This window comes from Pinus tabuliformis, chromosome 5_1, assembly GCF_031772625.1.
Source record: "Pinus tabuliformis cultivar Carrire ecotype Pingquan chromosome 5_1, CPIR1, whole genome shotgun sequence".
NCBI classification, from domain to species: Eukaryota; Viridiplantae; Streptophyta; class Pinopsida; order Pinales; family Pinaceae; genus Pinus; species Pinus tabuliformis.
This window is the reverse complement of record NC_142305.1, coordinates 706,584,257-706,728,435: the sequence shown is the minus strand read 5'-3', so window position 1 is coordinate 706,728,435 and position 144,179 is coordinate 706,584,257. Positions and strand designations below refer to the sequence as shown.

Here is a 144,179-nt window from a genome sequence, read left to right as displayed (position 1 = left end):
CCTTCAGTTGCTACATAAAGAATATTGTGGAGAAGTTAAGGTAGGTTTCTTTAAAAAGTATTAGAGGTCTGTTCAAGAGAAAATGAATGAATAAGTCAATAGTCATAATAGTCTTTAATGCAATGAAAAACCCTAATCGATGTGCACCATAGATATACTAAGGAGTAATCATAATTGTAAATGGTAGACCTCGTTTGAGCCATCGTGTCAAAGTTGCTAAGAGACAAGCATCCATGTTTTTACATGCCACATTTTTGGAATAGTCCATAACCTTAGTATTTATAATATACCACATGTAACTCAATGATAAAGTTGAGAAAAATTTATAATGAAGACCTTTCAAGAGATATTAACAAGAACCCAAGTAATGATAAAATAAATATGTTATGTTATGTAAGGCATAAGTTTGTTTATAACATATGAATAAGTCAAGTATTCAATATGGAAGTGAACATTCATGAGCATATAACTTAGGAAAACCTAATTCGATATTACTAAATTCTAAATTGATATATTGTGGAACCAATGATTTTAGTAAAGTGTAAGGACATGAGAGAAATGTAAAATATTAGTAATAAATTCGAAACATAAATATTTATAAAAAGAAATACATGTTTGTGTAATAAGATATCCTTGAAAGATTTAAGTTGGGGAACAATATTTTGTTTTGTATCAAAGAGGAATTCAACAACCTTCTTGACACGTAGCTACTAGTAAATTTCTGGGGGTCTATGAATTGTCCTCCTCTCTGTAAATTAGGTCACAACCAATGGGATTCGAATCTTGGATCTCTTGGTTTTCTCAGTAATTTTGAAGTTCCAATGGTCAATTTCTGGTTAGAGGGATCCACTTAGATTTTAAAATGTGAGTCATAGATTCGTTGTCACTGGTGGCAGGAGATTATTTTCCACGTGCCCATAAATCCTCTGCATGCTTTGTTAGGTGTAGTTTATGTCTTTAATTTTTATCGATCTGTCAACGGAGGATAAAATATTAACCTCTACATGCTTTGTTAGATGTAGATTATGTCTTTAATTTTTATTGATTTGTCAACAAAAGAAAAAAAACTATCTTGCACCTATTTATACTATTTTAGGGATTAAGTTGTCTTATGTTTAAAATCTTTTGGAAATGATAGTTTTAATTCCACATATAACCCCACCTTCGAATTGCACATAGTTAGTTTTGCATTAAGACTAGCGATAGATGATAATTCAAGTGTACATAATTGTCTCAAAGATTAAAATTTGGAATACGATGAGCCATTTTGGAACTCAACGCTCACATTATGTCTCAAAGGATTAATATTTTATCTTTATGTGTAAATCTTTTATGAAAAGATTAAGATTTTGGAGTGAGATGTTAGGATTGGAGATTCACGCATAATTATGTGATGGGAAGATTAAGATTTTAGATTACCGTGTAAATATTTTATTAAGCAAAAAGATTATTCCATATAACACTAACTTATATGTCAACACTTTTGAGAACTTAATCATTGGTGCTTTCTACTCTCTACCTAGTATATGTGATAATGCGACATGACATGTTTCTTTACTGGTGTACGCTACTTTGTTTATATGCTTAGTTACATGCTATGTTACATTAGTTATATGGTACTATGATACTTTATATATAGCTTTATTTTATACATTATCATCGCTTGGTACACATCATTATAGGGGATGTAGTATTTGGATTTATTTCATAGAGTGTAAGTTATGTTACATTTTAATATCATAATAAATTATATGTTAATTTGTGATGATATGTGTATGTGTTAATGTTAATGATTATATATAAAAGTTTTAAATTTAATTTAATTTTTAAATGTTAATTTAAATGTGTTTGCTAATAGCTAAGCTCATAAAATCATAAAACTTTAGAAACATATTTTCTCTCTTTTTATTAAGGACATTCTCAGTTTATGTTATGATAATGTTAACAAACACCTCTACCATATACATGAGATAATGTAATCTAAGCATACTATTTGAGTAGATTGATGGTATTCTTTTTATTGAATCTTATAGGAATGTTTGAAATTGATAGGCAAATTGTATAATCAAGAACTTATAAATGCATAAATTGTTCCTTTGGAAGTATATAAACATAACAGTAAATTATAAAAACACCCAAGTTGGTTATGATTTTATCTAATTTTTATTTATTTATTTTAAAGGAAAAATTGTGTTAAATTGTGGCACGATTCATTGGTAAACCATGGTTAGAATAGGTACAAGAAGAAGTGGGGCAACTAAAGGGCGATTTTGTTTTCAAGGCGTTGTTTTGCATAAAAAATTTGGTTTTTGTTGCCTTTTACTGCCATTTTTAAAAAATGTCAAAAATTTACCCAGGAAAGAAAAAAAGATAAAAAAAAGGTTATTCCAACATCAACATTTTTCATTTTTGGGTTGTTTTTCATATTTTTTTTGGGTTTTTTAGCTAGAGTTCTCGTTTTGAGTTTAGAGTTCCCGTTTCATAGTTTACATTGTTGATAATATAAACATCCCCCAAAACTAGTATTTGCCATAAGCGTGAATCCATGAAGCAAATCACTAAGGGTCATATATTTAATTCAAGATTAGTGGATCATTAATCAGCTGGCGTGATATGATTAAACTGTTTATTGTTATGAATGAAATGTCTTAAAACATAGAACGCTACCAATATAGGGTATAAAACTTAGGTCATTTCTTCAAACATTAAAACATTTAAAACCAAAAATCATACGAAGATAAAATTATTAACATAATAGTCAATATGATTGTTTATAGAAGTTAACCTATTAGTGTTAAAAACTTAATTAGGGCTGCTACAAAATCTCTGATCTGTAACAACCCTTAAAATAAGACATTTTCTTGCTATTAGGTGCAATGATAAATTCACTAATCATAACAATAAAAGGAAATAACCCTTACATCATCGATGACTGAAAGAATGAGCCCTATAATGTTACACACACAATGAACAAAAATGGAATTCAACATAGAGATCAAAGTGATGATTAAAGGAAAAGATGCATAAATCAATGCAATCGAATTAATCAAATAACAAATGATAAAATTAGTAAACATTTCTAGGAGGGGCCCTTTATTTTGTCGAAATAAAAGTGAGTAGGTTGGTCTGCCAATAGGAAAATATCCAAAATCTTTATATTAGCATAAAACTATCACCATTCTATTGTAATTGAGTGATACCTTAAGTAAGGAGTTATGCAAGAAGGTAGATAAATAATCTAGCATACATACCATACAAATGTTGTGCACAGTATAAACTTCAAATGAAAGTTAAGAAACATAACTTACGATTAATTACTGCGCCAATCATAAATTATGAATGTAAATGTTATAGTTAAAGAAGAAGGATATGCTAGAATAAGTGGTTACACACACACACACAATCCCTTAAGCATATCAATAGTAATGGGTTTATGGAGAGTTAGTTCCTGCTAACTCTGGACTCTTGGAATATAGTTAAAGGTTCATGAAAAGAAAAAATAGTCCACAAGGGAGCCCTATGTCCACGTGCAAGGGAAATAATAAGCATTAAAGAATCTAAACAAATCAATTAAACTAATTTATAAATAAGTAGGCAATGTCATAGTGTCTATTAACCAAGTCATAAGAGAAAGAAACTAGATGTGGGGTAATTGATCATTCAATTATGAAACATATTTTGGAAAAATTAATACTACTAGCTACATTAACCATTTATGAATATATAAATAACAGAAAACAAACCCATTTCAACTGTATATTTCATAGAGAAGTAAAAGTGAACATATGTATAGATCCTAGTCGAATAAATAGTGATTCTTATAAAGTTCCATAGCATAAATAAAAAAACTATCAAGATGGACCTATCTCCATAAGAGAATAAATACAGGTATAGGCTTTTAGCCTTTCTAACAATATTTACATCAATCAAGAGGCATAAGGGTTTTGAAAGTTGAATTCCTCTTAGGGATGAAACAAACAATTTCTCGAATTGTTTAGTCTAGAAAACATTGGCATTGTGTACTCTACCAAGGAGTTAAGGAACAAAAATTACAAGCAGATTCTTGATAAGTAGCCATAAAGAAAGTGTGGCCGTCCTATGAGAAAAAGGTTGAATTTAGTAATAAACAATGAAGGAAATCCCAACGACAAAGTAACTTGTATGCACTCCATTAACTAGGTATACCTATGATAGGGTCAAAACATAACCTAGTAAGAGAGAAACATCATTAGATTGGATTAATATTATCAAATTTCCAAAACAATGAAGGGAGAATATAAGGGATACATAAGAAATGAATTAACCCCAATTGTGTGTGAGTTATCTGTAAAATAACATAAGAATATATTATTAGTATATTTCATAGAGGGATGAGAGTATTAGTTTACAAGATAAGTAAAAACGTCGAAGCATTATCTAAACCAAAATTAAGGAAATGAATTTTAGTCATAATAAAACACTGTCGTTGTTGATTTCTATGTTAGAATATGACTGTGGTATGCTAAGGTTGTACTCTTAAAAACCTAGGATGAGAGATGCGAAAACTGTAAACTATAAAGTGAGATAATTTGTAAAAGTTTGGGAATGAATAAATCTTACCCGAAAAGGATAAATGCTTGTCAGGGATGCAAGAAAAGAATGCCACAACAACTTGAATGCACGTAGAGAAAATGGAGAATACGTCAAATTAAAAAACCCACCACAAATGTAAAAACCCTTACAGAAGTTATAAAAATACCATTTGAAGGTAAGTTTAATATCTGAAGGGGGTGCGAGTGAGGGGAAATGCTGATTGCAATAAGGAAGTCTGAGGGAAATTATCGGTATATCATGTTGATGTCAAATCGCACCTCGCTTTTGAAATTTGAGGAAAAGGGCGACCATCCAACAATTTCAGCCCCAAATGCAGCCACACAATCATTCCTGGGTTCCAGTTGTCGTTTTGATGTAGACACATTCCCACGGGCACAGGATACCGTAACCTTGGGAGCGAAGCGTGAGTGGGCATGATCAAGCATGGGAACCTCGATTCACAACAAACTAGTTTGATGGGTGAAGGACCATTCACAAAAGATGTGTGCCGCCTAGATCTAATGGCAGAGGCACCCACAGATCTAACGATGCTCAACACCCCCTACCACCAATTTACACGTGCAATAACACATGGAGGTCATGTAGAGGAGGTTACGTGCTGACACCATAGGTGTCACACCCCCAATTCTTTTTTCGTTAAATTGGCCGGGTGCGGCACTGCCTAAGTACTTAACATTCACCATTGTTATATTACTTTACGAACTAGGCCTTAACATTCATCATAAAACATGAATAACATATTAATGTGCAAAAACCATTAATATAACAACATCATTGAACAGCAGCATGAACGCATTCATATGAAAGAGAATTCTTTTATTATATATGAAGAGTTTTTGTACAATGATCGGGATCTTAGCTCCATTGGCGTTATACCCAAGTCGGGCGCCCACCCGTGCAAGAGTGCACGGTGGTCTCACCACGACTTACCCAAATTACAACAGAGCTTTTCTTTACCCGAACGGGCGGGCGCGCCCGTGCATGACCCCCGCGAAACACAACCTAAAACTCATTCAACGTTCCAGTGGGTGGGTGCTTTATAATGCCCTCCACCCGTGCCTTTGTCCACCCAACACTATGCCGAGTTCATCGTGCAGCCGTGCTCGGCGGGCGAGCACATCTCTTGTATCAATACCACGCTACACCTCTTGTCCCTCGCATCTCTTGTTGAGATCAAGTGCAAAGAGCGATGGTTCAAATGTCTAGCCTCACCGCTTGTTTATACGCCTCCTTGCATGGAGGTCGTGCCCTCGGTCGACCTTTCCACATATCTCCAACCGCCATGTCCAAACAATCGCTCAACGTCTTTGGAGGTCGGCTCGCCCATGGTGCGGGAGCACCCCACAATCCATCCTTCATTTGCCTTTGCTCCTCGGTCAGCTTGACTAGACAAGCTCCCCCAACTCACCATATAAGTGTGGAACGCCATTCTGTCCGCGCATATCAACATAGTGCCTCATCCTTGGTCGCTCCGCGTACTGTTTTATGCCTTAGTTGCTTTCGTGGAGTTGGTGGAGCACGCGCCCGGTTGGTATCAACCGCAGGGCGTTACATCCTCCACCACTCAAAATCATTATCGCGCTCGACAATCCCGACTGCCTCAGTATCTTTCGTTCATACTTCGCAATCTTCTTCTTCCATCTCCAAAGTGAGTCCTCTGATTCCCAGCTTTCCTCCTCCGGTGCATTCTTCCATCTGACAAGATACTCCCGTTTCATGTGGCAACCTATCCCTGTAGTTCTGTAGCTCAAAATATTATCCAAATCCAGTCCTGGTTTGTCCACAATCCCAGCTGGTCCTCTCGGCGGTTCAACTCTCTCAGGATGATCAGCATCAAGTCTGCATCTCTTCAACTAACTCATGTGAAAAACTGGATGCTTCATGTGCATATGGTGCAGAAGCTCCAACTCATAAGCAACTTCCCCCACTCTCTTCTTCACTTGGAATGGTCCCTCATACTTCCGTGTCAGTTTTCTTGCAGTCCCCTTGGCTGGCTAAAACTGCTCCCCGGTAATCGTGAGAAACACCATATCTCCCACATTGAAGTGTGCATCTTGTCTTCCTCGATCAACCCATTTCTTCATTCTCCTTGCAGCTTCATGCAAGTGCAACTGTGCCAACTCCAAGGTCTCATCTCAAGCCTTCATGAACTTCTTCGCATGAGGACTCCTCAAGAAACCTCCTGTCACTACAATATGCAGTGCAACCGGCATCTGCCCATTCACCAACTCAAATGGACTATACCCCATCGTAGAACTCTTTTGAATATTGTAGCTGAACTGAGCAATATCCAAGAGTTCAAGCCAATTCTTCTGATCAGCCATCACATAATGTCTCAAGTATTCCTCCAGCAATGCGTTGATCCTCTCGGTCTGCCCATCTGTTTGTGGATGGTAACTCGAACTCATCAACAACTCTGTCCCGACTAACTTGAACAATGTGGTCCAAAATCTGCCTGTAAAACACGAATCTCTATCTGACACGATGCTTAATGGCATCCCCCAATACTTCACTATGTTCTTAAAGAACAACTCCGTAGTCCGCTTGGCTCCACATGGTATCTTTGTTGGAACAAAGATAGCATACTTGGAAAAACGATCAACCACAACCATTATCCCATTATACCCCTGAACCTGTGGCAACTGAGTGATGAAGTCCATCGAGACACTCATCCATGGTCTCTCAGGAATCGATAAAGGCTGCAACAGTCCTCCTTGCCTCTGATTATCCGATTTGTCCTGCTGACAAATGATGCACGTATGTACATACTCCTCCACATCCTCTCGCATCTTCTCCCAAAAGAATCCTCTCTCCAACAATGCCAAAGAACGATGCATCCCTGGGTGACCAGCCCATGGCAAGTCGTGGCACTCCTTCAAAAGGTGCCTCCTAAGTCCAGATGACTTTGGAACATAGAGCCAGTTTCCAAAGAACAAGAACCCGTCCCGTAGAAAGAACTTCCGTGTCTTCCCTTCCTTTATCTGCTTCACTATATTCTATGCCAAAGTATCGGTTTCAACACTTTCCTTGAGCTTATTCTACATCTCTTCTGACATCTGAACTCGACTCCTACTCCTAGCTGACCGGTCTTCTCCTTCCAATGCCGCAAGTTGTCCCTTCCTGCTAAGGGCATCTTCTACCGCATTGTGTCTTCCCGGTCTATACTCGATAGTCATGTCGAACTCTGCCAAGACACTACAACAAAACCTGTGATTAGCGTCCTTTTTTTCTTCCTTTTTTGCGTCTAGAGCCCATTTTTGGTGCTATTTGTGTCCATTTATCAAATATGGTGCAAAAATTAATGCAAATTTTGCACCGAGTTTTTCACCAAGTTTAGCACCAAGTATTGTAATAGGTTTTGCATCAGGTTTTACACTAGCTTTTACGCCGGTTTTATGCCAAGTTTTATGCCATCCTTTGCACCATGTTTTGCATCAAGTTTGGAACCTAATTTTGTTTCGCCAACTTTTGTATCATTTATTGCATCCACTTTTTACACCTACACTTGCATCAACTTTTTCATCATCTCTTGCATCCTCTTTTGCATCATTTTTTGCATCCATTTTTACATCATTTTTGCATCCCCTTTGCATCAAGATTTTCATAAGGTTTTGTGTCTCATATTGCATCTACTTTTGCATCGAATTTTGTTGCATCAATTTTTGCTTCATATTTTTCATCCATTGTTGCACCCATGTTTACGTCCACTTTTGCATCCCTTTTTGCATCTTATTTTTCATCTTCATTTGCTTCTTTTTTTGCATCTATCATTACATCCACTTTTATTGTGACACTAATTGTACCATGTTTTGTACTTACTGTTGTACCCACATTTGCTTCCAATTTTGCATCCATCTTCGCATCAACTTTTGCATTAAAATATTGCATCTACTTTTGCATCCACTTTTGTGTTGGGTTTTGCATCTCATTTTGTATCATCTTTTACATCTACTTCCATTGCATCCATATTTTTCATCCAATTTTGTTTCTGTTGTTGCACCCATGTTTGCATCCTTTATTGCATCTTGTCTTGCATCCAAGTTTGCATCTTTTTTTGTTTTTTTTATTACATCCACTTTTGTTGTGCCATATCTTGTGCCTATCATTGAAACCCACATTTTCTTCCAATTTTGCATCCACATTTGCGTCCTATTTTATGTCCAAGTTTGCACCAAATAATTTTTATGTTTTTTGCATTCCATTTTGCATCTACTTTTACATCCACTTCTGATGTGTCCAATTTTGAATTTAATTTTGTGTCGACTATTGCACCCATGTTTGTTCCATGTTTACATCCATTTTTTAATCCAATTTTTCCTCCTTCTTACATCCAAGTTTGTGTCTTTTTTTTTTGTTCATTGTTGTATCCATATTAATTTCACAACAATTCATGCTAAGTTTTATGCCTACTATTACACCCATGTTTTCTTACACTTTTTCATCCATGTTTGCATCCTATTTTGTGTCCAATTTTGCATCAACTATTGCATCTACTTTTTCATCCACTTTTGTGTCAATTTTTCTGTCTTGTTTTGCATCTACTTATGTTGTGTCCACTCTTCATCCAATTTTACGTCTATTGTTGCCCCCATTTATTTTTTTTGACTTTTGCATCCATTTTCCAACACTCATATATTTTTTGCATTGATGATATTTCTTATAGCATTAACAATTATGAACAACTGATGACAATGTCAATAATTATGACGATGATGATAATGAAGATGATGACGATGACATGAATTTTGATTAATATTATGATAATCAAAATGATGGGGGTTATAATGACAATGATGATGGCGATGCTAATGACCTTAGACAATCTTTCCAATTTTTAAATGTTTTCATGGTCATAATCATAATCATTATCTTTAGAGTCATCTTCCAAGTCATCATCATTATCATTATTTTCATCTTGGTCATCATCAACAACAATAATGGCATGAATGATGATTATGATGTTCATGACGAAGTTGACAACAATGATGATAGAAATTACATTAATTATGATGATGGGGATGATGAAAATTATAATGACGATGATAATGGTAGTGATGATGATCATCATCTATCATCTCTAAAAAATAAAGTTGTCATTTATCTTGCATATATCATGTGTCCTAACAACCCTTTTTGAGCACTCGTAATATTTTTTGGGTTGATGATATTTCTTACGACACCTATAATTATGAACAATTGACGACAATGTCCATAATCATGATGATGATGATGACATGAATGGCGATTATGATGATAATGCAATGATGAGATTGATGGTGGTGATGATGATGATGATAATGAAGATGATGACACCCCCTCTAAACTAGGGAGATACTCATAATGAGACAAAAAAGTACTCTCAAGTTGAAATATTCATATAAGAAAGGGATCTGGTTTGATAAGAATCAACAATGATTTACATCATCGCAGCCAACATTGTCAAAATAGAAAGGCCTTGACTAACAACTTATATCTCTCCATTAGATCATAGCACAATGTTGAGAGGCATAAATTTGGACACCATTGCCTCTTTAAGCACTTACCGCACTAGGATGTTCATCAAGCATGTCCTCGCATGATCATTTCCTAATCCACTGTCATAATATTTGACACCAGGAAATGTCGATCCTCATGACTATTCTTATCTTGGATTAATGTACTTGACTTATGGCAGTTAGTCCTAGTCAAAGCACAAATTCTCAAAAAATATTGGTCCCATATGTTTATCTAATCCACCATTCTCCCTACTGGTGTCTTTAGTAGGCTTACGACTGTTAGTCTCGGTCGTAGTACATGACAAATGGATAATATGGTGTCAATGCTCACTCCCTCTCAACTAGGGAGGAGACATCCACAAGCATAAGCGTTTCTTGAGAATACCCATCATTTTCATAGGGAATAACATCATTAATTTGTTTTCATCGCATGACGCCTTTATGATTAAGCATTCATAGATTTGTGGCAAAATATTTCCCCTTTTGTCATTTGTGATGAAAGAAAATAAAAAAGTGAAAGCCAACATCATTAAAGATACACTATAATGATTTATCTAAGTCTAAACTCTAAGGTTAAAGTGAAAATTTATGTAAATATTATATCTATGAGTTGTTCAAAACTTATGAAAACCTTATTCGAAAAATCAAAAGAAAGAAAAATAAGGCCCAATGAATGGTAACTCATGTATTCACACCCTCTTTGGAAAACATATGAATATATACACTCCTAGTCACACTTGATCACATGTTTGTGATGGTTAAATCATGAAGTCCTCTTTTCCCCTTTCATTTTCACTTCATCATTTAAGAACCTAATTGAGGATCTAGGGAATTTTTCTTGCCTAAAGGTTTCATGTCTACTCTTGGTTTACTTATGTCACACTATGGTCAATCATGTGATGGAGTGAAATACTTAAGTTTGTGGAGTTATTAGAACAATGTATTAAGTTAGTCACCACACACACATGTATTACATGTCATTGATCCACATGTGTGGGTTGGAGACTCATTGCTTGAGAACTTTAATGGATACTACTTTAGGGCCTTGATGGTATATCTTACAAAATCTCTTGGTAAACATTGTGATTCATCATTTCTATTCCTCGAGACACTTGATAATATTGAAGTCACTCCCAATAATCCATGAATATGGGGAGTATAAATTACTTGTGCTGGAAATAGAATTGAGAAATAGAGGTTTTCCATTTGTGATATTGGAGTCACAGACATTGGATACATGGTAGTAGTCCTCAATGTCAATTAACTAAATTTATATTGTCATAATGCAAAAAGAGGTAAACATATTGGTAACCTTGATGTCCTAATCATTCCAAATAATATCCATTCCACCCAAGTATATCTAATCATCAATCACTACTACTTGGAAATTCCTCCCCCATTTTTTAATTATATGAGGTAGAACCTCACTTGATATTTTTATTTTTTATATCAACATTATTGATGGGTGCTTTGCGGACCATTTTTCTTTTAGGAGTATTTGTTTTCCTTTACTATTGAGGTCCCTCATGTTCCATGAGACTATTTTCATGGAGAATTTACACAAAAAGGAAGTATAATGTGACTAAAAAAACATGTTCCAAGATTTAAGTTATTGGACAATGCCACTTCATGACTCCTATATTTCCTTAACCTGGGACGAACTTGATAGCGTTAAGGGAAATTAACCAATGAAAATCTCAAAAGGAGGTGACTTTTGACTTTATCACATACAAGTTAATATACTAAAAAAAATATCCATAAAAATTTCATCAATCAATGAATCCTTAAAAAAAAATATCTAAAACAATTTCATCAAGCAATGAAGCATTACATTATAAATTACAATCTATAAACCTTTTGGGAACTTTTTGCTAAACCATGTTCAAAACCAACATATTTAATATTAATATTTAACATTAATACGGAAAATAACACATTTTCATAAATTAAATAACATGTTATCAATCCTAATAAATGTCACTAACATAAAACTAAAAAGTATGCAACTAATGGGAGTGACCACTCAAGGCCACCATAAGACAATCTATTAAGACAAGGATTAATGGGGAAAGAAATCTACAAAGGACAAAGGCAAACCTATTTTAACTTTATTATTTTATTAGGTGCAAGTTGAACATCTCAAGATATAATGAAGAGAAGAATTAATTTTATTGCATTAAGAAAACCCAAGCACATTCTATAACTTAGCAAGGAAGAGATGTATAATACCCATCTCAGAAACACAATGCATGGCATTAAGTTATTTTTTTTATATATAATATAAACTTATATCATAAAATCACAAATTTTGCATGAATGGATGTTTAAAATCCATTTTTATAAAAAGAAAATATAATTTTTGTTATAAAAAAAACCAAAAACTAAATATATTTTTTTAGAAAATAAAAAATTACTAAACTGAATATATATTAAGAAAAAACTAAAATTAATATATATATATATATATATATATATATATATATGCTAAATTTAAAATATGTTTTAGTTTTTTTTTAAACACTTCCCTCCATTCTAAGAAGCAAAAATAATAATAGAAATAAGGATGGACCAAAAATATTCCTTTCCTTGGTAAGTGTTTCCCACCATTCATTCCACTTACTCAAGTTATTTCATAAAACAGAGATAAGTGTTATTTCACACTCTTTCCGCAAAGCCTATTGAGCTTCTCTTATGATATATCTATTCCTTGATGGAGTCCCTGATATATTGATCAAGTTTTGATTCCTTGGAGATTAATTAGAGCAAAGAAAACATGAGTACTCTTAATTCCAAGTTCAATGCCTCTAATGGTGGACAGAAGGCAAGGGAGGGGTTGCTATCGTGGTCATAACTCCAAGTTCATTGTCTCTGATGATGGACGAGGCAAGGGAGGGGGTAGTGGTCATGGTCATGGTCATGGAGTTTTCTCTTTTACATTATATTTAGGGAGTTCAAAGCAATTTGAATGGAATCATTGTCGTCAATAGGTATAATGGATTAAGTGTGATAATGGATAAAATGAAGTAATTATTTGTGAGCATTTGTTCTTGAACAAACATTAGGATCCATCTTATTATAGAGAAAAGTAAATGCATTAAAAACAACTCAATATTTCATGTGACATTCATATTGTATGCAACTTATTTTTCATTAAAAACAATTTACTTTTTCATGTCATTCTTTTTTTTGTTAAAATTTCTTCTATTTCTAATTTAAATTACAATAGTAATTTCAAATAAAGCTTCCAGTAAATATTAATTTACCAATTCTGCATGGAAATCATAAGAAACATTTACAATATAGTATGAAGAACAAATGAGTACCTACTTCATATGGATTAAAAATTGCTTCTACTACTTAATGTGAATTACAAGTGTAATCTTAGTTGGATCTCCAATATATCTTAAGCCATATTTTCATTTTATTTTTAGTACTATTAAATGTTATTATGTCCTAACTCATTTTATTATTAGCATTGTAATAAAAATATGCATTTTTCTATAGAATTAGTACTAACATGTAATATTGATTTTTTTTCCAGAAAGTTATAGGTAATGACCATGAAGATGATGATATAGACTATGTTTAGATTACATCATATATCAGAGATGATGATGATGAGGATGGCGATGGCATTGGTGATAATTATGTGGATGATATTATCAGGATGGTCAGGATGATGATCATGGAAATGATCATCAGGATGAGCTTGACTATGATTTTCGTGGTGCTAGCTTGTCATGTGTTATTTTTTATATTTAGTTGGATGTCTTAATATGGTAATCATACATTTGAATTTTAGTCTATTTGAATAATGATGATGATACTATCGGTACTATCTTTTTACCTTATGAATATGTTGAAAATTGTTTACAATTTTTTTATAAATAATTATTGTGTATGATGAGATTCCTATTCTTTTATGGATGTTGTGAATTTACATTAGCATAATGATATCTATGAAACATTTTCATTTGGTAATCTTACATTGAATTTTAGTTGATTTGATTAAATATGATGATGATATTATCATTTTTATCTTGTTATTTTATGTATATATTGAAAATTATCAACATTGTTTTGATGGAGAATTATTATGTATGATGATATTACTATCTTTTGATGGGTGTTGTGAATTTACCTTGAAATAATGGTGTTGATGAAATATTTTGATATGATAATCACACATTTGAATCTTAGTTGATTTGATTAAAGATGATGAGGATATTATTAGTATTATCTTGTTACTTTATATATGTGTTGAAACCTGTCAACGCTTTTTTATGGGGAGTGATTATGTATGATGATATTACTATTTTTGGATGTAACATTGTGAATTTACCTTGGAATAATGATATTTGCGATAAATGTTGATTTAGTAGTAATATATGTATATTGAAAATTGTCAATGATTTTTTGATAGAGAATTGTTATATATGAGGATACTGCTATATTTTTTATGAACATTGCCTATTACTCTTAAATTTGTTTACAAATACTAAGTTATGAATTTGAACTGTGATATATTCTTAAATGTGTTATACATGAAAATACCTCCTCATCATCTTGGAGGAGAATACTATGATGTTGGTTGAAATACCCCTTTCTCCTAAACTATATAAGCCTATAATACAAGTTATGTACCATGATAACCACGGTATCCTAGTCTATAACAAGTTGTCCCTTTCATCTAACTTTTGTTACCAAAATTCTCACATTAGAGGAATTTTCAACTCAAAAAATAACCACCTAAGAAAAATTAAGAAACTAATAAAATAATGCCATGTAGACAATTTTTTAATATATCATTTTTATTATTCTTTTACCAAAATTACCCAAATAAATGTCACATTTATCAAAATAATTGTATATGTATTTTATATTTAAATTAATATATTAGAACAAGATTTAATAAAATTTAAATTAAAAAAGTAAATTTAAATTAAAAAGGGAAATTTAAATTAAAAAAGCAAATTCAAAATTTAAAGGAAATTTAAATTTAAATTTAAATTACCCAGAAAAACGTCACTTTTATAAAAAATAACCGTCTACGTGTATTTTATATTGAAATTAATTTATTAACACAAGATTTAAGAAAATTTAAATTTAAAATATAAATTTAAGTTAAGTTTAAATTTAAGTTACCCAAATAAATGCACTTTTATCAAAATAACCATATATTTATATTTTATATTTAAATTAATTTATTTAATAAAATAAATTTAAAAAGTAAATTTTAAATTTAAATTAAATATAGGATTTAGGACTTTATATTTAAATTTATTTATTTAACACGCCATGATTTACCCTTCATTAAAAATATTCTCGATATTCTAACTTTTATGGATTAAGATATTAATTTTATTTTTAATATTTAATATAGTTTTGGGTCACTTAGGCACCATTCACAGTTAAATTAGGTAAGTTATATTATTAAAAAAAAATCGACTGCCTAGTCACACATGTATGTCTTTTAAATTTTAAAGGATTTTGATTGGCTTACACATTATGACATGGAAATTCAATGTTAACATTTTAAAAGGAAAATTCCTCTAATGTGAGGAAAAAAGCTCGAGTTAACTAGAATTTTACACTTTTGTTCACTTTCAGAAACTCATATGGTGGAATGTGATCTCTTTATCCTCATCTTTAGATTTTTCCTAAAAACTAAAAGCATACAAAAGTGGGAAAGAGCCATAAAGCATGGGGAAGCTTTTTCCTAAGCACAAAAGCATCTAAAAAATGGAAAATGCCATCTTTATATGAGGAAACATTATTCACCCAAAAGCTTTTGCCAAAATTGAACTATTGAGGAATTTGGGAAATCTTCATAGCCTTCACTTTCCTATATATTGGAGGCTTGGCCATTGAGGAAATGATGGGAATTTGTGTATTGTCACGCTGCTGAGATCTATCTTGAGAGGGAGAGTTTTGGAGCTAGGATTTGGGGGAGGTGTTGTTGCAACTGCATCTGATGGTTGTAACTTTCCTCCAACTCCTTTATTAATATAGATTATTTGTTCTTCCTTCCATATGCTACTATTTGTTCTTTACTTATCCTATTTAACTAATGAATGTATGGGATTTTGGTTTATATTTATTTATTCAGTAATATTTATATGTTTATGATAGTTTCAATTATCAAAATATTATGTTTTGAAGTTTTCTTTGTTCTCTCTCTTGTGTGTAGGTCCAAGATTTGGAGCTATCTAGGAGCGCTTCCCAGCTACACTAAAAACTCCAACAAGACCTGCATGCGATGACTCACATGAATTCATTCTTCTTTTCTTAATCTATACTCTACATATTGATCTACTAAGAATCCTGAGCCTTAAAACAACCATTCTCTTAATCAGTCTATCTTAGGTTTCTGGGATAAACTAAGAGGGTTTTATGTTCATCTAACTGTGCATTAAATCCTACAGCAAAATGATATTTAGAAACTGTAATATATTTCACTATGTAATAAAATTAGTAAAATGGAAGTAAAAGTAAAACTCTAAACAAGAAGCCAAAAGTGAATGTAACCATCGATGCAAAATTGGGAGTAAAATTGGATGTTAAACTAGCCATCAAAACAAGATGCAAACAATGAGACAAAAAGGGTTTTAAAGTAGAATTAAAAAGGGGTGCAAAACTAGACACAAAGAAGGGAACAAAATAGGGCATACAAAAAGATACCAAATTGGGCACAAACAAGGATGCAAAAATGGACACCAAAATGAGGATGAAAAGAATGGTGTAAAATTAGGATGCAAAATTGGGTGCAAAAAGGATGTAAGAAAAGACACAAAACAAGAAGCAAAATGGGACTAAAAACGGTGAAACTAAGGATGCCAAAAATTATGCATAACTAGATGAAAATTCAAACTAAAATCTAGGTGCAAAATGAGATGCAAATGTGGACACAAAATGTGGCAGAAAAAAGGATGCAAATTTGGATGCCAAAAAGGATGCAAAATTAGACAACAAAAAGGATGCAAAATTGGACATTAAAAATGGTGAAAATTTGGACACAAAAGTAGAAAAAATGGTGCAAAAATGGGCATAAAAATGGCTCAAATTTGGATGCAACATTGGATGCAAAATGAGGTGCAGCAAATGATTCAAAACTTGGTGTAAAAACAAATGCAAAAGTAGATGAAAAAAATGGCTCAAAATTGAACGTAACTTTAGACACAAAATGGGATTCAAAGGTGGACCCAATGCATGGTCCAACATAGGGTGAAAATTTAGATGCTCAAAAAGATGCAAAATTGGATGCAAGAAATGTTGTTAAAAATTATGCTAAATTGGATGCAACAAATGATGCAAAATTAGGTGCAAAATAGGATGCAAAAAAGGGAGACAAATGAAACGAAAAAGTGGATGAAAAAAATGGTTCAAAAATGGATGAAAAATTTGGCACTAAATCAGATTCAACATATGGTGCAAAATTAGATGCAAAAAATAGTGTTAAAAAGGCAAAAAAATTGGTGCAAAAATAGATGTAAAAATAAGTACAAAATTAGAAGCAAAAAATGACAAAAGACTAGATGCAAAAATTGACACAAACTCGATGCAAAAAAAGGCACTAAATCAGATGCAAAAGATGGTGTAAAACTCGATGTAAATATCGACACAAAAATAGAAGAAAAGAATGGCACAAAATAGGAAGCAAAAAATGATGCAAAAAAAGATGCAAAAAATGGCACAAAACTAGAAGCAAAAACCTATTGTAAAACCAAATGCAAATCTTGGTGCAAAATATGATGCAAAATTTGGCGTAAAAAAATATGCAAAATTTGGCGCAAAAAAGGACGCTTTAAAAATTGTACAATAGAGCCAAATTTAGCGCCAGGCTGCTCATCCCAATGGAGAGAAAAATACACTAAAATCTGGTGCTGAATTTGGCGTAAATTGCCTGTTTTGTTGTAGTGAGAAGTCCTGCCAACGAGCTTGCTTCACAGAAAGCTTCGGTTGTGATGAAAAATAACTTGTTGCAACATTGTCAGTCTTGACAACAAACGACTTCCCAATTAGGTAATGCCTCTACACATGAAGACAGTGAATGATTGCAGTCATCTCCTTCTCATGAACCGGATACCTCCGTTCTCTATCCTGCAACTTCCGACTCTCGTACGCCACTGGATGCCCATCCTGCATAAGAACCCCTCCTATGGAAAAATCTGAAGCATCATTGTGTACCTCAAATGGTCTCTCGAAGTCAGGAAACTTCATTATCAGTGTTGTAACCATCCTCTTCTTCAAGTCATCAAATTCCTTCTGACATTTATCCATCCAACTCCACCTCTTTTCTTTCTTCAATAGGTCTATCAGTGATGATGTTACCTTGGAGTACCCCTCTACAAACTTCCGTTGGTAGTTGGTCATGCCCAAGAACACCATCATCTCATGGACATTCTTCAGTTCAACCCAATCCTCGATCACCTTCACTCTGCTTGGCTCCATCCGTATGTACCCCTGACCAACAATATGCCCAAGGAACGGAATCTCGGTCTGAGCAAACACACACTTAGACTTCTTCAAGAACAAATGATTTTCCCTCAGTGCCTCGAACACCATCGCCAAGTGCTTCTTATGATCCTCCATGTTGTCACTGAACACCACTATATCGTCCAAGTACACTACTACGAATGAATCCAAGTATGGTCGTAGGACATCATTCATCAAAGTGCAAAACGTAGCAGGAGCATTACATAACCCGAATGGCATAACAAGGAACTCAAAGCTACCATACCTTGTTACTATCGCGGTCTTCTTCTTGTCTCCTTCAGCTATCCGCATCTGATAATACCCATGCCTCAAGTCCATCTTGGAAATCACTTGGGCTTTCGCAAGCTTGTTAAAGCAATCAACAGCCAATGGCAAAGGATACATATTCCTTACCGTCTGCTTGTTCAATGCACAATAATCACAGCACATACGTAGCTCATTCGAATCCTTCTTTCGTTGGAACAATATCGGAGCTCCATAAGGGGACCTTGAAGGTCTGATGAAACCTGCATCAGCTAACTCCTTTAGCTATCGTTTCAATTCCTCCAACTCAGGCCCTGACAATCGATAAGGTGCCTTAGCTGGGGGTTGCTTTCCTGGCTCAAGATCAATGCTATGGTCCACTGCACGCCTTGATGGAAGCTTCTTTGGTAGCTCATCAGGCATCAAATCTGCATATTTGGTCAGTACCTCAGAAATCTCGGCTGGAACAGGAGTCCCAACTCCATCACCTTCGACATCCTTGAACATCACCGCATATGTCTCCATATTTGACTCCTTCATAGCTTTCTCCAAACTTAGTGCAGAAACATGCTGCACCTGGACTTCCCTCCTTTGCCTATGGGTGAGAAAATTCCAAGTTTGTGACTGTCCAACTAGCACCACCTCATTACAAAAGGGGACAACAATAGCCCTGTTGCCCTTCAAGAAATCTTTTCCGAGTATCATATCGAAGTCGTTCATCTCCATCACTGTGAAGTCCAACTGACCCTTCCAGTCTTTTATCTGCACAGGCACTTCGTGTGCCAAACCTGCCACTTTAGCTCTAGAGTTCACTGCCTTGACTTCCACATTCGATGGGAAGATCATTAGTCCAACCTATTTTGCTAACCGTGTCGTTATGAAGTTATGAGTGGCCCTCGTGTCCGCCAAAGCTTGAATGGTCTTGCCATGAACCATCAAGTCCACAAAACCCAGACTGTTAATCCACGATTTCTCCATAACGTTTCCCTGCATACATGTCTGTTCTCTGCGTTCATCAAGCAACGGCTTCACCACCTGTGAACCTCCTCTGATACCACCTGTCACACCCCCAATTCTTTTTTCGTTAAATTGGCCGGGTGCGGCACCGCCTAAGTAATTAACATTCACCATTGTTATATTACTTTACGAACTATGCCTTAACATTCATCATAAAACATGAATAATATATTAATGTGCAGAAACCATTAATATAACAACATCATAGAACAACAGCATGAACACATTCATATGCAAGAGAATTCTTTTATTATATATGAAGAGTTTTTGTACAATGACCGGGAGCTTAGCTCCACCGACGTTATACCCAAGTCTGGCACCCACCCATGGAAGAGTGCATGGTGGTCTCACCACGACTTACCCAAATTACAACACAAGTTTTCTTTGCCCGAACGGGCGGGCGCGCCCATGCACGACCCACGACCAACATAACCCAAAACTCGTTCAACATTCCGGCGGGCAAGCGCCTTAGAACGCCCTCCACCCGCGCCTTCGTCCACCCAACACTATGCTGAGTTCATCGTGCAGCCGTGCCCGGTGGGCGGGCACATCTCTTGTATCAATACCGCGCTGCACCTCTTGTCCCTCGCATCTCTTGTTGAGATCAAGTGCGAAGAGCGATGGTTCAAATGTCCAGCCTCACCGCTTGTTTATACACCTCCTTGTGTGGAGGTCGTGCCCTTGGCCGACCCTTCCACATATCTCCGACCGCCACGTCCAAACAATCGCTCAATGTCTTTGGATGTCGGTTCGCCCATGGTGCGGGACCGCCCCACAATCCATCCTTCATTTGCCTTCGCTCCTCGGTCGGCTTGACTAGACGAGCTCCCCCAACTCGCCATATAAGTGTGGAACGCCATTCTGCCCGCGCATATCAACATAGCGCCTCATCCTTGGTCTCTCCACGTACTATTTTATGCCTTAGTTTCTTTCATGGAGTGGGTGGAGTGCGCGCCTAGCTGGTATCAACCGCAGGGCGTTACAATAGGCCTCTCACATGCCTCCTGATCCTTCTAACTCCACTGCCCACCTACTGCGAAATGTTTCCATGTGTCATCCATGTCACCCATGGCCCACTATTACGCCATAATTTCCCTGTCATCACTTATTTTCCTCCTTGTCAATCTCCACATCGATCTTTTGTACCACTCACCTCAACACCCACATCATCCACCATGTCAACCCCACATCAACAACCATATCATCATTCCACTCTCTCATCACCTGCCATGCATTGTGGTCCCTCCATGATAATGCATCACCTTGACGTCAAGGGGGCTTTCTCGCAACTGATGCCTCATAGATTTGAAGGCTAAGGAGATAGCCCATCCAACAAATGCTTCAAACCTTACACCAATAAGTTGCACGATAATTAGTCAGGCCAAGGCTTGCAGAGAGGAACACATGTCAACCTCTTATTTCCTCTACACCACCTCGAGGCTTTCCATATTGAGGAGCTCAACTATGCATGAGCATGCCACATGTCCCCCAGGCCAATTAATTGTTCCAGATGTCCCCCACACCCTACTGACTGCAGCATGACATCACTGGGATGTCTCGCCTAAGATTACCTATACACGTGGCATGGCTACTATAAAAGCACATTAAAGTGGAAAAGGTGACTCCAAGAAACCCCACACCTCGAGGAAATGACTCATAATTCATAAAAGTCTTAAAATTTCCAATGTAGAGTTACGCTAAATTAGATCTCATATCTTCTAAATTACGTCAATTAGACATAAAGACTGAAGCTTACTCCCATGAGCCATGGTACCACCTTAGACACGTAATTAGAAGTATTGGTTGAAATCCGCTCCCACGATACCAACACATGTGGCATTTGATTTAATGTCCCTTGAATCTTCGAGATTAACCTGTTTGATGGCCTCATTTTCTCTCAGTGAGATTACATAGACACAAAAGATGAAGCTAAGGTGACATATTGCTTTGGTATTAATTTTGGGGCCAAGAGCCCCCCTCCATCATCTCGCAAAATAAATAAATTCCTCCATGGCTTAATTGAACAAATGAATATACCGACCATGCCTGAAGAATTCAAAGGAGTACAATTCTCATCTTTAGAGCCGAGGCAGAATTTGAAGAAAACAAAAGTAGAGCTCTGTCAAGAAAAACAATACATCAGGAGATTGGAGGTCTATTCATTCTTGCAAGCAAAAGGTGATGCAAACAAAATATCTTTCAACAAGGCTAAGGAGATAACCTTGGAAAGGATCATTATGCTAGTAAACAAGCACTGGGAGCAGTTAAAGTTGGTACTAGAGAATATCGAGATAATTAAGAAAACTCATAAAGAGGTAGAGGTGCTCAAAGAACATGTGGAGACGACCTCATGGAAAGTTGAAGTAATAGTCAATTTCCTAAATAATATGGCTAAAGGAGAAGTTAGAAAAGAAAGCTTCAAACATTTCTGTTTGAGGGCTAGAGAATATCACATAGAAAGGAAGCATAGGATTATAGTGCAAATAAAAGAGAAAGCTGGCAGCATGAATGGGGAGGTGGAGAAGTTTAAAAGTAAATGTGAAGAATTGTATAAGAAGAATTTACCACTATTATCCTTCCTAGATTGCTTGAGGGACATTTGTTTGTATGGTTGTAGCCATAGAAATACCCAGTCGCCTACATCAAAACTTCTTTTGCTACGATGTTGATCTTCCTATTGTTTCATCCTATTCTGTGCCAAAGTGAGGTTATCCTTTAAGAGTTGGAGAACTTTTTGTTGATGCTCGATGTGATCTTCCACTACTTCAACCTTATAATTTTCTCTTAAATATGATGTGATGGATGGTGGGTGATATCCATAAAGTGCCATAAATGGGGTCATTTTTGATGTCGTATGGAAGGAAGTGTTATACCACCATTCAGCTAGAGAACCATTTGACCCATTGTGTATGTTTATCAAATACAAAGCAACAAAGATATCCTTCCAAACATTTGTTCACTATCTCAGTTTGCCCATCAGATTGAGGATGATAAGATGATCTATGAGCTAACTGAGTACCCAGACAACAAAATAATTTTGTCCAAAAATTTCCAGTGAAAATAGGATCTCTATCACTTACAATGATCTTTGGGTTTTTATGTAGCTTTTAAATTGTTTCCATAAATGTAGTAGCAATTGTACTGGCTTTAAATGGATGAGATAATGCACAAAAGTGTGCATAATTGGTAATTCTATCAACTACCATCATGATGACACTCTTTCCTTAGGACTTGGGTAAATCTATGATAAAATCCATTGAAACCTCCTCCCAACGTTAACTTGGAATGGATAAAGGTTGTAATAGACCTGGGTTCTTAATTGTCTCAACTTTATTTTGTTAGAAAACCAAACATTCCGCCACAAACTTCTGAATATCAAATTTAAGACCATCCCAAAAAAATTCCTTCTCAACCCTATGGTAATTTTTTTTAAATCCTGAATGCCCTCCTAAGGGAGATGTGTGCAATTCCCTAATAATATTTTGTTTGAGTTGGGAATTTTCATCGAGGTATAAGCGATCTTTGTAGCATAACGAATCATTTTTCTAGCTAAATGTATCAGATGTATTGGGATCTTGCTGCAACTTTTCAACGAGTGCCCACACTTCTTCGTCATTCTTCCATTCATCTCTTGCTTCATTTATCCAATATGGTTGTATAATAAAAATGGCACAAAGCAATGCTTCCACATTCTGATCCTTTCTTGAGAGTGCATTTGCAACAACATTTTTCTTCCCTTTTTTGTAGATGATTTCAAAGTCATAACCCAACATCTTTGTGACCCATTTTCACTGCTCTTTTGAAGATAATCTTTTTTCTAAAAAGTATTTAAGACTATCATGATATGTTTTTACCTTGAAGTGTCTTTCCATTAGGTAAGGTCGTCATTTCTCAAGTGCATGTAGTATTGCCAACAATTCCTCCTCATAAATAGCTTTGTGTAAATATTTTCCTTTGATTGGATGACTTTTGAAAGAAATGCGTCTTTCTTCTTGCATTAAAACAACACCAATTCCATTTCCTGAGGCATCACATTCCACAATAAAGGTTTTTGTCAAGTTTGATGTAGCTAAGACCGGTGCTTGGCACGTTGCCTCTTTAAGAAGTTCAAAGGCCTTCATTGCTTCTCAAGTCCAAGAAAATGCATCTTTTCTTCAGTAATGTTCTTAGAGGTGTCACTATTCTCCCACGATTGTTAACAAACTTGCGATAATACCCTGTCAACCTGAGAAATCCTCGTAGATGCTTTATGGATGTGAGGATTTTCCATTCCTTAATGGCTTTAATTTTACTAGCGTCTACCTTAACACCTTCATGAGATACAATACGACCCAAACATTCCACCTTTTGTACTCCAAAGAAACATTTGGAGGTTTTTTCATTTAATTGTTTCTCCTCCAATAGTTTGATCACTCTATCAACATGTTGAACATGACCCTTCCAAGACTTGCTGTAAATTAGTATATCATCAAACAATACTAACACAAATTTTCTAAGGAAGGGTTTGAAAATGGAATTCATCAAACTTTGAAATGTATAAGGTGCATTGATAAGGCCAAAAGGTATGACCAAAAATTCATAATGACCCTCATGAGTTCTAAATGTTGTTTTCGGAATGTCTTCAGTCTTCATTCTGATTTGATGATATCCTGAATGAAGGTCTAACTTGGTGAAGTAAATTGCTCCATGCAATTCATCCAATAATTCATCAATGATAGGAATGCGAAATTTATATTTAATAATGAGCTTGTTGAGCTCCTTTCCTTCCGAATCAAATTTCAAGAAAATTTCTTGAAAATTAAAAGTTATCATACCCAAAGTTTATAGCCATTGGACTCATAGTACAACATCAAAACCACCCATTGGAATGGAAAGCATTGGACTATTCAACACATATTCTCCCATGAATAGCTTTATATTATGGCACTTTCCATAGCAATTTATGGTTCCTCCATTTGCAACCATAAATTGACACTCTAGTGCTAGATATAGGAAGCAATTAAATTCATTGGCTATCTTACAATGAATAAAATTATAGGTACTGCCCGAATCAATCAACACTATTATCTTTTTCTTCTTCATATGTCCTTCTATCTTGATAGTTTGAGGAGTGGTAATTCCATTAAATGCATTACAAGATATGGTTGGATTCATTTCTTCTTTCTCTAGGGTTTGTTCCTGGTGTGTATCCTCTTCTTTTGATGTTTCTTGTTCCTTTTCTTCCTCCTCTTCAAAATCTATATAAAATAATTTCTTCTCAACACACTTATGACCTTTAATGTATTTTCTATGACAACTGTAACAAAGCTCTTTTTTTGTTTTTTCTTCCAATTGTTGGAGTGTCAACCTTGTAGGTTGTGGAAGGCTAGGGGCAACAACACTTCCATCTTTATAGTTGTGAGTGGTAGGCTTCCTTGTTACCATAATTTTTCTTTCAATTTTTCTTTCCAACCTGAATGTCTTCTCCAATGAATTAGGTTCCCAAAGGCGAACCTCATGTTCGATTTTATCCTTTAAAATCACTATGAAGGCATCAATCTTATGCTCCTTTGGAATATCTTTTACCCTTATATTCAATTTTTGGAAGTCCTCAATGTGCTCCATCATTGAACCCTTTTGTTTGAGATTTATCAATTGGCTAAAAAATGTGTTGCTTTTTGTATCCTCATAATGTTTTATCATTTCTTCCATAAAATTTCCCAAGTGACAATTTGTTTACGAGAACAAAGCCATCGATACCATACAAACTGATTGGGTTCCAAATATAAAGTTCTAATGCGTACCTTTTGTGTGCTTTGCACATTATGGAGATCGAAATATTGCTCCATCTATAGTATCCATGTTACGGGATCCTTGTCATCAAAGTTCCTCATATCAATATTTGGAACATGGTGGGTCTTTAATCTAACATTAGAGTCTATGAAATCCTGACTAGCATTTCTTTTGTTCTCATCACGAGTTTCCTTTACTACCCTTTCGCCATTAGTAAGTATTTCTTATAGCAACTTTGTCAAATCTATCTTCAAATCTTCCATGTTTCCTTTAAGTTTTGCTTCTACACCATCCATCTTAGCTTCCTTGTCATACATCTTAGCTTCCATTCCATTCTTTAAACCATCCATCTTATCTTCAGTTACTTTTTGTGAGAGCGAAATTTGTTGCACTTGGTCTCATAATTTTGATATATCATGTCGCATTTCTTCCTCTTCTTCATGTATCATAGTAGAGATTTCAGGTTGCTTACTAGGTGTTTCCATTTTCTTTCTTTGGGTCATCAATGAATAATAATTATTCTTCACAATGCCCTTTGAATCACTTCAAACTACTTTCTCAAACAAGGCTTATGCAAATTTGAAAAAAAAACTACACATTTTATTTCCGCTTTGTATGAGCTCGACCTTGAAATGCCTATAACACTATAATTTTGGATCTCCAAGTTCTGAAATTTTGGCCTATGATAGCCCTTTGAGTCTTCTTTCCAACTTCACAAGTTTGATTGCAATTAGATTCTCTAAGAAAGCATTATGCCCAATCTCTCGCGATGACCTAATCATAGACTAATTCAGTAGAGCGCACTTGTACGGTGTGCTACATGTCATTATTTCGACCTTAGGTTCTGAAAACAATACCCAACTCACTATAGTTCATCTTATTTTTGTCACTTTTTATGAAAATTGAATTAGATTCTCAAAGAGAAATTTATGACGATTTTCCCAAGGTGACTTGTTTGAGATCCAATTTGGGAGACTGAAAAAACCCTAACTTCCTCAGTTCATATATCCAAAAATATAGCGAGACAGGATCTGAAATTAAGTCACATGGTTCATCGTGATTTCATCTCAAATGGGTTTTAATTTCCACTTCTGAAGCTTCGTAGGAAAATATTTGTAGGGAAAATTCCACGATGACCTGTTTGAAGCAGTGAAACCGTAGAATCCAAAGCCTTTGATACTAATTGTTATGCAACCAGCTCACAAAATATAAGAAAGAGATAGATCAACGACTTCAAACGTAGCCTCTTCAAGGGGAAAACCTCCTTTACATTACACAAATGAACAATTCTTGGATGATATAAATGACAAGACCGCCTTTCTATATATAGGAGACTAAGGGGTCACAATATAATCAAAGCCGACATAACAATAATAATGTAAGGACACAACAATAACAATAAGGGGTACAATGACAATAATAATAAGGGAATACACTAGTATTATAAGGACCTAACAACAAATTTATTGGTGACTCAATTATATAGTAGGAGGCTTTTGGAAAGTTATGCCTATAATGTTTTCCAAGAGCCCAAATTTCATAACGGCTAATTTGTTCATTCAAGATAGGAATTTCTTTAAACATTGACTAATTTTGTAGGAGGCTAGGACACCTAAAAGGTAGGTGACCATACCTAAAATTCCACAATTAGGTTTCATCTGTACATGAGAAATGATGTGCATATCACTATAACATATTTACACTTCTTAGGTTTAATGAAAACATTCCATTCTTGGTCATTTGAACCTTCCAACCATCTTTCTACTAGGTGATATATCTAAGATTGTGCATTTGGAGTCCCTTAATCTAGCGTCATAGCCATGTTGACTCAATCGATGTATACTTAACAACTTATGTGTATGATTGGGTACATAAAAGACATCAAACGTGTCTTTCTTCTCAATTTTCTTGGTTAAGGAAAATACAACACCTTTTTCTAAGGTTTCAACTTATAATCATCCCCTAAACTAATTTCATACTTCAAAATTCTACCAATGCATGAAAACAACTTTTTGTTATCTATCATATGATTGTTGCAACCACTGTCGAATAACCAAATGTTATTGTTCTATTTTCTAAAGTTATTTTACATGAGATGAACATTGTCTCTTATGCTCCTTCCTCAAGTTGGAGATATTAACTTTGCCTTTTTATAGTGTCCAAAAATAATATATTAACAGTATTATACTTTGGATTTGTCTATCCATCTTCTACTTCTCCCCCTCTGATTATAAAATTGTTTATGTTGATTTTACTACTTTGATGTTATTCTTTCTTATGCGTGATGACTACATCTACCTCTTTAACCTCTTCCTTTGCTTCATCTATCTCTTCCTCTTCCAATATATTCCCGAGTTTTCAATGCATGTTTTAAAGATTCGTCTTCTATATTCATTATTGATTCATGGGATAAAAGAGATCACATCATTTATTCTACTATCTTTGGGCTCCTCTATGACAATGACAATTATTTCAAATTTCTTTAGCAGGTTTATGAGGAATTTTGAAACAATTCTTTGATCTTAATTATAATCTTCATGAAACCGAGTTTTCTTCACAACTCCCATCACTTCAGTAATAAACTTATTAATTTTCTCCATTACCTTCATCTTAAAGTTCTCAAATTCTCTCCCACTTGTTCAAAACATTATTGTCTTTTTTCATTGCCTTGATAAGCTAACTCTAAAATATCTGAGACTTCCTTTGCACTAGATGCTCTTATTAGCTTTGGAAAAATCCAATCATCCACTAAACTATGGATCAAAATTTTGACCTTGTTCTTTTACTCTTTCATTTCTACAAACTAATTCGTTGGGTGTCATGGCTTGTGGAACCACTTAATCAGACTCTAAGAATTTATTCTCTATTAGTTCCCAATATTCCTAGACTTGAAGACAGGGATCCACTCTTAGAGGCCAAACTAATAATTCATGACAACAAAAATTGGTCCTTGTGTTTTCCCTATATTACTTAGGAGGCCATTTAAATGACTTATAATGCAAAAAAAATACTCTAATATTCTTGCAAAACACTTAAAAAATAATACCCTCTTTTTAAAGTTCTAACGGACTCCTTTTTAATTTTTTTATATTTTAAAAAGAATGGCCTTTTCCTTGACTTAGATTAAAATTGTGTTCTCAGCAAAATGAAAACCACTAGAATAGAATGTGACTGTTGTTGATTTGACCAAACTTATTTACCAAAACTTATTTAAGAAAAATTCAAGGCCTACATTCATTATGTAAATGGGTTTATAAAAATAATTACAAATCGCTTTGTACCCATGAGCACCTTTCTCCCTCGTCTCAAATTGTGGTTCACAATGGCTATGGTTTCTCAAATATATCTCCTTATTAACCCCTAATAACACTGGAATGAGTATATTTCTCCCTTCATCACAAATTGTGGCTCAATGGCTAGAAGATTCAAATTAGATTTAATTAATAACCATAAGTTACCTAACTACCTTTTATAAATATCAATGGAATAAATCAACTAATCACTCAATTAACTAATCTCTAGATACGATTTATCTTGTGACATTAAATTCTATTTTAACAGTTCTCAAGCACGATCAAATCCAAAATAAATAGATTTTGAAAACAGCCATGCTTCTCGACAAATCAAGGCGTTAATTTTAGTGCCCAGGATACTTTTCTGGCAATTAGATAAGCCTGCTGACTACAGCTTTAGGTTCACTTACTGCCAAGGGTCGTGCACAGCTGGTTCTAAATTCCTTCCTCTTCGCACGATTTGCCTTCCAACAACCCGCAAGCGACCGTGGCATGAGCCGCCATCGAAAACCAGACAACAGACGAAAGAGAGAGTGATATCAAGAAGAGATGTGATGATGTTGACCTTCTAAACATTTTTATGCGAACTGAACCATAGTTGTAAACCAATACACCCTTGGAGTATTTCCGAATGATTTCTTGCCAGGAACTGGAATGACGGTTTAACAGTAACTGATTGACAATGCGCTAACGATGGTTGATTGTATGTTAGGGATTTGCCATAACGGAATGGAATGGGCCGCTTTAAAACATAAACAATATATACTCATTAAAGATCCCAATGTGCTAATATATACATAACAATCTATTTTATTTTGATTTGTAGAAATTTATGTACTTGAGCTATTTTAATCTTATGGGTTTATTCCTATTTAAAAAATTTAACTGTTAATTTTGGAAGTTAAAAAAATTATAACAATTTGCACCTACCTGTGCAGTTTGTATTACATACATTAAAACAAAGGCATTGTTAGAGGTGCATATGGTGCCGTAATAAGGGCCCTTCAGATATACAGGGCTAGATGTAATGTTAAAACGTACATATGCTTTAACAGTACTGTAATAAACGCTCTGCAACTGAATACATAGTTTTCTCCTTGAGAAAAGGACGGGCAGAACTGCCACCTTCGATTATAATAGCATATTGCCTCAAAGGAAACACTTCAGCCCAAGCAGAGGAATCAAAGGAAAAGGTTCTTCAAATTGACCAAACAGTCAGTGAAAGGAATCAAAGGAACATGTTTTGAAATTGATCAGCTGAGCACACCCGAGAGGGACGTTACAGACAAGAATCTCTTAATCAAAACAACTCAGAGATCATCCCTACAATGTATTTTTATATAACTAGTTATGTTACAATGTACTTTCCTAATTTTTAATCACATTTTGTCACAAGCTTACCAGTATAATAATGTTAACTTCATCCCGTGGACTGTTCCTAGACTCCCAATAAAATCCACCTCTAATCTAATTTAATGAGTTTTTCTCTCGCTGCAAATCACAAACCTTACAAAAGCGTTATAAGTTCATACTAGAATTGGGAAATCAACGTCGTTTCTACCTAGCACTTTGATGTCTTCATGCTACTACCATACAACAAAGGTTTTGGTTCCACCTCGAAGTCTAATTTGTTCACGCTTCAACCATGCCCTGAGGTTTTTGGCAAATCCTTTGACATACGACCTCAGAAGACCTTGAAACTTATGAAAAGAAAAATTAGTCATTTTGTTTGTAGTTACTAATTTTTTTTGTTGTAAGCTAATTAAATTGTGGGAAAACTTTATGATTTTCTTTGCTTTCAATGGGCTAACAACTTAATTTACATTTTTTATTTATACGAAAAAATAATATAAAAAATAAAAAATGGTATAAGATTATAAATATTTTGGATTTTTATAATATCTTAATTAAAAATATTTAACACAATGGAAATAAAATAAAGTAAATGACTAAAGTTATGAACAAGGAATCATAAGTAAAAAGTAGTTAAGAATATAATTGAAATAAAATAAAGTAAGTGATTAAAGTTATGAACCATATATGGAAAAGGGAGAAAGCCACGAGTAAAAAGGATTAATAGCTTTAATTACTTGCTCATTTTGTTGTTATTGTTGTTTTTCTTATTAGTCCCTGCCATCTGGCATCCGGCAGGGACTATAGTAATCGATAGGACCCCGACTTAGCATTAGTTGACCCCTGCCCTTCTCTGTTATACGGCGGTTAGAGCGGGGATATGCTAAGTTTCGTTTGCACTCACTCTTTCGCCATCCTTCGCCATCTTATTTGGCCTCTTCCCGAGGCGGAAGAGGCCGGAGCATAGCTTAAACTCGTATTTACGCACAATCGAGTGGCCCTGACCGTGTGCGGTTTCGTTTTAATGCTAACATTAATTCCTTAATGTTTAATGTTAAGTACAAATGGGCATACATATGCTAAGGTTTGCTTGTTCTTTTGCAGGTGTCGGCCGTATGCTCAAGGTTTGCATGGCGGGAGGTGTCCGCCTACCGGCTCGGCGGTTTTGTGCGAAGCATTTGAAGAGCAGGCGGTGTGTTGCCTCAGTATCTTTCACTGGTAAACCAGTGTCACTCTTTGCATTCCGTTTTCCATTGTGGCATCCGCGAAAAACGGGTTCATATCTGAAAACGACGGGTTCCTGGTTCTGCAATGGGGTTTTTGGTTTGGAAAGTGGGGCGCATGCCCAACCACATACAGAGGTCAAAAACCCTAGGTCAATTGGAAGGGGCGGTTTTGTGCGAAGCATTTGAAGAGCAGGCGGGTTCATAGCTGAAAACGACGGGTTTCTGGTTCTGCAATGGGGTTTTTGGTTGGGAAAGTGGGGCGCATGCCCAACCACATACAGAGGTCAAAAACCCTAGGTCACAAGACCCCTTCCCATGCCAGACTGTTCAACTTCCGCGCAGCTCAAACATAGCTTTTGCATGTAACTTGTGAAATGATGTTATGCATAGATTTATATCGGTAATCCTTTAATCCGCTCCTATATTCGTATCCGCTCAGTTATCCATATCGGCTTCTATAGCAGTATAAACAATTATTCGCTAAAGCCGAGCTATCATCCCCTTATAGTTCCTGCGCCACTTCTGCGTTCAGGGTTCAAATATCATCTTTCTATGATGATGACTCAGACGCTCAGAAAACGCGACCGAGAGCCGGAAGCTCTGCCGGTCTCCACTGACGTGCAGGAGGCGAAACGCTTCCACGGCGAAGAAACAGAGCGGTTTTGTCAATTAGACAAAACCCTGTCACAAGAAGAAGACGAATGGGCTGCCAGTGAGGAGGTCATAAATGAGGTCATGAAAAGCCTGGAGGAAGAGATGGGCACGCCTCCTTTCACTTCTTGTCCATCAAATTCTGGGCATAATTTGGCGTCGTCCGATATTCCTAGCGGCCAAGAAGGTGGAACCCTAGCTTCGGACTTGGGGGATGATCTGTTTTATCTGTTGGGGGCTTCAGATGACGAGCTCGGCATTCCTTTGAGCCCTCTTACGAATGTGATGGACGAAGCACGCCAGTCTCCTGAGGAGAAGGCTGATTTTAAATCTATTAGCGAAGTCTGGGACTTCGATGACAATTTTGGAAACTATCGACAGTTTGCATCGTATGACGATGCCCATCAAGCGAGCGAGCTAGAGATGCCGGGGGAAAATCCAGCACGAGGGTGGATAGCAAATCGAAAACGAATTGCAAGGCACTGATTTCCTTTCTGGAAAAAAAGACCACCCAGGACTTGAGGTTTGCAAGACGAGATCGATACCTACAGAAAGGCATGGGGACGAGCGAACCAGAACCCCTAACCAGTTCCGAAGAAAGGCCAGTAATTACGAGAATTCGAAGTCGAGCAAAGAGACATGGGTTCGTGACCTTCTGTAGAGAAGGGCAGACAACGATGGATTTCAGGCTGGGAGTTGTGAGTCACGAAGCGGACTTCAATAACATTCCCCCGGAAATAGTTGAATGGGTCGAGCAAGCATGGAGGGATCGAACGCCTGATCAGTTACTTTTTTTTCCGGGGCCAGGCAGGTTTCTGGTTGTGTACATCGGGTATACAGAGATTGAAACGTATGCTACAGAGGATTGGGAATTTCGTATTTCACGTGTAAGAGACGGGAACAGGATCGGTGTGGCGCAGAACGAGAAATGGGAGTGCGCGTTGAGAAGCAGATGGTTGGAGTCGAAGGATGAGGTTGGCAAATGCGGTTGAGAAGGAAGACCTAGCGTTATAAGAAATTCGGAAGGTATTTTCATTGGACCATCAGCTTAGCTGATTTGACGTGGGTTAGGGTGATTCAGGGGATATGCTTAACATCTGTTGCGCCCTCACATAGACTGATTTGATGAGGGTTACATTTCTTGTGTACAGATTTCATTCCAGGTGACATTGTGCATGCAGCGTGGGGCTACGTGTAACGTAATTTTCTTCTTATATAAGAAGCTTATACATGATTTCGTCGTTACGGCTTGTTATTTCGCGCTTCCACTCCAGGGTTCTAGGATATGCTACTGAACATTGCTTTATTTACAGTTTTTTGGCCTGTAAGTTCTGAATTCTTTTACAATTGCATGCTTGTATTTCTTTACTTTGCTCTCACACATATCACATATACATGCTACTTTGGTTTCCTTCTTGCATTGCTATTGATAGCATAGTATTTCCAGTCTTGATATTAGGTTCAAGAACTAGGATATTTTTTGGAGTGTGCATATGAGTTTGTGAGGATATTGAACATTTGTTTGCAAGGTATTGATTGTATTCCTAGGGTCATAGAGTGCTTTGCCTTTGGTTTCCTTCTTGCATTGCTATTGATAACATAGTATTTCCAGTCTTGATATTAGGTTCAAGAACTAGGATATTTTTTGGAGTGTGCATATGAGTTTGTCACGATATTTTAGAGGCTTACTCTGACATCAGTTAGAGCAATAATGAAGTGTGCTATGAAGATTCCTTCAACAAAATGCCTACACAATCAATCGTTAACTTTATGATGCTTTCAATTTACACAATACTTACATGAAAAGCTCTGCTGCTTTTTGGATGAAAAGCAGATGTCTGGTCCTTCAGTGTTGAGGAATCATGTTCTCTGCCTGGAGCAAATTCAATGTTCCCTAAGTGTAATATAGCTGCCAACCAATCCAGCACGTCACCTCTCTTGTTTCTTTATCTATTTGAGTGGTTTGCTAATCTGCTGAGTGGTGTGTGTTATGTCATATTCTAGTGTGATAACTGCTGTGGTTTGACTTCTGATTTAAGGATCCTGTGTGTATAATTTTTATGCCTTGTCTCTAAGATTTACAGAACTCAGCTAAATTTGTTTCATATTTAAATCTGGAAATCCGATGGTTGTCCGTGTCGTAAATCTTTATGGGAAGCATTATATACTTCTTTGTGTGAACACTGATCAGAAGTTATAATAATATTCTTTCATATGCTCTGAGGTGTCTCACTCTTTCAACACTTTGTTTCTGAGCTTTGGTTTAGGGTTTCAATGTTGTTATCAATAGGTAATGTTTTGATGAAGTGTTGGTATAGAGATATCATAAAACGAGAGCTAGATCTACAGCTCTTGAGTCAATAGTGACACAAGAGCTGGAGATCTCTCAAAACTCAGTGTCCTCTGTCACATTATATGTATAACAGAGCCTTGGATATTCGAGACCCTTCAATTGTAACTTGGGGGTTAGTAAATCACATAATGAGATCTTCAGTTCTTGTTGAATTGATGAATAGATTGATTGGTATCTCTAATGCCATATCCCTGTAGCTTCGTTAAACATTTGTTTGCAAGGTATTGATTGTATTCCTAGGGTCATAGAGTGCTTTGCCTTTGGTTTCCTTCTTGCATTGCTATTGATAGCATAGTATTTCCAGTCTTGATATCAGGTTCAAGAACTAGGATATTTTTTGGAGTGTGCATATGAGTTTGTGAGGATATTAGATCAGAGAGAGGATATTTTCATTTATGCGTGCAGTGCCTCTTCAGAAAATTAATGCATTTGGTTGAATTAATAGCACGTTAAGCAGATCTGAGTCCATTCTTTTATTTTCTTGATTTTACAGAGGGTTGAGTGGTGATTATACATGCTAAGTAACCCATTAATTGAATTGATGAATAGATTGATTGGTATCTCTAATGCCATATCCTTTTTGGATGCTTTCAATTTACACAATAGTTACATGAAAAGCTCTGCTGCTTTTTGGATGAAAAGCAGATGTCTGGTCCTTCAGTGTTGAGGAATCATGTTCTCTACCTGGAGCAAATTCAATGTTCCCTAAGTGTAATATAGCTGCCAACCAGTCCAGCACGTCACCTCTCTTGTTTCTTTATCTATTTGAGTGGTTTGCTAATCTGCTGAGTGGTGTGTGTTATGTCATATTCTAGTGTGATAACTGCTGTGGTTTGACTTCTGATTTAAGGATCCTGTGTGTATAATTTTTATGCTTTGTCTCTAAGGTTTACAGAACTCAGCTAAATTTGTTTCATATTTAAATCTGCAAATCCGATGGTTGTCCGTGTGGTAAATCTTTATGGGAAGCATTATATACTTCTTTGTGTGAACACTGATCAGAAGTTATAATAATATTCTTTCATATGCTCTGAGGTGTCTCACTCTTTCAACACTTTGTTTCTGAGCTTTGGTTTAGAGTTTCAATGTTGTTATCAATAGGTAATGTTTTGATGAAGTGTTGGTACAGAGATATCATAAAACGAGAGCTAGATCTACAGCTCTTGAGTCAATAGTGACACAAGAGCTGGAGATCTCTCAAAACTCAGTGTCCTCTGTCACATTATATGTATAACAGAGCCTTGGATATTCGAGACCCTTCAATTGTAACTTGGGGGTTAGTAAATCACATAATGAGATCTTCAGTTCTTGTTGAATAAGTTAACAAGCCTGTTGAGTATTGTGGTTTAACCTACACTTATTGGACCTTAAGCTTCTTTATGTCTAGTGACCCGAGTTGCATCAAACTAATAGAGATTTGGAACCATTAGTTGGATGTAACTTAAATGCAAACACTGTGATAATATTATTTGATTCCTGTTGTATTGATGTGAAACAGAGTATGCATATTTAATTTTTGTGGTTGCCTAATTTACAAAACTTGCATATTCAACTTCTGTTGTTTGATTCACAGAGCTTGTACATTCACTCACTCTTTTGAGACAGTGATCTTAATTCATACTTGTGACTTTTGGTAAACATTGACTATTGCATGAAGGAAAGTTAATCTCTAAAACCATACATGTGTAGCCTTTCTGACTAGTTGTTTACAGAGTATTGATTGGTATCTCTAATGCCATATCCCTGTAGCTTCTTCAAACATTTGTTTGCAAGGTATACACAATCAATCGTTAACTTTATGATGCTTTCAATTTACACAATACTTACATGAAAAGCTCTGCTGCTTTTTGGATGAAAAGCAGATGTCTGGTCCTTCAGTGTTGAGGAATCATGTTCTTTGCCTGGAGCAAATTCAATGTTCCCTAAGTGTAATATAGCTGCCAACCAATCCAGCACGTCACCCCTCTTGTTTCTTTATCTATTTGAGTGGTTTGCTAATCTGCTGAGTGGTGTGTGTTATGTCATATTCTAGTGTGATAACTGCTGTGGTTTGACTTCTGATTTAAGGATCCTGTGTGTATAATTTTTATGCTTTGTCTCTAAGATTTACAGAACTCAACTAAATTTGTTTCATATTTAAATCTGGAAATCGGATGGTTGTCCGTGTGGTAAATCTTTATGGGAAGCTTTTTCTTAAGTCCCAAGGCTGCAACAAATGTTATTAATATTTTCTCATTTGTTGCATTGGCGTCCACTGTACTGTATTCTGCTCACGTCTTGCTTCCGATGTTCATTGAACATATGATTGGCACTTATTACATGGTACGGTTGCACTTCCAAGCATTCTTTTCACTTCCGGATTGAACATGGACATGGTCATCAATTTCTACATCGGCTCTTGGCTGCATGGTATGGTTGCATCTTCAAGATACTTTCCTGGGCAAGATAACTGCTTCGTTTTGTCGCTGTTTCAAGCGAGCGTGTTACTTCTTGCAAGTGGGCGTGTCACAATCTGGGTTGATTACATGCTTCTAAGCAATGGATATTGCTCTTCGTCACCCATCTCATCACTTCTGGGTTGCATATCTGCTTCTAATTTATATTGTACCGCAAGTACCATTGCGGAATGCCTTCAATCATCTATATATTGCATTGAGTACCATAGTGGTGCTTTCTTCCGCATTTAGTCACCAGGGATGCCTTCTCTGAGTCAGCACATATATTAGAATGTCTCTTATTGGACCTTAAGCTTCTTTATGTCTAGTGACCCGAGTTGCATCAAACTAATAGAGATTTGGAACCATTAGTTGGATGTAACTTTAATGCAAACACTGTGATAATATTATTTGATTCCTGTTGTATTGATGTGAAACAGAGTATGCATATTTAATTTTTGTGGTTGCCTAATTTACAAAACTTGCATATTCAACTTCTGTTGTTTGATTCACAGAGCTTGTACATTCACTCACTCTTTTGAGACAGTGATCTTAATTCATACTTGTGACTTTTGGTAAACATTGACTATTGCATGAAGGAAAGTTAATCTCTAAAACCATACATTTGTAGCCTTTCTGACTAGTTGTTTACAGAGTATTGATTGGTATCTCTAATGCTATATCCATGTAGCTTCTTCAAACATTTGTTTGCAAGGTATACACAATCAATCGTTAACTTTATGATGCTTTCAATTTACACAATACTTACATGAAAAGCTCTGCTGCTTTTTGGATGAAAAGCAGATGTCTGGTCCTTCAGTGTTGAGGAATCATGTTGTCTGCCTGAAGCAAATTCAATGTTCCCTAAGTGTAATATAGCTGCCAACCAATCCAGCACGTCACCCCTCTTGTTTCTTTATCTATTTGAGTGGTTTTCTAATCTGCTGAGTGGTGTGTGTTATGTCATATTCTAGTGTGATAACTGCTGTGGTTTGACTTCTGATTTAAGGATCCTGTGTGTATAATTTTTATGCTTTGTCTCTAAGATTTACAGAACTCAACTAAATTTGTTTCATATTTAAATCTGGAAATCGGATGGTTGTCCGTGTGGTAAATCTTTATGGGAAGCATTATATACTTCTTTGTGTGAACACTGATCAGAAGTTATAATAATATTCTTTCATATGCTCTGAGGTGACTCACTCTTTCAACACTTTGTTTTTGAGCTTTGGTTTAGGGTTTCAATGTTGTTATCAATAGGTAATGTTTTGATGAAGTGTTGGTATAGAGGGGTTTACGTTGTTCTTTATCTTGGCAGTCATATTTCGAACTTCAGTATCAGAGCTGCGCAGTGGATGCTACCGGACATAAGGAGTCTCCGTAGATTAGCAGACATTTGCGATTCCAAAGGTGCGCACAATCACTTCGTGTTCTATAATCATTTTCATTGTTCAACTTGTTATTATGGTTCTCTGGTTGTAACTGCATTGCATCAGTAAACATAATATTGCATCGAACACTTAGTCGTCATCATGTCTTCTATGTCTGATAAACACAAGTTGCAATTAGTATTGCAAAAGCATCACTTATTTCGTGTGGACAATTTCTCATATCTAATTGGAGACTGCCTATTCGATAGTTTAGAACTTTTGCTAGATTTCCGATACACATCAGTGGAGCTAAGGAAAGGAACAATAGAATATTTTAGAGCCTGTCTCAAAAAACAAGATAGTGAGGCAATTTTGTCTTATGAACATGAACTGCATGAAGCTTCACTTAGAGAAATGCATAACATTAGCAACCGTGAAGTCTATTTAGACAAAATGGCTAAATCTGCCTCAAACAATATACCCCTAGCATCTAGAGGTCTGTGGGGAGATATTTTCTGCGTCCATTGGCTGTCAAACTGGTTGAAAATTCCAATTAGGCTTTGGTCCAAAACAAAGATGCGAGTGTATTTGCACTTCAATTCAAGTATTACAACGAATACTTGTGACATACTGTTCCATGACGAGGACCCTTTGAATGGGCACTTCGAGCCTTTGGTTCATAAGCAGCCTACAATTCGTTCTACCTTCCAACAACAAGCCGATACCTCAAAGATCAATATCGAACCACAGCCTGAGACAAAATGTCAATCAATCAAAGCTAAATTACACGCACCTTGTCACTTAAACAAGCATGTGCTTAAGGACATTGCTCGGAAGAATCAGGAAAGGCAAAACGTAGGCATTCAATACAACAGAAGTACAATGGAACAACAAGTAGTTCTATACAACATAGAAGATGTTTGTGACACACCTATGTCTGATAAACACAAGTTGCAATTGGTATTGCAAAACCATGACTTATTTCGTGTGGACAATTTCTCATATCTAATTGGAGACTGTTTATTCGATAGTTTAGAACTTTTGCTAGATTTCCGATACACATCAGTGGAGCTAAGGAAAGGAACAATAGAATATTTTAGAAACTGTCTCAAAAAACAAGATAGTGAGGCAATTTGGTCTTATGAACATGAACTGCATGAAGCCTCACTCAAAGAAATGCATAACATTAGAAACCGTGAAATCTATTTAGACAAAATGGCTAAATCTGCCTCAAACAATATACCCCCAGCATCTAGAGGTCTATGGGGAGATATTTTCTGCATCCATTGGCTGTCAAACTGGTTGAAAATTCCAATTAGGGTTTGGTCCAAAACAAAGATGAGACTGTATTTGCACTTCAATTCAGGTATTACAACAAATACTTGTGACATATTGTTCCATGACGAAGATCCTTTGAATGGGCACTTCGAGCCTTTGGTTCATAGGCAGCCTACAATTGGTTGTACCTCCCAACAACAAGCCGATACCTCAAAGAAACCTTGTCACTTAAACAAGCATGTGCTTAAGGGGATTGCTCATGAAAATCCGAAAAGGCAAAACATAGGCATTCAATATAACAGAAGTACAATGGAACAACAAGTAATTCTAAACAACACAGAAGATATTTGTGACACACTGCACACAAAAGATGTTAGTGACACACGGGGGTTCCGGTCACTTAGAAACTTGAAAGAACATATTAGAACCAACAGACGAACAAAAGTTGTAACTTCTTGTCAATCAGACAAACAATCAAAAAGTCTATCTTTAAGCAATTGTCGATCAGACAAACAATCAAAAAGTCTATCTTTGCGTTTGCTTAAAGGCATCATTCGGGGAAAATTGAAAACACAGAAAATAAGACTTGCCTTCAACACAACAATAATGAAACAAGAAATAGTCATAGAAAACATGGACTACAGCCCAGGTTCAGGAAGATCAACGGATCTATCAGCGCGATCAACGAACCAAGTAAAATTCGAGACACTGAGAATTCGATCACTTAGAAACTTGGAAAAACAGATTAGAAACAACGCACAAACGGGAATTGTAATCGCTTGTTCATTAGGCAAAGAGACAAAAAGCTTATCTTTGCATTTGCTTAAAGGCATTATCCGGACAAAATCGAAAACGGAGAAAATAAGGCTTGTGTTCAACACAGCAACAATGAAATAAGAAATAGTCATAGAAAACATGGACTACAATCGATTTGCAACAACATCAAAGGATCGTTCAGCACAATCAAAGAAACCAGGAGAATCCAACCTCTCGATTCAATCAAGATCAATGAACAAATTACCAGAATTATCAGAATTTGATCAAGTATATCAAAGGCAAGTAAGTGACACACCTATTTTCAATTGTTCATCATGTGAAACAACTTTTTTCAAAAGAGACATCTGCTTTGTGAAACAAGAATGTCAAGCAAAACAAAATAAGATTAGGAAACTATCAACTAGTTTCGAGAATGTTAAATCTCGTGTTGAAAATTGCTACATTTGTAAACATTGCAAAAAAGCAATTGAACATGAAACAATTGCTAAATATGCAGTCCCTGAACACATAAGAAGAAACAATGGCACTAGAACACTGAGAGATCTCACTGAACTAGAGGAAAGACTAGTCACATTAAGATTGCCCTTCTTGCAAATAAAAGAAATGGGCCATCGACATAAGAAGTCGCAACTGGGCTTAACTGGAGGAGTCATCAATGTCCCTACTAACATTTCCAGAATCCAATCTGCATTGCCTCGAACTATAAAAGACACTGACACGGTTGCCGTTGTTCTCAAAAAGAGTTTAAGATTAAAAAGTGCTTATGCATTTGGTCGAGTTCGAGTTCACAAAGTGATGAAAGCACTAAAACAATTATGCAAAAGGATGCTTTACAAGCTCGAGAACGCTACCATAAATGACAATTGGAAAGAGACATTCCTACAGAACCAAGAAGCTTATGAAAGTTCAAGTGACACTGAAGATAGCGAACACGATAACCAGGACAACGATGAACCAACGAAAAAAACATTGGTCCATGGATTCATTGATGCACACACCGTCCATGACCTTGTAAATAAACAAATTAACATTGCACCTGCTGCTGGATACATGCCATTAGGAATCTTCAAAGATAAGTACTCAGAAGAAATGAGTTTCCCATCGCTTTTCTATGGCAACAAACGCCCAGCTGACATCTCCAAAAACTTTACATATCAAAAGATTTGCCACTGGGAAGTGCTGCATAAAAGCCACGATTTTGCTTATCATACTAAAAACCTGTTCTATAAAGCAATTCGCATTATCATAAATAAGGTGTTGAATACAATGTGGATTAGAATTAGAAAGGGGCAATTGAAAGGTAGAAAACTAGTTGCAAAAGACGTTAAGTCAAAACCAAACCTAGATCGTATTTTAAATTCTAACATTGGGTACATGGACCTAAAAACAATTCGTACCTCACCTGACTACCACCAGCAAATACGGAACAAGCTCTATGCAATGATACGACAACTAGGGCCGCCCACTTTCTTTGTTTCGTTTAGTAGTGCGGAGCATCTTTGGGATCCTTTAATGCATGCATTGAGACACATAAAACAAAACACTAGAAGACCAAACACAGGCGAACTTGATGAAAATGAACCTAGCCCATTAATAAGAAACGACCCTGTTACTTGTGTACGTTACTATAGATCTAGGAGGGATGCATTACATCAATTGATATCTCATGATCACAAGTATTATGGAGAGCTCACTGACCACTTCTATGTAACTGAATTCCAAAACCGGGGCAGTGAACATGAACATGGCTTACTATGGATAAAATCTGCACCAATCTATGGTCAAAATACAAATATTGAAGTCGAAGAATTCGTTGACAATTACTTGTCAACTAATTCACTATTACTTGCAAGTGAACTTAGAGTTCTACAACACCATTGTCACACAAAAAGTTGTAGGAAGCGTGCAAATTCTAATTGCAGATTTAATTTCCCAGTACCACCAATGAAAGTAACAAAAATACTTGAGCCTCTTGAATTCGATAGTGATAAAACAAAAGCACATGCAAAGCTAATCTTTGAAGCAATAAACAACACAAGATACAGTGAAAATGATACATTTGATAGCTTTTTAGCCAACCTTGGACTAGTACACAATGAATACATACATGCTATCCAATGTACACTAAAGCGAACAACACTCTTATTGCAAAGGAACCCAGTTGACACCTGGACAAACAACTTCGCTAAACATATTCCAGGAATTTGGATTGCAAACACTGATTCCCAATTTGTACTTGATTCATATGCAGCTGCAATGTATTGCAGTTCTTATATGACCAAAGAAGATAAAACACTGACAAGAACATTTAAAAAAATACGCGACAATCATGTGAAAACAAAATCTGATATCCTAGATACCATTAGTTCTTTGGGGAAAGCTTTGGTCAACTTGCAACAAATGTCTGCACAACAAGCAGTGCATATTGTGTTATCGCTCCCACTAAACTCTAGTTCACGGAAATGTGTATTTATTAACACATCTCCTGTCGATGATCGTGCATTTGTTCTTAAAAGACAAAAAGATCTGCAGAAGGAAGCAGATGACTCAGAAGACATAATGTGCCCATCAATTACTGACTACTATGCTCTCCGACCTACTGCTATTGAACATGTCTGCTTAGCAGAATTTGCATCTAGCTATACAAAGAAAGGACAAGAACGCAGAAAACCAAGTAGACCATGTGTCATTCGATCTGTTAGATATAACAAATACAAGGACATTGAAAATCACTGTAGAGAGCAATTGATGTTATACTATCCTTATCGAGGAAGTGAAACTGCAATTAAGCAACGTTACACAAGTTGGCAAGCTGCATATGTTGCGGTCGAAGAAATAGTCAAGCAAAATGAACAGAAGTTCAAATTTGCTACAACAACTACATGGGGTGACATAGATGACGCAATGCACACAGTAGAAACAGAAACTGGAGAAATATTTGACATAGATAGTTTGAAATCAAATGAAACAGAAACTATAACATTTAACAAATCGATAGATGACAAATATGAAAACTACGACTTCCAAAATGACTTGGGACATTTGCAAGATAGCAAAAAGTTTGCTTTACCATCTACAAGGCCATATGAAATCGTGAAACAACCACGTATACTTGAAGACGTAGAGTACTATGAATTAATGCGACAATTAAACACCGAACAAGCAAGCATAGTTACTGATGTTATAACAAGGAAATTGTACAGACCAGACGAGCTAATCTACCTATTATTAACAGGAGGTGCAGGAACAGGCAAGACACACACAGCCAAGGCAATCTTCCAATCCTTAGTACGCATACACAATGTGGCATTGCCTTATAACCCATCACAACTAATAGGAATAATCGCTGCATACACGGGCAAAGCTGCCTTCAATGCTGGTGGTGTCACATTGCATTCTGCATTCTATTTGCCCTTTAACAAAGCAGATTGCCCCTCACTAAACAATGAAAAATTGGACACATTATCAAAGCATTTCCAACAATTGTGTGTCCTCCTCATAGATGAGGCATCGCTCGTTGGTGCAACAACACTATATCAAATTGATAAGCGCCTGCGACAAATCTTACACACACCAACTTCATACTTTGGCAATGTTGACACGATATTCTCCGGCGATCTTTACCAGGCAAACCCAGTCAGAGACTCCCTGATCTTTGAAAACCCAAAAATCAACAAAAACACAATTCCATATGCCTTCTGGCCAGAGAAAATAAAATGTTATGAACTGCACACAGCCATGCGCCAAAAAGACCCATTGTTCATTGATGTACTAAATAGGATGAGATTAAACATGCAAACAGATGAAGATATCGCTTATGTAAACAACAACTGCTATAGGGTCCCACCTTCAAGCCCAGTCTTCCCACACATTTTCTATCGCAACAAAGATGTCCATATTCACAATGTGAAAATGCTTTCCCTAACAAAGGGGGAACAAATAATGCTCATTGCAATTGACAACTACGAGCTTCCTGGGTCGAGTTATGTTGCTTTTGATAAAACAATCTCACTGCCATCAACAATTACAATTAAACAGAACATGCTAGTTGAACTATATGCAGGAAATTACAATACAAACGATGGATTAGTAAATGGTGCTGAAGGGATTTTCAAATCCTATTCATCTAATAACAACAGGCCTGACATTGTCTGGATAGAATTTTCAGACCCAGAAATTGGGAAACAACAAATAAGCAACTTCAAACAACTATACGACATAAATATAATGCCAAATTGGACACCAATCTTTCGAATAGCAAAATCGCTAGCAATGTCTCGGAACAAATTACAAATTACAATTCGAAAACAATTTCCCATCCAATTAGCCTGTGCCCGGACAATACACCGGACACAAGGGTTGACATTGGATCAGCTTGCATTTGACCCAACTGGTGTGACAAAACATGGTCTAGTCTACACTGCATTATCACGTGTTCGAACTATTGACTCACTATACTTGATTAACAAATTGACACAACAAAACTTCCATGTCAAAAACAAAATAATCAATGAGATGGCACGGCTAGAAACAACTGGTGCATGGAAACTAGAATTCGCAAAGAAGAAATCTGTTAACAAGGATGTTTTATCGATTGCAAGCCTGAACACACGTAGTCTACGTGCACATCTTAGTGACGTGATTCATCACAGTGACTTAATGGACAACATGATTCTATGTTTTCAAGAAACTCATTTGTACACTCCACCAGTAGTCAAAGAATTCTTATCATTCAATTTTGCGGCTGCACATTGTACACATGGAATTCTTACTTGCATAAACAAAAAAATACCTATTAGAGCAAGAAAGACATTTTGCAAAAACAAAACAGAGCTTACCCTAATTGACATGTACTTCCAACGACCAATTTGTTTAATGAACATTTATGCAGCACCATTTGAACAAGTATCCACAATAATGCAAATAATTCAGGAAGCAAAGTCCCAAACTACATATACTGACTGTGTTTTTTTAGTTATTGGTGATTTGAACATTGACATACAACAAGAAACAGCTCGTAGCAAACTCTTTGTACAATTTATGGAAATGGAAAACTTACATGAAATAACAAGCAAACTATCTCCGCACCGAAACACAGTAATAGACCATATCTGGACAACTTTGCCTATGAAACAGTGTGAGATAAATGTAACATGGGCTTATTGGTCTGATCACAGCATATTCTATGCGCTATTACAGCTCTAGTGACCCTTGGAACAAATCAATTTTAGCCTGTAGCAAAATCAAAGTAGCATTGATACACAAGTTTCTCTACAATTTGCTAAACTTCTTATTCAAGGAAACTTCATATTTCCCTGTTCAAACAAACGTTGTGTTACCCGAGCAATATCAATCTCCAATGGCCATACTGAAAGTCTATTTCTTGTAGCTCCCTTGCAACACTCTGCGTTAACTGATCTAGGTATGTAACACATAGAATAACGTTATGCACAGATTTATTATTACATGGAACACATTTTGCTTGTAGGCCTAATAGAATACATATTTATTATTACATGGAACAAGTTTTGCTTGTAGACCTCATAGCTTGTACTCGTGTTGTACAGATAACTAATAAGAAAACACAGCACGAAGAAGTAACTCCTCCAGAGCCTTGCTGCTTTTCAGATCAGAGATTGGTAAACAGATAATTAATATGAAAAGACAGCACGAAGAAATACCTGCTCCAGAGACATGCTCCCTCTCTGATACTTGTGACGTCTCAGAAACTGCTAAAAAGTAACTAAAAAACCTTCAAATCTATTCTTACAAGTTTTGTAGTACAAACACAATGTTAATTCACATTCTTCAATATTGTTCTACAAGCAGAAACAGGAAAGTACATCAAGTTTTGTAGTACAAACATAATGTTAATTCAGATTCTTTAATATTGTTCTACAGGCAGAAACAGGAAAGTACTTCTGAGATAGCAGCCAAGCATCAACTTTGTAGAACAATCACAATACAGGAGTTAAAAGGGCTGAAAATGGGAACAACTTTTCACGGCCAGGTTCTAGTGATATACAAAACACTGGTCGACAAAGCCCACGGAATTGAATTGTTACGTGCTGACCTGGTGGACAGCAAAGGGCATATGACAATTACGCTAAATGTGCCACACAGCCTCATTGCTGCTACTGAAGCGAAGCTTCTAGTTGGCCAGGGAATCTGTGTTACAGATTTCAAGGTCTCTGCTAAGACAGTCTACGACCATGGAGACTGTCCGTGTATACTTGTTTTGCATGGGAAGAGCATATTGGAACCAATTCCACCTATCTGTATGGAATACAGATTTGTTCCCACGACAACTATTAACCAGCTCACCCGCACAACAGCTGAGTTTGCAATCGGCACAGTTGCCGGTCTTGTAACAACAGCGAAAGAAATAGCTGGTCAATATGTCCTAACTATCAAGGACGGCCCAGCTGAAAAAGACAAAGCCACGGTATATACGAATTCAACCATTTATTCTTTTTAACATTTAAATCATCTATACATTTTAAGTAACCGTTCACTTAAAAGCAATTACATTTAACACTAGTACATTTTGCAACGCAGGTCTATCTTTTCAATACATTTAAGCCAATTTTCAAATCCATCCAACAACAAATTTCGAAACAAGAAGCACCAATGGTCCTGTTTCGAAATGTTGCCCGAGGCAAAGAACGTGGCTCATTACGGACATGCAAATCTACATTCATTACACCCGTTACTTCAGACAGGGTACTTGGAGACCTGAGAAAACTACTTGCCTCAACAACAAAGGTCCTCTCATACTCCACAAAATATATATTATAAATCTTTATTTCCTCTTCTCCTAAATCACGCACGTTCATTTAACATCCTTTTAGCATTTTTATTACAATATCTAATGCTAGGCTTGTACTGAAACATGGACCAGGTTAAAGGTATGCTGACTATAGCAGACATACACGCAGAACCCTTTGTTATAATCTGTAACAATTGCTCTCTGCCCGCCGATACATTTGGAACAGTTATCATGGACCAACTTAACTGTTCTACATGCAAACAGCTAACTACATATCGACGCAGTTTGCAATTAAATTGCACAATCCAAACAGAGGGAAATGTTCAATACAAATGCATCCTAAAGGACAGTTTACTGCTCGAACTGTGTCCATCCTTAACAGGACTGACGTATGAAAAATATCTCGAAGACGTTGGTGATGTTACATACAGTTTGCGAGATTTCCATGTACACAGCAACTTCCTGTTGGATAGTTCGGATGTCATTGTCCGGACAGATTGACACATTTTATCCTTTGTAGGGTGTCACTTTCTCTGGTCTACGAGTTCATATTTGCTGGAAGCTTGGAATACCATCTTCATAGAATTGTTATATCTGTCTTTATTATTATTTGAACCTTGCTACTGTTATACCTGTAGTTACTCTTCCTTTGGGCATTTACTTTCTACTGGAATGAAAAGAAAGAAAGCTCCTTATTGTTTAACGGCAGAAGTTTGTCATGCCATTGGAAACTCAATGTTTTGAACTCTTGTATCAGTTGAATTCACTTAATATCCACTTGAAACATTCTTTGTACTACTCTTTGATCTGAATGACTATGCTGACTTCTTTCTAACAAATATTTTGGAGAAGCCTGATTCTTCCTGCAAAACTCATGGACTGGCTACAGGTGGTGAATGAAGAATTACATTGTCATTGAGTCATAACTATGTGTCCTGAATTTAAAATGATAATAAAGTTGTTATGATTCTTTTCTTCTGATGCTTAGATCCAGAGCTGACTACTTTGCTTTAAACGTGATATAAAAATAGCTTCAGGTCAACAGGAGTAAAGAACTTTATTGATTTATTTTTTGTAAATCATCTAAGCAGAAATATGTTGCTGTTTTCAGATATGCAATAGAGGCAAATGCCATATAATAACTGATGTTGGCTTCTAAATTGACCAATGGCCTCAGGGCCGCATTGGTCAAGCATTTACTGATTTTTACTTAAGACAAATCTAACTATATTTCAGTCTCATTCTGTCTGAATGACTGCTTAGATCCAGAGCTGACTACTTTGCTTTAAACGTGATATAAAAATAGTTTCAGGTCAACAGGAGTAAAGAACTTTATTGATTTATTTTTTGTAAATCATCTAAGCAGAAATATGTTGGTGTTTTCAGATATGCAATAAAGGCAAATGCCATATAATAACTGATGTTGGCTTCTAAATTGACCAATGGCCTCAGGGCCGCATTGGTCAAGCATTTACTGATTTTTACTTAAGACAAATGTAACTATATTGTGTCAAAATTAGCTCACCGTAAAAACTGAAACGAATACTCATGGACTGGCTACAGGTGGTGAATGAAGAATTTGCTATTGCTGAGGCCCTCATGACCACTGTTCATGCAACAACAGGTAGGCATGGGCCTCTTTGTTTTAAGTCCTGAATTTAAAATGATAATAAAGTTGTTATGATTCTTTTCTTCTGATGCTTAGATCCAGAGCTGACTACTTTGCTTTAAACGTGATATAAAAATAGCTTCAGGTCAACAGGAGTAAAGAACTTTATTGATTTATTTCTTGTAAATCATCTAAGCAGAAATATGTTGGTGTTTTCAGATATGCAATAAAGGAAAATGCCATATAATAACTGATGTTGGCTTCTAAATTGACCAATGGCCTCAGGGCCGCATTGGTCAAGCATTTACTGATTTTTACTTAAGACAAATCTAACTATATTTCAGCCTTATTCTGTCTGATTTATAAAGGGAAAGGCATCTAGATCGAGGAAATACTGATCTGCTAGATCTACGAATCTGTTACCATAATGCAGTTAGTGCTCTCCAATTGCTTCTAGCATGAATTCCAATCTAGATGATACAGAATGGTGCATGCTGAACATCAGGCACTAGATCATCTTGTGTGTTCCTGAGTAGTGCAAACAGCTTCTTGCTCATCATAGGGTCCGGTTTCAGGGTCCGGTTTCATCTTAGTAGTACCATTTGCTCCCCATGTCAGATCGATATGCCCTGCCGCTTCCATATGCCATTTGCACCCCATGTCAGATCGATATGCCCATCATTAAATACTGATCATATTTAATCTACCGCCACAGACTCAAAGGGGCACCTAATTTCGCATTTACTACTGCCGCCACATCCATCATTCCATATGCCATTTCAACCCCATGTCAGATCGATATGCCCATCATTAAATACTGCCCTGATCCAATCTGATCTTCAAGATTATTTCTGCACCTAGATATTGACATAGATCTCCTGTCGCACCCAATCTACCACCAAGATTGCCCGATGTCAGATACATCACTTCTACCGCCAAATACATCATTCCATATCCCATTCGCTCCCCATGTCTTATCGACCACTTAATTGCACCTCAAGTATTTTAGCACCATTCACACTTAAAACCACCTTACAAACACGTTGAACTTTTGTATAAATTGGCCTCCTCTGCACCTGGATATTCACATACACCTCCCCGCTTCACATAACATGGAATCCATTAGCATAAACCAACTTACTGAACTCACAGCATTGTTTCTCTTAGCACTTATTCTCACGACTCTTCTGATCATTGACATCGTAAAAGTCGAAAGACAAAGGAAAAAGAAACCAAAAAAAAACTAACATCTCTTTTGGATTATCTTACGCATTGTCTTATTTCCCCGCTTCTTTCTCTATTACAGGTGTACAACGGATGCTTCAAATATGCATTTGCATCCGCCATCACCGTCTCTGCTCAACTGCAGACATCATGTATCTCTCGGCCTACAGTGAATGTCCGTGCCCTAATAACTTCATAAGTTAGATAAGAACTTGAATCAGATCGACTGCAGTGTGTAATAGTTTTGTCATTAAGGCTTTTTCCTACCTTTTGCTCTTAGGAAAGCAACTCGATGCAACAAAAATCAATGTCAATTTGCTATCTCTGATTTCAACGATGCTTTTGTTAATGGGTGACACTTCTGGTATACAGAAGCTGCATTTTGCTTCTTAAAAACTCAGTTCCTTCCAATACTAACGTCATTCTCATTGCTTAGAAATTTGTTTTATTCATTAAAATTTTCAAGCACTTCACTTTCGGATGCACAGTAATTTGAACCTGCAGGAAAAGAAAAAAAACCGAACGGTTGTCAACGTCCTAATGATTACAGCATAAGCTGACTAAAGCGTAGAAAAACACTGAAATCAGATTACAGTTTTTGTTAGTTTCTCAGTCCCAGCCACTTCTGACAGCGTTTCTTCCAGGCAGTTGGATTCATGTACTAATGGGGGAGCCTCTAGGCCACCTGCTATTAGCTCTCTGATTGCTGATCCCTCCACAACAAGCTCTGGTGACGCATAGCTCTGGTGAGGCATTAACGGCAGCATTAGCATGAATTATTTCGTGAAGCCCTGGCGAGGGGGGCCAATCTCCTAGATATGGTTATGGGTCTGGATCAAACAGTTACTAGAGAACCAGCAACAGATCCAGTGCAGCTACTGTCAGACAGGCTCAACTTCACGCAGGGTGTCCTAATAACTTCATAAGTTAGATAAGAACTTGAATCAGATCGACTGCAGTGTGTAATAGTTTTGTCATTAAGGCTTTTGCCTACCTTTTGCTCTTAGGAAAGCAACTCGATGCAACAAAAATCAATGTCAATTTGCTATCTCTGATTTCAACGATGCTTTTGTTAATGGGTGACACTTCTGGTATACAGAAGTTCCTTCCAATACTGTAAAAGTTTATATTAATATTAAGTTATAGTTAATTTTCTTAATTATTCACATAATTAACAATGTCATTCTCATTGCTTAGAAATTTGTTTTATTCATTAAAATTTTCAAGCACTTCACTTTCGGATGCACAGTAATTTGAACCTGCAGGAAAAGAAAAAAAACCGAACGGCTGTCAACGTCCTAATGATTACAGCATAAGCTGACTAAAGCGTAGAAAAACACTGAAATCAGATTACAGTTTTTGTTAGTTTCTCAGTCCCAGCCACTTCTGGCAGCGTTTCTTCCAGGCAGTTGGATTCATGTACTAATGGGGGAGCCTCTAGGCCACCTGCTATTAGCTCTCCGATTGCTGATCCTTCCACAAGTAGCTCTGGTGACGCATAGCTCTGGTGAGGCATTAAGGGGGGCCAATCTCCTAGATATGGTTATGGGTCTGGATCAAACAGTTACTAGAGAACGAGCAACAGATCCAGTGCAGCTACTGTCAGACAGGCTCAACTTCACGAGTGGAAAGAACAAGCCACTATGTTGCTGAAGAGAAAATAAACCTTTGCAGCTCGCTGGGAGTGTAATGGTTAAGGTCAGGTTTATACCAAGCAGGTTTGCTCTATTGTTGAATAGCAAACAAACCTTTGTAGCTCGCGGGGAGTGTAACGGCTACAGTCAAGTTTATACTAGGTAAGTCTTACCGGGTCTAACCTCTATTTTTTTTCCATTAGCCAATGATGGGTGAAGTGAGTGCTAGTTGTGCAGCATAATAGGGCCTGGTAGACGGCGTAGAAATATAATAATACACTTGGGAGGGGCCGACAGGAAACACTAAGAAGGATATTTTTTCTAACGCCATATGAGGGTCTCTTCAAACCTTGCCAGTGGAAAGGAGCCTCAAATGAAGCCCAGAAGAACTACTACGAAAACAAATTTGGACAAATTTTCAAGGCAAGTTGAAATAATGCATTTTGTTTTGCGCATATTTTTGTTCTACACATACTAAGAATAAGAATATCAAGAGAAAACATGTACCTTTTGCAGCTTTCTCTTCCAATTGTATTTGCAATTGTGCCTTGTTGAAGCTCCTTATAACCTTACTCCTGGTGTGTTACATGTAATATTCAAACTACCTATACCGTATTGAAAAGTATGAGAAAACTCTTAGGGTTTTCCACTCGCTATTCATCACCGAGCTTACATAGTTTTCCTCTAATCAGTAGCATCTGTTAAAGAACCAATTTATCCAGAACTAGCGTTTAAGGCAATTAAGTCCTAGTCCCATCTCCTTAGTCATAGCCCACTTCATATCCGGTTCCAGAACCAGCTAACTAGTTTTATAAGCACCATTATATGCAGAAAATAACTCTGTTTTGAATAGAAAGAGATCTTCAGATAGCCAAATGAGGAGAAAAATACATGTTATGCAGTTTTTAACTGTTTAATGTATGTTGTTTTGAAGAATAGAACTGGTAGGAATCCCACATGATGAAAATTTAGAATGTAATGAAGTAGATGGATTTGTTGATGTTTTTATGAAGTGAAAGACAAGGTTTCAGCTTTTTTGGAGTGCTTGTAAGGCACAACTATATGTATATTTGATTGCTACTTGAAATATCAATATGACTTTCTTATTGAAAATAGAATGTAGAAAAAATATAAGAGAATAGTTGTGTGACACAAGGAAACGAAAAACTACAGAGGATTAATTTAGTAGTAAATTAATAGCTAGCATCTTTAAAATTGACTTATCGTCACCATGAGAACATTGGTTCAAATGATTACTGCAAACTACAGAAGGGATCAAATCATAAAAGGGGGTCAGCAAGTTACAGATTGTCGGAGATGATGCAGGGTCAAGCTTATCAATCCAAAATCTCACCTACAAAAATGATCTGCAGATGAAAGTATCAGTGTTCTATCTGTAACATAACAAAATCGTCCAACTTATGATTCCATGTACAAAATTTTAATGCAATATTAAATAAAATGTAAAATTGACATATAGTTTAGAATCTTGCCTGTGGAATTCAAGGATTTTATCCTTCCTTTTCTGGCATTTACTGCTTTCTTTTGAGTTTCTTAGAGTGAGACTGAGGATATGGAAGACGAATTTCATGCGAGAACTTCTGCAGCTATAAAGTGAGATCTGACGGCATTCAAGTGCCAAATTAAGCAAAGCTTTGATTATTTTCTAATCTTTTAGGATTACATGAAAACAATTTCAACATTTCAACATTGTGTTTAAGTTACAATTTTCACATGTCCAGTTGACAGAAAGCTAGAATAAATAACAAAAGCATTCATGTCTTCTATTTTGGGTTTTTTAAGCATATAACTTAGGTGCGTTGTAAGAGGGCACTGAGACAAGCATACACCAGGAACATTCAAAATACAGGTATGACAATATCAAATCCTGCAAGCCTTTGACTAAACACTTTTCCTGAGTAAATTATATGAAAGTGAATGAATTTAATTCAAATCAAAATACATTTATGGGAACATTAATGGGTTGTTAAACCCTAAAGAAAACTATATATGAACATAAATACGAAGTAAATTATTTCCCTTTAAACCATCTGGGGAAAATGCAAAATTGACCTTGAAAATAACTTGATTAGTGCAACCGTTACACATGAGCCTAGTATGGCCCCTGTAGCAATCAAATAGACATAATGTTTTTCTTGCATTTCTCTTCTCTAGGTACCTCCATTACATAAAATGAAAAGAAAATACCTATATATAGTTACACAAGCAATTCAAATCAAGGATGGAGGGAAGTGAGTGGTGGTCTGTAATGATTTAAAGCAAAGGGAAAAAATATTGTATTTCAAATTGGGCTTCCTTGATTGCCAAAAACGCCTTTGACGTCACTTGTTACAGTCGGGTGAAACTAAAATTGCTTGAAAAGGAAAATTATGAAATGGAGCATATTCATCAGGAACAAATCCCATTCTAGGTCCAGTGGTTGTTAAGAAGATTAACTTAGAGATTAAGTTGTGTATCCATAAAATCCAGTTGCGTTGCCCTCAGTTTTACTTGCATAGGTAGCACAAAGATAGGAAGTATCTAGAGAGCGAGGCCAACCCCTGTCTTCATTTATAAAATGTATCATCTAGATGACTGGGTGAAGCTCATCCTCCCGAGAATATCAATAGTGACCTCAAAGGCATCAAGCAACTTTTTTCCTCAAGGGCTAAACTGAATGTGACCAGAACTTTACTGTAAGGGAAGCTGGCTTAAGCCCTTACTCACTGATCACCTGCAGTGATGAATCTAGGGACCTTGGCACTCTTTCTGTAAGAGTGCTAACGCTAAAAAATGCTTAACTCATCAAGTTCATGCATAGTCTGGTCATCAACAACTTTAGCTAGGTAAACCCAAGCTTCTTCTCCCTTGTGCTGAAGGAAGACTTCATTGGCACTGCAAAGCTCGAATAACAACTTACTGAGGGAGGTATTCATCACGTTCCACTGTGCAGGCTGAGATCCAATGCTAAGCCACAGATGTTCATCGCCACCAACATCAACTAGCGGCTATCGAAATTGACCTTCAAGCAATGACCTCGCAAAGTCGGCTATGCATGGCTTGTCTGGTATTGAATCAAATCTAACAACGAGTTAGAGGCGGACTAAGCAAAGCCTTCCTACAAGCCAACCACTCCTCATTCAGAATAAAATCTGTAACAGAATTACAAAAAGCCCATGTTATGACTCACAAAAGAAGGGCTCAAGCTTCGTTGTTGTTGGTTTTGGTGCTACATATCCCAAATAACATGGCAGGCGAGCTGTGTAGAACCAAGTAACATTGTAGCGAAACTAACTAGAATAACATGGCGGGCGAACTGTGTAGAACCAAGTAACATTGCAGCGAAACTAACTGAAATAACAAAGCGGGCGAACTGTGTAGAACCAAGTAAAATGGCAACCGAACTAATTGAACAACATTGGGACTCGTCGTCGGATCCAGAGTGTCCATTCCAAACCAGATAAGGAGGGATGTAAACATGTTTTTACTGTCAAGGAGCGATGTAAACATGTCTTAACTAGAAAAGGGAAAACAACAAGTGGGTTGCGTGCAGGAACTACATGCATACCAGATATGAATTTAAGCACATGGCGAACATTCACTTAGAAAATGAATATCTATGTCCTCGTTGAATGTTCAAATTGTGGGCAAAATTATGCATCTCTCTCATTCTAGTTGCCGGTTGATTTCAATTTCGCAACCTTGTCTCTTAATTTAAATAATGGACAATGAATTTTAGTAACCCATAGACCATTCCCCAGGATGTTAGAGTTTCAAGCTTTTCAAATTGATCCTCAATTATTATAAAAACCAAAAATTTAATTCCTAAATTATAATAATGGGCAACTTATAGTTCCCAATGCACATAATCCCAATACATGGTTCGACGACATCAATTTTCACGGTTGTAATCTTTTTCAAATTATAATAATGGGCAACTTATACTTCCCAATGCACATAATCCCAATACATAGCCCCACAGCTTATCCATTTTCACGACTGTAATCTTTTTAAAATTATAATAATGGCAACTTATAGTTCCAAATGCACATAATCCCAATACACAGGCTGAGAACGTATCCATTGTCACAGCTGTAATCATTTAAAAGATGTTCCATAGCAATAATTTTGTAATGATTTCTAATATTTGTCTAGTTGACAAATTTAACAAAGTATATATATCTTAACTAGATTTTATGTACTTTCAGAAATTCGATTGAGGTAGCTTTGTAATTCTCCATCGCAAGGTTCTGCCAGGCAGGGACTTGCTGCTTGGCAGCTCATCTTGTTTGCATTAGTGTTTAGTATTAACTAACGAAAATGCTTGTGTTAAAGGATAATAATTTAGATGTAAGTAATTTTTATTTAGTTATTAAAAATTTGAGGGATAAGTTCACGATGAGGCAACTTTTAAAAGAGAGAGGAACTATTTCAAAGAACTTTCAAGTTAGACTTCTCCATATAGCATTGTGTTGACCACTACTGAAATTCAACCTAATGAAATAATAATAATATTAATGAAATAATAATAATATTAATATTAATATTAATAAATAATTGTTTAATTTAAAATTGTCATTAAATATGAAATTGAACAAATAATAATATTATTATATTAATAATATTATTATATTAAAAATTGATATGAGAGGATTGAAGTATGTCTTAAAATTGTGTTTGTTTGATTAAGAACTCATCTTCCTCCAACTTAAAGAAACAAAACTTAAAGAAACAAAGTAATGGCGAAAGAAATTTGACAGGAGTGAAACTCTGCCTCCTTATACACCACTAGCTAGTCATTCAAGGTGGCCCCGTTATTATTCAATAATGGTGATGAGTCACTCTATATTGTCCTCACTTCTTGTTTGAAAATTGAATTACTATTTGATATGTGCGAAAATACAAAATTAAAATTAATAAAATAAATTTGCATAGCTTTATCTGAATTTTATTTTTATACTTCTATTGAGTCTCTATTTCAAACTCACTCTTTTAATATTCCTCTAAAAAATAGGTTTTTTTAATAATTCTCTATATTTAATAAATCCATAGAGATATATCTATATAAATGATAGATTCATTAAATATACCTTAATTAAAAAATTAGTTTAATCTTCTGAATTCAAATAAAAGTCCCTTTGAATTTGAATAGAGATCGAAATGATGTCAACACTATCTTTACCCACAACTATCAATATCAAATTTTGATCGGTGGAGATTAGTACACAAAGATCTAAAATGTGTATTTCACGCAATTTCTTAAAAAAATTGAAGGATTAAACTCAAGTGATATATTTTTTTTCCTAAATTTAGGCACTAACTAGAACTCCAGATGAATGGAGATTTCTCCGAATAAAATAAAAATATTAAACAATACAAGAAGATATCCTCTATATGTGATAATGGAAGATATCCAATGTTAACTAAAGATAGTTATAATAAGTGTGTACATAACAATGTCTACATGAGATTATAATGAGTAGTATTAGGTTTATTGGAAAATATGTGTTACAAATAACTAATACGAATATTCCCATGATCTGAAACTTAGAGAGTAAATATAAGGAAAATTTGGGTCTAGGAAACCAGGCCCATTAATTACCTATATAGACACCCTCATAACTCTTGAAAAGGAGTTATGAAAAGGAGAAAGAAAAATAGGAAAAACAAACTTTTTGAAAGTGTTCGTATAGGCATCTCACAATGATCCATTGAATGGAAAAAATAGGATCCGCTAAAAGCTTCAACAAAATAATATGACTAAAATTTTGAAAGGGAGAGCAAAGTATCCTTAATGAACTTGGCTCATCTATGAAGTACACAAAATTTTGAAAGGGAGAGCAAAGTATCCTTAATGAACTTGGCTCATCTATGAAGTACACAAGGTTTTATTGCAACAACACGAGAAAGGAAAATACTCACAACCACCATGTAAATGCTTTAGATAAATAAAAGGTTATCTTGAAAAATAGAAATTAAATGATCCAAACAAAAAGTATGGCATAATATGCAAGGAGTTCCTCATAATCTCAAGGTGTCAATATGATGAAAGATCCATGTAGAAATCGAAACAACAAATTTCCCATTTTTCAAACAAAGAGACTAATCCTCTAAGCTAAGTCTCTCTAATCCTGAAAAATGAGTCTCACTAATCCTGAAAAATGAGGCACTTCTCACATGCAATCCATAAAAACATCAAAATCCTGAAAAATGAGGCACTTCTCACATGCAATCCATAAAAACATCAAGAAATGGGCATCCTTTTGGACATCAATCCATCTTAGCAAAGTGCATGAGTTATTAGATGCTACAACCTATGATTCGAAATATGTATTGATGCTAGTTACATGGCTCACTCTAAAAAGATAATTCATTCACTTCGTCAATGTTAATAGGGGCACCCAGTCCATATTCTTCTAGCACGTGGTCGATCCTGCCACTTGTCACACACTTGTCTCAAACATTAAGCCATGTATGCTTAAAATAAACGATGTTGAATAAAATGGTTTTGCATAAAGAATTACTTGACGAAGATTTCCACACCATCCCATGACAATTCCAATAGAAGGATAAAACAAAGGGCACAAATTAGTAGAAGAAGGTGATTCACTTGGAATGTGCTAGTTCTTGTTTATGTCAATGAATTCCTTTGCCATGGATGAGGAATTTTCCAAGGAGTGAGTTGTGGTCTGTGAACCCTAGCTAGATTCGTTGCAACAACTACAACATTGATTGTTGTTGGTGCTTTCGTTTCTAGGTTTTTAGAGGGCACCAACAACCTCCGATGGAATCATGAGTAAACATATAGGAACTAGTAAACTTCAAAACCCATAACATTACATTGGGTGGACTGTGTGGCCCATGTTTCTAGAATGGTGATTAGTCCACACATTATGTTTTCAAAAAATGCAGTCATCCATCCAACATTCAATTAACTCAAGGAAATTGAACGTAGAACAAGGTTCTTTTATCATATAAAAATCAGAAACTAATCCAAATAATAGATGAATGGAGACTCTAAGGAACTTGATAAACATATCTAATATTGCCATTTAAATATAAAAAAGTATCCTCATATATAATAAAGGAAGAGATTTATAGTTAACTAAATAATAGCTATAACAATTAATCACTATAACTATATGATCTTAAAATTAATAATAATTAACCAGATATGTTGAAATGTAATCATGAAGATGTTCTTTCAACTAAAGAAAATGTATAATTAGTGTGAGTCTATACTAGCATTTGCACCTTATGTTGCAAAGGAAACGCCGTAAGGCATAGAGTGGGGAAGAATAGGTAATCAAATCTGTCAAAATTAAGATTAAATTGATCTATTAATTTTTCATTTACATACACTGAAATCGTATGCAGCGTGGGATAAGAATCTCAAGAATCTCAAGTTATCATTCAGATAAATTTCTATAGTCCATGTTCTATTTTAAATATTTTACTCTTTTGTCATAACTGGAAGAATCTCAAGTTATCATTGAGATAAATAAATCTCTATAGTACATACTCGTTATATATATATATATATGAATGAAGATCTCTGCTATGATTTATATTACTCTCTATAGTCCATGCTCTATTTTAAATATTTTACTCTTTTGTCATAACTGGAAGAATCTCAAGTTATCATTGAGATAAATAAATCTCTATAGTACATACTCATATATATATATATATATATATATATATATATATATATATATATATATATATATATATATATATATATATGAATGAAGATCTCTGCTATGATTTATATTATTGTGGCAATGCCATTTTTCTCTCGCAAAGTTGCATCCATTAGTTTTTTTAAGACATTAAAAGAATCTAGCTGCTATGGTTTGTTATGATCGATGGGTTATCTTTTAGATTATATTGTAGATGATGTTAGATACATTAAATCATTTTGAAATAAACACGGACATGCCGTTGGCATTGATTAGTGGCATATGCTACAATAACTTATCTTCATTGAAAAAGAGGTTGACGTATTCATTGAGAATCTCTCACACTAAAACTTCTTGAAACATGGCTTGAAACACCATGTGTTAATGATGTTTTCATAGAAGTTGCAACAATGAATGTTGAAGGCAACATGGATGTTGTAGAAAATAAAAATGTTAATGAAATTTCCATGCAATAGTGTCCTTGAGAGACAAAATATTTTTATGATTTATTTTGGAACAAATTGATGAAGAGCAAGCTATGGAAGGTGACATGTGGTAGTCATTTACATACAAGCCAATTTTTGAAGAAATAGAGGACATGCATGGACAACTTGGAAGAATCGAATAGTTGCACCAGCCAATAAAGACACTGAAATCTGAAGCTTACAACAAAAAGACAAAGCTAAAGCAATGAAGAAAAGAAAAGGAAATCCAACTGATGTCAAAAAAAATAAAATTGTAAGCATAGCTTAGACTCGGACCAGAAAATATCTTAGTTTAAATTTTTGTTTTTTGTAATTAAAGGGGAGTGTTCCATAAAATAATTTCAACCACCCATTTAAATAGGAGACAAATGTTTGTTGGAAATCTTCGAAAATTTTATATCGGAACGATCTCAAAACATACAGGTAATGACTCATTTTCTTCGGTCAAGGATAGTGTGCATTTGCATGGAGTGCACAAAACAATTACAAGTGATAAGTATATTTAGTTTCAAAGTGATTGGTACATTTTTTCCCATTTGCAAATCGATGGTACAACAAACATGGTAAATAAAGTTCTAAAAACATGTTGCAGATAAATTCTGGAGAGCATATAGACAAAAAGAAATTTAACTGGTGTCAACAAAGTACAAGAAAACCACCCCTCCTTATCGTCCAGAGTTGTGAACTTAGTAGAATTACCAATATGAATAGGTCAGCAAAGGTGTCAAATAGTTCAAGCACAATAAATGGGTAGCCTTTCATAAAAATAAAAAGGTATTCCCATTAAAGTAAGTGATGGTACATCTAAGAGGAGTGATTTCCTAAAGGTTTCTGCAACAAAGTAAAGTTAAAAACAAAATAGGTAAGTTAAAACTTAAAAGCAAAAGAAAATTGAACCATGTAAAATTCTAATGACAAGGCAATCATCGATATACATCACTTAAAATTTCAATGTTTCAAACATTTAAATATCTAAGACAAGGTCAAAAGATGAACCAAGGCAATGTTGAATGACCAATTACACGTCCATCAATTTATAAACTCTATTTAGTCAAGTGGAAAGGTTTACCAGATTCATGCCACACTGACAAATAGAAAAAAAAAAATGATGAAGCACAATGAGAGCAGTTTAACATAAATTGATAAACCAAAAAATGAAGATATGAAAATTGAAAAACCTGAAAAGCTAAATTTGTGAATGCTTGCTTTACGAGTAGAAGAGCGTAGAGCCTCAGGGGTTAGTTCAAGATGAACCAGACATGAGATTTTTTCCCAAATTTGAGAGGTTACAAGTTCGACTTTCTTGATCCTCTTTATATTACGCTCCAGAATCAGGATCAACGTTTACCTCATTTATCATTCACGGATCATAGGAAAGTACTTAGAACTTAGAAGGTTTTCCGTGAAGTATTTTCTTCTGAAAAAAAGGATAAAAGATGTAAAACTTCAAAAAAACCTGCAACTAGATCACCAAACATGTATCAACCTGTAAACTTAGCTGACAACATGCAACATTGTGCGAATTGTATACTCAAGTCCATGAGAGCCAAAAGTTGAAGTGTTTGGAAAGTGTTGAAGAGTTTAGAAAGTGTTACCATTTTAGTATTTTTAGGATATATCCTCCATATAAACCCAAAAATCCAAATTATAAATTACACGTTTTATTAAAATTAAGTGTTAAGTTCTCCCTAAGGATGGTCAAAATGACATTTATTAAGCAAAGAAGCACTAGAAGTAATGGTAAACGTATAAAGCATGCATACATATGTTTTCTAGAGTCCAAACTCCACCCTATGTTAGAGGCTTACTAGAATTTGATCACCACAGAGTCATTAATTGGTCAAGTTTATGAGGTACAAGGTTCATGTATCTCCCTATTCAAAGTGAGTACTATGGAATAGGATAGATCTTCAACCCCTAGCGGAAGGATGAATAAATCTACCATCACTGATAGGGAAGGCATGTAAAACAATATTAAAACTACCATCACCGAGGGGAAAAGAACTCCAACCTTGCCTTTAGGTGATAGCAATCAAAAAAGATGTAAACAGTAGTAATTCTGATATCACTAAGGGGAATATGTGCAAACAATATTAACTACTATCACCAAAGGGAAAAGAACTCCACACCTTGCCTTCAGGTGCCAGCAAGCAAACATATTCAGATTCCAACCAGCTCATCCCTGGTGCGTCACCAGTGTAAAGACAAACTTCCAAATTCCTACCAAAGCATCAATCAGTTTCCCAATAAGATTCAATGGTATTTGGGTATTTATTCAGTTTTAAGAAACCAACAAGGCTGGTAGGCAGTAGTGTTCTTTTCCCAGTATGTACAATCATTATTGGACAAACTTAAGCTTTGTCGCATTGGGTTTCAGGACTAAACTTCTGGCTAATTGTTATCATAATGAGATTACAATGGGTAAATTGGACTGTATTTGAAACCTCAAAATACACTGTCGTAATCTTCACCATTCTTGGTGCTTGATAATATAAATACTGACCTTATATTTGATGTGTAGGAGGTGCATGATAATATAAACATCGTTGCAAAATTCCTAAGTTCAGAAATTAGTCTGGAATTAGAAGATCTACACAAATCTAGACCTTTTTGCTGTCAATTGTGTTTGCGATATATGGAAACGTACAGAATAGTACACATTTAAAACAAGAGAACATAGTAAAAAGACACATTTTTGTGACATATGGAACCGTACTGAATGGTACACATTTAAGACAACACAACACAGTAAAAATAAGAGAAGTTGCGATTACTTAAGGAATCAGCAAACATGTCACTTGGTAGAATCAAACAATGGTGGGGCAAGAACAACACTCGACTTTAACAGACCCCGCAAACTTCCGTTTGACAACTCTACTCTAAAATGTAGGATTAACTTAAAATTTCATTGTTCGCATATAACTAGCTATGCTGCGACTAGTAGCAGATAGATTAATACTTTTTCCCTTCGCCAATTGGATGCCCCATTCTCCAATTGCAGATCAGTCCTCAAAATCTTATGTTAATTTTCTTAATTATGCAACACCTTATATTAAGATTCTTAACCATCATACAAAAGGATTATAGTATTAACTGTGACAAATATTTCAAATTATAGTTTTGCATTCAATCCCAAATAAAAAGCAACAGTAGATTGGGCACTCTCACAAAAGGTGAAACCTACACATATATGACAGAGCTATTCGTGTTTACTCTATGGTCACTATTTTGAATCTGTACTAAGGTGACCTAAAAATTAGGACAAGAATACAAAACATCAAAATATACAAATTTGTTACTTCTGCATATAATTAATAAAATTAATTAAATTTTGGAGTAAGAGAGTAAACTGTTTCTGGTTAGTTGACTAAAACTGAGTTATAAGGAGTCGAAGTGAACTACTAACCATTTGGAAAGACTAAAAGTCTGTACAGAGGAAGCAGGGGTGGCAGTGATCACATTGGATCAATGAAAATCAGGGACTTGATTATGCCTAGAGGCTTGGTCATGCCACAAATGGTGAGAAAGAGGAACTGGCAGTTTATCAAGGCCTTGAACTGCTTAGGGCAGCGGGAATAAAATGTGTTATAGTGGTTCCACCATAGTAATTTGAAATTTGCATTGTCAAATGTCTCCACAAGAAATTCGTCTTGTAGAGTTCAAGCGAGTCTTGCTACACTCATTCATAGAGTTCAAGAAATGATAGGAGATTTTTGGGGAAATAACATGTGTAACAGTGGTGGGGATTCCACCATTGTAATTTGAAATTGTCATTGTCAAATGTCTCCACAAGAAAATGTCTTGATCGACTCATTCATAGAGTTCAAGCAATGATAGGAGATTTTGAAAATTCCTATACACAATTCTCATCAAAGAAAGAAAAATATTATCAAAATTGAAGTCTTTTAGGCCCTAAGAACTCTCCATTCAATCACAGATTCAAGGGCCAAACCCTCAATTCAATCGCAGATTTCATATAAAGTAATTAATGTGGAAAAAGTCTGCAAAAAATCAGGCAACGTTGAATGACCAATTACACGTCCATCAATTTATAAACTCTATTTAGTCAAGTGGAAAGGTTTACCAGATTCAATCGCAGATTTCACATAATGTAATTAATGTGGAAAAAGTCTACAAAAAATCAGGATTAAATTCTAAAATTGCGATTTTTTCAACAAAACTATTTAATCCTCCAATTTTTTGCACACTTTTTTAGAAACAAAAAAATTGCGATTTATTCGTTATATGCCCAATTTTATCGGGAGTTGACCCAAAAAGTCTGTTGTCTTAAGAGTTGAGACTCGGACAAAACTCAAGATTCAGGGGTTGATTCACTATATTGATATGTGATGTAGCACTAGACTTCATATACATATTATATATTAGCTTTCTTTACATGTTTATGTGGAAATGCATTTATTTGATGTTGTGAATACTCTAGATGTTAAAAAAAAAATTAAAATAAATTGAATTTTTTTGTGTTTTTTTAATTTTGCCGGCTTTTTTAACGAGTTTTTCAACTTTTGGACCCTTGTCGTAATTCCGACTTCGAATTTTTCCACATTGATAATTCCGACTTCGAATTTTTCCACATTGATCTTTTTCCACATTGATATAAACTTTTGGACCCTTGCCGTAATTCCGACTTCGACTTTTTCCACATTGATATAAACGTTTCGGGGCCAATATGGGGGTCTCAATTCAAGGGCGGAGTCGGGGACTAATTTGGGGGTCATTTTAAGAAGAGTATTTCATATAAACGGCAGCAAGGGCTGCTCGGCCTTCTCTCCCGTCCCATGATATAACCTTACTATATACACAAGTATGTCGGTCATTTTAAGAAGAGTGTTTCATATAAACGACAGCGAGGGCTGCTCGGCCTTCTATCCCATCCCATGATATAACCTTACTATATACACAAGTACATCTTGTTGCCCCGAGTGTTAGACTGTTAGTTCAAGTACACAAGTGAGAAATGGGAGTTAGAGCCACTGCAGAGACCTTTACTTCAACATTCATACTCACTAACAATAGGATTTATTAACTGTATAATAATGAGGAAGACTGTTGCATGTGGTTTTATTGCCCAGTTCTTGGGTGTTGGGTTTATTGTATTAGCTAGCCCTTCTAGTCGGATTCCTCTAATATTAGGAGTTTGGGGTTTTTCATTGATGATCTCTGTCAAGCAAGATAGAAGCCTGGTGAATTCACCAGTCATTACATTACTGATTCAGCCAGCAAAGGGCATCAATTTCAAATTGCACTCTAGGGGTCACAGGTTGAAGAATAACTATCTCAGTGCTGCTGTGACTTAGGTGCCATCATGGTTCATTGCCAGTCTAGGAGGGTGTGGTGTCTTGTGTGAATGCGATGTTTATAAGGCTCAATGCGAATTGGCAAATGCATCCTGCAAATGGACCAGATGGCAGGGAGATTGGAAATACAAAGCAACGGCAGAAAGTTGTGTTAGGGATCAGTGTGCAATTGAATCTGCCATCCAAATGTTGGCATCTAATGAATGGGAGCATGTTTTTGGAGCTTGTATGCATGCTCACAAGAGGAAATATAAGCGGGTGGAGACAAATTGGGTTTCCTGTATACTCTGGTCACCGAATTACGAAAAATCTTCAGACCTCTTCTCATTTCGGTCCAACATGTGCGAAGAAGCGACTTCAGAGATTCAGCACCCCTACAAACCATCTACAGAGTTTTCCGTGTTCAAGGCCAATAAATGGACTCGTTCGATGTGAATATGAGCTCAGTCAAGCATGCGGTGCAGACTCTTACGTTGGCATGAATGAAGAAGCCCCTCGAGGGCCAAATTCTCTGTAATCTTTTGTGCTAGTTATGTTGTGGTAGCTTTTTGGTTAAACAAGTATTTTAGGCAATATACATGCCAAGTCTATAGGAATAGGTATGAGTAAGCTGGGCATAACAATTTTTCAATAAAAAGATTCTATGAGCAGCAGGCTGCAATTGTTTTCATTTTCATCTATAACTGTCATTCTTTTAAATTAAAATTTAAAAAAAAAAGGGCGAAATTCTGCTCAGAAATCTCTTAAAGCCGACAAGTTTATGGAGAAAGGTTGTTGATGTGATTAAAGGGGAAAAATGAATAGCCCGGTAGGTTAATCAACGAGTGTCGTTAAAGGATTGTTCTACTTGTGCTCGCTTCAACAAGGTGGCCATATGAAGACACTTACTTTTCTCATTTTACTTATTGCATAGAAAAAATTTAATTACAGTTCCAACTACATCATTAAAATCCATTAGAATACATCCATGTTAACCTGGGGAGGATCTGATAAGCACCTACACCAAAAAATGAAAAAAAGAGCCCGACGGAGCGGCTAGGGTAATCCTAGCTGTCGCCCTCAGCTGCTGCAGGAATTTGCAATTTCCATTTGCTAGCTCAGCTGCCACCTTCTGCTCATTCCAGGACTCCTTTTCCATGACATAAGATTTATTATGTTTGCGAGTTTCGTTTTTGTTGATTTTTGTTTTCTGTTGTGTCCTTACTGGTTGATGGCCGAGTTTTAAGAATTCACCCGCAAATCAGAGTTGTTGATTTAAAGAGTTCTTTGCTGGGTGGTCTTTGACTACCCCATGGTTTAGTGATTCACCTAAGTAGCTTTGTAAAAGGAGCTGGCACCATTCCTTCTCTTAATTTGGAATTTTCTTCTGCGGTCAACAAGAATGTTAAAATTCTCATGGAAAAAAGGGTTGATGGGTAAGGTTATCTGCCTTTGCCCTAATTATACTTCTATTTTCGAACAGATTTCTAACAATTAGGTAGATCATGAACTCATTGGTACTCTGTACTGTGGAAACAGATATCATGCTTTTATTGTGATATCATGCTTTTATTGTTGAATGTGAGGATAGAGATCTGATCTTCAGATCTGAGCCTTACTTCATAGACTCTAGGAAAATGTTTCTCGTCTATTTGACTTTGAATTTTAATCCTAACATAGAAATTTTCTACGCCTGTTGGGATCAAATTGTCATATCTTCCCCTTTTTTTTTGGTATTTTTAAATCTATCGACAAATTGGCTTGCCATATTACTAGTTTACATTCTAAGGAATACAACTTCTCATGTGCCAAAATTTGTGTTAGAAATGTATTTTACAAACTCCCAAAAGTAATTTGACCTGCTATATTACTAGTTTACAGTCCAAGGAATACAACTTCTAGCATGCCAAAATTTGTGTTGAAATATATTTTGCAAAACTCCCAAAGGTAATTTAGCTGACTTGGAGGGTCCAAGTCATCTTCAAGTTCTAGATTATGAGCAAGTTCCTTTCAAATGTAATTTTTGTGATAAGTATGTGTTTTACAAAAATTTGTCCAAATACTATAATATCTCGACTTCTTTCTATTTCATCGTCATCTTCTCAAATTAATAAATAGCAATGAACATTCAAACAAATTCCAAGGAAACACAAAAGGCCTCATTCTAATAGATTTAAGTCTCACCAACATTCTCCCTCCAGTAATAAATTTGGAATTTTGCACTCTACAGAAGCAGAGGTCAAGGTTGAATGATTAATTCAATACCCCATTTCGATCACGCAGTTCCATTCTCCCTCAAGAAATAGATTTGGAATTTTGCACTCTACAGAAGCAGAAGTCAAGGTTGAATGATTCATTCAATATCCCATTTTGATCAGGCAGTTCCAGATCTAGTGCAATCAGAGATCATCAATTCACCTGTTGAGGAAGAGGTTTCACCTAAGGAAAGGACAAAAACAGTCTTTTAGAAAAGAAGTAAGAAGTAAAGAAGAAAAATGTGTAATCGTTTTTTTTTCAAATGTTCTAAAAATTAATCAATGTTATTAACCATTAATAAAATATAGACTAGCAATTGTCCCAAAAGGTACAAAGAGAGGCCGATAGATTTATGAAGTTGGAATTGTTGATTTTTTATAGAATATTTAAAAGTGCAAGTAAGATCCATTTTTGATATTTCATTCACTTAATTATTCATAAATATTTTTAATATTTTTACTCATTATTTGTTCACAATGGACAGTGCAGATCATTGTCACTACGAAGCTCTGACAAACTGTATAATTCATACGGCTGGGTGGTACTTCTTAAGCAAATGTTGTGAACTTTGCATGGTCTTTACATAAAATTGACTGCACGAGAAATGAGATCCAAAACTGCATTTCTAATTTTTCATTTTCAGGCAAAACAAATAAAGACATTCTCCTTTTGTCTTCTAATTTTGTTTACCCCTTATGTATCCCTGTGTAGTTGGATGGAGTCATTCTGCGTTGAGATCTTCGGAACTCTATCAGGAATGAATAATAATGGTGCATCAAGCAAACTTCAAATTCAATTTGGGTAATGCAAAACAGAACAAAAAAACACGACGTTTTCGTTGAAACATACAATTACTGTAAAACAATTTAAAAAAGGTAGAAACAAAATTTTAAAATTATCAGAATTGAAATTATAATTATAAACAATTATTTTTAGATCTTTAGCCTTCAATCAAAATCATCACCTCTGGATGAGTAAAAAGAGAATATACTTGATGTGAATGACATTGAATAGAAGAAATACACACTAGATATCAATGAATGTTATGTTATCATGAAATGGGTGGTACAATAGTCATACAAAGTTTCTGAAATGAGAACTATCACATATACAATGTACATTTGTCTTAAGCATTATTCTTATATGGCTTTTATCACATATACAATGTACATTTGTCTTGAGCATTATTCTTATATGGCTTTTATGTGCTGGATAGATATAACCTTGCATGAAAAAACACATGTACAAGCAGTAGCACAGTAGAACTCAAAGCTATTAAGATCCCTCGAGTCCTTCATGTTGTACGAGCTAGCATGATACAAATAAGGACAACGACACAGAATAGAACGAAACAGAAACAGTTTCAACATATCTTCTTTTTTTGAAAAAAATTGAAATGAAGTGTTGTACTCTGATGTTATTTACAGGTGGGGAAATGCATTTCTGGGTGTCTCCTAACATAGTTACAACTCATTAAAATTGGGGCCACCGTGACTGTAGCACCTCGACGCAGAAATTGGGAGAACTGAGTGTTGTATCATGCTATAGATTGTGCTGACAATGTGAAGTCTGTTGTGTGCTAAAGAAGGAAAAGGCAGCCCATCCCATCATGCCTCCAATGTGACCATATTCTACGTGAGCTAAAACTTCCTAAGAAAAATTGATTCCAAATGGTCATTGTCCTTACAGTATATTTTCATATTATGATCTTATATTCACACCATTAAATACAAAGTGTTCGATATCACTATTTTATAAGCGATGTGGTATTTTGGGTGGATATATCCTCTTTCTTTGAAAAAAACTGAAATGAAGTGTTGTACTTTGATGTTATTTACAGGTGGGGAAATGCATTTCTGCGTGTCTCCTAACATAGTTACAGCTCATTAAAATTGGGGCCACCGTGACTATAGCACCTCGACGCAGAAACTGGGAGAACTGAGTGCTGTATCATGCTATAGATTGTGCTGACAATGTGAAGTTTGTTGTGCGCTAAAGAAGGAAAAGGCAGCCCATCCCATCACGCCTCCAATGCGACCATATTCTACGTGAGCTAAAACTTCCTAAGAAAAATTGATTCCAAATGGTCATTGTCCTTACAGTATATTTTCATATTATGATCTTATATTCACACCAGTAAATACAAAGGGTTCGATATCACTATTTTATAAGCCATGTGGTATTTTGGGTGGTTATATCCTCTTTTTTTGAAAAAAAAGTGAAATGAAGTGTTGTACTCTGATGTTATTTACAGGTGGGGAAATGCATTTCTGGGTGTCTCATAACATAGTTACAGCTCATTAAAATTGGGGCCACTGTGACTGTAGCACCTCGATGCAGAAATTGGGAGAACTGAGTGTTGTATCATGCTATAGATTTTGCTGACAATGTGAAGTCTGTTGTGCGCTAAAGAAGGAAAAGGCAGCGTATCTCATCACGCCTCCAATGTGACCATATTCTCCATGAGCTAAAACTTCCTAAGAAAAATTGATTCCAAATGGTCATTGTCCTTACATTATATTTTCATATTATGATCTTATATTCACACCAGTAAATACAAAGGGTTCGATATCACTATTTTATAAGCCATGTGGTATTTTGGGTGGTTTCATTAGTATTTTAATTTTAGCACATGTAGATGGTGTGGTAGGGGTTGTATAATTATGTGTTGTGTAAAAAATATTGGTGGTAAGTTACTAAACAACAGGAGCACAGTAAAAATTTAGAAGAGACAGTTAGTATAGTCTCATCAAAATTGCATATGAAAGATGAAGAAATTAAGATTATTAGACAGAGGGCTACAGAGCAGCATGAGGAATGCAAGCCACTGTCATGAAATTGAGTATCTGCAAAAGATTCAAGCAATGTCAAATCAACCTCAATTCCCATAACAACATTTTTATTGAACCGCTTAACGTTATCACTGTGAAATGTAGCTACAATGCAATCTGATATGTGCTTTAGAACACCCCTAATCAAGTTATCCAAAACCTGCGAAGGTAAGTCTTCAAAAAGATTCAATAAAGAGACTTCACAAGGTCCTTTGAGGCTTTTTCTTGACTCATGAAACTTCGCAAGAAACCTGACTATCAAAGATGCACAACAGGTATGGGGTTGAACTTACTACATTTTATGTTTGTTTTTGTTCAAGCATGTATTTCTTGAATGAAATCTTCATGGCATGCACTTTGAAACAAATCAAGTTATTCATGACGAAGAAGTTGTGGTATAAGAAAAAAGTGTGAATGCACTTGAACACAACATTGTAAACATACTTGAATACAACATTACTATACATATTCAATAATGAATGTAGATTAATTGTTCAACATCTATGCAACCTGAAAAACAGACAATTCCCTTGTTTAAGAGAATCAGGACTACACTGCAAAGATCAAGTTAAAGAGAAACCAGAATGGAATTTGGTAAACAATATTTATAGCCATATGTATTTTTCACAACTTTGTTGTCTCCCAGGTCCCAAATCCAAGGAACTATCAGCTCCTTTTATCATTCCTACCACCACATTGAGCACAAAACAACCTTCTGCATTCAAGGCATTCTGACTCTTTTATAACAACAATAGCTGGCTCAGTTGAGCTTCCTACTTCAGGCACATCCTTCAACAAGAGTGCCGAGCAATCCTTGAATGGGAAATAGAACTTCTGAGAACTGGGAATCTCTTTTTCCACCAATATGCCAGGCATTTTTTTTGGAGAGTAAAAGGCATGCAAATAGAGCTTGTTGCTCAATTGTATTGGTCTATTAAGTTATGAATAACGTGTTAGGTAAGACTTTTTTATGAAATTGGTAGCCATGCCATAACAATTTACGATTGTTTATTTGAAAATATACATGGATCAAAACGAAATATTACATGGATCAATTGTATTGGTCTATTAAGTTCCTCTGTCTAAGCAAAGGGCACTTCTAAAAGTAGGATAATTGTTTTTTATCACAACAGAATTCTGTGCATGAACACCAAATTCAAGGAAATGACTTCACTCACATAGAGAAAATGTCTAAAATTTGACATCAAATTTACTAGCACGTTGGCTTTCATAGATTGACATCTCGAGTCCTGAAAACAAATGAAATGTCCATAGGAAAAGCATCCATTATCTGCACAATAGGACTTTATTGATACATGATTCATAAACCTTAGTCTTTAAATCAAATTTCAAGAGGATTTTTCAAAATTGAAAAGTACATTTTTTTGTCTGTATTACTGAAATCAAGAAAAGGAACAGCTATAAGTAGGGAAGCTAATTCTGTAAATTGTAATGCACCAAAAAATGCCAGTTTCATAAAAGGAACATTTCATAATTATATATTCATCCATATCCACAAATTAAAACAGATAAAATGCATTTGTACCTAGGAAAAGAATAATAAATATATCTCAAAAAATCCAGAAGTATTTGGATATAAAAATGTTTCACAAGGATTTTCATACCAAAAATAGAAAAGAACAGATTCAAAGAACAAGAAGAATTGGATTCATTTACAACTGCAGTTCATTTGATGAATATTCTGCTTGAGTATTAAATATACGATTTTTTCATACAAAAAGAAAGTAATAATGGAATTCAAACCCTATGGCATAGATCCATAGCAACTCATACAATAATAGAATCCAATCTCTTATCTCTTTTTCACTGTGAAGCAACGATATGAATTTTAAAAGGCTAACAGAAACAAAACTAAACTGCTATTGAACTCACAGAAAACCAGTGGTCCAGACTCCAAAGCCTTGATGAGTTATAGTCCTCAAATGAAACCTAGCCAAGTAACTGCTTTACGCAGATCTCTTATGGAAACCTACCCCAGATACGTCGTTGTTGATCTGTTGATCTCACAGAAAAACAGTGCTGCAAAGGCTGACAAACACAAACTATAGTCCTTAAGGTGGAAACTCAACCCAACAGGTGTCTTATTTTTATTGCAAGGAAGCCACAGAAAGGATGAGTTGCAACATCAGAGTCAAAGTTAAATGTATTAAAATGTTGCCTCTAGGAGGGGATTGAATTCCAAATACATAGTCACAGAACTGATTAGTTTTAGCTTTTATGCATTAGGAAGAAGAAAACCTCAAATTGCTGCAAAATTGCCAGATAGAAGTCCAATATCTTAACAACCAAGCAGTCATAGAAGTACCTTACAAGTACAACTCCCAAGTGGAAATACAAGTATATGCTTGATCGAATACATTTGCACAATTCCGAGAACCCCAAAAATTCCTATAAATCAAATACAAAGCAGGACACTGGTGGTGCAACTGCTCTTATAAACATACATAGAGGTGAACATCCAGTACATCTTCAAATCTAGTGGCTACCTTTAGTATAAATAAAACTAATACACCCATTTTCCATACATTTTAGCTGAAAGTAACTTTTATCCGCTCCTGACAGTTCACTTCATGGGCGACTAAGACCACAAAAGCAGATGGTACCATAATTCTTCCCATGTAACCATGAAACATCCCTTTTGAAAACAACGACCAGTGCAAAACCAGAATAAATACATACACAGAAAAGTATTACTTATTTCTTGGCCTTTCTTGTTCCCGCACTCTGTTTTTCACTGTGATCGCTTTCATCCTCATAATTAACATCTTCATAATTATCATCATCATCTTCCTCTTCTTCGGAATCAACAAACCCAAGACGAGCTACATCTTTTGCCCACTCTACAATATTCTCTACCTCAGATTCTGAGATTCTTTCTTCATCATCAACATGTTCTTCCCCCACATTGTTAAACCGACCTGAAGAAGAAGAAATCCCTGAAACCCTACTCCTTTCAAGCTTAATGGAATCTTGAACAGAAGCTAGCAGCTTCTGCACTTGTTCCTCTTCAGAATCAATTTCATTTTGCTTCACAAAGCCTATTTCTCCAGAATCACCGATTTTTTCTTTCTGGGTTCCTACTGTTGTCTCATGGGAATCGATCCCCTGACTATCCTGTGGCTCAGCCAAACTCTGGGACTCACTAATTACGATATTTTTGGCACCTGAAGAATATCTCAATGCTGCCAATCTCAACGCAAGTTATTGCTCTAGATGCCATCAATCAGAACCCTAGATTTCCCGCCAATTCCTTCGTTTTCTCTAACGTCCCCAACCAAATCTGGATCCTTCTCTAGATCATTCTTTTTCCCTCTGTCATTATCTATGCCGTTTTCTAAATCACTACTTTCCTTCTTATCTCTAATTTGGAGTTTGTTGGACTTACCAATTGGGGTTTTGCAGGAGGAGGAGCTTTGAGCTTGGAATATCGATGGGCCAATTCATTGTCAAGTCCAGCGGAGTCGAAGCCTCCAACATCTGAATTCAGCGGTGAATGTAAGGGTTTGGTTGATCTGTGGGAGTCGAGATTAAGTTGCAATGCACTTTCATCTTGGAACTGTGCGAGAAGTTGATTGACCTGTTCATCATTCTCTTCTCCTCTCAGCAACCTGCTCCAAATTGTGTTGCTGGAAGACCTTCCGTCCATTTTATTTTTGAAGTGTCAAGGTTGTGTGTCTTCTGGTTTCGAAACTGCAACGTCTCTGTGCAGAAAATTAATAGGCTTTGTTTCTGGTTGTTCACACAAATAAATCCTGTGAAAATAGAAACGCAGAGTCAGCCGAGAAATATTTATTCAACCATTGGGACAAAATTGTGGAAAAATGAATGTCGAAAATTGTGTGCCACATGTCAATAAGAAAGTTCTTGCCCTAAAATTTTCTCCTCTTCTTCATCAATCAGAACCCTAGATTTCTCGCCAATTCCTTCGTTTTCTCTAACGTCCCCAATCTGGATCCTTCTCTAGATCATTCTTTTTCCCTCTGTCATTATCTATGTTGTTTTCTAAATCACTACTTTCCTTCTTATCTCTAATTTGGAGTTTGTTGGACTCACCAATTTGGGGTTTTGCAAGAGGAGGAGCTTTGAGCTTGGAATATCGACGAGCCAATTCATTGTCAAGTCCAGCGGAGTCGAAGCCTCCAACATCTGAGTTCAGCGGTGAATGTAAGGGTTTGGTTGATCTGTGGGAGTCGAGATTAAGATGCAATGCACTTTCATCTTGGAACTGTGCGAGAAGTTGATTGACCTGTTCATCATTCTCTTCTCCTCTCAGCAACCTGCTCCAAATTGTGCTGCTGGAAGACCTTCCGTCCATTTTATTTTTGAAGTGTCAAGGTTGTGTGTCTCCTAGTTTCGAAACTGCAACATCTCTGTGCAGAAAATTAATAGGCAAGGGAACAGACATTGAGGATATACACGAAATGGGAGGGACGACGAGAGATGCAATGAACAGACAGTAAATTTATCGGCCTTATACAACCATACCATATAGTGAGAAACATTCCAAGGTAGTGTGAGCCAAGCACATGTCAGCTGTGAAACGAATGGCTCGATGGTGGTGCGTCCGTCCCGCTTCCTCATTAACCGTTCAATTTTGGATCAGTGTTGGATCAACGATCACACTTCATTCAATCGTCTAACACCACAAATCCACGGTCAACAATAAGACACGGGGGCGGCTGGGACAATTCATTTCAAAGGGAAACGCCTTACGTAAACAATACTTACAGCCATATGTATTTTTCACAACTTTGTTCCAAATTGTGCTGCTGGAAGGACTTCCGTCCATTTTATTTTTGAAGTGTCAAGGTTGTGTGTCTTCTGGTTTCGAAACTGCAACGTCTCTGTGCAGAAAATTAATAGGCGAGGGAAGAGACATTGAGGATATACACGAAAGGGGAGGGACGACCAGAGATGCAATGAACAGAATGTAAATTTATCGGCCTTATGCAACCATACCATACAGTGAGAAACATTCCGAGGTAGTGCGATCCAAGCACATGTCACTTGCAAAATGAATGGCTCGCTGGCGGTGCGTCCGTCCCGCTTCCTCATTAACCGTTCAGTTTTGGATCAGTGTTCGATCAATGATCACACTTCATTCAATCGTCTAACACCACAAATCCACGGTCAACAATAAGACACGGGGGCGGCTAGGGCAATTCATTTCAAAGAGAAACACCTTACGTAAACAATATTTACAGCCATATGTATTTTTCACAACTTTGTTGTCTCCCATGTCCCAAATCCAAGGAAATATCAGCTCCTTTTATCATTCTTACCACCACATTGAGCACAAAACAACCTTCTGCATTCAGGGCATTCTGACTCTTTTATAACAACAACAGCTAGCTCAGTTGAGCTTCCCACTTTAGGCACATCCTTCAACAAGAGTGCCGAGCAATCCTTGAATGGGCAATAGAACTTTTGAGAACTGGGAATCTCTTTTTCCACCAATATGCCATGCATTTTTTTGGAGAGTAAAAGGCATGCAAATAGAGCTTGTTGCTCAATTCTATCGGTCTATTAAGTTATGAATAACGTGTTAGGTAAGACTTTTTTACGAAATTGGTAGCCATGCCATAACAATTTACGATTGTTTGTTTGAAAATATACATGGATCAAAAGGAAATATTACATGGATCAATTGTATTGGTCTATTAAGTTCCTCTGTCTAAGCAAAGGGCACTTCCAAAAATAGGATAATTGTTTTTTATCACAACAGAATTATGTGCTTGAACACCAAATTCAAGGAAATGACTTCACTCACATAGAGAAAATGTCTAAAATTTGACATCAAATTTACTAGCATGTTGGCTTTCATAGATTGACATCTCGAGTCCTGACAACAAATGAAATGTCCATAGGAAAAGCATCCATTATCTGCACAATAGGACTTTATTGATACATGATTCATAAACCTTAGTCTTTAAATCAAATTTCAAGAGGATTTTTCAAAATTGAAAAGTACATTTTTTTGTCTGTATTACTGAAATCAAGAAAAGGAACAACTATAAGTAGGGAAGCTAATTCTGTAAATTGTAATGCACCAGAAACTGCCAGTGTCATAAAAGGAACTTTTCATAATTATATAGTCATCCATATCCACAAATTAAAACAGATAAAATGCATTTGTACCTAGGAAAAGAATAATAAATATATCTCAAAAAATACATAAGTATTTGGATATAAAAATATTTCACAAGGATTTTCATACCAAAAATAGAAAAGAACAGATTCAAAGAATAAGAAGAATTGGACTCATTTACAACTGCAGTTCATTTGATGAATATTCTGCTTGAGTATTAAATATACGATTTTTTCATACAAAAAGAAAGTAATAATGGAATTCAAACCCTATGGCATAGATCCATAGCAACTCATACAATAATAGAATCCAATCTCTTATCTCTTTTTCACTATGAAGCAACGATATGAATTTTAGAAGGCTAACAGAAACAAAACTAAACTGCTATTGAACTCACAGAAAACGAGTGGTCCAGAATCCAAAGCCTTGATGAGTTATAGTCCTCAAATGAAACCTAGCCAAGTAACTGCTTTACGCAGATCTCTTATGGAAACCTACGCCAGATACGCCGTTGTTGATCTGTTGATCTCACAGAAAAACAGCGCTGCAAAGGCTGACAAACACAAACTATAGTCCTTAAGGTGGAAACTCAGCCCAACAGGTGTCTTATTTTTATTGCAAGGAAGCCACAGAAAGGATGAGTTGCAACATCAGAGTCAAAGTTAAATGTATTAAAATATTGTCTCTAGGAGGGGATTGAATTCCAAATACATAGTCACGGAACTGATTAGTTTTAGCTTTTATGCAGTAGGAAGAAGAAAACCTCAAATTGCTGCAAAATTGCCAGATAGAAGTCCAATATCTTAACAACCAAGCAGTCATAGAAGTACCTTACAAGTACAACTCCCAAGTGGAAATACAAGTATATTCTTGATCGAATACATTTGCACAATTCTGAGAACCCCAAAAATCCCTATAAATCAAATACAAAGCAGGACACTGGTGGTGCAACTGCTCTTATAAACATACATAGAGGTGAACATCCAGTACATCTTCAAATCTCTTGGCTACCTTTAGTATAAATAAAACTAATACACCCATTTTCCATACATTTTAGCTGAAAGTAACTTTGATCCGCTCCTGACAGTTCACTTCATGGGCGACTAAGACCACGAAAGCAGATGGTACCATAATTCTTCCCATGTAACCATGAAACATCCCTTTTGAAAACAACGACCAGTGCAAAACCAGAATAAATACATACACATAAAATTATTACTTATTTCTTGGCCTTTATTGTTCCCGCACTCTGTTTTTCACTGTGATCGCTTTCATCCTCATAATTAACATCTTCATAATTATCATCATCATCTTCCTCTTCTTCGGAATCAACAAACCCAAGACGAGCTGCATCTTTTGCCCACTCTACAATATTCTCTACCTCAGATTCTGAGATTCTTTCTTCATCATCAACATGTTCTTCTCCCACATCGTTAAACCGACCCGAAGAAGAAGAAATCCCTGAAACCCTACTCCTTTCAAGCTTAATGGAATCTTGAACAGAAGCTAGCAGCTTCTGCACTTGTTCCTCTTCAGAATCAATTTCATTTTGCTTCACAAAGCCTGTTTCTCCAGAATCACCGATTTTTTCTTTCTGGGTTCCTACTGTTGTCTCACGGGAATCGATCCCCTGACTTTCCTGTGGCTCAGCCAAACTCTGGGACTCACTAATTACGATATTTTTGGCACCTGAAGAAGATCTCAATGCCGCCAATCTCAACGCAAGTTCTTGCCCTAAAATTTTCTCCTCTTCTTCATCAATCAGAACCCTAGATTTCCCGCCAATTCCTTCGTTTTCTCTAACGTCCCCAACCAAATCTGGATCCTTCTCTAGATCATTCCTTTTCCCTCTGTCATTATCTATGTCGTTTTCTAAATCACTACTTTCCTTCTTATCTCTAATTTGGAGTTTGTTGGACTTACCAATTGGGGTTTTGCAGGAGGAGGAGCTTTGAGCTTGGAATATCGACGGGCCAATTCATTGTCAAGTCCAGCGGAGTCGAAGCCTCCAACATCTAAATTCAGCGGTGAATGTAAGAGTTTGGTTGATCTGTGGGAGTCGAGATTAAGTTGCAATGCACTTTCATCTTGGAACTGTGCGAGAAGTTGATTGACCTGTTCATCATTCTCTTCTCCTCTCAGCAACCTGCTCCAATTGTGTTGCTAGAAGACCTTTCGTCCATTTTATTTTTGAAGTGTCAAGGTTGTGTGTCTTCTGGTTTCGAAACTGCAACGTCTCTGTGTAGAAAACTAATAGGCTTTGTTTCTGGTTGTTCACACAAATAAATCCTGTGAAAATAGAAACGCAGAGTCAGCCGAGAAATATTTATTCAACCATTGGGACAAAATTGTGGAAAAATGAATGTCGAAAATTGTGTGCCACATGTCAATAAGAAAGTTCTTGCCCTAAAATTTTCTCCTCTTCTTCATCAATCAAAACCCTAGATTTCTCGCCAATTCCTTCATTTTCTCTAACGTCCCCAATCTGGATCCTTCTCTAGATCATTCTTTTTCCCTTTGTCATTATCTATGCTGTTTTCTAAATCACTACTTTCCTTCCTATCTCTAATTTGGAGTTTGTTGGACTCACCAATTTGGGGTTTTGTAGGAGGAGGAGCTTTGAGCTTGGAATATCGACGGGCCATTCATTGTCAAGTCCAGCCGAGTCGAAGCCTCCAACATCTGAATTCAGCGGTGAATGTAAGGGTTTGGTTGATCTGTGGGTGTCGAGATTAAGATGCAATGCACTTTCATCTTGGAACTATGCGAGAAGTTGATTGACCTGTTCATCATTCTCTTCTCCTCTCAGCGACCTACTCCAAATTGTGTTGTTGGAAGACCTTCCGTCCATTTTATTTTTGAAGTGTCAAGGTTGTGTGTCTTCTGGTTTCGAAACTGCAACGTCTCCGTGCAGAAAATTATTAGGCGTGAGAAGAGACATTGAGGATATACACGAAATGGGAGGGACGACGAGAGATGCAATGAACAGACAATAAATTTATCGGCCTTATACAACCATACCATATAGTGAGAAACATTCCGAGGTAGTGCGAGCCAAGCACATGTCAGCTGCGAAACGAATGGCTCGCTGGCGGTGCATCCGTCCCGCTTCCTCATTAACCGTTCAGTTTTGGATCAATGATCACACTTCATTCAATCGTCTAACACCACAAATCCATAGTCAACAATAAGACACGGGGGTGGCTGGGGCAATTCATTTAAAAGGGTAATGCCTTACTGCGTAAAAATTATATTAAATTAATTAAAAATTAACATTTTATATTTTTAAGAAATATGTAGTCATTGCAAAGTTATAAATTATGCTAAATTTAAAATTTTTTAATATTAAAAATTAATAGACCATTTTACTTATCGTAATGAAAACTGTATACTATTCCTACAAGATTCTCCCTAACATTTTAAAACTTCTACCAAGGCAACCCTACAGAAGAGGTTAACACAAATTCATAACTAGATAAATAATATGTATCCAGTAACAAAGTATTAGTTGTACCATTTACGGTTTGTTATGTATAATAAATTTATACACATATGGACATAAATACCTTTGCGCCGGTCTTTTTATTGCTTGCCAGGCCATAGAAAGATTTACAGAGTGCCTTTTAAAGCACTTAAACTAAAACGAAGAAAACACGACATTAGTATCCTGATTATCTCCGGTAGGACCTTTAATTGACCGCCTTTATTGTTAAATCCTGTTCGAGATTCGAAAAGTAATCAATAACTTTTCAGCACATTGTCATGTCATCGTGAAAAGAGATTACGCTGCGTGTGCTTATCATTGCAAGGCACTGTATCATCAATTTTATCAAATGTTAGCAATTCGCACCCATTTGAAAAAATTGCATAGACTACACGCATTTCACAATGGATGGATACCTCCATTCAGTTAAAACAAAAATGCTAAAAAGCTGGTGAAAAAACTCCAAATCTACGTCCAATACTGTTTGGTCCGTGATCTTTGTCCGTATTTAAGATAAGAAAGCTTTAAAGATAGGAGAGCAATAATTCAGGTGTCCATATGCAGGGCATGAGAACCATTCCATCTAATCTATACCTTACAGTACTGTCCGGTCGGTTCGATGGCAGGGTTCAGATGGGACCAGGTCAATCATGTCACGGCGGTGCGCCATTCGAAGTAATCTGTAAGAAGCCACGGAAGCTAAAACTCGTGCACAATTGTATACAAATATGACCTTTGAGTTATTGAGAGGATGAAAAGAACCAAAAAAAAGTACATCTAGTGCCAAGTGCGGCCTGAAGAATCCGATGAGCTTGAAACATAAATGTTCTAACGGGCGGTACCATATGCAATATGCAGGTTACGAGTCACCAAAGGCATTGCCAGAAACTTGGCCATACAAAGTAGAAGTTGTCTATCGGCCGATTAAAATTGGTTTGGAGAGTGGAATGTGTTGAAAGTTATGGTAAGTGTGTTTGAATCTTGTTTTTGATAGTGGAAATAGATTCAAAAAAATAGAAAAGAGTTATGGTAAGTGTGTTTGAATCTTGTTTTTGATAGTGGCAATAGATTGAAGGGAAAAAAAAACCAAAATACTCAACAAACTCGCTTGTAATTTCCAAAAATAAATTTACAAATTTTTACCAAAATCTCACCAAAACTCCATTTTTAAAATAAGCGTACCCGGTATTGTAAATTTACTCCATCTTTAGAATACGCGTACCCCGTATTGTAATTATGCGTTTTTGCCAGAAATATGTGAACAGCGCGAAAACAATTTTCTCTTTAAGAAAGAGCCGAATTTCTCGGAAGTCGTGATTATTCCCAAAGCAGATATCGAAGATTGCGAAATCGGATGATAGTGGGGATCCCAATTTGTATTAGCGTTTGTGAGCTACTCTATACGTCAACCACGACATGCTCTTATAGATGACAATGTATACGAGGGAGAGTCTGGTCCTCATTCATATGATCCCGTATTAACCGTTGGAAATATCATCCCTAATCCATTCTGAGTTAATCACTGGATTACTGGCAGCGAGACTGAAAATAATACTAGAGACTTGTATCCTTCAGCTAGCGTTCTTCAAATATAGCGTTCTTCAAATACTGGAATCTCAGAGGGAAATAATATTTTCTTGAGTGTCAGGCTTTCGTGGGGACGAAGGCATCCGGCTTAATTATAGGGAATAAAAAGTGTACGAGGAAGACTGGAAAAGCAGCGATGGCTAGAAACAACCATGTTGAGAGGGCAGCAAGAGACCTGAATCCATCTCTGATTTCACGGCCTTCAGGAAGCAAGGATCGACACACTATGGTACTTACCTCAAAGGGAGCAAGAGACCGAAGAATGAGATTATCTGTGGGAACGGCTATCAAGTTATATTGCGTCCAAGATATGCTGGGCTTTGAACAACCGAGTCAAGCTGTCGAGTGGCTCATTGAAAAATCTCAGGCCGCCATTCGGCAGTTACCTCAATTCGCATCGATCTCCAGTTCGCACATCCTATCGCAATATTTAGATTCCATCAATGCCGATGCCTCCCTCTCATGTCCTCAAACAGGAGACTCCAGCACATCGTTGCAAGATAATGCTTCCACGGCCAACGGGGAGTGTCTAGTGAATCTCTATCACCAAATGCTAGCAACAAAGAGCTGCAATGTCCACAAGTCCTCTACGCCAATGACCACGGAAGGCAACAGCAATTTCTCCATCGTTCAGGGAGAAGACAAAGAGCAGAGATCCTTGGCACTGAGCTCAGTAGCTTCGAACCCCAGAACAAGAGAAAGAGCTAATACTGGTCTTCTGAAAGAGGTTAGAGCAAAGGCAAGAGAAAGGGCTCGGGAGAGAACGAGACAGAGGGACAAAAGCTACATCCAACAAAATGGGATATGTAGTACATTGCAACCATCATCTGTAAGTCCTTGGTCCCAAACATTTTCTTTACAAGACAATACGAGCTCCTCTTCCCCTCTCAACATGATAAATGAAACCACGGACGGGAATGGTAACAGCAACGCTTTTGTAGATAGCTTAATATTAACCAAAGATTCAATTCTGGACAGTCAGTCCAGGCTATGCTTAGGTACTCCACCTATTGAAATCCAATGCTCCCCTCTGGCCAGTATTCACTACTATACTCCTCAGCACGAAGACAACAGTTTTAAATCAACCAGAGCATTCTGCGGCTTAGATTCGGGAACATTATATCCACCATCTGGCGCATTTCCTGAGGCTGTGGCTGCAACTAGTAGTACACAGGGTCTGTTTTCCACCTACCCTCTTGAGAACGCCCACTTTCAATCACGCAACTTATGCCAATATTGCAAGATACATCCCATTGAAATGCCGTGTATCTACGATGGTGCAATAGAGACATTGTATGAAAGTCAAAATTCTTCGGACAATGTCTTCCTGCAATTCAAGTAAAGGCAAAGTAGAGGTGTTGAGTTATCAATTCCAAAATTCAATGGAATCCCTTCCCATACATTGGAATTCCTAGGTTAGACAAACCTTACCAAAATGGTCCTTCGGAATAGCCAACATTGCAGTGGCTTTCAATGTTTGGAAGGTTCAGTACAAATGTGCTGCTCTGGAATAGCCAACTTTGCGTTTGTCTTCAATGTTTGGAAGGCCTAACATAGGTTCAGAAAAGCGATCTTCATTTTTTTGGAGCTTTACCATTCATTTTGATCGCTGGGTTGCTTTAAATTAATGCAGAAACGAGCTTGATCCCATGTCTTTTATCACTCATTTGTTGATATTAAAACAAATAATCATATTCATTTTTCATACTCTTCTGGTACGTTTCAAAGTTTTATAGATGGTATAGGAGTTAATATTTTAGCCCTAATTTGTGTTTCCAGTTTCTTTTATGTATAAACTGAAATTTTGTAGATGGTATAAGACTACTTAATATTGTAATCCTGATTTATTTTTTCACGTTCAGGTTGTACGTTTCCACTTTTATAGATGGTGTAGAAATTAATATTTTAGCTATTTATATCTCTGGTTTTTTTTTTAAAATATATATAATGTGACAAATTGTTTCATTTTATGGTATTTTGGGGATTGATCAACATTCTGTTCTACTATGAAGCTCATGAGAATTAGTTGTTGCTATAGCAATATTCATTTTCTTCTTAACATTAGTCAAGACAGAAAAATAACTTTGGTTTCTGAGATTAGGTTTCATTAACTCCTTATAATATCTTAATTTCAGTTTTCCTTCTATCTGCTTATTGCTCCACAATTTCTCCTTAAATTTGAAAATAATAACATTTTTTGTATTATCAATAACATGCAAGATCATCTCCTCATTTATCCCCTAATCGTCCCACCAAAAATGGGCATCCTTATAGCACCTTGTCTTGCTCCAAAGGTGGGGCTAAGGGTTAGAGTTAGAAGAAGTTTTAGGAACCCTTTTCACATCCATGTTGTATAACTTGTTCTTATATATATATTACTTATTCATAGTCATGGTTTCAATTGTCTCATGGTTTCAATGATGAAAAGGATTTCTCGTATTGAATTTAATCTTGAGGTTTTAGGTTATAAAATGCATTTGGATGTGTTCTTGATCCTTCTCCACAACTCTCTAGATATACTACAAACTTAAACATTACACCCATATTAAATAACAAGAGTGACGAAAATTTCAAAGATGAGCTTTTATTAATCTCATATCTAAATATTTTCCAGCTTACAATTGTTTTCAAGCCCATAGTAAGCTTTCCAACCTACATGTATCCTTTTCTCAAAGCTCTAATCCCAACTTAGCTTATGATGGATGTTGATTCTCATATATTTGTATCAAGGAACTTCATTCAAGGATCTTTTGTCATAAATGAAAGTATCACACGTGATCTTTCTGAATTTAGCTATCATGACTTTAGTTTGGTAATTATTAATAATCATACCCAGCTTGGAGTGTACATTCATGAAGGATTCTCAATTTTTCGCCAAAATTGTAAGAGTATAAATAATATGGTATTTTGGGGATTGACCAACATCCTATTTCATTATGAAGCTCATGAGAATTAGTTGTTTCCATAGCAATATTCATTTTCTTCTTAACATTAGTCAAGACAGAAAAACAACTTTGGTTTTTGAGATTAAGTTTCATTAACTCCTTATAATATCTTGGTTTCCTTTTTCCTTCTATCTCCTTATTTCTCCACAATTTATCCTTAAATTTCAAAGTAATATCATTTTTAATATTATCAGTAACCTGCAAGATCATCTCCTCATTTATCCCCTAATGGTCTAGCAAAAAATGGGCATCCTTATATCATCTTGTCTTGCACGATAGGTGCGCCTTGGGTTAGATTTAGAAGAAATTTTAGGAACCCTCTTCACATCCATGTTGTATAACTTATTCTTATATAGATAATACTTATTCATAGTCATGGTTTCAATGGTGAAATGGTTTTCTCCGATCACGAGGATAGAGTATGGAGTATTGAATTTAATCTTGAGGATGTAGGTTATAAAATGCATTTGGATGTGTTCAACCCTTCTCCACAACTCTCTAGATATACTACAAACTTAAACATTACATCCATATTAAATAACAAGAGTGATAAAAATTTCAAAGATGAGCTTTTATTAATCCCATATACAAATATTTTCCAACTTATAAAAATGTTTTCAAGCCCATAGTAAGCTTTCCAACCTGCATGTATCCTTTTCTCAAAGCTCTAATCCCAACTTAGCTTATGGTGGATGTTGATTCTCATATATTTGTATCAAGGAATTTCATTCACGGATCTTTTGTCATAAATGAAAGTGTCACAGGTGATCTTTCTGAATTTAGCCATCATGACTTTAGTTTGGTAATTATTAATAGTCATACCCACCTTGGAGTGTACATTCCTGAAGGACTTCACCAGTCCTCACAACGGCTCTGTCAATCAACCCAAAAATGTGTATACTCTCCTCGTATCTGACAAATTAGTCACCATGACTCAGAACGTCAAAAACTCTGAGATATAATGCCCTCGATTCCCCGTCTGTTAGAGCTGGGTCAACTCCTTGAAGTGAGCCTCTGGATCCTTCTGATCAAGGTGCTCCACTACTCTCCATGTGAACTCCTCATACGAGGTCACACTCACATGTCTTAGAGTGGACAAACCATGAAACCACCAATCGTGTGCCTCCCCCTCCAGGTGCAATGTGGCCTTCTTGATGGTTTCTACTTCTGTCATTTGATTTAGCTGGAAGTATGTGTCCAGCTTCTCCACCCAAGCACATGTTGTGCACTTAGAAGTTCCATCATAATTAGGGAAATGCATTTTCCCAATACAATGATGTAGCTCATAGTTCTAAGTACCATAGCCTTTCCCCTTCTCATTCTGCTTGAGCTTGCAAAAGTATCTGAACGTTAGAGCCTTTCTGAAGTCTGGCCCCATGGATTGTCATTCCTGGAAATTCTTCCCCATGATGAATTCTCACCTCCACCAGTCTTTTCCTCCACCAAAGGTATAATATAGGGTAAAGTAGCTCGAGTTGGATCTCTCAAGGATGGTTGCGCAGCAGACGAAGAATGATCAAACTGTTGAGAGGCCCTAGAAGTCTCTCCAACTACGAACTCCCGATGAGTGCTTCACTCTCGGTTCTACATTTTGATCTCATCCAACATCTCCTTTTGCCCCTTTGTCAAATCACTCAAAGACTTCAAGAAACTATCGAAATCCATCTCCTCCCTGCTCTTGGGCTCACCCATATCTTTTGCTACTACAGTCTTCCCATTATCCTCTGTATCTGGAGTGATATCCAACTCCCTTTCCCTGCTCTGGTACCTCTACCTTCTGTAAGTGATATTTTGTCGGCCTTCTTCACTCATAGAAAAGTTTTACCACGGCTGCACTAGAACCTAACCTCTGATACCACTGTAATGTTTCAAACTTAAACAAACAACGATATACAAAAGCCACTTCAATTTTTGCACAAAAAAATTAAACTATCAGCAAATATTCAATACACAACAGAAATGGGAACCAACTGATCCATTTTATTTATTAGAGGAGCAATGTACAATAGTGTGGAAAGAGCACTTGGGCTTGCCTCAATAGAAAGCTAGACATAACCCAGGTGTTGACAGTAATACCAAATGCTAGAGAGCAACTGCTTCTCTAAAGCTCTACGCTGTCTCCTAGTTATAGCAACTGCTAAATGGAAAGGAGTTGCAAGAAACCCTGCCTCCGGTGCTCGAAAAATGATGAATTTTTACTACAAACTCCATGGCCAAAACCTAGAAAAACCCAGAAAGGGTTTTCCTGGAACCAACCACCCAAATTCGACCTCCTCTATGGCCTATGCCCTACAAGCAACTCTAGCAAAATAGCCTGCAAGAAATGGCCACAAAGTCTTCCTCCCAGCTCTAGAAAGGAAGCAAACTTCACCCTGACTAGCTCCTCCAACCTCCACGGCAAAGCCCAGCCTCAAGGGCTAATACTCTACCCACCAAATGAGCTCCCCAAACACTGCCTCTGCGCTAGACCAGGTAGTACGAAAGTCACACTACCAAGCCTAAAGCTCAATCAGCTCCGAAACTCCCCCTAAAGGCTGACAATCCTCCTTAGCCTCTCCTCCATAAAATCTCCCAGCAAAACTCCATTTCTAAGCTCCACAAACAACTCAGCCTCCTCTCTCACTATGTCCACTAGAAATACACACCACTTGGAAGGAAATGCTACTGTTGGGAATCACAATGTGAATCTCCTCCTAAAGAAATGAAGGAAACCTTCCTAGGGTGGCACTCAAAGTCCCTCGAAGAAAGGATGAGCTCTTCGCCTGAAGAACTCGTGTTAAACAGCCAGTGACTTGGCTAAGGAGCTCAAGCAACCAAGAGAAATCGATACACACTCATGAATGAATGAGAAGAGGAGAGTTAGAATGATGGAATGAAAAACAAGAAACTGTGGACACAGGAGCGGGAAAATAAATGACAGACCAGGGTTTCGAGTTACAGAGGGAGTTTTCATCCATGGAAGGAAGCCCAGGAGGGAGATCTCCTCCCTCCTACAAGGAATTGGTGGCCAACAAGGGCAAGAAGCGCCCAGAAAAAGTCAGACAGGTCTCGGGAGAGGGAACGAGTAACTGGGAAAAGGAGGAAGAAGCTACGAAAATAAAATAGAACAGCAGCACTAAGGACAAGGAGGAAGTTGACAAACAACAGGAAACAAAACAGAAAAAGAATCAGGGACCTTGTAAACCCAAAGCTAATATAACACCCAGATTTGTATTAAATAACCCAGCTCTGCAAGCGCACATGGAGCACATGCAAACCTACGCAATCATCTACAAATTCATGGGACTATGGCCCACAAAAAAAGCTTTACAAACATTGATCAAATACCACTGGAAACCTAAAGGGATCATTGAGCTACACCTTCGGTCAAAGGGTTTCTTTACCGTGGTATTCACTAGTCTTGAGGATAAAGACAGAGTGTTTGAAGGAGGGCCCTACTTCTATGCTGCAACAGGTCTCTATATGAGGCCTTGGAAGATGAACTTTGTCCTGGAACGAGAAACGTTCACTTCAGTCCCGGTCTGGGTAAGACTCTATTCTCTACCTCTGGACTACTGGCTACCTGAAGCATTTGCTGCCATAGGCAATAAAATAGGTAGGTTTGTCAAAGCTTCAGAAGCTACCAGAAGGGGAAAATACACTTCCTTTGCTAGGATATGTGTTGAAATGGATCTATTTGGAGCTCTTCCGGATGAAGTTATATTGGAAGTTTTTGATGAAGAATGGGTTCAAACAGTGGACTACAAGCATATCCCGTTCAAATGTCATAAATGCCATGAACATGGCCATCTTCTCAGGGATTGCCTTCTTAGCAAAACAAAGAATAAAAGCAAACCTAGTGCAACGAACGACCCGGCCAGCTTTCACAAGGTCGTACATAAAGGAAAAGGTAGCAAAAGAGGGCAAAAGCTTCAACAAAAGGAGGGACAACAGGTTAGGCGCAACCAGTTCCAAGTTCTGGAAGAGGAAGAAGAAAGAACAGAAGAAGATCAAGCAACTAAAGGAAGTATGGGAGAGAAGGAAAAAGGTGAAAATAGTGACCAAACACAGGAAAATGATAAGCAGACAGGGACCATGTTGAGTGATACAGAACCAAATATGGACCAAGAAATGACTCAGAGTGAGATGGAACTAGAGGAAACGGAGCTACAGGAGATCCTGGAAAGAGAGCACCTGGATCTGGAAGGATTCTTAATACAGGGTACTTCTAGTGGGGTAGAATCATTACCTCAGGAGGAGCTCAGTAGAATACAACAATTATATTTATGAAAAACTTAGGAAAAGGGTTGAGAGGGAGATAATATCAGAAGCAAGTTGAGCAGCGAAGGAGTGAAAACGTTAAAATCTACTCCGGGTTTAGCACCCAGAAATCCAGGAAAAAAGAGAGGCAGAAAAACGCAGAATGAGCTACTGATGGAGTGTGGGAAGCTCTCGATAGATTCAGGTAAGATGAAAGACCTTACCAGTTACTCCTTCACAAATATTTAATCATGAAGTTTATTTCTTGGAATATTAGGGGACTAGGCAGTAAAAGAAAACAGAGATTGGTTAGCAATAGAATGAAACAAGCGGCTCTAGATATAATTTTTATCCAGGAAACAAAATGCTCCATTCAAAAGTTAAGGCAACTACATAGCAAATGGTTCAATATGTTTGAATATCTAGAAGTTAAAGCAGAGAATACGGCAGGAGGTATTCTCACTCTTTGGAACCCACAAAGAATTGAAATAATTGACGCAGAGGCTGCAAGGAACTATTTATCAGTAGTAATGCAGCCTGTAGGGGATAGGAGTACCTATCTAGTCACGAATGTGTATGGCCCTCAAAGGATAAAGGAGAAACTCAGGCTAACAGATTCCTTGAGAATCTCAGGGAGAGACATGCCGAAATACCCTGGATCTTGGGAGGGGATTTCAATATGATAAAATCATTTTCAGAAAAGAAAGGGGGAACTAGAGCACTTAGTAAAGATTCTTTAGCATTTCAAATCTTTTCTGAGAATATGAAACTAGTGGATGTGGAGACCAACAATGGCCTCTTCACTTGGAATAACAATAGAGGTGGAGTCTCAGGTAGCATCCAAGTTAGATAGATTCATTATCTCTGAGCATACAATGCTACTAGAAAAGGAAATAGCAGCAAGTGTTCTTCCCGTTGGAGGCTCAGACCACTGGCCAATTCAAATGGTGATCCAGGGTATAGGTACCCCCCGAAACAGACCTTTCAGGTTTGAAAATATTTGGCCTTCACACCCAAATTTCATCAACAATATTGGAAAATGGTGGGTAGAAGATCTTCAGATTCAGGGAACCAGAATGTTCATGCTTCATAAAAGATTAAAGCACATAAAAACGAGGCTCAAGGAATGGAATAAGAAAGATTTTGGTAATATCTTTGTGGAAAAGAAATCAATTGAAATCAAAATACAGGTACTCAACCAAGTTGTGATCTTGAAAGGTTTTGATAAAGACAAAAATGATCTAGTGGAGAATCATCACCAAGACTGGGAAAACTTGTGTAAACAAGAGGAAATACTCTGGAGACAAAAATCTAGAGTCCAATGGCTAAAATAAGGGGAACGTAACACAAATTTTTTTCACGAATCCACCATGGCGAATAGAGCACACAACAAAATCTCTGCAATAAGAAAGGAGGATGGACAGATCCTACAAACTCATGAGGAGATAGAGGCATAGCTAGTTCAACACTTCCGAGAAATAGCCAGGGAAAGTAATCCAGAAAGAGATCATCACATCAAGGAATTAATAAAGCATATACCTAAGTTGGTGTCTAGAGAGGACAATTTCAACCTCAACTGACCAGTGACTGAAGAGGAGGTCAGTGAAATTCTCAACGAAATGCAGAATGGCAAAGCACCAGGCTCGAATGGCTTCAATGTTGATTTCTTTAAAGCTTGCTAGAATATTGTAAAAATGGATATTTTGAATGTGGTGGAAGACTCCAGGACAAACAAAACTATATTGAAAGCTCTCAACACTTCCTTCATCTCCCTGATCCCTAAACAAGAAAATACTCAAACACCAAATAGGTATAGACCCATAGCACTTTGCAATGTGGTATACAAGATTATATCCAAGGTTGTGGCCAACAGACTTAAACCTCTGCTGCCTACTCTGATTTCGGGGTAACAATCAGGATATGTTGAAGGCAGACAAATTCTGAACAATATTATTCAAGCTCATGAGGTGGTTCACTCTTTAACCAGCACAAGGAGAGCTGGTATGATCCTGCAACTGGATATAGCAAAAGCTTATGACAAAGTGAACTAGTCTTATATCAGGCAAGTGTTAAAGGCATTTGGTTTTGATCACAACTGGATCAGATGGGTAATGGCCTTGGTAACCTCCTCCAGCTTTTCTATTTTGGTTAATGGCTCTCCTTCTGAGATTTTTCTTCCTTCAAGAGGGTTGTGGCAGGGGGATCCACTCTCTCCCTTCCTTTTCATACTCATGATGGAAGGTCTTGGCTGGTCTATCAAGCATGCCAAAGTCACGGGCAAAATTCAAGGTCTTCCACTGAAGGAGAATGGTCAGGCTTTGACTCATCAACAATTTGTTGATGACACCATGTTACAGGGTATCCCCACAGTCAAAGAGGCTCGGGCATACAAACAAATTCTGTATGACTTTGCCTTGGCTTTAGGTATGGAAGTTAACCTCTCCAAATCTAAATTATTTTTCTTTAATACTCATATTGCTATTCAGAGAAATATCTCCAGAATTCTTGGCATTCAGAGGGACTCCCTCCCTTCAAAGTATTTAGGAATTCCTCTCACGGCAAAGCCCCTGCACAAAAGCATTTGGGAACCACTGATCAACAAAATGTAGGATAAAGTCAAAAGTTGGATGAGCAGATCCTTAAACCTGGCAAGCAGACTCGTGCTGATAAAGGCGGTGCACCAATCTATTCTAGTTTTCATGCTATCAGCGCTTCTAGCCCCTCAGAGAGTTCTGCAACAATTCAGAAACATCCAAAGAGACTTTCTCTGGGGAAGGGAGGATGCTAGAAAGAAGTGGGCCTTGGTCTCTTGGGAAAATCTGTAAACCCAAGAATCATGGGGGTCTCGGTCTAGATGACTAGGAGATCCTAAGTAAAGTCCTAGGGGCCAAACTTTGGTGGAGGTGGGTCAAAAATCCCAAGGCACAATGGGCAAGCATATGGAAAGAAAAATACGCTAAATCCTGGCATCACTCTGATCTCATAAGGATGTCTGGCAACATTAAAGGCTCGGCCATTTGGAATAAAGCCTAGGGGAACAAAGGCTTAGTTCAACGAAATAGCTTTTTGGAAATCAAAGAAGGAGACCTGGCTCTTTTCTGGGAGGACAAATGGCGACAAGAACCAAAACTGTTAAGAGAGGATTTTTGGAACCTTAAGGATGAAACGGACACCCAAGGTCTGACTAGAGTGAAAGATTTTTGGGATTATACCCACAACACCGGGAAATGGAGGACTTGGAAGAAGATAAACTACAGGAATAATAGAATGTTGGAAACAAAAGCTAAGGCTCTTGATCAAATATTGGAACAACATATGATCTTGGTGTCTGAAGGGCATGACCAACTCAGAGGGGAAACAACAGTAAAGGCATCTTCAACATTAAGGAGGCAAAAAGTATTCTCCTTGAGCTAGTTACCCAGGTTCTGAATAGAACCTGGCTAAACCTCTGGAGAAATCAAGGTTGGATGAAGATCAAACTCTTCATGTGGTTGGTTCTGCAAAAGAAAATCTTGACTTGGGACAACATTCGAAAGAGGGGAATATTTGGTCCTTCTATATGCCAGCTTTGTAAGGCCCAAGAGGAAACTATGGAACATCTTCTCAACAGCCGTAATTTCACTTCCAGACTATGGGATGCTTCTGCCAATATCTTTCAACAGTTTGACAGGGATAAAGTGAGTATTACCAACACCCTTAACAGATGGGGGAGAAATTTCTCAGATAATGAAGTTCTCAATCCAGCTTGGGCTCTCATGCCAAGTTTTATTATTTGGAACATATGGAAAGAAAGGAACAAGAGAATCTTTAAAAATGGAAAGAATACTGCTTCTCATCTATTTGATCCGATCTTAAAGCAGATCAAGGAGACGGTCAGCTCAATAGTCAAGAATCTTCCTAAAATTCCACCCACAGGAGAAAAATTGAGAACTCTCAGGCTGTTAGGTCTGCAGGGGATCACCCCTCTTAGCCAGTACAAAAGTGTAAGAAAAAGGGAGTCTGAAAAAGAATACTGGCAACCTCCTCCAAGAGGTTTTTTGAAATTCAACATAGATGGAGCCTCCAAAGGTAACCCCGGAACAACGGGCTTTGGGGGAGCTCTTTGGGATGAAGCAGGTAACATCCTCTCTCTGTTCCACTGCCATTTAGGAAGAGCGACCAATAACATGGCAGAATTAATGGCGATGGAGCAATGCTTAGATTTGTTGAAATAGGAAAACTACTACAACGTGATCATCGAAGCTAACTCGGAGATGGTTATTAATTCGGTTAAAAGAATCAATTGTGGTTCAGAGCTGGAGAAAGTCTCTCAGCACTGGAAGTTAATCCGTGTTTTCCAGAGAATACAGAGCCACCTGCAGGGGCTTTTCTCTGTCAGGTTCAATCATGTGCGCAGGAAGGCTAATAAGCTGGCGGATTTCTTGGCCAACCAAGGGGTCAGCTGCAAGGAAACCAAAATGGTGACAGGGTGGCAAGCAATGCCATTTGACAACCTGAAAACTCTCAGTCTCAAACTTGCGGAAGAGGACAAAGAAGTTTTTCGGGTTTCAACTGAAAAAGAAAGGACTCAATGAGCTATCCTCAGTTGGATTTCCCCTCTTTAATCAAACAAGTAGGTGGAAGGCATATGGAGGCAAGCTTCAGCTGCACTGAAAATACCAGTCTCAGGATTCACCAGCTTAAGCCAGGCAACGGGCTTTGTTCCAACAAGTTCAACACAAATCCCGGGTGCAGATACTATACCCATGATAAGGCGGAGGGGATCAACGCGCTCAACTTTCCTGTGGTCTTGAATGGGGCTCAGGATAATGAAGACAACTATTTTCACCAGGGTTCCGCCAGGAGGAAGGAAATACCGCGTCCCAAGTGGTTTAAGGGTGATCGCACCACTTTTGGTCGTAAGGCGGTTTATGTCAATCGAAAGCGACTCCATACATCCGACGACACGTGGAGGAGAGAGGAGGAGAGAAACTGCCGTCATCGCACAGTAAAGCTCGGGCAAGTTCGCAGTGCGATGTGGGGCTCGTGCGTTGATTGTCGCGGCGTTGATCAAAGGTTAGATTTCAACAAGCAGCTTGGTTGGGGTAGTGCACTATCCACTATACGGCTCTTAGGGGGCAGAGCGATATGTTTTTGGGCTATCGGATTTAGTGGCAGTTGTGTGGGGATGGGGAGATAAAGTCAGCACGTCTTCGAGAAACAAATCTCTCTTCCACTGTTGGGTCCTTTAGTGACTAGGATAGTCATGTTCTTTTAGGTTATTCTTTGGCCCGTCTTCCCTTGTCAAGGCTTAATCATAGGTTGAGGGCCATGCCTCGGGGGGTGAGAAACTCTGTTTGGGGTCCACAGGAGATGATGGACTGTTGTAAATTTTGTAATTTATTTTTTGATTAATAGTAATGAAAGGAACGTCTCTTGCCTTCGCAAAAAAAGAATGAGAACAGGAGAGTTGCCCTCCTTATATAGTTTCCGTGGGGGAATTTTCCCTCCATTTCGTCCTCCATCATGGGCCCCACTTAACCAACACTATGAAAAATTTATCTCCCCTATATGCATATCGAACTAGGGAGTGCGTATTTCCCTAGTGAGGGTGGCCCCCATGCGTAACTTAACTTTAAAACAAAACATCTTCTCCTAGTCTAACCTCCTAATAGCATAGAATGGGATCCACTAACTCCAAAATCGGCCTCATAATATACAATTAAATCTTGTTTCTAAATCATTTAGGAAGGGACATTACATTATCCAATGATTATGTGTTTTCTATTTCTGAATATGAAAGCTTGGTATGTATTAAATTTTTAGCATGTGAAGCATAAATAAAATATTTAAATGTCAGCTATATGTATTAAAACCATTGAAAGTAATAATTTTTTTATAGCTAAAATATTTATTAATGTGTTGTTCAAAATCAATATAGATCAATCTAACTCCAAGTCTACTAAGAGTTAAGAGAAATCAAACTTTTCAAGGTACAAACATTTTTTCAAATTTTTGACTCAGAAAAAGGTGAAATTTGCATCATAAGAGATTTATCAGTACTTGGCATATCTAAAATTAAATAAATCTATAATATTCTAAAATCAATAAAACTTTATTACAAAGAGCAAATAATTAATTTTTCAATTGCGCTTTAATCAAAAATGGAATTACAAATGGCTTTTATATTGACTCTACAATATCCCTCTCAATCTAAAAATAGAAATTATAAAAACCTTTTTACTTGATATTAAAAAAAATTATTATTTAATAAATTCATAATTTAATTTTCCCATTAGTTTACGTAACATTTAACATTTATGTGATGGATTACTATTAATAAATAGAAATGATTTAAAAATAAGGTTTAATAGTACTTCTATGATGCACATTATACTCATTTTACACATTATAGTGGATGGTCCGTTAGCCACCTATGATATGAATGGATAAGTACAATGTGTCAATACTTATGTCAATCTTCATGATGCTTAAGTTCATAATTAAGTCCATATAGGGATTTACTTAGGTGTGAATTACATCACCGAGATATACGTTGACAAGAATTATCTCTAACAAGAATTTGTTATCTCATACGGAAATGCTTGTTGCTTTTGTTTTGTTGACCCTTGGGACTACACATATTTAAAAATAAATGTTGTAACAATATATCATTCTTCTCAAAACTAAGATTAGGCACTTATTTCCTCTAATTTTATTTACGATAATTTTCATAATATTATGAAAAAAATATATACGCTATATCTATGAAGATGTTTTAACCTATGTCTAATTATGTTCATGCAGAAAGGGAAAAAAAAATACTCTAAACGAAAAAGATCATCCGAAAGTAATTTTCAATCACAAAATGGATAATAAAAACAAAATCATTTTAAAAGATGAAACTTTTATAACAAGTTTTAGAGCTATAATATTTTTCTAGTGTATACATGACATGAAGAAGAAAAATAAAAAGTTCAAAAAAAATAATTTTAAAAGATGAAACTATTATAACAAGTTTTATAGTTGTAACTTTTTTTTAAATTATTAATATATAGTATTTTTTTAATTTTTTATACTATTCTTATTGGTTTTCTTATTATTTATACTACTCTTATCGGTTTTCTTATTAAGATAATTGAAAATAAATAAATAAAATCTTGAAAAAAATATGAAAAAATAACCAGAAAATAAAGTGTTGATGTTGCATTAATATTTTTATTTATTTATTTATTTCAGGGTAAATTTCAGGACTTTTTAAAAATGAAAGTGAAAACAATTTTTTTTGCAAAAAACATTTTGAAATAGAAAAATGTTGTTGCTGGAATAAAGTCTCTCTCTTTTTGGTCAATTTTCAATATTTTCTAATAATGTCGTTAAAAATAAAATATCGTGATTTAGAAAAACCTTTAAATTCCAACGATTTGTAGACATGACATTAAAAATAAAATATCATGTCTCTAAAAAGCATTCAAATTCCAACAATTTCGAGGCTTGTCATTAAAGATAAAATATCACGTCTCTAAAAAGCCATAAAATTCCAACAATTTTTAGCTATGATGTTAAAGGAAAAATACTTATAATTGTTTTCAACCATAGCCTTAAAATTTTGACAATTTTTCAACAATGGAATTAAAACCAAAGATCATGACTAAAAAGTTTATCACTAAAAAACCTTTAAAAATGAACACTTAAATGAAAAAGTCATTATACCATGTGTAATTTCTTTTTTAAATGCTGAAAATATAGCAATTTTAAAATCTCATCCTAAGGCAACTTGACACATTACAATAAAAAATTAAAAATCACCATCAAATTGATACATAGTGTAAGTGAACTCGACCCATTGTAATAAAAACTTAAAAACCAACCACGTTGTGTTGATGGTCTCTATCCATTATAAAAAAGAAATTAAAATCAGCGATCAATTTAACACATAATGTGATCGAATTACTAATTGAGGATTGACACGCAGGAAAAAATAAAATAAAACAAAATAATATATATATATATATATATATATATGAAAAATACAAAATAAGACAAAAAATAAAACATTAAAAAAATAAGAACAAAAACAAACACCACCAAAAAAAATTAATAACTACTAAATAAAAATTTATAGGAAAACAAAACAACAAAAAAAATCAAAAATAACAAAAAAAAAAAAAATATATATATATATAACCATTTAAAAAAATATTAAAATTAAGAAAAAATAATAATACTAAATAAAAAATTGAAAAAATAAGTAAATAAACAATTCAAGTCTCACTGGGCTTAGGCGAACAAGAATCGAGCCTTGCCCTGCCGAGGGTACGTCGAGTTTGTTTTTTTTTTAAGTTTTTTTAATTGTTTTTAATCTGTTTCTTTTTATATTTTAATTTTTTTAATTTTATTTTTTTGCAATATATTTTTTAATTTTTATTTTTTATTTATTTTAAATTAACCGATTAATTATTATTTATTTGTAATTTTTTTCTAATTTTTTTGGTTAATTTTTTAATTTTGTTATTAAGTTATTTTCCTTTAGTGTGTGTATATATATATATAAACATGAAGATCTCTAAGCCCACGACCTTTGAGGCGATTTATATATATATATATATATATATATTTCAAATGTTTTTTTATTTTATTTCATTTTATTTTTTTTAATGTTTTTTTTAATTTATTTTCAATGTTTTTTTAAATTTAATTGTATTTTTTCTATGTAATTAATTTTTATTCTTAAGGATATTTATTTGTTTAATTCATGTTTTATTTTTATTTTTTTTAATGATTCTTTTGTTTTATATTTACTTAAAATTTTATTTAAATCATTTTTTTTTAACTTCAAATGTCATCATTTTTTTGTTATAAAATTCATAAAATTTGGTATTTTTTAAACTTTTTTTATTCAAGTTTTTCATGTTATTTTTAGCGAAAAGGTACTGAAATACATATTATTTTAATTATATCTATATGCAAAATGCGTATTTTTGAACATGTGTTTAAAATTATTATTTTTTAGCAACAATATTTTTATGTGTATTGAAGTTTTAATTAACGATATATAAATATAAAAGAAAAACAAAAAAAAATAATCTTAACCTCAAATAATGATATTATTATTTTTTTAAACTTTGCAAAAAAATTTAAAACCTTTCTTATAAAAACATTGCAAAGAAGAAAAAATTGCATGTTTGAAAAACTTTTAAAAAACAAACATCTTAGGACAAAAAACAATGAGAGGAATAAGACAACCTGAAAAATAGTTAGGACATAAGAAAATATCCAAAACAAATATGCATACTTAGGAAATAAGAAAATTTAAAGTGTCAAAAATATGCCTTCACATTTTGTTGATGTTTTGCAAAATCTACATAAAAATCACTAGGCATTTAAAAAAATATCTACACTTAATACATTGGAAAAGTTAAAGTGTCAAAAATAACCCTCCAAAAAAAGGGGTTGACACTTTCAAAATCACCTTGAAAATCACTAACATTTAAAAAAAATGTTCATATTTGACATATAAGAAAACTTAAAGCGTCAAAAATACGCTAAAAAAATATTTTGAATCAAGGATTTTCAAAATCGAATGATTTTTTACTACCTCAAAAAATCGGGTAGTGGGTATAGTTCGTGTTTGATCAATAACTTTGTTAAAATATGTCTAAGAATTTGCATACACCTTGTCATATTACTCAACACATATGTTCTTGTATTATACCATCTAGAAATTAAATGTTGGAGAATCTAATTCCAACCGCCCACTAAGTGTCATCGTTGGTACTCCAAGTGTTCCAATTCAGTGTCATTTAGTCTAATTTACATAAGTTTCATGCCATTATTTATTGTTGACATCTCCAATGTAATCAAATTTCACTGATTCATAACAATAAGAAAAGCAACTCCACATTTTATATTCATTCTTTATCGTGATATAAGAGCTCAGCCTGCGTAAGGCTCGTTGAGAGAGCAATAAAGAACGTGAACGGTTTTAAAAAAAGAGAGGCACGCATGCAGAGTCTATGGACTCAATGGTCAGCGTGTCCTTCGAAATTTGTAAGAGAATGAAACACCAACCCAATCGGAATCACAAATGAACAAAGGTCAAAGCACCAAGCAGATTGGGAACACAAATTGTTTTGAAAGTGAAAGGTACACTTGGGTCATTTCTTAATTACTTTGGATGAATGAAGCTTTAAAAAGCTTATATTATTATGTAAATTTTAAAGGGGGCTTATATAATATTTCGAATGTGGTGGTATTATTAAAGGGTTTGTGTAATTTATTGTAAAAAGGCGTTATTAAAAAAAGGACATGGATGTTTATAATGATATAAAAGTTTTTGTTTGTGAAGGTGTTCATCTTTGAAAAGTTTTTTTTTTAAAAGAAAGAAGAGTTTTTTCTTCCTAAAGTTAAAAAAAAAAAAAAAAACAAAGAAAGCCATGATGCAACTATAGTGAAGTTCTATGTGCATCGGAAGTGTGGAGAATGATTGAGCGCAGAGGTGTTTTTATTGCAGTTAGATGTGATGTATATAGTTTGTGTTCCATGCTGAGTCATAGTGAACCAACACTAAACAAATTGGAAAAGCCAAGATGCTAAGAAAGTCGAAGCAACAATTAGAGATGTATGAAACTATTTTGAAAGAATTGGAAGCGAAGAGGCAAAAGGACGACTTTCCATTGAAATACATAAAAGAATTTGTAGATGATAACATTCTTCCCCTGATTTCAGATGCCAAGAGAGCCAAGCAGGCCTCAGATACCCGTGAAAGGAGTTTTGGTGAATCCCATTGTGCTCACCTACAAGTGGATGACGATTTGGAGAATCCGACAACAAAGTTTGTTGATAGAAATTTGGTGAATCTAGCGATAGAGCTTGCTCATCATAATTTGGTGAATCGAGCAACAGAGCTTGTTGATGACAATGAAGTTGTCATTGGAATAGCTAGTGTTATGGTTAATTCATCAATTCAATTTTTTGATGTTAAATTTGATGAGGATTTATTTTCTAATGATGAATGGTTGCAGTTGATGCAACAAAAACATCATATAGACATGATGTTATTCAGTGAGAAAATCCCACTTGAGTCAGTGGAAGACAACTTGTCTACAACAGGACATGTTAGTACAGAAGTGGAAGAGATAGAGATAGAGATAGAAATAGAGGCAGAGGCAAAGAAGGAAGCCCGAAAATAGAAAACAAAGACAGAGGTAGAAGCAAAATTGGAAGTGCAACATGAGAAAGCTCTCACTACAGAGTAGAAGGTCCATATGAAAATGTGGTTCTGCAGATATTTTTAATTCTAACATTGATTTCCAGTGTGCAAGTACATAGAACAATTATGAAGAAGAGTTAGATTTCCTTGAAGCATGGCTTGCAACACCATGCCTTGATAAAGTCTGCAGAGAATATGCAAAAATGAACGTTGAAGACAACTTGGATGATGAAAACAACAATGAAATTTTCAGGTGTTGGAGTTTTGAAGAAATATTTTTTTATTATAAACTAATGTTGCAGAAAGCTGATGATGAAGATCACACAACAAAATATGATATGTGGCAGTAGTCCACATACAAGTCAATTTTTGAAGAGGTCCAATGCATGCTTAGAGAACGTGGAAAAATGGAAGACTTGCACTAGCAAATGAAGAAATTGAAATTTGAAGCCTAGAACCAAAATGAAAAGCTTAAACAAGTTAAAGGCTATAGGATTTGAAAGAAGAATAGAAGAAAGTAAATCTAATTGAAGTCAATTTTGTAAATTGTAAGCCTAGCTAAAACATAGACCAGCAGAATCTAATTCCAATCCCCTGCTAGGTGTCATCGTTGTTACTCCAAGTGTTCTAGTTCAGTTTCAGTTAGTCTAGTTTTTTGCAGTTTCACTATAATCATTTATTGTTAATGTCTCCCATATAATCATATTTAACTGATTTGTACTAAGAAAACAAATCTTTGCTCTGTTTTTTCTCTTCAATTTTTATCATGAAATAACTCTTATATCAATATTCTTCATCATGATTAACCATCCCAATGCCCTTCCTGTGATAAGAACAAGTATTTTCTTTCATAGTGATATGTCTTATGATTTTGAAAAAAATGTTAATAATACCTAACGTAGTATCATTTAAGAACCTTATTGGTTCTCATAGTAATATTCTCTCACTTGAATAACTTTTGCATTAAACCTAGTTATGTATGGTTATGTGTTTCCCTAAGTTACTCAAAATCGTACCACTTAAGCCTTTGATCTAATATGGAGCAATCTATTGATATTAGTCCTACTTAGTATGGTTATTCCATTTTTTCTCACTAGACATAGGCGTGAGTTTTGTTGTGGTATAAGTAAAACAATATGATATACATATGTATAGTCATATTTATGATTGATTGATTATTTTTACATCAAGCAACAATTTGATATACATATCTATAATCATGATTATGATTAATCGACAATTTTGATATTGGATAGCAATACTATGAATGTTATGATTGTGATAATGACCTAATTTATCTCCTTATTAGACACTAATTTCAAGAATGATAAATTTACTATTGATTAGTGTTATGGAAAAAAAACTCATTATAGTTATATTCTAGCTCATTATGAATATTTATTTCATTATTTTGATACCCTTTATTGGTTTCTAGCACCACATAGTCACTTAGTTTTGGATCTAACGAAAATATGGTCACAATCACTTTATCTTTGTATATTAATCCTGGTTATATACTTACTCATATCATAAATAAATATGCTCTATTTTTTCAATATTAAGCCTACATTGACTTCTACATTATAGCTACATTTCCACTTAAATCGTTAGCTTAATCCCCTTAGTGTATGGCTCGAGGTAGGAAGTAGAGTAGACACGTTTTAGATTTTGAAAACTCTAAGACAAAGTTCAATATATTTTAACTTGGCCTTTTAACATGTCATATTTCATTCAACACTTTTTCTCATGTTATTATATAATTACAATATATTTTTTAATGAATGAGAGGCTTTGAAGTTTTATTTAGCTTCATATTGAAAAAAAAAACATTCTTTTAATGAAAGGAGACATGTTAATGCACATATGTATTGTGTGATATAATATTAATGTTTAAGTTAGAATTTATTCATGAAATTAATTGTTACACAATCTTATTTTCATATTCACTAAGAACATACCCCATATTTTAGGGTGGTGGCTTAATAGTTGTCATATAGATATTTGAATATGTCACCACCCACCACTTCCACTTAGTATATTGCATCCAAGAAGTATAATATAAAATGGGCCATGGTTGAGTTTTCACTCTTATATAGGCCTTTTCAAGCGGAAGGAAAGTGAAAGGCATGTATCTATGAAGGCAAGGGTTGGTTAGTAAAAAGGAACCATTGCCATTTTCTTGGCTAAATAAAGGAAGAAGCAACCCTCATTGAGCCTTTACTCAATATTTCTTGAGCCTATACTTAATGCTTGTAAAGCCAAAAAGGATAGTAGATTAGTTGATGGGTGTTGAGACATAAAAAACTTCTTGGTCACTGAAGACAAAAAACTTCAATTATCATGAAAGTTTTCTTTATTTAACAAGCAATTCATTTTGCTAAATGCTTGAAAACATAATGTTTTCAATAAATCTATAATTTCTTTAATTTATGCGAGAAGTTCTTCTATAATTTCTTTAATTTATGCGAGAAATTCTTCATTCAACCTCTGAATTTTTGTATTCAACTAATGATTTGTTATATTTATCCTATACTCTTTTTTATTTGATATGTAGTTATATTTATCCTATACTCTCTTTTATTTGATATGTGGTTATATTTATTCATTAGAGTAAAAGAATGCAATGAAAAAACTATGCCAACAAATTAAAGGCATTGCTTTTGTTAATTTAGTTATCATTTTCAATGCAATAAAATATTCATTTTTTTCTATATTGTTCAAAATGTGTTAAAATTTGTTCAAGCATCCAAAGTTACATATTCAATAATAATATATCCATACCCTAATCATTACCTTACAATTTTATAACCTATGCAAAGGACCAATCCAGCTCCATTTGAATTCCAAACGAGCACATACAACAATGACAACAACCCAAAAGAGCACAAATAGTGGGTAGTATTACTTGAGCCTTAGCTTCAAAGGAAGAATGATACACCTAGGAATGAAATTTACCCCATAATCACAAATAATTAAAGTACTTGGAATTGGAACCTTTGCACCTATTTGACACTACAAAATTCTCCATCCTTTCCCCTATTTTATGCATGGTAAGGAAATCATATTCCTTGATGATTTAATGTAATCTATCAAATATCGATGGAAATAAGGGGACAATCTCTATAATTAATATACATTTCATCCAAGGGAATCGAATCCACTAAAGCAAGTTGCCTATTATCTACATGGATATCACCTTCCTCGAGTGTAGAAATGTAATACCCCTCTTGCAATTATTTTTGCAAGACTTTATGACTTTATTTTCATTTGTAATTATTAAAGCTGGAAACAATATTCATGGGGCCAAGACTAAATGTGAACTCTTGAATCACAAGTGTCAATATTTATAATCAGTAATAAATAAAATGTTGTTTTTATTTAGAAATATTATGGGAACAAACATGTGAGTACTTAGGATGCTCTGTTATAACCTAATTATTTAAGTGGTCGGAGTCTCAGGTAGTGGGAAAGTAAACATGGCAATTGTCACAGTTATAACCTCCCATCATTCCCCAATATTCCAAGAGGAATGATCACCACCAAGAGACAAGATAAATAGAGATAAATGTTATATTGGGTGTGAAATAAGCGTATAATGAGATAGAAATGAAATGTTGGATGCTAAGTAAGAGGTAATATTATAAGAATCCTAGGTACAAAGAACAAAGAGTAGACATAGAAAGGAAGGACATTGTTATGGTCTATGTGGATAGGAGGAAAATACCAATAAGACAAGGCATGCTATTAATGGTAGATAAGCCTAAAGCCAGGGGAGAATTGTTGTAGGTTACAATTCGTTAGTTGGGAGGAATGTGATGGTTCTTATTATATTTACAGGTGTTTAGATAAGTAAGAGGACTATTGTAGTCAGGCTATTATCAAGCACGTTTGGTTTTAAAGTATGTATTTATTTACTAGAATGTTTAGCATGTAGTTATTTACAACAAGAATGAACAATTAACAAAGTACTTAGTGAATAGAGAAAGGAAAACAAATAGATAAGAAATGGTTATATATATATATATAGAGAGAGAGAGAGAGAGAGAAAGAGAGAGAGAGAGAGAGAGAGAGAGAGAGCACATAACAAAGATAAGTATGAATATTCTTTGTATAAGAGGATGGAAATTCCTAAATGAATATTCTATGTTAGTAACTTCTAAATATGATAGTTTTTCTTAACAAGTATTGTTTCTTTGCTTAGTATCATGAATTATGGACACAAAAATGGGTAGAAACTTTGTAGATAAATTTATTACTAGTTGCGATATAGTCAAATAGAAATATTTAAGTATGGCTAGCAATCTTATAAGCTAGCATTGATGGATAATCTCTGTAATAATATCCAAGCACATGTAGAACCAATTTGTTAAATAAATCACTCACGGCAGGTAGTTATATAACCTATTTGATTAGTTACCCTACAACTACTCTTTCCACAGAAAGTCTACTAAGAAGAATTCAAAGATTGACTTTGGCCGGGTGTTGGAGGAATTATTGATGGAAATTAAGACACTGTGGGATTTAGGAAGTACTTGTTATTAAAATAAAGATGTATTGAACCAATCTAAAAGAAATAACCATTCATACTATGTGTGAGGAATAATGTTGAACTAGATGTAGAATAAAAGAAATTAGAGAGACTAAATGTATATATAGAGAGTAACATATTCAAACTACTTAAATTATTTATACTAATAATGTATAAATGATGGATTCAAGAACCCTAGTGACATAAATGAACATAGAATAATTTGATTTACAAATATCCCCAAAATGTGTTTCATAATGCCTACTCTAGAGTCAAATTGAAAAAAATGTTCAAAAGGCAAAGTAATGAGTTAAGAAAGTTGAATCCTTAAAACTAAGAAAGAATGTAAGAGGTTTTTTTGTTCAAGTGAGAAAATTTGAAGCCACAAATAGCTAAACTACCAAACAAGGCTACCACACTAGTAAAGGTAAAAATTTTGGAAGGGGTGGGGGTAAATATTCCATTACATGCTATATATGTGAGGTAGAATTGCACAAAGCATATGAATGTTTAGAGAAGGAAATTTAGAGAAACATAAATGAAACCAAGACTCATGTCGTTCAATTAAATGAGGCATTAATGGTTTGAGACAATGTTGTGATACTTCACAATAAATAAGGTGATCAAGAAGTTTAGGTCAAATGAAGGAAATTCAAAGAACTTGGTGTTCATCGATGTGATTGGTAAGGTAAAACTCAAGTGCATCCATCATCCCAATCCATATTGAAGTTATTGGCTAGAAAAGGGTCAACAAGTAACTATGACAAAGTAATGTTTGCTAAGTTTCCATATCAACAAACTTAGTGACTAGGGTTTATGTGATGTGGTCGAGATAGATACATCCCATGTCGCTCGGAAAATTGTGCCTATTTGTAAAGCAGGTTCTCCACAATTTTATGGAAAATACTAATGAATTCAACAAATATGGAAAATGCTATAGGCTAATGCCAATGGTGTAAGAGGAGACAATGGGAGTGGAAAGTAATGATATTGGAAGTAATGGTAGTAGAACTAGAATTAATGGCAACAAAATTCATTATGTAATGTTGTGCTCAACCAAAGAGTTCTTGAAGTAGTAAAAGAAGGAAAATTTTGGTTTGGCTATAATGTTGAAGAATGTAGGAGAATATTACAAAAGGAGTCATGCATCGATGGATATTTAACAAATGTTGGATGATTTTATAGGAATTTTTGTCAATAATGGTAGTAGAACTAGAATTAATGGCAACAAAATTCATTATGTAATGTTGTGCTCAACCAAAGAGTTCTTGAAGTAGTAAAAGAAGGAAAATTTTGGTTTGGCTATAATGTTGAAGAATGTAGGAGAATATTACAAAAGTAGTCATGCATCGATGGATATTTAACAAATGTTGGATGATTTTATAGGAATGCTCCCCCATGGGAATTATATCACATAATATTGTTTTGATTCCATGATCAAGTCTACCTAAAAAGGCTCCTTTTTTAAACAAATTGTTTCCATTCATGTAAAAAGACTTGTATCAATGTAATAAAAAACCGATGCACATGGAAAATTGTTTATGACAATTGACACAAATATTGGTACCTAAGACTAGATTCATTAGATTACATTGCTAATAAGTTGTCTTACTTTGGTTTTGGTTCAAATTTTGTGTGGATTATAAGCAACATCTTCTCTTCCTCCTAGAAATTTATTTGCAATGAAAAGTACACTCTTCAAAAATTCTTCTTCACTACCTGATCCCTAGCACCCTATCTCTAAGTTCAGACTATTAGCATTGTTGGTTATTTGTTGGACATTCCTTGATTGGAGAGGAAAATTTTCGTTATAACACTTCCAAATTCTTCCAATGTGGTGAATATTCACTTTATAAATGATTCCCAATTGAATGTGGGAGCTAATTAGGAGTTGGTGGTTGATGCTAAAGATTACTAATCTATGTGTTTACAAGGCTTCATAACTATGATTAGTGATTATAAGGCTAATTAACAACAATTCCTTTATCTTGAACCTTTATCCATACATATGTAATAATGAGATATGTTGGTATTACCTTTGGTGTGGGGCTCTCTCCAATGACTATCTAGGATTGATGTTTGGAATGATTGCAACCTAAAATCCATTTCTAATAAGATCTGATTTTCTAGAAAGGTAAATAAATGTTTTGAGTAGGATTCTTCAAGATTCACATATCCATTATGTATCTTGTTTCTTTTTGGATGGATACTCTCCATACAAGTATTTTTTAGGCTGATATCCTCACAATAAAGCATATCGGTGGTATTAAGTAATACTCCAAATTGGTTGACATAATTGCAACTTCTCAAAGCTCTATGTTCTCAACTCCATTACTATGAAATCAAGGTATTCTTAGGGATGAAAGACTCTCAATTATTTATTTTTAATCAATTTTATAAAAATAAATTTAAAAAAAATAAAAAAATAAATACTAATTAGTCATTTTCCTAGTGAAAATTTACCTCTTTTTAAAGCAAAATATGAGTAAATTGATAATATCTAACAGATCTAAAAGCTTTAAAAGCAAATTATATGTTTTTTTTCTATGAATGTGAGTATTCCAACCAAAATAATTTCCTAGAATACTATAACTTAAAATTAATATTTGACTCGTTGAAAAATACCCTCATTAGAAGTAATTGGGCACTATCGAAAACTCTAGTTAGACTTGCTGAAATGGTAGGTATCTTCTCGAGTTACTGCAATGGTAAATGTTTTTTAGTTAAATACTTTCTCCATTTTAAAAAATAGAATAAGAAAAATATTTTTGTTTATGGCAAGGATTATTGGATGCCTATCATAAAATAAATGATGATCCTTTACCTTTGAGTTTGCACACATACTATTATAAATATTATTGATCTTATTGACCTTTGGGGCTACAGGGACTATAGTAATTGTATTTTTGAGTGGCTATTAATTGACACAGAAACCAAGTTTTCTTCCATTAAAGCAAAGTTTCAGTTTTATATTCGAATGAATATTCCTTCTTATCCAATGAAAGACTTAATTAGAATTTGTCATCTTATTTGGCCTCATATCAAGGTCAAACATAAAATAACTTAAGATATATTTCCTAAATTTCCCAACACTTCAATGTTTTAATGTTAGCATTAGTTTTCTAGCATTTAATGTTAGAGATTAATATTGTTTTTTCAGTGATCTCAGAGATATCTCTGAAAACAAAACAAGTGGCATGGCGATGCATGAGGATACAAGTGGAAAACTGATATGAAAACAAAAGTGGCATGGCAATGCATGAAGATACAAGTGGAAAACTGAGGTCTTTTGGCTTCGGCCAATATTTATCGGAACTTTTCATCAAACTTGTTTCAACTACCTTTACATCTGAGTCATAATCTAAGGCATTTGAGTTTCATGTCGTGGAGGAGATTAACCCATGGCACGTAAGATGCAGGTCTGTAGTGTTCGTCAAACTTGTTTCAACTGCCTTTATGTCTGAGTCATAATCTAAGGCGTTTGAGTCCCATGTCGCACTGTGAGGGAGGAGATTAACCCATGGCATGCAAGATGCAGGTCTGCAGACGTTCTTCCTATGAAATTAACCACTCTCCAAGATGCAGGTCTGCTTCTTAAGGTGAAATTACTGGACCAATATGTAGGTCAAAAACCTTCTACCTGTGATATCTCTTTTTTTCAGGATATTAATTCACAACATTTTGATTTCTAATTTTATGCAGAATGATCAATTTCCATTTATAAGTTTACATAATTGTTCACAGCATCAAAGCTAACAAGGGTAAGTATTCTAGTTGGCATTCAAAATACTATACAAATACAGGATGGGCGATAGTTCTTGCTATTTGATGAACCTACAAACTGATTTCACCATTTTTCTGCTTTTGTAAATGTATGCCTGCCACCACTTCTATCTAAATGTAACAAGTGTCATTGTTTTGCTAGTGCCCCATGCCAGAAGAAAATAAGAACACCTCGAGAAAACAAGAATGCCTTGATGCTCTACATTAAAAATATTCTATTTTTTAAGATACAATGAAAAAGGAAACATAACATTGCCTTAATAATGTTGCAGAACACATTAGGCTCAAATCTTCACCCAACCTTCAACTATCAAAATCACTTTATGATGGCTTGTCAAGGGCTACTTTGGATAGCCAACATGCTTCCCTCCACCAGTCCAATGGAACCCAACACTTCACTATAAAATCTTCTCCTCGTTGAGGTCTCCAACTAGCCAAGTCAACCTCAACACATGACTCCCACAGGCTGCAGCTAAGACTGATCTAAAACTAGTCAACACTTTGACCCAACACAAGAAAAATCTGGCTCCAAGTTTGGTGTGCAATTGTTGTTATAAATGTGTCTTGGTTAGGGCATCACAGTGACCGACGTCAGCCCAAAACACACCCACAGAGTCCCTTAAACAACTGCAACTTTCCTCCACATGTATGTTCTGCCTCCACATTAAAGTTTTGGTCACTTATTAGTACTCAAACAACCCTACACATACCTTGGTAAGATAGTTACCTTTATTGTTGACATTACCTAGTGAATTTGAAGGAAAAATATGGATGTGGCATAGGTGCTTAAAATGTGCACGGAAAGATGGAGTTCCAGAAGCAACCCGATGAGTAGTCATGTTTGATGTTGCATGGGGTTTATCCTTTGGAAAATTCCTAGAGCTTAGTTTTTCTGATGATGTTGTAGCAAGTAGAGTTGTCAACTGTGGTCATTCATTACATTGAGGTTGCCTTCCATTTTATGGGTATGCCACTGAATTCGGCTGCTTTATATTTCTCAATCAATTTTCATATTATTTTTTTATTGACCTTGTGATATCTTACATAATTTATGTAACTCATGATTTTTCTGGAGTACCCATAATTGTGTATGATAGTTAATGGCTATTCCATACTAATATATTGGACCTACGTTGTTCCCAAATTCAATGTGAGAGGTTTGACAGTGTGATTGCATGTTTCTAATATCCCCCCATCAATGTTTTGTCTTTACATTTTCCACCCTCAAAATTAGATTTCCATGATCCACATCAACAAGATTGGTTCAGAAAGGAATCTGCATAGGTTCTTTATGATACAGATTGTACATATGGGTAGATGTTTGTTAATTAATTTATATACCTATCATACCTATGGCATAGGAACCCCAAGATCCAAACTAATGTGCATTTTGATGCAAATGTACAAGTTGCAGATAAAGTGGAAATGTTGTTAAGAGAGGTTTTTAACTTGCTATGTCACACAAGACAAACATTTGCCACATCTAGATCCTTTTATTATGGTATTAAGGTTACTGAATCAAGTAGGCAAATTTCATAGCTTGAAGGAATGTTGCATAAAGAGATAGTTGAATTTGAGGTGATATTATAGATTTAAATAAAAGATGTTTAGTATACTTTAGGTTGTCTAACATGATAATATGCTAGAATAATATTACTTCTTAATGAATATTTCCATATTTGTTTATAGAAATTGCTTAGTTGGAAATAATTTCTTCTTAGAGTAATTCATTCTTTTGATGCAATCTATCAAATTCAAACAGGATTTGTTGCAAGAAGCCATCATTAGTGAAGGGCAAGTTGGAAGACATGTTGCTAATATTTCAAAGTTAAACACTATAAGGAGTCTTCTTCTTTATGAAGCCTATGAATGGGATCATTGTCTTTTCCATTATTCATAATTGTGTCATATATACTCAATGTTTTTTACATTTTAGCATTCAAATCAGCCTTTTAAAGTCAAATTTTTATGCCGTCACAACATATTTACATGATTCTCACAACATATTTACATGATTCACAAGGTGACAAATCAATCTTTAGCGTAATTGCAGATTTTAAGTTTTATAATTATAGGTCATTTATAGGCTATAATTGTCTTCAAAGTTTCACTTTTAATTTAGTATTCAACTGAACATATTGAACATATTTACATGATTCACAAGGTGACAAATCAATCTTTAGCGTAATTGCAGATTTTAAGTTTTATAATTATAGGTCATTTATAGGCTATAATTGTCTTCAAAGTTTCACTTTTAATTTAGTATTCAACTGAACATATTGAGTATCTTATACGTAACTATTTTTCTCTCCACCGGCTTTTCATAACTTCCATAACCATTAAGTAGGGACTTGCAACTTTGATGTTATTTTGCTTGTTTAGTAAAAGGTTTGCCAATACTTTACAAAGTTTTATAATTTATTGCCACTTATAAAATTTACAATTTATAAAATTTGAAGGTCTAAATTTTTAAAATCTAATTCTTTAAAAGTGTTAACTCAATGGAAAAACACATGCTTTACAAGCCAGAGGTTGGTAACTCAATTCAGTTATTTCAGTTATTGTGTATGAGAAACGTTAAGTTCAGAATTAAGAAGGAACAAACATTCTTGTCCTCCTGTCCTATGGCCCATCAAAGACCTTTGGTATGATTAGGAGTCCCGTAAGACTCGAGTACCAACACTACTGAGCTGACATTGCATCTCACTTAGCGTGTCAGAGAAGAAAGCTTGAGACCTTATAATTAAATTTTAATGACCTGTTCACTCTGTGAATAGGGATGGAATTTGACGGGAAGTCATGGGCTGATTTGCCCCTCAAATATAGGGTAAATTTTATAAGAATGTCAAAGTTTTTGGTTGAAATTCTTAAAATGGTAAGACCGGTGTAAAAATCTTCAAATTTAAAAGATGAATGTGTTTTGAAATTCCAACCTACTTACGATGACACAAATTACAGAAGTCCTTTTGTCGCTACTCAACTTGCGGTCTCGCTAAAATCATGCACAGGTATGAAGATAATTGAATCTGATATGTCCACAGGTAAAAGGTTCTTGGTTCACTACGAGAGTCCTCAATGACAACACTTTTTCAGCGTTCTTTAATGTACACGAGGATAACTTTTTCCCTGCTACGAGACTGACATGGTATCCGCGTTGACTCCTGTAGAATCTAGCACTCCTCGTTTAAGTAGATAATGACATTGGACCTGAAACCATGGATTCAATGCTATGTGCCACTACTCAATCATAATCGCATTCACAAAACAATATACGAACCCTCTCTTATTTATTTCAAATTCAAATTGAGTGGCCCTACTACCAGGATGTCATTACCTAACATCTTAGCTGTCTTTAGTGTAAATTTAAAAGGAGGTGTGCGTACCAACTCTAAATGGGAAATAGGAGATATAAATACCAAAGCCTGGGTTTACGTGGGCTTGGTGCTAAAGGACTAAGATTAATTCTAATCTAGGGTATCTCGTTATAAAAGTGTTGGAAATTTTCATATTTACATAAAAATGAAACCATTAAATAGATTTCATGATTATGCCGATTAATATATTAATTTATAACCATTTAATTTTTATCTATGACACTGTATTTATGATCTTAAAATTGGAGTAAAATATTTATGAAAATATGTATTTATAAATTGTAAATTAATTTATTAGTGTGAAATTTAATTTTATCTTACAAGTCAAATTTTATGATAAAGAATAAGAATGAGAATCATATGTAAAAGATAAACACTCTTTCCCCAAATATTCATACCTACACCACCAATCTTAGTAAAAACATCTAATAATTCTCATAAAAACATACCGAATAAATATACTATTATTTCATTCCATATTAAAGCTTACTCAAACCTAAACTCTTCGTAACTAAAATATATAAATATGAATAAAATATACATGAATGAATAACAGTGTGGGGGTCTTGCGTCTTCTCTTTTTAACAAAGTTATAATGAGAATGTTTGAAAAACATTCCATGGCCTCCTGAATCAAAGACAATGTTGTTCTAACAACATTTCGTGGCGTCCATTTGAAATCATATCGATATTCGGTTTTCGAATGAATTGGACATTGGACAAAATCATTTCTAAACAAACTAAATGCCATTCATTCTGACATTCTATTATATATAATGTCAACGGAGATATAAAAATGTCAGTCCAAATAAAAATTGGACAGCGGTTCAGAGTATTGCGGTAAACATTAGCTGTAGCGGTAGAATCTTCACATCTTTCTCTTAATAAAACTGCGAATTGCTGAAAACATTCGAGTTTATCAGCCAAACAGAAAAACTCTCTCAATAGATACACTGAAGGTCATGAAGTCAAGTACTTATTACGCTGTTTGGACCTCCTAAAACAATAATGTGGAGCATCGTAGAAAGCATCCAAGAATCAAGAATTTTGTTGTTCTGCCATTCCCTTTACTTAATACTGCACGTATTGTCAATTTTTAGCCTGAATTTTGACAATGTTCACAATGCTTCTAGGAACCTTCTCCGAGTTGTATTTTTTTATTAAAATTAGTACTGCACCTATTGTCAATTTTTAGCCTGAATTTTGACCATGTTTCACAATGCTCCTAGAACCTTCTCCGAGTTGTATTTTTTTATTAAAATATATAGAATGAAGTTAACATCATTGTTGGAAAGTTAGAGAACACAAAACAAATAATTTACACACAAATTTACGAGTTGGGGCTCTTCTATTGATCATACAAAACATTATACTTACAATGAACTTGGTGAAGTGTATTTAACTTTTTCCAACTAGCGACTTGCCTAAAACATTTTGACATGCAACCACACAATAAAAGTCATTTATCATTTTTCAACTAGCGACTTGACTAAAATATTTTGACATTCGACCATACAACAAAAGTCGTCTATCACTTAACTCGACACACTCAATCACTCAGTGAATTGACTCTCTATTTTTAGCCAACTCCTCATGCAGTAGTAATTATCTTATTTTAACTCCCCCTTAATTATGACTGCTAAACTAAAACTTGACTCTGGATTTAAGACCTCTGTGGTTTATATCTTTTGAATTAGAAGCCGGAGAACCAACACATAATCTCAATAGGGACAATGGTATTGAGATTAGTGGTAGCTGGCTTCCCTTAATCAGAAAGATTAAGAAGGACAGTACATCTCAGGTAGAGCTTAACAGGTAAATTTCTCTTTCCCCTTCTAGCAATCAGTGGTTAGTTGCTTCTCTATTAGGTTTTAACTAGAACGTTAATATTATTGATAATTATTAGCTATTAAGTATTAATTATTATTAATTCATTAACTTTATTTATTATTAATTATTAATTATTATTAATACATTAATTTAATATTGTAAGATTACTAGTTATTATTAACTCGCTAAAATTAATATTATTAATAAATATTAGTTATTAATTATTATTACTTTAACATTCATTATTAATACTTATTGGTTAATAATTAATAATTAATAATTATTATTAATTAATAATTATTAGGTATTAATTATTATTAATTATTATTAATTCATTGGCATTATTATTATTATTAATTATTTGTATTAATTATCATTTATTATTAACACATTAATATTATCATTATTAATTATCATTTTTATTAAAACATAAATATTATCATTATTATTAATACATATTAACTATTTATTATTACTATTATTTAGTAGTTATTAATTATTAATCATTATTGATACATTAATATTATTGTTAAGGTTAATATTTAATATTTAATATTTAAATATGTAATATATTAATACACTAAATGCTATTTTTAATATTAATAATAATAAATTAAAATTACTCACTTATTATTATTAATATATATATACTGAATATTAACTCAAGCAATAAACATGTTAATATAATTTTGAATAAATAATTAATTAATTAAAAAAAATGATTTAATCAAACAAACAGTCGACAAATACTAGTAGACATATCTCTATTAAAAACTATTTAAACCTTCATTAGAGCTCTTCTTCTTTCTTCATTCAAGTTTGTCCTGATGATGGATCCCGATTGGGGTTCGAAACGTTGATTAAAGAAATGGTTAATATTGTGGGTTCTCCAGCTTCTAATTCAAAATAACAAAAAAAAAAAAAAAACTTGACTCATCAGAACTCAAACATGCTTGCTGGTCTATGTCTCAGCTAGACTTACAACACCCAAGTTTCTTCTATGAAACTCAAACAAATCTTGTGTTAATGACTTAGTAAATATATCAACCAATTGATCACTAGATTTACAAGGCTTCAATTGAACTTCTCCATTGCTCACAAGTTTTCTAATAAAGTGATATCTAGTATCAATATGCTTGCTCTTTTGATGAAACACACTATTCTTGTATAGTGCAATCATTGAGGTGTTGTCACAGTAAATTGTTGTTGATCCTTGTTGTTTCTGCTTGAGTCCATCAAATACTCCTCTTACCCACATTGCTTGACATGTTGTTGATGTTGCTGCTACATATTGTGCTTCAGCTCATGAAAGTGTCACAATGGGTTGCTTCTTAGATGCCCATGAAATCACACTTGAACAAAGATGGAACACAAAACCAGAAGTGCTCTTCCTATCATCCAAACTTCCTGCAAAACCACTATCTGTGTATCCAATCAAATCCTTCTTTTTTGTGCTTGCATACATTATGCCACAATCTCTAGTTCTTGTTATGTATCTCAGAATTCTTTTTCCTACACTCCAATGTGTGTCTTTTGGAGTCTCCATAAATCTGGAAATCAAACTCACTCCTTGCATGATATCCGGTCTTGCAGCTGTGAGATACATGAGGGTGTCAACCAATCTTTTGAATAAAGTTGGATTGACATATGATCCTTCATCATCTTTGCTTAACTTTGTACCTGTTTCAACTGGTGTATGGACAAGTTTGCAATTTTCCATCTTGAATCTTTTCAACAAATCTTTGGCATATTTATTTTGACAAATAAAAATTCCTTTTTTCAGATTGCTCAACTTCTATGCCAAGAAAATATTTCATGAGGCCAAGATCTGTCATCTCAAATTCTTTCATCATGGCCACTTTAAATTCGTCTATCTCAAAATCACCTGTAAAAATCATGTCATCAACATATAAACAAACAATCAAAATCTGTCCATGCTCATTTACCTTTGTGTATAAGGTAGGCTCAATGTTGGTTCTGCAAAATCCATTCTTATTCATGTAGTTGTCGATTATGCTATACCAAGCTCTAGGTGCTTACATCAATCCATAAGGCGCTTTCTTTAACTTGTAAACTTTATCTTCATTATCTTCAACTTCATAACCTGGAGGCCACTGCACATAAGTTTATTCTTCTAGAATTCCATTCAAGAAGGCTGATTTCACATCCATCTAATATACTTTCCACTTGTTCCGCGTTGTTGTGGCTAGAACTTCTCTTACGGTATCCAATCTAGATATTGAAGTAAACGTTTCTCCAATGTCTATTCCTGGTTGCTGCGAGAATCCTTTTGCTACAAGTCTAGATTTGAATTTGCCAATTTCACCATTCCCATTCAGCTTTGTCTTGTACACCCACTTTACAATAATGAGATTTTTGTCCTTTGGTAAATCAATCAAATCCCATGTATCATTCTTTTCAATAGCTCCAATTTCTTCATCCATGGCTTGCACCCAATTTTCATCTCTGATTGCTTCCTCAAACGAAGAAGGCTGGAATGAAAACAATGCAAAATTTGAACTAACATCCAAATCATCATAAATATCTTTCAAACTTCTCATCTTTCTCTTACCATTGCTTGATTCATAACCCGATTGATTGCTGGGAGGATCTTGATCTATTGATCTGCTTGAAGATCCATGCTGCTATGAAAATCTTGGAGTCCTTGTTGGTGTGTCTCTATTTGGTGTCTTCGCCTGTGATTCTTGTTGCTCTTTTTCTGCTACAACATCTTATTCCATGAGTGGCACTTATGCATCAACTATTTTGTCTACAGTTCCATTCCATGACTCTTGTTCTTTGAACTCAACACCTCTTAATTATGGTCTTCTTTGTGACAAGGTTATACAATTTGTAAGCTTGTGATTGCTCAATATAACCAGTGAATATGCTTTTTTCACTTTTATCATCCAATTTTCCTCTTTTGTCGTTAGGCATATGTGCATAAGCTAGACATCCAAATACTCTGAGATGAGATACGCTGCAATACATACTTGACCATGCTTGTTATGGTGCTTTGTTCATCACACTCTTTATAGGAGATTTGTTGATCACATAAAGAGCACATGCAACTTTTTCTGCCCAATACTCATTAGAGAAGTTTCTGCCTTTAAACATGCTTCTTACCATGTTCATAATTGTCATGTTCTTTCTCTCTCCTACACCATTTTGTTGCAGTGTGTACCTGGTTGTAAATTGTCCTTTGATTCCATGTTGTTTGGCGTAATCATGGAATGACTTTGAATCATATTCTCCACCACGATCTGACCTCAATACCTTTATTTGTTAATCACTTTGGTTCTCTGGTAAGGCTTTGAATTCCTTGAACTTTGCAAAAGTTTCAGACATCTACTTCAAGAATTAAACCCAAGTCTTTCTAGTATAATATTTAATTAATGTAAGGAAATAAGAACTTCCACCAATCAACTGTGTCCTCATAGGTCCACACAAGTCTATATGCACTAGCTTAAGAGGTTGCGTTTTTCCACCAATCAACTGTGTCCTCATAGGTCCACACAAGTCTGTATGCACTAGCTTAAGAGGTTGCGTTGCTCTGTATGCAATTCCCTTTGGAAAACTTTCACAGTGTTGCTTTCCTAAGATGCAACACTCACAAGTACTAGCAACTTCTTTGATAGGAGGTAATCCTCTGACCATCTGTTTTTGCTACAACAATCTTTAACCATAAAAGTGCAAGTGTTCAAATCGAAAGTGGCATAACCAATAATTATCAGAACATGCAATTGTAAAAGAACTAACATGATCATTGTAATTCATAACTACAGGAAAGAGTTTGTTCCTCATCATCTGCACCTTCGCTATTAGGTACTTACGTGGAGGCTTGTCATATATAACACATTATTGACCTTTAAAGATAACTCTATATCCTTTATGTGTTAATTCACCAACACTTATCAAATTATGTTTGAGACTAGGAACATAATATACCTATGAGATTGTCTTTGGTTCCCCCTACTTGGTCAGAATGTTGACCACTCCTTTGCCATTTACTTCCGCAGTCTTGTCAATCCCCAAATTTACCTCTGTTTTCACAGATTGATTGAAATTTGCAACCAAATCCTTGTTGCCTATCATGTGGTTACTGTAATAATTGTCTAACAACCACACACTAGCAGAAGATTCATGCATGGTATGAAAATCTAGGAACATGGAGTTAGTACTCTCTGTAGTGACATTAGCTCTTTGGTTCCCTTGATCAGTGATTTTCTTCTTGCAATCATGAGCATAGTGACCAAATTTATTGTAATAATAACATCTCACATTTGATTTGTCAACTTTTTTATTATTGTTGAAGCTTATGTAGTTGCTTCCATTTTCATGTTCATGCTCTTCTTGGCCATCTCTCTGACCACCATATCTTCCGCTTCATCCTTTGCCTCTCGATCTACTTCTGCCTCAACCTCTGTCTCTTGAAAAAGAAACTTGACTTTTGAAAGCGATCTCTAAAGTGGAATCCTTATTTCTATCTATCATTGCCTCATGTGATAGAAGTGATCCCATCAACTCATTAACTGTCAATGATGCCAAATCCTTGGCTTCTTCTATGGCTACTACCATAACCTCAAATTTGATAGACAAAAATCTAAGGTCCTTCTCAACCATTGTTTGATCTTTAATTTCTTCAACATAAATCTTTAATTGATTTACAATAATTATGACCCAATTCATGAAAGAATTGATGTCCTCTGTCTCCTTCATCTACAGACTTTCAAAATCTCTCATAGTATTCTATAACTTAACAATATTGACTTTGGCCATACTTGTATAGCTTGTCGCCAAAGTGTCCCATGCTACTTTTGCTGAAGACGTGATCATAATCTTTTGAAACACTACTTGGTCCACTCCCAACTGGATGAGCTGAAACGCTTGTGCATTCTTCTTTTTGTCTTTCTTCCATCGTTCCCTCTCTGTATTACTGAGAGCTCGTTTTGTTGCTTCATCCTTAAGTTCTGAAAACCCAAGCTGAACATAATCCCACACATCATGTGCCTGCAATGTGGTCGCCATCTTAATGGCCCACGCATCATAATTTTTCCCTGTAAATGGTGGGAATTGGGGCTTGAAATTTGAGAAATTCATCTTCCTCCAAAAATTTCTTTTCAAGAAAAAATTTCTCCTTTAATGAACTTTTTCAAAAAAAAAGTACACCTCTCAATAAAACCCTAAATTAAAAAAATAAATAAATAAATAAATTAAATTTTTCAAAAAAATTAATTTATAAAGTTTCCAAAACCTTTATATAAAGATATATTTAATGAAACCCTTTGTAATTTAACCGTGCTCTCTTTTTAATAAGAGACTTCCCACTTAGTAAAGTCAACGTATATAAATCTCTCATATGAACCTTTGAGACTTTACGGTACCCCTTATAACTTACTACTTTGAGACTTTACGGTACTCCTTCGAAGCGTTAACACATTGTTCACACTAACGTGTTCTTTTAACTAATTCGAATGCGTGCTAACATCCCTCACGAAAGCTCAGAATGTGTGATAACGCCCCTCACGAAAGCAAAGTGTCGCGCTAGTCTCTTAACGTTGTGAAGTGGTCATCAATCCGCATACATGCAAAAGCGCATAAGTTTTTTATTGTTAACGCGACTCTTTCTTGACCCTGAATGTGTTATAACGCCGTATAGATAACCTGCAAGATGCGTTAATGCTCAAACACCACGAGAAAAAATATATTTCTCCTCTCACACGGATTGCTACTAATCTGTTCTCCCTTGCTCTGATACCAATTTGTTGGAAAGACAGAGAAGATAAAGCAAATAATTCACACACAAATCCATGAGTTGCGGCTCTTCTATTCATCACACAAAACATGATACTTACAATGAACTCGATGAAGGGTATTTATCCTTTTCCAACTAGCAACTTGCCTAAAAAATCTTGGCATGCAACCACACACTAAAAGTCGTCTATGACTTAACTCAACTTGACTCAACACTCAAACACTCAATCACTCAGTTAAATTACTCTCTATGTTTAGCCAACTCCTCATGCAGGAGTAATTATCTTATTTTAACAATCATCAAATCAAATTATACTTTAAATGGTAGATGTAATTTTTTGTAGAAATGTCTAATTTTCTATAGAAACAAAAGCATATTGTTTATTGTTTAATAAAAGAAAATTAATATTAATTATATGCAAGATATTTTTTATGAGGGAATTATTAATCAAATTATTTTTAATTAACATTATATTAAAATTAATAGAAACTATTTTTATTTAAAATTTAAAATAGAAATAAATAAAAAAATATTTAGGTTGATGATGATGATGATTAATGTTTGTTAAGATCAATGTGGTTTATTGGACCTTATAAAGTAAGAGATTAATTGAGGAAAGGGTTGGTAGTGTGCCAAATGTTTTAGCAGTGAGAATGGATGTGAGTGAGAGTGGGACAATCCAAGAGAAAGCGTTTTTCATCTTCAACTTTCCTATTATTACAAAGGTGATATATTCTTTCAGCCCAAGGTGTCTTAGGAATGGACCAACACCCAATTTTACTTAGAAACTTGTGAAAAATTATTCTTATTTTCGCAATGTTCATCTTCTTGTGAGAATTGGTCAAGACATAAAGATAATTCTTATTAGCGATAGTGTGTTTTTCCCCTCAAGCTCCTTAACATCCCACAACTTATCCTTAAATTTGGAAAAATAGTGTTTTTAATATTATCCTTCTTTTCCAACATGATCTCTCTTTTATCCTAGACTACCTGAGCCAAGGCTAAACATCCTTGTGCCATCCTGAGTGAAAAATAAAAACCACTTTTTAACCATATATATATATATATATATATATATAATTATAATCTTCCTAAAATCTAGATGAACACTCAAGTCACTAAGTTGTTCAATTCTAGAGAAATCTCTGCCCAGGGTGGCCCTAGGTTTATGTTTACATGCTTGCACCATGATGAAGGCATGACATACGTGGAATATTATCCGTCAACTTTTTGGACCTTACGCAAGTTCTCGGATAAAAAAAGGTTATGAATCACATATCCTTTTAAAATGTAAAAGTTGAATAATATAATATGTTTACAAAGTCTACTCTAAGGAGGCATCAATTTTCCTTCGAAAATAATGGATAAAATCAGGTGAAAAAAACGTCTTAGAAAAAATTTGTTTATGGACTCTCGCAATTAAAAAAATAGCACATTTCAACATTTTTTGGTTGTTCATGCAAAATTGTTGCCTCCATAGACAACCTAAATTTACAAACACAATATTATTAAATTAAATGATTAATATTTTTATTTTTTTTACTTTTGGGTAAATTTCCACAAAAATTTCATTAATTAACATAGGTTTGCAACATATACATGGATATTAACCAGTTTCTCTGCAAGTGCATAACTCTCCTAACCATAACAATTGTGACTACCCTAAGAGCAATTGTGCTTAAAAAAGCTAACTATATCATAACAACTGCATAAAACGTGCCCACTATCAAGCTTTAGCACATATATACACTATAAATCTCTATTCTCTGAATACAAAAAGATCAAAAAGCAAAACCATAAAGGTGAGGTGACCAAAGAGTTGGCAAGGATAGAAGTGCCAACTACTCTAGTGCTCTATGTTGGTAGCTATGACATGTACCACGGCATGAGTGAGCCAACCATATTGAGGCAAAATACCAAAACCAAAAGCGGTAGTGAAGCATGTACTATTAATAAAAGATGACCATTGGAGACATTAGGTCTCCATTCGTTGAAGGGACAAAGTTGAGAGGGGGGGTATTGTTGAGTAATGGAGTATTAATCACCACAGGAACATAAGAAATGTTTCTCGAGTCAAAGTCTAACTCCGACACAACATATCTTTACCCCTTTTGTAGGTGTACAAGAATATGATCCAAGCAATATCAAATGCTTCTGAGAAGGCATTTTAATTCCCCCTGCCCTATAAATATACTTTAATGGTCCACTTGTTTGTCACAGATGACCAAACATAGTAAGGAGTAAAGTTGTTGATAACCTAAAACAAAATGTAGGAAGTGCAACTTTCTCTTTCGAAATTTACCAAGATTAGGAATACACTTGATTTCCTGATTTCCAACTTCAGAATCTGAAAAGTAAGCTTTGTCCCCAAATTCCCAAGATTCTAGATTTTGAACCTCCTTACGAACTTCTGGGGGTATTTTATCAAACATAGATGTCAAAGAGATCCATCCAAATAGGTTCCTAGAGTGAGAATTAAACCTCAAACTAAAACCTCTCCTATGGCCTGCCATTCTCTAACGAGGTGGCATAGTCGCGCAAAGACATTAGGGGAATTTTGAGGTATAAAATGGGTCTCCTAAGAAAAATGTACAACCAAAATAAACTTTATGAGAACCAATAGGATTCAATACGATTATGTCAACCATGGGGGATGATTCACCACTTTTGGAGTAAAAAAGCAAAAAAGATTAAAAAATAATAAAATAATAAATCTATTTTTTCAACTCGTATTTTCAACTTATATCCCTAAGGTTTTACTCAAATTTCAAGTGAGTACTCATTTGATGCAAAATTTAATTCCTCATCCAAGGAGTACCCATGTTGCATACTTTCGATGGACCCTACTACAGGAAAAATGAGAAATACATGAAAAACGTGATTGCAATCATGCTTTTTCATATATTTCTCATTTTTTGTGTAGCAGGGTCCATCAGAAGTATGTAAGATGTGTACTCCTTGGATGATGAATTAAAGTTTGTATCCAATGAATGTTTCCGCTTGAAATTTGAGTAAACCCATAGGGAGATAAGTTGAAAATATAGTTTTTTTTCCCTCTTAAATTTTATGATGTAATATAATATTATTTTATTTTTTCCACTATTATTTTATAATTTCCTTAGGAGACCCATTTTAGACCTCAAAAATCCCCTAATGAGTTCACAAGAAGGAAAATAAAGATAAGCTTAAAATTTTCCCTTAGGGTTGTTGACCAAACTAAGCAGCGAGTTCAAAAATGACAGATGTGATGGACTTTGAAAGAGGATGATACCATCACCAAAACCCACAATGCACAAAGCTAGGGACAAGCCCCGCCTTCTTAAAACACCTCTAGATAGATGGACAAAAGGAATTAAAAGTAACACTCTAGGAAGAACCAAGCCAACTCGTGAAAGAGGGAGCACACCATAATAGACTGCAGTAGACAGTAGAGAGAAGCAAGAAGTAACATTGATACAATAGATAAGTACTTGTAGTAGGAGAGTAAGATGATAATCAATAATTAGGCGTAGACCAAGGGTTTTGCAACCTTCATGAGACCAACACAAGGGAAAGTCATGGGTAAACTTAAAATGGAAAAAAACCCATCCCAAATTACAACTCAGAAAGTACGATAAGCCCCCTTGGGATTTTGAGGAACCGGGGAAGACTAAACTGCTAAACCAAATAAAAAATATTCCAGGGTATGAGACTGTGCACACCAAAACCGAATAGTTGAAAGAAATACCTGGGAAATTAAGGCCTTGCAGCACCGAGGAGGGGAGCATGACCACAAGTTTAAAGATTGACCCAGAGGCTGCACTTTGTAAGAACAATATAACAAACATTGACTTAGAATTCATTGTAAATAAAGAGACTCCCTAGTCTCAAGTGCTTCCCTCAACCGAGCTTGGATGGAAAGTGATCGACGCACAAAGGATGTCATACCTATCATGTCAAAATAAAATGAAACCAAAGGATTTATGACGTTATAGAGTAGCACGTGCAATTGCCATCGCCACCCTTTACATCCCTTCCCTTTATAATCACAAGAGGGAGCAAACTCGCATGCATTCAGAGGATTGTTACTCTACCCATGAAAGGCTAAGGGAGGACAAGTGGGTTGTATGGCACACGTCTTAAGATAGGCATTATCTTTACATTACAAGGCACCATTAATGCATTGCAAGCACACAAAATATGCTCCCATTGTGGAGCCTGTTAGGCCCATTAAAACACACCTAACCAGCACTAAGTGAGCCAAGATAAGTGCGTTTAATAATTACATGAAGTTATGGTTTTCAACATCCACCACCTTCGCTTGTTGAGAAGGGAGCACTACTAAACGATGGGATTTTATTCCCATCATACTTACCTTACACATCTCTGAGTTGAAAAGACTGTTGTTCAATGTCTCGCATTCCCCTCTGCCTTAGATAGTGTGATAGTTAAGACTCCCATTAGGGACTTAATTTTTTTTTATTTTTAAATAAATATATAATATTAAAAAGAAAAATAAGTTTATTGAAATTTTAAAGATATTTTTCATAGTTTTTAAGATATTTCAAAAATAAATTTATAATATATTTTATTTTTATTTATAATATATTTATCACTTTCAAATATTAAAACACTGAGAATATGAATTTGACATTCATTTTCTTCTAAATAGGAAGATTTCCAAGTTGGAGATCATGTTGTTGAGATATTTCTGAATACAACTATGTAACTTATAAGAAACCTCTAATCCCTATACATCTTCCCCTTCCCAAACTTCTTCCTCATCACTTCATCTTCTTTACAATAATTTCTATCTAACTAGGGTAGCAATATAAATTAAATGGTTGGTAAATGTTGATAGGCATCAATCCATATTAAGCATCAAAACACTTCACCATATGTCTCACGTTGCTAAAATTACATAAAATCATAAAAGCCAACTAAATTGTAGTTTTATTTTAAGTTATCATTAATATTAATCATATAAAAGAATTAATATAAAAGTTGAACATATATACATTTAAAAAAAACATGGCACGAGATTCTTAACCATCATCATTTAAGCCCACTATACCATATAGTTTAGTTTTGTAATCTTTAAATAGACTTTGTTACAATACCATGGGCCAATAAGACATGCCCAAAACCATATCTCACTTCATATTGTACTAGTTCATATGGCATTAAAATAATTAATCAATTTAATTCGAAGGACAAAAGGAACATAACTATTTTGGAGATAAATCTCAATCTTTAATTGATATATACTATTCATTCTCTAATTTATAACTTTCATTTATCCTATATATTTGTGACAAATCATTTCTAAATTCTAACATGTATGTATACACATAAAATCCCTATCCCTCTTTATTCTAATTTTAATCTATTTGAAATTAATAACTTACAATATTATTATTAATCTCCGTATCGAAGTGTGAGCTGATAGTAGGGCATCTCCGGGATTTGTGCCATGTATATTGCCTCAATAAGAAAGGACGACGGGTTGTCTTGTTACAATGCTCGCAAACTTGCTCTATACTGCAAAGTGGCATCACACATGTAGATCATTTAGGTGAAGGGCGAGGACGAAGGGAAATCTCCCTGTCGAAGTTTTATGATAGTAGCTTTGAACGTTTAGGATGAATTTTTACTAGAATGGTTATAGGTTTTCGAGCAAGATTGGGGATGAATGTGAAGGTGTCTCAAGAGGTCTGCCACCTTGGTGCAAACAGTTTCATTCTCCTCCCTGTGGTCGGCGACAATGGGTATGTTATCTCAATGTGCTTCTATTATTCTCTTTCCCCTATGAATCAAGTCCATATGATATTACGTTAGAATCGAATCTCTAAACCAATGCATGGAGTTAGAAGGAAACCCATCCATGAAATTTGGGAGGAAAGTGTTGTTTTTTCTTATGGGTTGTCAAACTATTGTAAATTTGTTTTTGTTTATTATGGAATTTTACTGTCTCGAATGGGCATATATGTACTGGGATTAAACATGTATCTCTTTGCATGGATGGTTTTATTTATTTGTATTTATTTCTTTGTTTATTCGATGAACTTGATGGTATTTAGGAGGCAGCATCTCCTAGGTAAGGAATTGCTCAAATCGAATATGTGTTTTGGCTTGAGATGGCTCGGGGATCCCCGGGTTGATGTTTTCAGCATTTCTCAGCAGACCCATTTCAAATCCATGGGAAATTGTTTGGTTTTTTTCCCTACTCCTCACTACTATATGGAATTCTATTATGGTATCCTTACAGGTCTAAATTTACAGTGTGTGTACTGGGCCTTAACACTGCGAATCACTTCGAGCTCGACGCCTTGGCTTTCTATTTCAGAGTTTCATATCTTTGTAGTATTTGGTAGAAGCGCAACATGGTGGGTCCCTCCTCTGTTAGAGGCTCCTTGGCTAGTGGGCATAATAGAATTATGAGGCAGCGATAGGGAAGGATCCCACCCCAGCCTCGCCAAGCTCGAGGTAGGGGCCGCAAATCTACTTCGAGACTCATTCGGGAATCAACCTAGTCATACCAAACCGGCACACTTGCTCGAGTTCGTTAGTTAATATTGGGTCGGGAAGTAGAATTAAATCAATAGGCAGTTGGTGCAGAGCTGGATATGGAGGAATGTCGAAATTTGGTGTCAGATCCTAAACATTCCTGAGGTCGATCTTCTTAATACAAACAGATTGTTTACCTTTATTGGTTGATGAAGAACATTGTGGCTAGAGCTTTGATGAATCCTTTAGCTGACCCATCCAAGACTAATCCTTGTCTCCAGGAAATTCATAAGGAATTTCATCTTATACAATTCCAGATTCAACAACAGAATGTCTGCCTCAATCGCATTTAGAAGCATATTCCATGTCTCCCTCAAACATATTTGCATAGTTTTGGCTTTAAGTACTACTATGTATAGATGAAGGCTTTGCAGACTTTGATATTATTCTTTAGTTATTTATAGTTTAGGAGACTTAAAGATACTCAGACATATATAGCTCTCCTAGATAGTCTTAAACTATTATGTTTTTGGATGACTTATAATGCAGTTAGGTGCCCAACAAATTTGGTTTCCCAATGCCCAAGTTGAGGCCACCTAACCATAGGAATATGGATGTAACCTGTTTTTTTAAAGAAAATTAATGAAAAAGGTTCTACCAAGCTTACAAAAAAAATTTATTATTAATAAGATGAAATCGTTTTAACATTATTTAATAATGATAACAATAATATTTATATTTATCCATTCTTTATCCTATAATTTCATTATTATTTAAATCATTTATAATAAATAATTGTTGATATAATGATAATGTTATAATAATTTTATTTTTCTTTTAATTTCTCTGCTTTAGCTATTAATAAATATTAGTTAATTGATAATTTTATTAATTATTATTAATATACTAAATTATTATTAATTAATAATATAATTAATATAACCTATGACTTGAGTAGTCACCCAAGGGCATCTAAATTGTCAAAATTACCTCCGATAGCACCCAACCTTGGCCACACCAGTGCTTTAGCATGGTTGGACTTTTTCCCATGGAAAATGAGTCTCCATGGACTTTTTCCCATGGAAACTTAGTAACCTTTACACCTCTCCATTTTATATCAAATAAAAATTATTAATATCATGTTATTATTTTTTTGTTGCTATTTAAATCACGATTATCAAAACTTTTATCTTTTTCGATTAATCTTTTTTTTTAAAGAGGAAAAAAATTATATGAGAAATATAAAGTAGCTGTAATACCTTTTTCGATTAATCTATTCTGATTTTGGTCCAATTCTATCGATTTGAATACGTTTAATTATCAGTAATGTTTTTTATAATTTCAATTTAGATCAAATTTACCCTCCCTTGAATGTTTCTGTCATTTAACCTTTAACCTTTCCCACTATCGTAAGTAATTTGTAATTAGGATATAATCATAACTTCATAATAATATTATTTCTCCCAAAGATTAGGAACAGAATAGCTATATAATACAATTCCGATGCTGAAGTGACTCGCAGCCTCCACGGTACCTCGACAGTCTATCCTCTTTCTGACAGTTGAGAGATCAAATGGGTCTGACAGGCTATGAGGAAAGATCATGAGCGTGTAATCCGGTATACGTAGCCATCCAGCTTCTGATTCTAATCCGAACGATAGCTATACCCATCTGGACAAGTACGCTAGCCCTACGTCACCTCTCCATTGGTAAACTTCTCCCAAACAATTCATTCCTTATTTAATAACTATTAATTAATTGATAATATTATTGCTTATTAATAATATATTGAATTATTATGAATTAATAATATTATTAATATATTACTATTCTTTATATTACTCTTTAATCTTTTTATTATCAAAATATTTATCATTTTTATTAATTTATTTTAATTCTACCGAAATCTTTCTACTTTGAATATCCCTAATTAGTATCAGTAATATCACTAATAAATAATTAATAATTTATTAATAATTTATTAATTATTATTAGTATTTTTTTAATTTTAAATTGAGTTAAATTTATTTAATCTTTAAAATTTATCTATATTTTTTTACACTATTTTTCCATTCACAACTAAATTTGCACACCATTTATCTATTCACAACATTCAAAAAAAACTTAACCGATGAAAAAAATTATATCAATAACATTTATATATTCTATGTGTCTCTACTTTTCCTATAAATTACAGGGTAAAAAAATATATCAATAACATTTATATTTTTTAATCAATATAAAGAACAAATTAAAAAAATATATCAATAACATTTATATTTTTTAATCAATATAAGGAACAAATTATAATTTATATGATAGAGAAGATTTTAGTTATTAAAATTAAATAATCAAAAAACTAATTAAAAGATATAGAAACATGTGGAAACCAAGATTTTTGGTATTTAATATCCAAGATTTATGTGGTTTTTTATATCTATCTTTTGTGGAAAGATTTTCGTCATTAAAATTAATTAAATGCTTATCTAAACAATAAAAAAACCAATTAAAAAATTAAAAAAATTAATTAAATTAAAATATATAGTAACTGTAAAAAGAAACCAAATTTATGTGGTTTTTGATATTTATCTTTTGTGCAAAGACACATGGTTTTTGATATTTATCTTTTGTGCAAAGATATGTGAAAAGAACGAAGGTAAAAAAACTTACAAAGAAAGAGGAAAAGACAAATAGGTAGTCATGTTTTTCTTAATTAGGAAAAGAATTATCATTTTAGCAAGTTCTCTAGTTGTCTAATTAATAGATGACCTATGTTTTTTTTTTATTATGGAAAAAATTATCATTTTGACAAGTTCTCTGGTTGTCTAATTAATAGATGAACTGGATTTATCTCATCATATTTTCTATCCAATTGTATCCAAAATTTAATACAAATTTAAAAAATCATAAATTTAAATGGTTCAATCTACAAAGATAAATTGTTTTAATATTTTTTCAAAGTAATAAATCTATTTATACATCTCAAAGCATATTTGAAACAAGAAAAATCAAAATCTCCCAACAAATTGTATTGCTGAATTCCAATAAAAAAATTCATTTTATTAATTACACTATACTAAATAGGTAGGAGTGGTGTGAACTTTTGTGTCTAAAAATATGTATTTGAGAGGTCAGAATGGTTAGACCGCTCATAATTAGGAATGCAGGAAAAATTGTGGTGAACAGCTTGTTAAATTATTACTGAATATAATTTTTTAGAAAACTTCGAAATCTAGTTCTTCCGTTCCAATATATGACCTTTCTAATGCCTCATTTCGTAAACGATTTAAAACATTGTCCCAAAATTAAACCTAGACGATTTAACTGTTTTGGAGATATAAGCCAAGAGTGAGTGTTTCTAAAATAGCTATAAAGACTCGTTTGAAAAATAACTTTTCTTCACTTACCTTTGCTTCATCGTATCTTTGTATCTGCTTATTCCTCTGGAAATCTTCGTCATCATTTCCTGCAAATGATTGAGGGTGTTGAAGGTTCAGGAAAAATATATTACCCCAAATTGAAGTAACCAAATGGCATCCTAGAATGTAAGTTCTATTTTACCTTAAATATGCGGCCATCAAATGATCAAGACACTCAACACATCTCTCTACCAGAACGGCTATACAACAATAGGTCTGCTTTTACATGTGGAAATCTCATTGAGGAGATTCAGCTGAGCCTCTTCTCTTGCGAAAACCACGAAAGACTGGGCAGGTTTGCATTTACATGTTGAAATCTAATATGGGACATTCAGCTGAGCCTGTCCTCTTGCAAAAACCACGAAACAATGGAGAATCATATGTCTGCTTCTGTAGATGTTAAAATCCCAATGTACAAATCCGAATAAGGCAATGAGCAGGAAGAAACGACAGAATCATAACTCTATTTCTGGTACTTGTTCCTGGTTGACTCTTCTTTTCTACAAATTTCCTTTTGCTTTCATGTTCACGGGAAACCCTTATTTCGAAACCCTAATTTCCACATGCTCGTAATTTCCACATGCGCAGATTGACAGCCTTTCAGCCCTTTCGACTTCTGAAATAGCAAATTCATAACGCCTGAAGTCGGAAGACTCAATAAAAATACGTTTGCTTCAACCCTACTGAGCAACACTGTTAAAACGCTGCCACTCGGCATCCTCTCCAGCTCGATTCCACCGAACACAAGTCTCGTACTCCGAAGAAATAAGAACCGATTGTCAATGAAGTATTATTAGTAGACGCGAAAATAGACGCGCCCTTCGCCTCCCGAGAGTTATCGCGGATAGCTCTTTTTTTGCTATCGAGGAAAGGACTTCGGGCCACTTTTTCCCTACGGTTAAACCAAGAGCGGGCGTTCAGAATAGGCGGAAATTTCGGGAACAAAAGCAAGAAACGAAGTTGGAGATCTGGGAAGCAATAACTAAGAATACATGTCGTGTTGAAACAATTACGTAAATTAGAAAATGAAACCCTTCTTAGGTAATTAGAAAACGAAACGTAAAAGAGCCCAAATGATTTATCAACAAATAAATCTTATAATTAATTTATTTTAAGATTTAAATCTCCCTTTAACTAATATTTGATTTAAAATATAATTGATTTATATTTATTTAAATAGAGTTAACTATTTTTAATTATTCAATTATTTATAGTATATTAACTCACTTATTTTAATATATATTTATAAAATTGTCAATTTATGTTTAATCTAATAAGAAAATTAATAACCGAATTAACTGATTTGAATTAAAAAAAATAAAAATAAATTAATTAATTAATTAAATTTTGGTCTAACTAGCCATTTCCCGGTCAAATGGCGCTGTCATGATTCTAGCGATTACCTGGATATTCTGACCAATCTATTTATAATGCATTGCAAGATCTGCTCATTCAACTTGTCCTGACGATGAACCACACTGGCATCGAAAAAATTATCTCTATTTGATTTTTGCCGAAAATTCTTCTCAAAAATAATAGTCTAGTTATTCTTTTCATGGAAAGCCCAAAAACACATGGTCAGTGTCAAAAAAAACTCTTACGCATAGCCCATAACCTCGTAGTCTAACGAGGCATAGCCCACCGCGTAGTCTAACGAGGCATAGCCCATAAAAGCGTAGTTAACAAGGCTTTAAATTTGTCACGAAAATAATAGAAATCTTTGTACATTTTTGATAAAATTTTATCTAAAATTTAGTGAAATCTATGTTATCACTGTCAAGTTTCAATCTATATGTTGTTGATGATGTTGAATCTATTTCTATCATCAAAAATAAGATTAGTCTATTCCCCATAATGATACTGAATCCATTTCCATCATCAAAAACAACATTCAACTACTCTTAATATTAATATCAGATTAAAAAAATAAATAAAAAATCAATTCCAATCTTTTTTGGGATCAGAAGACAAAATTTCCATTAAAAAAAACAAATTCAATGATCTTGAATCTATTTCCATCATTAAAAATAAGATTGATCTACTCCCCATAACGATAGTGAATCCATTTCCATCATCAAAAACAAGATTCAACTACTCAAACAAAAAAATTACAACTCCAACCCTTTTTGGGATCAGGTGACAACGCTGGGTATAACAGCCAGGGAAGTGGTTTTCTATTCGGCTACTCTTAAACAGTTGGCCATTTTAAAACTCTAATTTAGCTGCCGCGTGTCTATTTCCCCGAGGGTTTTCATTGATATGAAACCCGAAAACAAATTAGCGCCTTTAAACAACCTCTAATTTCAGAAAACTCCTATCCAATATCTGCTTTTACCGACATCACAAGCACGATTGAAAACGAGCGCGTTTTACTGCTGAAAACACTCTTTCGAGACATAGACCTGACAGTTCATAGTACCCGATTGACATCCTGAAATGGCTGTAGTGCAGATTACATAAACGAGGAGCCAAAGTTCATATTAAACGTACGGTACCTTTCCCGCCAACCGTTTCTGTCCACCTGGCTGAGGCTGCGAGAGTTTCTTACGAAACCTAAGAGTTTGGCTAATGTCCAAACGCCCCGTACGCTCACGATTGCATATGGTGCGCGTTTTACGGACGAAAAATCTTTCCAGCCATGGCCCTCCGTCAGTACCCTAATCACATCTCCGAATGCATTCAATCCAGGTGTTCATATACGACACTGTAAAGTAACGTACTTGTGCACGCGAAGGCAAAGTTTGTACGGCCTCTCACTTTACTTTATAATGGTGCCAGGTGGTCTATTTTTGAACTTCAGCCTTACCCTTTCGAGGCGCTGACAGTCAAACAGATGAAAATAGAAGACATGGTCAAGCGTTTTTTCAAACTGTAGGTTCATGTCTATTCGTCCAAACTTCTCTTTCTATCTTTTCACGACTGTACGAAATTTATGGCCACCGCTTACAAACCTAGGTTCATGTCTATTCGTCCAAACTTCTCTTTCTATCTTTTCACGACTGTACGAAATTTATGGCCACCGTTTACAAACCCTACCAGCCTCTTTAAAAAAATCTAAATAAAAGTTATTTAAATTCATAATTTTAAGTGCTTTTAATTTTTTAATGGTGTTGAATTCATTTCCAGTATAAAAAATATGATTTAGACACTGTTTCTACAAGATTTTTTAAAAACTTTTTACCCACATTTTGACCACTTTTAACTTGCCCCACAATTCCTCCACTTCCATAAACAACTCCTTTAAAAAAACCCTACCAACCTCAGGCAACCAGTACACTACAACGCAGAATGAAAGGAAAACCAATCATAAAGCATATGAGATCCAGTTTCCTTACGAACCCGGACAGCCAGTCTCATACCCTTTGCTTGATACACATTAAAGATATGATTTGCAGGGATTGATAAAAATTGTTTCGCCTGTCGATTCTATAACATTTTAAAAACATATGATTTGCAGGGGTTGAGAAAAACTGTTTAGCCGGTTTCATAAGACTTTTAAAAAATATTTGTAAGTAATGTTAACGAAATGGGTATATGAGAATGTCTAAACGCAGAATGAAAGGAAAACCAATCATAAAGCATATGAGATCCAGTTTCCTTACGAACCCGGACAGCCAGTCTCATACCCTTTGCTTGATACACATTAAAGATATGATTTGCAGGGATTGATAAAAATTGTTTCGCCTGTCGATTCTATAACATTTTAAAAACATATGATTTGCATGGGTTGAGAAAAACGGTTTAGCCGGTTTCATAAGACTTTTAAAAAATATTTGTAAGTAATGTTAACGAAATGGGTATATGAGAATGTCTAAGTGAATAGGGTATAATGCGAAATATATTCTCAAAATGTAAACTTTTCTTTAAAATATAAAATTTAATCAAAAGTTAATTGACGTTGTGAATAGGAAGGCAAGAGTAGTTATTATTTTCCAAAAAAATTCAATGCCATAAACAACATTTTAAAGCCTTATGAATCATATTATCATTAAATCTACAATCTTATTTATCATTTATAATTTATAATAAATATATGAAATATTATTTTAAATATATTATTTTTAATTTTAGTCATTTTACTAATCATATTATTATTAGATCTAAAATCTTATTTATCATTTATAAGTTAAATAATAAATATATTATTTTTAAGTATAAATTTAATTTTAGATATCAATTAAAGAAAATGAAATATTTTATATTAATAAAATACAAATATAAGAAAAAACACCGGCACAAATATTAACATAAAATAAAAAACAATTTGTAAAATAAACCATAAAATAAAAATCGATTTGTAGAATAAAATAATGCAGATTGGATATTGCCATACCAATCTCTTTTTCATTATCTTTTATGAAATAGCCAATATAATCTTGGGATCATTTAAATTGTAAGATTATTTAAATACCATTTAAATGCTAAGACAATGCGTTGTTAATGTCTAGTTTTGAGGATTTGTTTCTTGATTCAATATAAAAATTTGGCTAGATTCTAATTCTCTTATGATAACATTTTTGAGAAGATTTGAATTTTTTTATAATAACATTCCTTCAAAGGGTAACTACAGAAGGTCCAAACTTGGGAATCTAGAGAAACAACTTGCACATCTATATTGATTTTATGTGAATTAGCCATATTTCTTTATATTTATTTATTTTTTAATTTATAAAATAATTTAGTTTTTTTCCTGCATATATTCTCAAAATACATGCCTTTTCGTGCTTATGTTTTAACATGTAGTTGCAATATTTCTTCAAAGTCTATTCAATATATTTTTATACTTGATTTTAATTCAAATAAGAGTGGGCATTGGGTTTCGATTTTCAAGTTTCCATTTGGTTAATAATATTTCCTTAACTTTGTTATTTTATATTAAAATTGAATTTTGATAATATGATTATTAGATTTAAATTTCAAAGTTGTACCAGTAGGGTTAGCACATACTACATACTTCATATAGTGCATATATTATTAGTAGTGTGTCTTTTAGGTTGTCCACTCAAGTAACTATATCAAGGTTGTCGATCATGTTTAACCATGAGTTGACCGGTTTACTAGTGAAGAGATAACATTCTCGTAGTCACCAAAAGAGCTTGGAGATAGTAATTGTCAGAGAACTTGAATTTAGTGTTGCTTCTACATGCATATATAATCCCCTTCCATTCCATTACATTTCATACCCCCCATATATCTCAGCTCAAGGTATCTCCCCCTTAGCTCTCCACTCGAGTTACCATATAGTTGTTGCTAGTGCAATTTAACTACGTGTTGACTGGTTCCTCAATGGGGAGATGACGTGACAGTTGGAGGAAAGCCAACTATGATTCAATCCTTCACCAACAACGAGATGCGGTGACCAATGAAGTGGTATTACTAAACCAGTATTAAAATTTTATAGATTTTGGGCAAAACCCCTATTTTAATAAATGCATTCACACACACACACACACACACACACATATATATTTTTTGGGATATTCGGGTTAACCACTATGATAATTTAATCACTTAAATTTTTTCAAATTAGAGCTTTGAACCTCTCTGCAAAACTCTACAAACCTTGCCATTGTGACGGATGTTTTTCTATAACAGCTCTTCCTATGGCAAATGTCTATGGAGGGAGCGGTAATTATTCCTATAGTCAGATCGTTGCAGATGGTTGAACAACTTGAAAGCATGTGGCATCAAATTTTCACCTCTCTGGATCAACTCTGAATCATGATCAATAGGACATGCAGAAACATGGCACCCAATCCAAAAGAAGAGGACTAAGCAGTTGCTTACCAAAAGCAGTCATAGACCCTAAACATGAAGCAAGATCTAATCGAATCGGGGAGTTTATTCAATATACATATGACCATGTGCTCATAGGAATTTTTTTGGGGACTTGACTTACATAAAAAGCCAACTCGGTGGATCCCGCTAAAATAGAAGCTAAAGGGCTAGATAAAACTCAAGCTTGGCACCAAGCGAATTTTCACCATCATATTTTTTAGCTTGGAAGATTGATATAGAGTGTTTGAGAATGTAATATATATCTTAAATTATGTTGCATTGTACCTTTGATGGTGGATGGAGTGATTTAATCCAAATAAGGAAGACTTCTCAAGTGTGGCTCCAATTTTACTCGCTACCAACAGATTTTTGGAATGATGAAACATTGGATGGAATAGAAAATGTTATTGGGGATTATGTCAAAGCATTAGAAGCAACAAAGTGATGTTGTTACATATCATATTCTCGCATATTTGTGTACAGGAATATATTTAAGCCTCTCTCAGAATCTAGTGATATATATTTTGAGGATGAGTTGTGGAAGCATATGCTTGATTATGAGCAAATCCCATTTAGGTGCATAAGGTGACATGAGTATAGGCATTTATACCCTGACATCCCCTTGGTTAAGAAAAATAAACCCTGAGATTCGATGTTGGCTCCACCCAATGATGGGTTCACAGTGGCAGATCGAGGGTAATGGAACACTAGATAGCCACCTCCACACCAAAACACATTGAAGAAAAAAGGAGGGTTAGCAAATCGATTCGATTTGTTGGCCTCGTTGAATAATGTTGAAAACTCTACCCCATATCAACTGACAGATGTGGAAATGTGAGAGTTTTTGGGACCCTCCTCAACCTTGACCAAGATCAATCATGCAAATGCTTCAACTAATATAGAGCATACCAAGGCCCCTCCTTCACAACCTCTTGTAAAACACATGCCTTCAAATCAACCATCGCATGATTCTGCATCACTACCTCTTTATCACCTAGTTGTACTTCATGTAGTACCTCAGGAGATTGATGCACTCGTAGATCGGGTGAAACATATGGACCTAGACTTTGATTCCTTAAATCTATCAAGAATAGAAAAAATATTGGAAAGGTAAGGATCCATTCATCCTCCCAAAGCATCAAGTTTTTTTATTAGGAAGAGTGTATCTAAAGTATAAACATATAGCTACCAAATTGAGTTTAGGATCTGGAAAATTGGGAGTCCAAGCTCAATCTCTGGAGGAATCAGGTAAAATGCATAACGAGAAGAAAAGGCCAGGTTTGAAATGTAATTTACAAATGTTGGATGGATTAGGAGGTGACTTGGTTAATTCTAGGCATGTCAGGGTTATCATGAAGGTATTTTTGGCTCTAACAACCCTTAGTTATGAAGATTATATCATGGAACATGAGGGTCCTTAATAGCGATGACAAACATGGACTCCTAAAAGATAAATGGTTAGAAGAACAACCGTAACAACCTCGATTAAAAAGGAGAAGAGGATTGAAATTTGGCCTCAGGGTGTGATTTGTGGAGGCCTGATTGGAGAAAGTTGCGAAGAATGGCGCTTGTTAGGGTTTGTTCAAGCAGAGCTTTGGTTGCTGCTGTAACGGTTCCTAAGCCCGCCTCAAGGGCCGAAGGCAATCCATGCTTTGGGGTGAAGGTGATCGCTGTTGTAAGGTTCTCTTTAGTGCAAGAGCATGCAGAGGAATGGCTTTCCCGCAGCCAAACGCCTGAAATACACCCAGATTTGTGTGCCGACGCTTCTGTGGGGTTTTCCGTCAAAATATTTCACGCGATCCTGGTTTGGGAACGATATACAAATCTCCAACGAGACCACGAGGCGAGGGCAGCAACGGAAGCTCACTTTCTGGCGTGGGTACTCGAGGAGGTTTTCTTCTTGCGGCGGATCGAGGTCATAAAATACGTTTTAGAACAAAGCTGCCTTCGTGCCGTAAGGCGTTTAGAGGTCAGATCCAGCAAAACCTAGAACGTATGGAGAAATGGAAGGGGGGACTGCATGATGCAGATCCGTTCCCCTTTTCAACGCAGGGGCCTAAACTCTGTAGAGCGAGCTTGGATCTACATGGTCTAGCCTATATCCGCGCACAGCCAGAGTCCAGGAAGAAGATCGAAGGCATAAATAATAGATCGTGCAGAGCTTTCGCAGATCTAGACATGCAAAAGGAAAAAAGCTTAAAAACGGGGCCAGAGCTGGAAGTTTGCCTACAGCCAGAGCAGGTAACATCTATTTGTTTTCAGATTTTGATTAAACCCCCTCAGGGGAAAACTCGTTTAGTATGGGTACACGCAAGAAGCACCTCCTTGCAGCTGAAACAGCAAATATGGGCAGAAATGGGTTACCCAGTTCAGATCCAACGCCTGGTCAGTGGTAGACGGTCCCTCCAGGACTGTAGAACGATGGAAAACTATGAGATTGGTCCAGGATCAATCATCACTTTAAACTTTAGATTGAAAGGAGGGGCTCTGCCTCAGGGACAGCCAAGCTCCTCAGGGGGAGACAAGGGGAAAAAAACAGTACCCCAGCAACAACCCAAGGGAGGCTTATCCTATAAAAACATTTTACAGGGCAGCAGAGGTTCAGGGTCCTCTCCAGACCAAGGCGGACACATACCCAGGCCATACATAGTAGATCAATCAGAGCAAACCCCAGCCCTAAATGTAGATACTTCAGGGCTTGATGATTTCGTTAAGTCCTATGAAACGAAAGCCCTAATATGCCGTTTCAACAGTTTTTGGCCTAAACCTTTGGATCTCTTCCATTGGATCTTCACCAGCTGGACCATGGAATGCGACATTCATCTATGTTCAAAGGGGTTCTTTATAGTAAAATTTACATCCAAGGAAGTCAGAGATACAGCCATCAGTACTGGTCCATGGTTTTGGGGAACAGCGGGGCTGTTTATGACCCCATGGTTTCCAGATTTTGATCCAAACAAAATGACTTTATCCAAAATGCCGGTCTGGGTGAGACTATACAATCTTCCTCTTCATTTTTGGAATGAATGAGTTTTGGAAAGCATTGGGAACAGCATAGGGAAATATATCAAAACAGATCTGGAAAGGGTCGATGAAAGAATCTACACTTTTGCACGTATATGTGTGGAAGTAGATTTAAGTAAAGGGCTGCCGGACAGTATAAGGCTGATCTACAAACAACAAAACTGGTTGCAAGTCCTAGATTATGAAAACACCGCTTTCAGATGTAGGCTCTGTAGGCAAACAGGACACTTGCAAAGCTCATGCCCAGAAGCCAAGAAAGTTAACAGTAAAAAGAAGCAGAAAGGGAAGAAGAGGAAAGGATGGCGATTTTCACCCCTAGATTCAGAGGACGAGGCATCAGAAGCAGAGGAGGAAGAAATCCCCGCAGAAAAGACCGAGGTTTCTCAAGAAATGGAGAACCAGGAAGGAACCACATCAGACAACAAGGACATACAGATTCACACAGAGAAGTCAAGCGAGGGTATGATTATGGGAGGGATCAAAAGGCATCACCACTCAGATACTTCAGATTCAGATAAGGAAACTGCCTCTCAGAAAGCAGAAACACAGCTGGTCATAGCATCGATTGAGCCCACTCAAGGAGAGTGGCGCAAGGTCGAAAAGAAAAAGGGGAGAAAAACCTAATGGGTGAGACTTAACTCACCATCGGAATGCAGTTTTCTCCCCTCCTTATCTTCCCTCCTCTCTATCTTTTTCTCTTTCTCTAATACAGTTACTGTGTAATGTTGCATGTGGTGCGAAAGCACTGGAGCCCAATGGGCATCTTTTCAGAAATGCTTCAAAGCATCTGCTAGTATAACTCTTTATTATTTTTTAATAAAAAGTTACTGTTTTTTCCTTTGGAAAAACAACCTCGATTAAAAATGCATGTAATAAAGTTAATAAAGGAAAAATAAGACCAAGGTCATGGGACACGTACTCTAAGTTGAATGTTGGGAAAAACATAGTGGCGAGGATCACTTGTGATTAATTTATGGCTCTGGGAATTATCAAAGACAATGGCAAAGGCAAAGAGGCATTAATTGGCATTTATTTATGAAAATAATGGAAAATAGGATGGAAGGGAGGTGAAAGGTGACACGTTATATGTGAGGAGGAAATTGAAGGAAAATTGAGGAAAATGAAGAAAATAGAGCCCTCAATGATAAAAAGGCTTATGATGATCAATTCATAGCTTTTGCTAGTTTATATTTTTGTTAGTTTAGTCTTTGGCACTCTCATTCTATTCTCTCTCTCATACTCTTGCAAACTTAGAGTTTTCTTGGAGCACTCTTGGAGAATTTTGGCATACTTGGGATTTGGAGAAACAAGGCAAAGGAAAAGGAGGAAAGTGTAAGGGGATAGTGGGATCAACGACTACAGCTGGATTGCTTTGCACGTATCGAGTTTCATGTATGATTTCCTTGCTAGTTTCGGCATGCATGGTATATGCATGTGGTTATTTAGTTATGATCTGTTATTGGCATGGAGGATTGCTTGGATTGACAATGGTTTTGCCTAGCCTCGCCATTTCCTTGATAGCCATGGCATTGTGGGTTTTGCAACTTGATTGCTTATTATTGGTGCTCATGTTCATTATGGTTGTGGGTTCAGTTCCTATTTCCTGGAGCCTTGGTTGGGCAAATTCTCTAGATAGGGGCTTCACTAGGGGAGCAATATGATACCACATGCATTCATATTGGGGGATATATATTCAGGAAAGAATAACATAATATATTGGGGAATATATAGGGGGTAAAGGGTTTCTATATTGTTAGGTATAAAAATTGGAGCTTAAAGTTAATGAAAAAACATAAAGGGGTATAAGACATGTTAACGATAAAATGTATACCTACAATATCTAATGAAAGTGAGCGTTTTTTTTAATTGGGAAGGTATATTGGGTTTGTATTGGTAGGGGGTAAAATAATGTGATTTTTAGAGGTATTTTCCAATGTGTAGTCAAATTAAGGGTATTTTTTAATATGCCATGAACGCATGTGATATGTTATATTTTTATTTATTGAAGCCCCTATGGATCTAGAAGCTCTGGAACAACTTGGGTTGAGTTACTAGTCCTAGAAGCCTTGGTTGGAAAAATGTTGTGGAGCACTTAGTGGGTTGAGTTACTAGTCTTGGAGTCTTGGTTGGACAAATGCTCTCGAGCCCTGTGGTAGTTATGGATTGAGTTACTAATCCTCAAGTTGGGTTGCAACAAATGCTTTGGAGCCCTGGACAACTTCGGTTAGTGATGTCCAACAGTGAGATGGAATCACTAATTGAGGGTTGAGGTAATTTGGCCTCTCGAAGCCATGGTTCAGTTGTTCTTGGTTTATTCCATGAGATCCCACATTTGTGCTTGGAACATGGCATGGGTGTGATTGGCTGGAAGAAAATTTTGGTTCAACCCAACCTATGGTCGGGTGGTACATGGAAATCCCTGACTTGGTCGGTTTTTTCATACGTTAATAAGAGCTATTTTCCTCTTATATTCTATGAGTAATTGTCCTTGATATGAAGTGGTTTTTATGGATGTTCTATTATTTTTAGTATTCTCGTTATATGTTAGATTATAAGCATGGCTTCATGACATATTCTAGTTATGGTTATTATCATTTTTTGATTGGTAAATGAATGGTTATTGAATACATGACCTAATAGATGTTTTTTGCGACTATATGAGAGGAAAACAAATATTCTTGATGTTTTTCAAATAAGTATGAGACCCCTATGTTCATATATGCATTTATGACCTATAGATTACATGTTCACAATGTGTTTAATGAAATGTCTATCATGGTTAGGACTAGTTAGGTCAAGTTCTTATCTAAGTTTTGTGTTAATTGATTTTACCTAGTGTCATTCATCATTTTGGAAAGTTCTATAAAGTTTTGGGTAGAGGTATACATGTTAGCCCTGAAAAAGTGGCTTAAATTATGGGGTCGCATGCTCAGAACTAGGAAATCTAGACTTCCTTCACTGGGAGGCAAGGTTTTCCATGCGACTGGAGGCTTACAGTCACTAGCATGCCTTGTTATGTAATTGAATGGGAGTCTAGATCATTCAAAAGGAAAGTGAACTTAGGGTTATGGCACCTGGAGTGGTTGTTTGGATCCTAAGGGTCTTGTAGCTCCTGAGTAAGGTCAGTAAAGTTTTGTTTTGTCAATTCCACTTCCTTAACTATACCTAGGAGGTTGAGTCATGTCATATTAGCTCCTCCTCTCATGTTTACCCTGACAGACTGGTGACAATGGGTAGATATGGTAGGGGTAGTTATAGGGTGGTACCAGAGCTCCCAAGTTCAATACTTAGACTGGTGGGCAGAATTTGTTTGTCATGCATGCATGTAGGTTGTATATGTGTTGGTTATATATGAATGGTGAAGGTCTTATTGCAGTTGTGTTCTCATGTAGTGATGATGTTAATGTTGAGATGATCGATATGATGATTTCATTATATATATAACCTATGTTGTGTTAATCTTGATTAATCTTGCAAAAGAGATAATCTCCCTTGAACTTCACTGAGGTATGTTTGATTGTGATTATATTTGGTTTGTATGACATAATATATATGCAGGAAGTAGAATATCAAAGATGACAAGCAAAATTATGGACTATAGTTCACGTGGTTATCCATACATATCATATGAGAAACAAGGTGATGAGTACTCCCCTCACATAGCAGATACATTGAGAAGTTTGAAAGAAGATCATAATTTGTAAGGTAGGTAATGATAGGATCATTCAATCACAAGAAATACTTGTTAGGGAAGAGGAGAATTAAGTGGAGGTTAATGCAACCATTCTTTAGAGTCTATCATATTTGCAGAGACAAGGACCACTTAGGCTCAGTCATGGACATGAGGAAATGACAAATGGTATGTATGGCAAGCGGTCTCGATTAGGACATAGGATGAATAGAGAGTATGCAGCCAGAGATGGAAGATTTATAGATATACTTGACTGGAGGGGCAATGATAATGGGTTCTAAACTACTTCTGGTTAAGAGAGACAATATGGTCATCACCTTCACCATCCATATAGAAGGAGTGAGAAGGAGTATTTGCCAAAAGATTTCAAGAAAGAAAAGCCTCCTACATTTGTCATACAAATGAAGAAGTCACGAGATGAAAAATATTGGTTGTTTGGGATGAATAGGTTTTCAGATTACATGATTAATTAGAGAGCATGAAAGCCAGGATAACTACCCTCAGTCTTAAAGGGACAATGGATATCTGGTGGGAAAACGTGAAGAATGTTAGAGGCATTCGGGAAGAGGAGTTGACTTGGAGTGAGTTTGAGAGACTTGTATGGAAGAAATATCTATCCAAGGGATACTATGATGAAAGGGAAAAGGAATTATATGAGCTTAAGATGGGCTCTATGACCGATGAGGAGGATACTAGCAGATTCTTGGAGTTGTTGAGGTATGTGACTTATCGTAAGGAGGAGAAAGTGAATATTCAGAGATTCATCAATGAATTGCCAATATTGTTCAAAGATAGGATTGAGTTTGATGATCTTAGACCGATGGAGGAAGCCATCAAAAATTTGAAACATTGTTATGAGCAATTAAAGTGTAGGTCTGAGACTAAACAACACTGGAAAGGTAATGACAAGACTAAAGGAAAATGGGATAAGAAGCGAGGAATACTGTAGGACATGGGAAAGAAAGAGAATGCAATGTTGAAAAAGAAGTTCAATGCATGTGAAAGAGTATAGAGATTTTAGTCTTAAGAGCATAACAAGAGTGGTGGCAGGAAGCCTTTACAATATTTGACTTGTGGAAAGGATCATCGCAGGACAAATTGTCCACAACATCAGGATGGAAGACTGAAAATTTACAGTGCACAAGAGGCACAACCAGTGGGGGATGTTGGACAGAGTATTCCTCAAATTTATGCATCATTGGATAACAGGTAGGTGGATCACCATCCATCAATTATCAAGATGGATGGTAAGATTTGTGATCAAGTTGTTTCTAATTTGATTGACCTTGGATCTAATTATAGTTATGTTAATCTTGACCTAGTAGATAAGTGTGGGTTGAATAAATAAGTGCATGGAGAGTGTTGGTTAGTGCAGTTAGAAACAAGTACTATGAAAATAGTTCATCATTGGCCAATAACTTATGCATTTGAGTTTAATGCTATGCCTACATCAATGCATCTGAATGTACTTCAATTGGAATCATACATTATGCTTTTGGGTATGGATTGGTTGTATCTTCATTGGACTAAGGTGGATTTTTATGAAAAGGCTATTGAGTGCTTGGATGACAATGGAGAATAGAGAATCTTGCAAGGTAAGAAGAAGGAGAAATCAATTAGAATGATTACAAATATGCAGGCAAATCATAGTTGCAGAAAAGGGTGTGCATTATTTGCAGTTCATATTTATGTTGATAAAGGTAAGGATGTTGAGGATGCAGAAGTCTTGAAGAGGTATCTGGTTTTCTAATAGTTTCAGGATGTGTTTCCAGAAGAGATTTTCAAGTTGTCGCCTCATAGGGAAGTGGACTTTTCTATTGAGTTGGAACCAAGGTAGAAACAACATCAAAGCCACCTTATGGGATGAGCACTCTAGAGTTAGTAGAACTTAAGTTTCAGTTGAAGGAATTGTTGGACAAGGGATACATTAGGCCAAGTGTGTGACCTTGAGGTGCACCTTTGTTGTTTGTAATTAAGAAGGGTAATACTCTAATGTTGTGTATTGATTAAGGGAAGCTAAACAAGGTGACGATTAATAACATGTACCCTTTATCAAGGATTGATGACTTGATTGACCAATTGAAGGGAGAAACGCTGTTCTCTAAGATCAATTTAGGATCTTGATATCATCAGGTACACATCAAAGAAGAGGACATCTACAAGACTACATTTTAGACCAAGTATGGGAACTATGAGTTTCTTGTGGTTCCGTTTGGTATGAATAATGCTCCTGTTACTTTCATGTGTTTGATGAATAGTGTGTTTCATCCTTATTTGAACAAGTTTGTGATTGTATTCATTAATGAAAAATTGATATATTCTAAGAATGAAGAAGAGCATGCACAACATCTAGCAGCAATGTTGAAATTGTTAAGAGGGCATCAATTGTATCTCAACCTTAGTAAGTGAAGTTTCTTTCAGAAAGAGGTACATTACTTGGGACATGTTGTTTCCAAGGAAAGTATAGCAGTGGATCCTGAAAATATCAAAGCTACCATGGAATGGGAATCTCCTAGGAATGTGGATGAGGTAAAATCATTCATGGCGAATGTTTGGATTGTCAACACAAAATAAAAGTGTAAGCATCCAGGTGGGTTATTACAACAATTCTGATTCTAGAATGGAAATAGGAGGTCATTTTCATGGAATTTACTACAAGTTTTCCAAGGACATCTAGACAACATGATTCTATTGTGGTGTTGGTTGACAAGTTGACCAAGGTAGCACACTTCATTCTAGTAAAGTCTACAAATTTCTCTAGTGAGGTAGCATAGGTTTTCATCAGAGATATAGTGATGTTGCATCATGTTTCGAAGAAGAT

The 144,179-nt window shown here is 35.4% G+C and overlaps 1 protein-coding gene and 1 long non-coding RNA gene across 3 annotated transcripts; one reads left to right on the top strand and one right to left on the bottom strand.

Annotated features, from left to right (window-relative positions):
* Positions 1-30,299: 30,299 nt before the first annotated feature.
* Positions 30,300-129,796, bottom strand: LOC149166883 (uncharacterized). 2 transcript variants are annotated; one of them, XR_016260513.1, is made up of 5 exons: positions 129,008-129,796; positions 128,854-128,912; positions 53,082-53,209; positions 52,894-52,955; positions 30,300-30,602 (listed from the first exon to the last, which is right to left on the bottom strand). It is a non-coding gene; the product is annotated as an uncharacterized LOC149166883 (long non-coding RNA). The 2 variants fall into 2 exon arrangements; XR_016260512.1 differs by lacking the exon at positions 30,300-30,602 and having other exon boundaries at positions 52,724-52,955.
* On the top strand, positions 32,673-33,406 carry LOC149166884 (uncharacterized). The gene is made up of 2 exons (XM_089431424.1): positions 32,673-33,165; positions 33,291-33,406. Exon 1 carries the CDS (start codon positions 32,697-32,699, stop codon positions 33,129-33,131), a length of 435 nt encoding a protein of 144 aa, XP_089287550.1. The 5' UTR covers positions 32,673-32,696; the 3' UTR covers positions 33,132-33,165; positions 33,291-33,406.
* Positions 129,797-144,179: the final 14,383 nt, after the last annotated feature.

Coding starts and splice junctions, on each gene's coding strand:
- LOC149166884 (XM_089431424.1), top strand. CDS start 32,697: ATGGGGACGAGCGAACCAGAACCCCTAACCAGTTCCGAAGAAAGGCCA.